Source organism: Salmo trutta, chromosome 33, assembly GCF_901001165.1.
Source record: "Salmo trutta chromosome 33, fSalTru1.1, whole genome shotgun sequence".
Classification (NCBI taxonomy): domain Eukaryota; kingdom Metazoa; phylum Chordata; class Actinopteri; order Salmoniformes; family Salmonidae; genus Salmo; species Salmo trutta.
The window spans coordinates 43,456,923-43,601,101 of record NC_042989.1 but is presented as its reverse complement, the minus strand read 5'-3'; the positions used below and the strand labels follow the sequence as shown (position 1 = coordinate 43,601,101).

At 44.6% G+C, this 144,179-nt stretch overlaps 2 protein-coding genes and 1 non-coding gene across 9 annotated transcripts; all 3 read left to right on the top strand.

Moving 5' to 3' along the window:
• Positions 1-21,000: 21,000 nt before the first annotated feature.
• On the top strand, positions 21,001-33,311 carry mavs (mitochondrial antiviral signaling protein). 4 transcript variants are annotated; one of them, XM_029731025.1, is made up of 8 exons: positions 21,001-21,529; positions 22,793-22,865; positions 24,805-25,136; positions 29,095-29,165; positions 29,275-29,403; positions 29,734-29,911; positions 30,432-31,141; positions 32,107-33,311. In XM_029731025.1, the coding sequence occupies exons 5-8, from the start codon at positions 29,281-29,283 to the stop codon at positions 32,944-32,946; spliced, it is 1,851 nt and encodes a 616-aa protein (XP_029586885.1). In that variant the 5' UTR covers positions 21,001-21,529; positions 22,793-22,865; positions 24,805-25,136; positions 29,095-29,165; positions 29,275-29,280; the 3' UTR covers positions 32,947-33,311. The 4 variants fall into 4 exon arrangements, with proteins under 4 accessions (XP_029586885.1, XP_029586882.1, XP_029586884.1 ...); XM_029731022.1 differs by lacking the exon at positions 24,805-25,136; XM_029731024.1 differs by lacking the exons at positions 22,793-22,865; positions 24,805-25,136.
• Positions 33,312-53,845: 20,534 nt separating this feature from the next.
• LOC115173044 (lysyl oxidase homolog 3B-like) lies at positions 53,846-124,179 on the top strand. 4 transcript variants are annotated; one of them, XM_029731018.1, is made up of 18 exons: positions 53,847-54,108; positions 62,812-63,145; positions 65,355-65,518; positions 74,231-74,442; positions 81,478-81,546; positions 85,388-85,444; positions 88,329-88,429; positions 90,162-90,268; positions 91,043-91,223; positions 92,399-92,553; positions 94,675-94,845; positions 103,038-103,101; positions 103,294-103,389; positions 108,030-108,273; positions 118,879-118,994; positions 119,564-119,700; positions 120,005-120,116; positions 123,623-124,179. In XM_029731018.1, the coding sequence occupies exons 2-18, from the start codon at positions 62,821-62,823 to the stop codon at positions 123,694-123,696; spliced, it is 2,385 nt and encodes a 794-aa protein (XP_029586878.1). In that variant the 5' UTR covers positions 53,847-54,108; positions 62,812-62,820; the 3' UTR covers positions 123,697-124,179. The 4 variants fall into 4 exon arrangements, with proteins under 4 accessions (XP_029586881.1, XP_029586878.1, XP_029586879.1 ...); XM_029731021.1 differs by lacking the exons at positions 81,478-81,546; positions 85,388-85,444 and adding an exon at positions 98,201-98,356 and having other exon boundaries at positions 53,846-54,108; XM_029731019.1 differs by lacking the exon at positions 81,478-81,546.
• An 8,906-nt stretch (positions 124,180-133,085) lies between these two features.
• On the top strand, positions 133,086-133,202 carry LOC115173059 (U5 spliceosomal RNA). Its single transcript, XR_003871555.1, has one exon. It is a non-coding gene; the product is annotated as a U5 spliceosomal RNA (small nuclear RNA).
• Positions 133,203-144,179: the final 10,977 nt, after the last annotated feature.

Genomic DNA, 144,179 nt, shown 5'->3' with positions numbered 1-144,179 from the left:
TCGGTAGATTGGTCGTAGATGCTGGCCGGGTTGGCCAACAGATCTTCTTGTACTCGGAACAATGTCTCTGGTGGTAAATTGGATACGTGGTGGTATCTTCGTCTGTTTGTTAGACTGGATCCGTCGTCCGTCCTTTCCTAGCCCCCGTCGACAGCGGCCGCTGCTAACTCAACGGCTAGGAAGTATCACTTCTGTAGTGAATAAGCTCAAAGTTCATACCAGTTCATACCATAGCTCACGCCAAGGTTGGCTTAGTTCTGTCCTTGATATGGTTTAGTTAACATGTGTGTCCTTCTAACGTAGAGGCTGCAGACCTCACGTGCTGGAACTACTGTTATCTTTTCGTCAAAGGCTAATATAGTGGAGAGGGGGGAAGGAGGTGTTTCATCGTTTATAACCCCTGTCTCTTCACAGGGTTGGGCCACTGATCGAGCAGGGCACTTTCCTTATGAAAACCCAGTTCTCTCATTTGGAAGCTAAAATTACATTTTAATCTCCTAACAAACAATTTCAATATCAAACATTTCAATTGCATAACAATTCCATGTGACTCTGATAACTAGAGGGTGTATACTTTCTCAGGTACAGTTTATGTCGTCCTGTCATCAATCATAATGTCTCAGATAACAATGAACTGACATACATACTCATTACGTTATCAAGCATATTTCCAACTGGTTTTATTACCAAAATATGGTTCCTTTCCCCATTTGTTTGATGTTCCCAGACTCTCTATATTTAACAGGACAGCAGTCCTTCAGTAGGGTCAGTAAGAGAGGGGAAGGGAGAAAGGTATTTATGGGGGGGGTCATAAACCTTACCCACAGGCCAACGTCATGACAGTGTATAGTGCTCATAATTACTTTTTAATGAATACACTTCAACAAAATAACAAAACGACCGACAACAGTTCCGTCAGGACACTTGCCAAAACGGAAAACAACTACCCACAACCCACACATGAAAAACAGGCTGCCTAAGTATGGCTTCCAATCAGAGACAACGATAGACAGCTGCCTCTGATTGGAAACCATACCTGGCCAAAACATAGAAAACAAAAACATAGAAATAGAAATCTAGAAAACCCCACATAGAAACAGAAAACCAAAACCACCCAAAACACCCACCTGTCACGCCCTGACCACTCTACTATAGAAAATGACCTCTTACAAGGGTCAGGACGTGACACTACTGTCTTGAGGTGGGGAGCCGGCCAGGCAGTGGTAAAATACCTACCATCTTGAGGTGAGGAGGCGGCAAGGCAGTGGTAAAATACCTACCGTCTTGAAGTGGGGAGCCGGCCAAGCAGTGACAACAAGTGTGGGGAAAACAGACAAAACAGATGCCGGGCGATGGACATGATAGACAGACAAATTCACACACATTGACGACATGAGACAAACAAGACACATGAAAATGCTTTCCACATCTCCTGTACCGGGCCACCTCCTTACCTTTTCACACGTATTTCCGACAGAAGCAGCGGACGCTGACCTCTTGTTGTGTATAGGTTGTGGACACCTTGGGAGGCCTGGACCCAGGACGGAGACTGGAATCGGGAAATGGTGCCAGGTAACCAGTCTGAAAACAAGAGAACATATGTTTTCTTAAGGTTTTCTGATGGTATCGTGCCATGGAGGGTTCCACATCTCTGCAGAGCGCAATAGCAAACAGCCCCCTTTCTGCTGCTGGACTGCCGGCCACTCCACAGTCACAGAGGTCCCTGGACTGCCGGCCACTCCACAGTCACAGAGGTCCCTGGACTGCCGGCCACTCCACAGTCACAGAGGTCCCTGGACTGCCGGCCACTCCACAGTCACAGAGGTCCCTGGACTGCCGGCCACTCCACAGTCACAGAGGTCCCTGGACTGCCGGCCACTCCACAGTCACAGAGGTCCCTGGACTGCCGGCCACTCCACAGTCAGAGGTCCCTGGACTGCCGGCCACTCCACAGTCACAGAGGTCCCTGGACTGCCGGCCACTCCACAGTCACAGAGGTCCCTGGACTGCCGGCCACTCCACAGTCACAGAGGTCCCTGGACTACCGGCCACTCCACAGTCACAGAGGTCCCTGGACTGCCGGCCACTCCACAGTCACAGAGGTCCCTGGACTGCCGGCCACTCCACAGTCACAGAGGTCCCTGGACTACCGGCCACTCCACAGTCACAGAGGTCCCTGGAAAAGATGAGAGAGGTGAGTTGTGAGATAAACTCTAGGGTGGTTCCATGACCACTGGAGTCATACACCTTAACAGTACCTACCTGGCAGCAGAGGTTACTTACCGTGACCCAGTGGTTAGCCTTGAGATTAACTATCTAGACAAACCCCTGGGCCAGTGTTGGTACTGCTGACAGCATGGCGATGCGCCACCACGAGGAAACCTCCTACTTCTGGATGCTGCACCTGCAGAAGAGCTTAAGCGTGATCAATTGTAAAATTGTCTAACCAGGAGTGTGACGGAAGAATGGCCCACCTGAAGGTCCTCCATCCAGCCAAAGAGAGCAGCCACTGGCCTTATCTGCCCCTGTTATACACTAGTGATGAGAACCTCACTGGTGTCTTCTAGTCCAGCCACTGGCCTTACCTGCCCCTGTTGGACGCTAGTGACGAGAACCTCACTGGTGTCTTCTAGTCCAGCCACTGGCCTTACCTGTCCCTGTTGGACGCTAGTGATGAGAACCTCACTGGTGTCTTCTAGTCCAGCCACTGGCCTTACCTGTCCCTGTTGGACGCTAGTGATGAGAACCTCACTGGTGTCTTCTAGTCCAGCCACTGGCCTTACCTGTCCCTGTTGGACGCTAGTGACGAGAACCTCACTGGTGTCTTCTAGTCCAACCACTGGCCTTACCTGTCCCTGTTGGACACTAGTGATGAGAACCTCACTGGTGTCTTCTAGTCCAGCCACTGGCCTTACCTGTCCCTGTTGGACGCTAGTGACGAGAACCTCACTGGTGTCTTCTAGTCCAGCCACTGGCCTTACCTGTCCCTGTTCCTCCAGTCCGACGGAAGCCACCTGTGAGAACACTTGATGGATGAGTGCAGTGTTATGAATGGGACATATGTACTTTTCAACAGTTTTTGAAAGTATAGCCTACTTCAAACTGGTCTCCCTCCGACTCGGAGCACAGAGAATCAGGCTGATCCGAACTCACTGGTTCTGGTGGACGGGATACCTCTTGGGGGGGGCTCGGAGAGCTGACGGTCCTAAAGTCATTTGGAGAGGTAAATTGAAAAGGTCAATTTTTATAAGCTCAGCATAACTACCATATCTTGCTTTCTCAAATGTCAATGAAAGCTTAACATACCTTGTCTATTGGGCTTCACTGAAGTGTATGGCGTCAGGGCTTTCAGTGGTCGACCGTCCAACTGCTCCAACTGGACAAGATTGTTGGCTTCCACCGAGGTAGCCCTAGGAAGACAAAGAGAAAAATGTCAGTGTTAGAGAAACTAAAACTAACTTCAGGTTATTTTGGGGGCAAATTCAAATTTTTATATTCACCTTAACAGATGGTGACCTCAGCTAGGAGTGAAAGAGCAGCGAGGTTTCCCAGGTCTCGCCTTCCTTTCGTCTTTCTTCCAAACCAAGTAATTCTCCCGGATGTCAAAGCACTTGGTCCTCTTCTTGATTCTCCTCCGGTAGCTCTCCTTCTGTTTCTCCTGCGCCTTGTCCATGTTCAGTCTCACCTTGATTGATAAACAGAAATAAAATGCAAATATGTATTATTACAAATGCATTGCTTACATATCTCTTGGAAGGCCAGAAAATGAATGAACAGCAGACCATTTTTACCTGGTCAAAAACCTCAACGTCCTTCTCAGCCCATGCCTGAACGTGGTCCTCGAAGGCGTTCTAATCTGGTTAGACAACTTCTACCACATCAGGGTGAAGTTTCAGTAATGTGAAAGTACGTTATTAAAAAACAGCAATAGACAAACAACAACACATGATGTCAATCACAGATTTTAAAGACTACAGTATATGATATAATTGTATATACAATTGCATTGTTTACCTCAGTCAACAACTGCGGCTCCCGTCCGTACAGCAGGCGATAAGGCGAATACTCGGTGGAGGCCTGGACGCTGCTGTTGTGTGCAAAGAGTATTACCTTCAGGTTGTCCTCCCACCGTTCCTGGTACCCGTCAAGGGACTTGCCCATGGCAGTCTTGAGGGTCTGGTTGGTCCTTTCATCCAAAGCTGGAAGAGGGAGTAGGAAAGGGATATCTATTGACAAAAACTCTAAGTGTTGAGTCAAGTGTAGTTTTTTTTGTACCAGTTCATAAACCATGTGCCATGGAATCGGTACGTCGAAAATCTCCATTTATTTTGCAACCTGTATGACACAGCTGTCAACATTTTTGTCCTCAGATGAAACTGGTATATTTTTCTATTTATGCCAGTTCCTTTCAGCCAATTTGTATCTTTAATATATGGCAGGCAAACAAGTTCCCTATCTTCTCCCTTTTCCACTTGCCTCCTCCATTTTGTGGTAGTGCTGCAATCAGTTGGTTGTAAATTTGGATTGAGCAGATATTCCCATATATTTTTGATAACTGCAAATGTCACAACTCCAATAACTTCTATTCATAATATCATTAATAAATATTTTTTATATATATATATATATATTTTTTTTTAATTCCATAAAGAATGTTTTTTTTTATTAATCAACATATTTGAGTTTAACCATAATATTTGTTCTATCTTTTCCGGAGGATAAAACTGAAATTGTAACCAGCTTTGTACTGCTTGTTTTAGAAAGAGCGATACTTTAAACAAAATTTCATTTTCAATTAGTCGGAAATGAGAAGTTGTAATCTGAATAAAGGCAAAAAGGCAATGTTTGAACAAAGGAGGAGCTTTTCTTAAATAATCTACTGGAGAACCATTTTGGGTTTAAGTATAATTTATGTATGAGTGAAGCTTTTAGTGAGAGGTTTAAAGCTTTAATATTTAATCATTTTAGCCCCCTAAACTCATATTCATTATATAAATAGGCACGTTTAATTTTGTCGAGTTTACCATTCCAAATAAAATGAGATATTTTTTGCTCATATGATTTTAAAAACGAATCATCAGGAGTAGGCAGTACCATTAGTAAGTGAGTAAACTGTGATTGGACCAAAGAGTTAATCAATGTAATTTTTTCCATAAATAAACAAGTATTTACCTCTCCATGGTTGCAAAATCGTATCCATTTTTGCTAACTTTCTATTGAAAGTAATTGTGCTGAGTTTATTTATATTTTTGGGGATGTGAATACCAAGTATGTCTGCTTCACCATCCGCCCATTTTATCGGTAAACTACAAGGTAGTTTAAACACTGTATTTTTTAACGATCCAATACATAATATTGTATCACTTGTCATAATTAGGTTTTAGTCCAGAGAGGCTAGAAAAGTGATCAAGATGTTCAATGAGACTGTACTGGTAAATGTATTTGTACCGGTATAGAGTCTGATAGCAGAATGTAGGAAATAGTTGGAATGGCTTCGTCCTAGCAAGTAGAACTGAAAAGCTGTAACCTGTTAATGCTCGGTGAGTGGAGGGAGGTTGGGAAGGGAGGTGCGATGGAGCTCTCATGTCTTTGAGGAGTAAAATTTTGGCTTCCTATCTACATTCCGTTAAAGTCACCATCTATGGCCAGAAACGTGAACATCACCATACTCCTCCACAACCAGCTGAACATCACCATACTCCTTCACAACCAGCTGAACATCACCATACTCCTCCACAACCAGCTGAACATCACCATACTCCTCCACAACCAGCTGAACATCACCATACTCCTCCACAACCAGCTGAACATCACCATACTCCTCCACAACCAGCTGAACATCACCATACTCCTCCACAACCAGCTGAACATCACCATACTCCTCCACAACCAGCTGAACATCACCATACTCCTCCACAACCAGCTGAACATCACCATACTCCTCCACAACCAGCTGAACCTCCCCATACTCCTCCACAACCAGCTGAACATCACCATACTCCTCCACAACCAGCTGAACATCACCATACTCCTCCACAACCAGCTGAACATCACCATACTCCTCCACAACCAATTGAACATCACCATACTCGTCCACAACCAGCTGAACATCACCATACTCCTCCACAACCAGCTGAACATCACCATACTCCTCCACAACCAGCTGAACATCACCATACTCCTGGACAACCAGCTGAACATCACCATACTCCTCCACAACCAGTTGAACATCACCATACTCCTGGACAACCAGCTGAACATCACCATACTCCTCCACAACCAGCTGAACATCACCATACTCCTCCACAACCAGCTGAACATCACCATACTCCTCCAGGACAAGCAGCTGAACATCACCATACTCCTCCACAACCAGCTGAACATCACCATACTCGTCCACAACCAGCTGAACATCACCATACTCCTCCACAACCAGCTGAACATCACCATACTCCTCCACAACCAGCTGAACATCACCATACTCCTGGACAACCAGCTGAACATCACCATACTCCTCCACAACCAGTTGAACATCACCATACTCCTCCACAACCAGCTGAACATCACCATACTCCTGGACAACCAGCTGAACATCACCATACTCCTCCACAACCAGCTGAACATCACCATACTCCTCCACAACCAGCTGAACATCACCATACTCCTCCAGGACAAGCAGCTGAACATCACCATACTCCTCCACAACCAGTTGAACATCACCATACTCCTCCACAACCAGCTGAACATCACCATACTCCTCCACAACCAGCTGGACATCACCATACTCCTCCACAACCAGCTGAACATCACCATACTCCTCCACAACCAGCTGAACATCACCATACTACTCCACAACCAGCTGAACATCACCATACTCCTCCACAACCAGCTGAACCTCACCATACTCCTCCACAACCAGCTGAACATCACCATACTCCAGGACAACCAGCTGAACATCACCATACTCCTCCACAACCAGCTGAACATCACCATACTCTAGGACAACCAGCTGAACCTCACCATATTCCAGGACAACCAGCTGAACATCACCATACTCCAGGACAACCAGCTGAACATCACCATATTCCAGGACAACCAGCTGAACATCACCATACTCCAGGACAACCAGCTGAACCTCACCATATTCCTGGACAACCAGCTGAACATCACCATACTCCAGGACAACCAGCTGAACCTCACCATATTCCAGGACAACCAGCTGAACATCACCATACTCCAGGACAACCAGCTGAACCTCACCATACTCCAGGACAACCAGCTGAACCTCACCATATTCCAGGACAACCAGCTGAACATCACCATACTCCTCCACAACCAGCTGAACATCACCATACTTCTCCACAACCAGCTGAACATCACCATACTCCAGGACAACATAATTGAATACATGAGCCCTTGTAATATTGTTATAATATTCTTCTAATCCATATACTTAGTCGTAGCGTTGACTATCATTAAATGTGAAGACTGTATATTATCAAATAAATTCTCTAGGTGTCATTTAATTATGCAATTAAACTAATCATGTAACTTCAATTAACTAGGAAGTCGGGGCACCACGGGAAATTGTTGTTTATAGAGTTTCAGTTCCCAAATATAACTCTTCAGATATTTTCATATCTTATCGATCACAGTCACATATTAATGTATTATTACCTCATCAGTCATATTCTGAATGTGGCAAACCCTTGGATGTCTGCACGAACCCTAACACAGATCATGAATCAGCGATATACAAATAGGCTTAATTATTTACTAACTAACCTGTTAAAATGGCTCCGAAGAGGATGGCTGCCGTTTTACATACCCGTACAACAATTGTGCTATTTTGTTTGTTTTTTCGCATTGTTTGTAACTTATTTTTTTTACTTATTCTGTACATAATGTTGCCGCTACTGTCTCTTATGACCGAAAATAACTTCTGGAAATCAGGAATGTGATTACTCACCACGAACTGGAAGAAACTTTCTCCTTTAACGAGTCTGACGAGAAGTATATACTGCTCTCCAGGGAACAGGCCCAGATCCCCGTCATTTGTGTGAAGAAAAGACGGAGGAAAAGAGGACGCAGATCGGGCTGCCTTCTGAGAATCCGTAGGCGAGCGAGTAAACTCCCACTGCCATCAATTCTACTTGCTAACATGCAGTCATTGGAAAAAAAATGGATGACCTACGATTATGATTATCCTACCAACGGGACATTAAGAACTGTAATATCTTATGTTTCACCGAGTCGTGGCTGAACGACGATACGGATAATATAGCGCTGGAGGGATTTTCAATGGTTCAACAGAACAGAGAAGCTACGTCTGGTAAGACGAGGGGTGGGGGTGTGTGTCTTTTTGTCAATAACAGCTGGTGCGCGATGTCTAATATTAAAGAAGTCTCGAGTTATTGCTCACCTGAGGTAGAGTACCTTATGATAAGCTGTAGACCACACTATCTACCAAGAGAGTTCTGGTCTACTGTATATTATTCGTAGCTGTCTATTTACCACCACAGACCGATGCTGGCACTAAGACCGCACTCAACCAACTCTATAAGGCCAAAAGTAAACAAGAAAACTCTCACCCAGAAGCGGCGCTCCTAGTGGACTTAGTGGACTTTAATGCAGGCAAACTTAAATCAGTTTTACCTCATTTTTACCAGCATGTCACATGTTCAACCAGAGGAAAAAACCCTCTAGACCACCTTTACTCCACACACAGAGATGCATACAAAGCTCTCCCTCGCCCTCCATTTGGCAAATCTGACCATAATTCTATCCTCCTGATTCCTGCTTGCAAGCAAAAACTAAAGCAGGAAGTACCAGTGACTCGCTCAGTACAGAAGTGGTTAGATGAAGCGAATGCTATGCTACAGGACTGTTTTGCTAGCACAGACTGGAATATGTTCCGGGATTCTTACAATGGCATTGAGGAACACACCACCTCAGTCATCGGCTTCATCAATAAGTGCATCGTCGACGTCGTCCCCACAGTGACCGTACGTACATATCCCAACCAGAAGCGATGGATTACAGGCAACATGCGCATTGGGCTAAAGGCTTTCAAGGAGCAGGACACTAATCTGGACGCCTATAAGAAATCCCGCTATGCCCTCAGACGAACCATCAAACAAGCAAAGCTTGTCAATACAGGATTAAGATTGAATCAGGGCTTGACAACTATTACAGACTACAAAGGGAAACCCAGACGTGAGCTGCCCAGTAACGCGAGCCTACCAGACGAGCTAAATACCTTTTATGCTCGCTTCGAGGCAAGCAACACTGAAGCATGCACGAGAGCACCAGCTGTTCTGGATTACTGTGTGATAACGCTTTCGGTAGCCAATGTGAGCAAGACCTTTAAACAGGTCAACATTCACAAAGCCGCCGGGCCAGACAGATTACCAGGACGTGTACTCAAAGCATGCGCGGACCAACTGGCAAGTGTCTTCACTGACATTTTCAACCGGTCCCTGGCTGAGTCTGTAATACCTACATGTTTCAAGCAGACCACCATAGTCCCTGTGTCCAAGGAAGCGAAGGTAACCTGCCTAAATGATTCCCGACCCGTAGCACTCACGTCAATAGCCATGAAGTGCTTTGAAAGGCTGGTCACGACTCACATCAACACCATCCTCCCGGATACCCTAGACCCACTCCAATTCACCGCCCCAACAGATCCACAGATGATGCAATCACACTCCACACTGCCCTTTCCCACCTGGACAAAAGGAACACCTACGTGAGAATGCTGTTCATTGACTACAGCTCAGCATTCAACATCATAATGCCCTCAAAGCTCATCACCAAGCTAAGGACCCTGGGACTAAACACCTCCCTCTGCAACTGGATCCTGGACTTCCTGACGGGCCGCCCCCAGGTGGTAAGGGTAGGCAACAACAATGTCTGCCATGCTAATCCTCAACACTTGGTCTCTTCAGGGGTGTGTACTTCGTCCCCTCCTGTACTCCCTGTTCACGTACAACTGCGTGGCCAGGCACAACACCAACACCATCATTAAATTTGCTGACGACGCAACAGTGGTAGGCCTGATCATCGACAACGATGAGACAGCCTATAGGGAGGAGGTCAGAGAACTGGCAGTGTGGTGCCAGGACAACAACCTCTCCCTCAATGTGAGCAAGACAAAGGAGCTGATCGTGGACTACAGGAAAAGACGGCCAAACAGGCCCCCATTAACATCAACAGGGATGTAGTGGAGTGGGTCGAGAGTTTCAAGTTCCTTGGTGTCCACATCACCAATGATCTATAATGGTCCAAACACACCAATTCAGTCATGAAGAGGGCACGACAAAACCTTTTCCCCCTAAGGAGACTGAAAAGATTTGGCATGGGGCTCCAGATCCTCAAAAGATTCTACAGCTGCACCCTCGAGAGCATCCTAACCGGTTGCATCACCGCCTGGTATGGCAACTGCTCGGCATCTGTAAGGCGCTACAGAGGGTAGTGCTTACGGCCCAGTACATCACTGGGGCCAAGCTTCCTGCCATCCAGGACCTATATAATAGGCGGTGTCAGAGGAAAGACCATAGAATTGTCAGAGACTCCAGTCACCCAAGTCATAGATTGTTTTCTCTGCTACCGCACGGTACATGGTACCGGAGCGCCAAGTCTAGCACCAAAAGGCTCCTTAACAGCTTCTACTCCCAAGCCATAAGACTGCTGAATAATTAATCAAATGGCCACCAGACTATTTACATTGACCCCACCCTCCATTTGTTTTGTACACTGCTGCTACTCACTGTTTATGATCTATGCATGGTTACTTCACCCCTACCTACATGTACACATTACCTCAACTACCAACACTGCTGCTACTCGCTGTTTATTATCTATGGATAGTTACTTCACCCCTACCTACATGTACAAATGAACTCTAACCTGTACCCCCATACACTGACTCGGTACCGGTACCCCCTGTATATAGCCTCATTATTGCTTTCAGGCCCCCCAGTAGGAACACAGCAAATGACAGATCAACATCAGTCATCGTAGCCAATGTTATATATAACTGAAGTACGTCAGCTATACATCTGAAGCATCCACCCATCCATTCCTCCCTCCCTCCCTCCATTCATTAATTCCTCCCTCCCTCCATCCATCCATCCATTCATTCCTCCCTCCCTCCCTCCCTCCCTCCCTTCCTCATTCCTCCCTCCTTCCCTCCCTCATTCCTCCCTCCCTCCCTCCATTCATTAATTCCTCCATCCATCCATCCATTCATTCCTCCCTCCCTCCCTCCCTCCCTCCCTCCCTCCCTCCCTCATTCCTCCCTCCTTCCCTCCCTCATTCCTCCCTCCCTTCATTCATTCATTCATTCATCCCTCCCTCCCTCCCTCCCTCCCTCCCTCCCTCCCTCCCTCCCTTCATTCATTCATTCATTCATTCATTCCTCCCTCCCTCCCTCCCTCCCTCCCTCCCTTCATTCATGCTCGTGCCTGTGTGCCATCCCAAACACACCAGTTATGTCCAGTTTCTGGGGTTTGGATCACAACTCATCCCGGCTTAAAATCCCTGTAAAATGAAGTGAATAAGCACGAGTGGAAAAAAAATCACATTCACGAAGCACTTCATGTCTCATGTAATCTGTTCAACTTTTTATTTTTATTTTTATTATGGCCAGAATAGTCCAATGCTAGAGTCGCATCACTAAGCTTCTCCTGATTTCAATCAAACCCTTTCAACTTCTCCTACATTAGACCAGCTGTTGGTTATACACACAAGGCACACAGAAGAGGGCTACTGTCACACCCTGACCTTAGAGAGATGTTTTATTTCCTCTATTTTGGTTAGGTCAGGGTGTGATGTGGAGTGGGCAATCTAGTTTTTGTATTTCTTTGTTTTGACCGAGTATGGCTCCTAATCAGAGGCAGCTGTCTATTGTTGTCTCTGATTGGGAATCATACTTAGGCAGCCTTTTCCCCACCTGTGTTTGTGGGTAACTATTATTTCTGTGAGTGTTTTGTGTGCACCTCAGTTGCGTCACGTTTATTTCTGTTTACCTGGTTATTGTTTTGTTTTGTTCTAATAAAGAATGTGGAATTACCGGCTCGCTGCGCCTTGGCTGATTTATGACGGGGAGTTTGAGGACAGTGAACTGAAACTAACTGATTGTGAGACACATCGCATTTCTTCCAAATCTAGTTGGTGTATCTGATGCTCCTCCTACAAAACAGTAGACTTTTGTCTTGGTCACAGAATAACCACCCAGATGATACTGGTCCCAGATTATCTTTTCCTGGGTGTCACGGTTGTCGAAAGGATCGGACCGAAGTGCAGCGTGGTTGTAGTTCCACATTTTATTAAATCCGTGAAAGTTTACAAAAAACATAACTGAATTTACAAAACAACAAACCGTGATGCAGAGAGAAACAAACACAACTCAAAAGATAATAACCCACTAAAAACCCAGGAAGAAAAACCCGTACTTAAATATGATCTCCAATCAGAGGTAACGAGGATCAGCTACCTCCAAAATGGACATCAACCCAAACAACCCCAACATAGAAATAGAAAAACGAGAACTTAAACATAGAAATAGAAAAACACAAAACACCCCCTGACACGCCCTGACCTACTCTACTATAGAAAATAACAGCTTACTAGGGTCAGGACATGACACTGGGAAGCCCAAATAGGACATCAGCTGCAATAACTTCATAACCGTTTTCCTTTTAAACAATAATGCTAATAATGAATTATAGAAAATTATTTGTGATACAGGAAATGGTCATTTGTAAGGTTATTACTTAAACCCTTTTGTTCTTTGGGAAGCATAGGTCATTTACGCTGTAGTTTCTTCGTGAATGTATCTGTAATCGGTAGTATCCACGAAGCAGATGATTGGTCCACCTAGCTTTACCAGAGACCCGTAAACCAAAGTGTTGTGGATCCAGACAGGCCTTCATGGCAACCATAGCGGCCACCCACAAAACTTTGCCCTGTCTGGCAATTACGTAATTTATCTGTTTCCGCCTCCCACGACTTGGACAAAGGTTTTTTTTTTTTTTTTTTTTTAGAGTCTTGTAATGGTATTGCTGCATAACATTACTACTGTTTGGCAATGATAGAATATATATAAGACAGATGACTGAGGTTGGATATATTTCCCCTTATAAATGATGAACAACACTGAACGCAAATCAAAATCCTACTGAGACTTCCTGGTTGTTCCTTAATTCGTATCATTGTCATATCTGTGGACAGAGAGGACACTTTGTTCCATACCAAGTCAGTGGCGCCAACTTCCTGACAGTCTCTCGTTCAAACTGCTAGTGTTTGAACTTCTCCTATGACTCATTTGAGCTCAACTGTCTGGAGAAGAATCTCCTCATAGTAAAAGAAAAAAAACACTTAAATGTACGGTTTGAGTTCCACTTTAAAATACAATAACTTCCTTCCAGCATGCATTGGATTTTATGGAAAGGTAATCCCTCTCAAAGACACCCCACACTCCAGCTGCAGGGCTGCAAACTGGAACAGGAGGTCCACTGAAAATGTGCTGTTTGCGGCAGATGGGGGGAGGGGGAGGGGAGGGGGAGGAGGCAGGCCAGAGTCTGTGGCGGCTCAGGGTGACAGGTTCCAGCAGACAGCTGCGAAACTGCAGCCAGATGTCATGAGCTCTTCCTGAAATGAGGATATTCCGTTTCTTAGATTGCTAAACATTTACATCCGATGTTGGTGAGATGCATGTCTCTTGAGAACTTTCGATATGACTCCATATTTTCATCATTACATTTACATTTTAGCAGACGCTCTTATCCAGAGCAACTTACAGTAGTGAATGCATACATTTCATACATTTTTTTCTCCGTACTGGTCCCCCGTGGGAATCGAACCCACAACCCTGGCGATGCAAACACCATGCTCTACCAACTGAGCCACACGGGTCCATCATAACAACCAAGTGAACAGGGTTATGGTAAACTAGATAAAATGAAATCAAAGTCAAAGTTGTCATTTGCGCAGGAATACAGCGTAGTGTGCACAATACAATGAAATAAGTAGATAACTACAGTATATTAAGTACAAATACTATGGCACCGACAGAGATGGCCGCCTCGCTTCGCGTTCTTAGGAAACTATGCACTATTTTGTTTTTTTATGTGTTATTTCTTACATTGTTACCCCAGGAAATCTTAAGTCTTATTACATACAGTCGGGAGGAACTATTGGATATAAGAGCAACGTCAACTCACCAACATTACGACCAGGAATACGACTTTCCCGAAGCGGATCCTCTGTTCGGACCACCACCCAGGACAATGGATCGGATCCCAGCCGGCGAGCCAAAACAACGGCGCCGTAGAAGGGGCAGATGGAGCGGTCTTCTGGTCAGGCTCCGTAGACGGGCACATCGCGCACCGCTCCCGAGCATACTACTCTCCAATGTCCAGTCTCTTGACAACAAGGTAGACGAAATCCGAGCATGGGTTGCCTTCCAGAGAGACATCAGAGACTGTAACGTTCTTTGTTTCAAGGAAACATGGCTCACTCGAGACACGCTATCGGAGTCGGTACAGCCACCTGGTTTCTTCACGCATCGCGCCGACAGAAACAAGCATCTCTCTGGTAAGAAGAAGGGCGGGGGTGAATGCCTTATGATTAACGAGACGTGCTGTGATCATAACAACATACAGGAACTCAAGTCCCTTTGTTCACCTGACTTAGAATTCCTCACAATCAAATGCCGACCGCATTATCTACCAAGAGAATTCTCTTCGATCATAATCACAGTCGTGTATATTCCCCCCCAAGCAGACACATCGACGGCCCTGAACGAACTTCATTTGACTCTATGTAAACTGGAAACCACGTATCCTGAGGCTGCATTTATTGTAGCTGGGGATTTTAACAAGGCTAATCTGAAAACAAGGCTCCCTAAATTTTAGCAGCATATAGATTGCGCGACCCGGGCTGACTTCCGCAACGCAAATAAGGCCCTCCCCCGCCCTCCTTTCGGAAAAGCTGACCACGACTCCATTTTGTTGCTCCCAGCCTATAGACAGAAACTAAAACAGGAAGCACCCGTGCTCAGGTCTGTTTAACGCTGGTCCGACCAATCGGATTCCACGCTTCAAGATTGCTTCGATCACGTGGACTGGGATATGTTCCGCATAGCGTCAAACAACATTGATGAATACGCTGATTCGGTGAGCGAGTTAATTAGCAAGTGCATCGGTGATGTTGTGCCCACAACGTCTATTAAAACATTCCCCAACCAGAAACCGTGGATTGATGGCAGCATTCGCGCAAAACTGAAAGCGCGAACCACTGCTTTTAATCAGGGCAAGGTGACCGGAAACATAACCGAATACAAACAGTGTAGCTATTCCCTCCGCAAGGCAATCAAACAAGCTAAGCATCAGTATAGAGACAAAGTAGAGTCGCAATTCAACGGCTCAGACACGAGAGGTATGTGGCAGGATCTACAGTCAATCACGGACTACAAAAGAAAAACCAGCCACATCGCGGACCACGATGTCTTGCTCCCAGACAAACTAAACAACTTCTTTGCTCGCTTTGAGGACAATACAGTGACACTGACACAGCCCGCTACCAAAACCTGCGGGCTCTCCTTCACTGCAGCCAACGTGAGTAAAACATTTAAACGTGTCAACCCTCGCAAGGCTGCAGGCCCAGATGGCATCCCCAGCCGAGTCCTCAGAGCATACGCAGACCAGCTGGCTGGTGTGTTTACGAACATATTCAATCAATCCTTATCCCAGTCTGCTGTTCCCACATGCTTCAAGAGGGCCACCATTGTTCCTGTTCCCAAGAAAGCTAAGGTAATTGAGCTAAATGACTACCGCCCCGTAGCACTCTCTTCCGTCATCATGAAGTGCTTTGAGAGATTAGTCAAGGACCATATCACCTCGACCCTACCTGACACCCCACTCCAATTTGCTTACCGCCCCAATAGGTCCACAGACAACGCAATCACACTGCACACTGCCCTAACCCATCTGGACAAGAGGAATACCTATGTAAGAAGGCTGTTCATCGACTACAGCTCAGCATTTAACACCATAGTACCCTCCAAAGTCGTCATTAAGCTCGAGACCCTGGGTCTCGACCATGCCCTGTGCAACTGCGTCCTGGACTTCCTGATGGGCCAACCCCAGGTGGTGAGAGTAGGTAACATCTCCACCCCGCTGATCCTCAACACTGGGGCCCCACAAGGGTGCGTTCTCAGCCCTCTCCTGTACTCCCTGTTCACCCATAACTGCATGGCCATGCACGCCTCCAACTCATTCATCAAGTTTGCAGACGACACTACAGTGGTAGGCTTGATTACCAACAATGACGAGACAGCCTACAGGGAGGAGGTGAGGGCCCTCGGAGTGTGGTGTCAGGAAAATAACCTCACACTCAATGTCAACAAAACAAAGGAGATGATCGTGGACTTCAGGAAACAGCAGAGGGAGCAGCCCCCTATCCACATCTATGGGACAGTAGTGGAGAGGGTGAAAAGTTTTAAGTTCCTCGGCGTACACATCACGGACAAACTGAAATGGTCCACCCACACAGACAGCGTGGTGAAGAAGGCGCAACAGCACCTCTTCAACCTCAGGAGGCTGAAGAAATTTGGCTTGTCACCAAAAACACTCACAAACTTTTACAGATGCACAATCGAGAGCATCCTGTCGGGCTGTATCAACGCCTGGTACGGCAACTGCTCCGCCCACAACCGTAAGGCTCTCCAGAGGGTAGTGAGGTCTGCACAACGCATCACCGGGGGCAAACTACCTGCCCTCCAGGACACCTACAGCACCCGATGTCACAGGAAGGCCAAAAAGATCATCAAGGACAACAACCACCCGAGCCACTGCCTGTTCACCCTGCTATCATCCAGAAGGCGAGGTCAGTACAGGTGCATCAAAGCGGGGACCGAGAGACTGAAAAACAGCTTCTATCTCAAGGCCATCAGACTGTTAAACAGCCATCACTAACATTGAGTGGCTGCTGCCAACAACTGACTCAACTCTAGCCACTTTAATAATGGAAAAATTGATGTAATAAATGTATCACTAGCCACTTTAAACAATGCCACTTTATATAATGTTCTCATACCCTACATTACTCATCTCATATGTATATACTGTACTCTATACCATCTACTGTATCTTGCCTATGCCGTTCAGCCATCACTCATTCATATATTTTTATGTACATATTCTTATTCATTCCTTTACACTTGTGTGTATAAGGTAGTTGTTGTGAAATTGTTAGGTTAGATTACTCGTTGGATATTACTGCATGGTCGGAACTAGAAGCACAAGCATTTCGCTACACTCGCATTAACATCTGCTAACCATGTGTATGCGACAAATAAAATTTGATTTGAGTCAGTTCAGTTTTCATCAACAGTCATATGGCTTGGAAGGAGAAACTGTCTCTAAGCATGGTGCTGCTACAGTTGATGCTCTGATACAGTTTGTCTTATGGTGTCACGTCCTGACCATAGAAAGCTGTTATCTTCTATGGTAGAGTACGTCAGGGCGTGTCAGGGGGTTTTCCAGATTAGTTTTTCTATGTTGTCATGCTCTAGTTTTGTATTTCTAGGTTGGGTTTTGTTTGGGATGATTGCCAATTAGAGGCAGCTGGTCATCGTTGTCTCTAATTGGAGATCATACTTAAGTAGGTGTTTTTCCCACCTGGGTTTATGGGAGATTGTCTTTGCGTTAGTATTTGTTTCAACTCTGCGTCACGATTTGTTTTTGTTATTCAGTTTATTTCTATGTATTGCCTAGTTTCACAGTGAAAATAAAATGTGACAACACACACGCTGCATTTTGGTCCTACGAAAACCGTGAGGCAGAGGTATGAAGTACTTAAGTAATAATACTTTTAAGTACTACTTAAGTTGTTTTGTGGGGTATCTGTACTATACTATTTATATTTTTGACTTTTTGATTTCAGTTTTTAGTAACGACCTGCCACTGCCTTTGACTAAAGACAGAGTTTCTGTGTATACGGATGACTCGACACTATAGACGTCAGCTACTACAGCGACTGAAATGACTGCAACACCCAACAAAGAGTAGCAGTTAGTTTCAGAGAGGGTGGCAAGGAGTAAGTTAGTCCTAAATTTTTCTAAAACTAAGAGCATTGTATTTGGGACAAATCACTCACTAAACCCTAAATCTCAACTAAATCTTGTAATGAATAATGTGGACCTTGAGCAAGTTGAGGTGACTAAACTGCTTGGAGTAACCCTGGATTGTAAACTGCCAAGGTCAAAACATATTGATATAACAGTAGCTAAGATGGGGAGAAGTCTGTCCATAATAAAGCACTGCTCTGCCTTCTTAACAACACTATCAACAAGGCAGGTCCTACAGGCCCTAGTTTCTACCTTCTTAACAACACTATCAACAAGGCAGGTCCTACAGGCCCTAGTTTCTACCTTAACAACACTATCAACAAGGCAGGTCCTACAGGCCCTAGTTTCTACCTTCTTAACAACACTATCAACAAGGCAGGTCCTACAGGCCCTAGTTTCTACCTTAACAACACTATCAACAAGGCAGGTCCTACAGGCCCTAGTTTCTACCTTCTTAACAACACTATCAACAAGACAGTTCCTAACAGGCCCAAGTTTAGTCACACCTTGATTACTGTTCAGTCGTGTGGTCAGGTGCCACAAAAAAGGACTGCAATTGGCTCAGAACAGGGCAGCACAGCTGGCACTTGGATGTACACAGAGCTAACATTAATAATATGCATGTCAATCTCTCCTGGCTGAAAGTGGGGGACAGATTGACTTCATCACTACTTGTGTTTATGAGAGGTATTGACATGTTTTTATTTATTTTACCCCCTTTTTTCCCCCCAATTGGTAGTTAGTCTTGTCTCATCGCTGCAACTCCCATACAGACTCGGGAGAGGAAAAGGTCGAGAGCCATGCATCCTCCGAAACACAACACAACCCAGCCGCACTGCTTCTTGACACAATGCACCAACCCGGAAGCCAGCCGCACCATGTGTCAGAGGAAACATCGTACACCTGGCGAGCTGGTCAGCGTGCACTGCCCCCGGCCCGCCACAGGAGTCGCTAGTGCACGATGAGACAAGGATATCCCTGCGGGCCAAACCCTCCCCTAACCCGGACGATGCTGGGGCCAATTGTGCAACAGAGCCTGGGCTTAGACCACTGCGCCACACGGGAGGCCCTGAGGTATTGACATGTTGAATGCACGAGCTGTCTGTTTAAACTACTAGCACACAGCTCAGACACCCATGCATACCCCACAAGACATGCCACCAGAGGTCTCTTCACAGTCCCCAAACCCAGAACAGACTATGGGAGGAGCACAGTACTACATAGAGCCATGACTACATGGAACTCTATTCCACATCAGGTAACTGATGCAGCAGTAGAATCAGATTTATAAAACAGATAAAAATACACCTTATGGAACAGCGGGGACTGTGAAGAGACACAAACATTGACACGCGCGCGCGCACACACACACACACACACACACACACACACACACACACACACACACACACACACACACACACACACACACACACACACACACACACACACACACACACACACACGATAACATATGCACTATACACACACGTACACATGGATTTAGTACTGTACAGTGCCCTCCACTAATATTGAAAGTGTACTAGTACTTTGGGAAAAATATGGAGATTTAAGACAGAGACAGGAGATGCAGACAAATAAATTAGACGCAGCCGAAAACAGGAAATGACACCAGGCCATGGTTCCCGGGGAATTTAAGCTGAAAGGAAGCTAATCAGTAATGGAAAAAGTACTCAATTCTCATACTTGAGTAAAAGTAAAGATGCCTTAATAGAAAATGACTCAAGTGAAAGTCACCCAGTAAAATACTACTTGAGTAAAAAGTATAAATGTATTTGGTTGTAAATATACTAAAGTATGAATCATTTAAAATTCCTTATATTAAGCAAACCAGACGGCACATAATTTATTTATTTACGGATAGCCAGGGTCACACTCCAACACTCATCATTTAAAAACAAAGCATGTGTGTTTAGTGAGTCTGCCTGATCAGAGGCAGTAGGGATGACATGGGATGTTTTTTTGTTATTTTTTTTATTTATTTATTTTTTATTTTTATTGCTACAATATTACACATCAAGACATTCCTGTGAATACAATTGAACACCCCCCCCCCCCCAAAAAAAACAAAACATTTTTTAATAAGAATTCAGGACATAATTTATGTGACAAGGCAATGAGACATTAACAGACATTCAGAGACATGACTTCTGATAATACTTCCAACTTTTTAAAGTTTCACAAGTTTGAGGGATTTATAAAATTGTAACAGTTCATGACCAGAGATGTTCACTTGATAAGTGTGTGATTTGGACCATTTTCCTGTCCTACTAAGCATTGAAAACGTAACAAGTATTTTTGTGTGTCAGGGAAAAGGTAAGGAGTAAAAAGTACATAATTGTCTTTAGGAATGTAGTAAAGTAAAAGTTGTCAAAAATATAAATAGCAAAGTACAGATACCGCAAAAAACGACTTAATTAGTACTTTAAAGTATTTCTACTTAAGTACTTTACACCACTGCTGCTAATGCAAAATTGCAAATACTTTTATGTTGATTCTATATTCAGATCAAATTGCACTCAATAAATATTCTTCCCTACTATGGGTCATATCAGCGGGCGATCCCTGGGTAAAAACACTTTTTAAAATCCATGACATTATTTTTTAAACTGATTTACAAAGCTAATGTGATTATGTACCCTTGACACAGGGAAAGGACATCAGAAGATCTTATTCTAGTTTCAGTTACAGGACAATAAAAAAAAAAAAAGATCATTATCGCCACCAACGTAAACAGGGGTGTAATAAAATCCGTGGTTGATGTTTTTTTTGGGGGGGGCTACTCGGAAATGACGATATGAACGGTTGATTTGATCCTGACCTACTAGTGGGGCCAGGCGGCTCCCCACCGTCTGATTCATAACGCGTTATTTATATCGACTGATTGTTCTGTATGGGAGAAGCGGGACTTGCAGCGCCTCAACCATCAAAAAATACAACAGGTTTTATTTTAACGCCTGGCGAGCAGTTTGGATGATATTATTGAATAAAATGTAACGTGTACATGTTTATTTTGCACCGCTTGCGTTAGTGGTCAGCGCGTTAGCAGGGAACAATTACTATTCGCTGTCTTTTTTTTCATGCTCCCCACTGTCCTCCAATGATAAGCGAGAGATTGCGGGTTTCAACCAATCAGATGACACGGTGAGGGGAGTCACCGCGTCTTGACGTTACAGACGCACGGCTGTTTCAACGAGATATCTGCTTTTATACGTTGGATGCGTCTCAATATACCGAATCTGCCTCTGTAACACTTCCGCATCTGCGGTCACAGAGTTACAGTGTTTGTCATCCTGAAAATCGGTTTTCTCACAAAAGCGTCTGTATCGTCGGAACGGTTTGGCCTGAACACTAATATGACTCATCCGTGTAAAGGTAAGACTCGCACCAACACGTCGGTTGTTCTGCTCTGGGACGCTCACACGACTCGTCTGAAGGTCCCTGCTACCAGTACAAAATAATCATGGAAGTATATATATATATATATATATATATATATATATATATATGTGTGTGTGTGTGTGTGTGTGTGTGTGTGTGTGTATAGAGCCTGTTTAGTGACTCGAAATAAGGGGTTAAATACATATTAAAAATGTTTCCTGATCTTATATCTCTGATACAGGACAGACAATTTAGAACAAACTTCCTTTTAGATTTTTCTCACAAGACTCGTCAGAAGGTACCAGTTAATTTTTTATTTTATGGAAGTGTATATCAAGCCTGTTTAGTGACAAAAGTAAGGGGACAACGCATGTTAAAAAAGCTCATGTTACCTGATCTTTCTTCTCTCAGCTACAGAACAGACACCTGAACAAACTTCCTTTAGATTTTTATTTTTTTTGGGTGGGACTATATGTTCCATGTAGTAAATATGTTGTTCTATGTGTTTGTATGGGCCAACAGCTGTAAGGCCAAACAAATTATGCCATCAAGTCATTTATATATATATATATAATTTATTTTTTTGGATACTTGAAGGGGTCTTAAAATCAAAGTCAATAGCTAAATTATTTTTGGTATGACCTTAAAACAGTTCCATATAGCTTCGTAGAACCCCCTTCCCTTGCTTACACTTACGGATTAAAATTGGTTTATGGGAATGTTTTATTATGCTAATTAGATTTCCGCGGGGGCGCAGACATCGACCTTTAGGTTCAATAGACAGTCCGCTGTTGACTTATGTGAAGATAGCCACAGCGGTGGAATTGGCATTTTGCCTTCAAATTTAAAGGTCCTAATTTGAAAGTGTTGCAACTATATATTAGTCCCGCAAATAAGAGCTACGACTCTAACAAGTGTGAACTCTGCTCAGTTATGTACTGTTGGTGTCACTGAGTAGACTGATACCCGATTTCATTGATCCACAATCCATAGGTACAGCTGTACAGTTAACTGTATGCCCCCAATGCAATCCTGAAGACGTACAAATCTACATTTTTGTCAACTTAACTAATTATTGTATTTTGTTGCATTTATGTAACATTCCCAACCTTGTTCAAAATTACCTAGTACAAATATGGCACGATTCAACTATTTGTGTCCGTTTTGCATCACTTTCAATGAAGGACTTTTATTTTGAAGGCGACCTTCAAAATTCCACGGTTGTGGCTTATCCTTATTGGGGCCATCTTCACATAGGTGCTGGCGTGTATGTACTTCAAGCGCACAGGAGTGCCTTATTCACCGTCTGCCGAAGGTAAAACACGGAAAGGTAAGACAATTGGGTACTTCTGACATTTACGGGTCCTTCACTACATCACTACAACCAGCGTTGTTACGTTTCTCCATCGTTGATCGGAGCTCAACTGTCTACAAAAGGATTTCCTGTATTTGGTCAGAAAATTGAATTTGGGTGGGGTGGGGGGGGACAGACGACAGAACACCATAGCAGTTTAGTTACTTCATAATATACAAGTTACTAGTCTGCACATTGTTACGAAATGGGGAAATGTAGAAGAGATCTGTTCTTTTCTGAAGTGCGCAACAGTCTTCAGACACTTCGGTCTTCACCTCACTTGTGCACTGAACATGGACTGATCATTACGCAAAACATCTGTTTTTAGTTCATCCGTGACAAATTGTCACTGACAATATTGAAAATATAACGCATGATTTACACTATTCAGTCTGCAGTGAAGATGCTTTTCTGACTGTTGCCCTTCAATAAGATAACAGCCTATGTGTTCATAGGAAATTACTTGGCATAATATTACTATTTACTCAGACAATATTGTCGGCCTTATCAGTCATTTATTCTGGATCTTCTAAACATTGGTTGATAATATCCCTTACACACCTGAGCAGGTAACTGTCCAGCCAGGTGAACCAGTGTTGGGATGACCTAGTGTTTAGACTAGAGGGCGTTCCTCTGGCAGAGCTCTGCGTCGGTGCCCTTGTCTCCTCAAGGTGCTTTTTCTCTCAATGTTTAATGTCGCACATTATTTATTTATCTATTTATTTATTAACTAGGCAAGTCAGTTAACAACAAATTCTTATTTACAATGACGGCCTACCTTGTTCACGGGCAAAATTACAGATTTTTTTACATTTTCAGCTTAGGGATTCAATCCAGCAACCTTTTGGTTACTGGGCCAACTCTCTAACCACTAGGCTACCAAGTTCATTAGTCTGTCCTTTACTGTTTCACCCGATTACCTGTTTCTTAACTCTCTCAACTGTTATTTTCTTACATTGTAAAACACTCTCTCCGGGGTTTAAATCAACCCTGACAGTCTCCTAGTTCTCGGGACACTCTCTCTCTGGGGTTTAAATCAACCCTGACAGTGTCCTAGTTCTCGGGACACTCTCTCTGGGGGTTTAAATCAACCCTGACAGTCTCCTAGTTCTCGGGACACTCTCTCTGGGGGTTTAAATCAACCCTGACAGTCTCCTAGGTCGGGACACTCTCTCTCTGGGGTTTAAATCAACCCTGACAGTCTCCTAGTTCTCGGGACACTCTCTCTCTGGGGTTTAAATCAACCCTGACAGTCTCCTAGTTCTCTGGACACTCTCTCGCTCTGGGGTTTAAATCAACCCTGACAGTCTCCTAGTTCTCTGGACACTCTCTCTCTGGGGGTTTAAATCAACCCTGACAGTCTCCTAGTTCTCCGGGGGTTTAAATTAACCTGCTAGATTTCGAATGTCAACTTTAAACTGAAAATCTGCAGTTCAAACAACAAAGCGGACACCCCGCCACTGTTTTGGTAAACGTGCTAGCTAGAAAGAAAGCAGCATCAGTGATAAGGCTAACTGTAGTGGGCCATGTAGAGAGGACTTCCTGGGAATTAAGAAGTTCCTATTCCCTAGTGCACCACAGCCCTGAGTTCCTATGCCCTATAATAGTGCACTACATTTGACCACAGCCCAACGCGCCATGGGCGAAGGTAGTGCGTTAGATATTGGATAGGGTGCCATTTGTAGTAGGCTTATATAGACTAGATGTCCTATGAATGAAGGGCTTTCTCCTTCCTTATTGAACATAACAACAACAGATTATCTGGCAGTGTGTCTATAGGTATGAACAGGGAAGGATTTAAAGTGTATTCAATAAACAATGTTTCTCCTCTGCTGTAAAGGGCTTGGGCCTGGTTTACCCGATTTAGCCATGGGGCTTAGGAGTGTTTTTAACAATACGTCTTCGCTCGTTGTAGGAATGATGCAACACCACGCAGAGGGACCGGTGTAGTTGGAGCGTGTCGATACTGATTGGATCGAAAGAAAGGGAATGCTGCTCTCAGATCAGCTTAATCTATTCAAATCTTTCCTTAATATTATAATTATTTTTGAAATACTGACGATGGATCAGCTCCTATAGATATTACCACCTACGGCTGCACATATTGAGGCATACTTATTCTAATGTTTACCCAATTTAAAAATGCATGAAATCACAGATTAGGTACCTTCATTGCAGGCTGTATCACATCCGGCCGTGATTGGGAGTCCCGTAGGGCGGCGCACAATTGGCCCAACGTCATCCAGGGTAGGCCGTCATTGTAAATAAGAATTTGTTCTTAACTGACTTGCCTAGTTTAAATAAAAGGTGGCGCAAATTATATAATATATTGAGACAAAATACAGACGTAGGAAAATAGAACTGAATAGATTGAACAGGAAATGTATTTCAATATGATAAACACTTGTAGCCTACTGTTTATATTTTAATGCAGTCATCTCGGGTTTTCATTTCAAGCACCTTTTTTATATGTAGCTTGTTTTGTGGTGTTTTCCCTGGTTCTAGTAGGGGTCCTTAGCGGTAGAAGCGGGCCTGGGTGTTTTCCCTGGTTCTAGTAGGGGTCCTTAGCGGTAGAAGCAGGCCTGGGTGTTTTCCCTGGTTCTAGTAGGGGTCCTTAGCGGTAGAAGCGGGCCTGGGTGTTTTCCCCGGTTCTAGTAGGGGTCCTTAGCGGTAGAAGCGGGCCTGGGTGTTTTCGCTGGTTCTAGTAGGGGTCCTTAGCGGTAGAAGCGGGCCTGGGTGTTTTCCCTGGTTCTAGTAGGGGTCCTTAGCGGTAAAAGCGGGCCTGGGTGTTTTCCCTGGTTCTAGTAGGGGTCCTTAGCGGTAGAAGCGGGCCTGGGTGTTTTCCCTGGTTCTAGTAGGGGTCCTTAGCGGTAGAAGCGGGCCTGGGTGTTTTCCCTGGTTCTAGTAGGGGTCCTTAGCGGTAGAAGCGGGCCTGGGTGTTTTCCCTGGTTCTAGTAGGGGTCCTTAGCGGTAGAAGCGGGCCTGGGTGTTTTCCCTGGTTCTAGTAGGGGTCCTTAGCGGTAGAAGCGGGCCTGGGTGTTTTCCCTGGTTCTAGTAGGGGTCCTTAGCGGTAGAAGCGGGCCTGGGTGTTTTCCCTGGTTCTAGTAGGGGTCCTTAACGGTAGAAGCGGGCCTGGGTGTTTTCCCTGGTTCTAGTAGGGGTCCTTAGCGGTAGAAGCGGGCCTGGGTGTTTTTCCTGGTTCTAGTAGGGGTCCTTAGCGATAGAAGCGGGCCTGGGTGTTTTCCCTGGTTCTAGTAGGGGTCCTTAGCGGTAGAAGCGGGCCTGGGTGTTTTCCCTGGTTCTAGTAGGGGTCCTTAGCGGTAGAAGCGGGCCTGGGTGTTTTCCCTGGTTCTAGTAGGGGTCCTTAGCGGTAGAAGCGGGCCTGGGTGTTTTCCCTGGTTCTAGTAGGGGTCCTTAGCGGTAGAAGCGGGCCTGGGTGTTTTCCCTGGTTCTAGTAGGGGTCCTTAGCGGTAGAAGCGGGCCTGGGTGTTTTCCCTGGTTCTAGTAGGGGTCCTTAGCGGTAGAAGCGGGCCTGGGTGTTTTCCCTGGTTCTAGTAGGGGTCCTTAGCGGTAGAAGCGGGCCTGGGTATTTTCCCTGGTTCTAGTAGGGGTCCTTAGCGGTAGAAGCGGGCCTGGGTGTTTTCCCTGGTTCTAGTAGGGGTCCTTAGCGGTAGAAGTGGGCCTGGGTGTTTTCCCTGGTTCTAGTAGGGGTCCTTAGCGGTAGAAGCGGGCCTGGGTGTTTTCCCTGGTTCTAGTAGGGGTCCTTAGCGGTAGAAGCTGCCTGGGTGTTTTCCCTGGTTCTAGTAGGGGTCCTTAGCGGTAGAAGCAGGCCTGGGTGTTTTCCCTGGTTCTAGTAGGGGTCCTTAGCGGTAGATGCAGACCTGGGTATTTTCCCTGGTTCTAGTAGGGGTCCTTAGCGGTAGAAGCGGGCCTGGGTGTTTTCCCTGGTTCTAGTAGGGGTCCTTAGCGGTAGAAGCGGGCCTGGGTGTTTTCCCTGGTTTTAGTAGGGGTCCTTAGCGGTAGAAGCGGGCCTGGGTGTTTTCCCTGGTTCTAGTAGGGGTCCTTAGCGGTAGAAGCGGGCCTGGGTGTTTTCCCTGGTTCTAGTAGGGGTCCTTAGCGGTAGAAGCGGGCCTGGGTGTTTTCCCTGGTTCTAGTAGGGGTCCTTAGCGGTAGAAGCGGGCCTGGGTGTTTTCCCTGGTTCTAGTAGGGGTCCTTAGCGGTAGAAGCGGGCCTGGGTGTTTTCCCTGGTTCTAGTAGGGGTTCTTAGCGGTAGAAGCGGGCCTGGGTGTTTTCCCTGGTTCTAGTAGGGGTCCTTAGCGGTAGAAGCGGGCCTGGGTGTTTCCCCTGGTTCTAGTAGGGGTCCTTAGCGGTAGAAGCAGGGCTGGGTGTTTTCCCTGGTTCTAGTAGGGGTCCTTAGCGGTAGAAGCAGGCCTGGGTGTTTTCCCTGGTTCTAGTAGGGGTCCTTAGCGGTAGAAGCAGGCCTGGGTGTTTTCCCTGGTTCTAGTAGGGGTGGTAGACGCAGGCCTGGGAGTTTCCCCTGGTTCTAGTAGGGGTCCTTAGCGGTAGAAGCGGGCCTGGGTGTTTTCCCTGGTTCTAGTAGGGGTCCTTAGCGGTAGAAGCGGGCCTGGGTGTTTTCCCTGGTTCTAGTAGGGGTCCTTAGCGGTAGAAGCAGGCTTGGGTGTTTTCCCTGGTTCTAGTAGGGGTCCTTAGCGGTAGAAGCAGGCCTGGGTGTTTTCCCTGGTTCTAGTAGGGGTCCTTAGCGGTAGAAGCAGGCCTGGGTGTTTTCCCTGGTTCTAGTAGGGGTCCTTAGCGGTAGAAGCAGGCCTGGGTGTTTTCCCTGGTTCTAGTAGGGGTCCTTAGCGGTAGAAGCGGGCCTGGGTGTTTTCCCTGGTTCTAGTAGGGGTGGTAGACGCAGGCCTGGGTATTTTCCCTGGTTCTAGTAGGGGTCCTTAGCGGTAGACGCAGGCCTGGGTATTTTCCCTGGTTCTAGTAGGGGTCCTTAGCGGTAGAAGCAGGCCTGGGTGTTTTCCCTGGTTCTAGTAGGGGTCCTTAGCGGTAGAAGCGGGCCTGGGTGTTTTCCCTGGTTCTAGTAGGGGTCCTTAGCGGTAGAAGCGGGCCTGGGTGTTTTCCCTGGTTCTAGTAGGGGTCCTTAGCGGTAGAAGCAGGCTTGGGTGTTTTCCCTGGTTCTAGTAGGGGTCCTTAGCGGTAGAAGCAGGCCTGGGTGTTTTCCCTGGTTCTAGTAGGGGTCCTTAGCGGTAGAAGCAGGCCTGGGTGTTTTCCCTGGTTCTAGTAGGGGTCCTTAGCGGTAGAAGCAGGCCTGGGTGTTTTCCCTGGTTCTAGTAGGGGTCCTTAGCGGTAGAAGCGGGCCTGGGTGTTTTCCCTGGTTCTAGTAGGGGTGGTAGACGCAGGCCTGGGTATTTTCCCTGGTTCTAGTAGGGGTCCTTAGCGGTAGAAGCAGGCCTGGGTATTTTCCCTGGTTCTAGTAGGGGTCCTTAGCGGTAGAAGCAGGCCTGGGTATTTTCCCTGGTTCTAGTAGGGGTCCTTAGCGGTAGACGCAGGCCTGGGTGTTTTCCCTGGTTCTAGTAGGGGTCCTTAGCGGTAGAAGCAGGCCTGGGTATTTTCCCTGGTTCTAGTAGGGGTCCTTAGCGGTAGAAGCAGGCCTGGGTATTTTCCCTGGTTCTAGTAGGGGTCCTTAGCGGTAGACGCAGGCCTGGGTATTTTCCCTGGTTCTAGTAGGGGTCCTTAGCGGTAGACGCAGGCCTGGGTATTTTCCCTGGTTCTAGTAGGGGTCCTTTGGCTGCGTCTCAGATGATACACCCATTTTCCCATACAGGGCACTACTTTTGACCAGGGCTCATAGGGGGGAATTGGGTGCCACAGTAGTTTTCTTCAGCTAGACTAAAGCTCCTTGGCTTGTGATATTAATCTCTCTGAGAGTCTGGAGGTCATTAATTAGTTACTAGACTAGGCCTGTCCAGGCTCTAAGGTTCTGTGTGGGGGGGGGACTTTCTCTTTTATTGTCCTGAACCGTTATCAAAGTTGGATATTTCCAGACACAGCAGCAGTGACTATTATCTTGGTTTCTGTTTCATTTTCAGCGGTTATGTTGCCTGTACTTATGCTGCAACATGAGTCTTGCATAATCTGACATACTATGTGTTTTACCTTTAAAAAATATATATATGTATTTTTTTTTTTTTTTCAGGGTTCAACACCTGCCAATAGGATCTGTTTGAGGTCCATACTGAGGTAGAATATATCCATCTGAGAGACCAGGTAACAACCCTGCATAGTTATAGCTTGTTTCACAGCTTGAGCAAGGCTGCATCATACTGCATCATAGCCACTGTACCTCAATGTTGCTGGTCATTTCTCCTCTCCACAGCACACGATGTCGTCGTTCACCCGGGAAAAACTGTCTTTGCACCTGCGGCGCAGAATGGGGGTGTTTGTGACCAGAGTGAAGGCCACCGAGCTCATAGCCCATCTCCCTTGCCTTACACCTTCTGACAAGGTGAGTAGCTTCTGGCCGGGCGGGTGGCTTCTGTGACCGGGCGGGTGTCTTCTGTGGCCGGGCGGGCGGCTTCTGTGGCCGGGCGGGCGGCTTCTGTGGCCGGGCGGGCGGCTTCTGTGGCCGGGCGGGCGGCTTCTGTGGCCGGGCGGGTGGTTGGATGTTGGTCATTTAGGGCATTTTATCCAGATTATCAATCCAATTATCACAATCTTTATTTTTATATGATGTATAATCTGATCCAGATTATGTACCTGGTAAATGAATATATGAACTTTATTTTGTAATGTGTTATTTTTATTAAACAATTATTCTTATTCATTGTACTTTCAGGAGGAGATCCAGGCCAAGAAGGACTTTTCTGGTAACTATGTGGCGATGCAACTCCTGCTGGACTATGTGCAGAAGAGAATGAACTGGCCAGAAGAGTTGATGTCAGCCCTGGAGCTGCTGGAGCATCAGGACCTGGCTGATGAACTGAGGGCAGAGTGGAACAAGCATAACCAGAATAGTAAGTCTCAAACTTTATTTCAAGTGCATTTTAAAACTGGACACCTAGGATCTCTGTGACTCAGTTCAACATTGTTGATATGATGATAGAGAACATGTGTTTTGTGTGTGTGTGTGTGTGTGTGTGTGTGTGTGTGTGTGTGTGTGTGTGTGTGTGTGTGTGTGTGTGTGTGTGTGTGTGTGTGTGTGTGCTATTGCTCAATCAACAGTTGACGTAATTGAATGCTGCCCAGAACTGGTCCCGTGTGGCTCAGTTGGTAGAGCATGGTGTTTGCAACGCCAGGGTTGTGGGTTCGATTCCCACTGGGGACCAGTACGGGGGGAAAAAATTTATGCATTCACTACTGTAAGTCGCTCTGGATAAGAGCGTCTGCTAAATGACTAAAATGTAAATGTAATGTAACTGTAAAATCAAATCCAAGGTTTCTTCCACCATTTACAGTAAATGTCAAAACAGAACATGGTGCTTATTATGTGTGAGGAAAGGTGATATGCCTTAATCTGTTTCTCTTACTCCCTAGATCCCTACCCTCCTTCAGCTGCTGCTACCACTGCAGTCAGGACTCCTGTTCATCCAATTCCTTCTACCATCTCTGAGGGGTCGCCATCTTCTCTGGTCCTCCCAGCTCAGCCAGCCCCACCGGAGGTAGCTGCCCCACTGGAGGTAGCCCCACCGGAGGCTTCACTCCCTTTGCCCCCTCCTGTAGTGGCTCCCCAGCCAGAAGCGCCCCCAAGCTCAGTTCCTGAGGCTCCCATGGCTGGCTCCTCTTCAGAGCCAGCCCCACATGCTCCCGAAGCAGCAGTGAGCCCTGAAATGGCCTCAGAGGCAGCACCTTCTCCTGTCGCTGTCCTTAAGGCAGAGCCCCAGGCAACCCCTCTGTCTCCTGTCTCAGCAGAGGAGCCCACAGTGATCTCTGAACCTTCAGCCTCATCCCAGCCTGGTCCTGTTGAAACCGTCAGTCTGGAGGACAACTCGTCTCATAGTGATGCTCCAACACAGATAGCCCTGTCTGAAACCACTCCTACCTCGTCTGGTTCAGACCTAATCCCAGCTGTAACTCAAATCCCATTGCCTGTCTCACACCTAGCCCTGTCCCAAACTGAATCCACCCCTGCTGCCTTGGCCAGATTCCAGTCCCCTGAGAGACGTCCAGTTCAGGACACCTTGCCACACACAGTCAAAGTGACTACCTTCCACCAGGAAGCTGTAGAGGACTCTGATCCAACCCAGGTAAATAAGTCTACCTTCCACCAGGAAGCTGTAGAGGACTCTGATCCAACCCAGGTAAATAAGCCTACCTTCCACCAGGAAGCTGTAGAGGACTCTGATCCAACCCAGGTAAATAAGCCTACCTTCCACCAGGAAGCTGTAGAGGACTCTGATCCAACCCAGGTAAATAAGTCTACCTTCCACCAGGAAGCTGTAGAGGACTCTGATCCAACCCAGGTAAATAAGCCTACCTTCCACCAGGAGGCTGTAGACTGATCCAACCCAGGTAAATAAGACTACCTTCCACCAGGAAGCTGTAGACTGATCCAACCCAGGTAAATAAGACTACCTTCCACCAGGAAGCTGTAGAGGACTCTGATCCAACCCAGGTAAATAAGTCTACCTTCCACCAGGAAGCTGTAGAGGACTCTGATCCAACCCAGGTAAATAAGACTACCTTCCACCAGGAAGCTGTAGAGGACTCTGATCCAACCCAGGTAAATAAGCCTACCTTCCACCAGGAAGCTGTAGACCGATCCAACCCAGGTAAATAAGCCTACCTCCCACCAGGAAGCTGTAGACTGATCCAACCCAGGTAAATAAGCCTACCTTCCACCAGGAAGATGTAGAGGACTCTGATCCAGCCCAGGTAAATAAGTCTACCTTCCACCAGGAATCTGTAGACTCTGATTCAGCCCAGGTAAATAATAGTATTTTTGTGTGTTGGATTTTCCTCTTTCTCTAGTTTTGCCTCGAGCTCTTTCAAATCAGCTTTGGGTGTGTTAGGTTCGATAGGTTCTGCCTATGATCTGTGTGTTTGGTTAATAAAATGCTTTGTAATTTATGCTTGCTGAGTAGATTGAATCTTTTTGAATTCAAGTTGCTAATGAAATGAAATCTGTTGCCCACATCTACACTTTTTTTTAAAATATGCCTGAAACTGAAGATGGTGAGAAGCTTGGAACTAAAAGAGATCTCTCCTGCAGGTAACTGAAGATGTCCAACACACTGAGCTGTCTCACTTCTCCCTGGCCACGGCCTCAGCCTCACCCACGGTGGATACCTCCATGAACGAGGATGATGTGAACTTTAGCAAGCCTGAAGTCCTCCGCAGTGAGGTCATGGACAGCCAGCCATACTCAGGAGACTCGACACGTCTACAGAGGTCTGTGTCAGACCTGGTACTTGCTACAGATGACGTGAACAGTCCTGTTGTGGTCCCAGACCCCTTCACTACTTCCACCCATCTGCCGTGTCAGGAGAATGGAGTTCCTGAAGAAATAAACGAACCCCTGTCCCATAACGAGCCCCAAGAGGACACCTTCGAGTCCTCCTGGCTGAGCTCCCTGGGGGACCAGGAGGTGCTGCACAATGTTGTTCACGTGTCTGAGGACGCGTCCATCCAGAACAACGACGGCCAGTCGCCGAACATTGTAGTCCACGTGTCCAAGGAGCCACGTATCTGGAATCAAGATGACCAAACACAGAGCATGCTGGGTACTAAGAATGTGGGTGTGTCTGGAACACCGAGACCAGTTCCGAACCGCAACGGCCAATCTCAGGGTCTGATTATGATGGTTAACGGCCAAGACGCCAGCCCTTCAACCAAACATCCTGATGCTCCTACTGGCTCTGTCGCCGTCGTCAACAGCTCTTCCTCGGCTGAGAACCGTAAGACCGTGGAGCCTATGGGGACGGAGGTCCCGATGGAGGCTAGAGCTGTTCCTGAACTGAAGCAGGAGGGAACAATAGGAGAGAGCTACTATCTTCTGGGGGCTGCTGTAGTGGCCGTCTCACTGTTCATGGCCTGGAGGATGATGAATTAACATCAAGCGTTAAGAATAGGTTGTCTCAAATGGCACCATGTTTTTAGATATATATATATATCTCACAGTGAGTAACCTTGTCTTTGGCCCCTGTCCTTTTGGGAGGTTCTGGCAATCTACTGTTTCTGTAGCGTGAGGCAGCTTGAAGAATAATTACACAGCCTAGACAGGGCAAAAGTAGTGCACTATATTGGAAATAGGGCCAGGGTAAAAGTATTGCAAAAAAAACCAAGGACATATTATAGTTCAATATGTTAAGAGATTATTATATTGGTCCAGTGCCTTACTGTATTGATAGGAGCTGAAATGAACTATTTATTAGGTGAGGCAATGAGTTCAACCCAATAAACACCAATATACACGGAGTGAACAAAACATTAGGAACACCTGCTCTTTCCATGACAGACTGACCAGGTGAAAGATATGATCCCTTATTGATGTAATTTATTAAATCCACTTCAATCCGTGTAGATGAAAGGGGAGGAGACAAGTTAAATAATTTTTAACCCTTGAGACAATTAAGACATGGATTGTGTATGAGTGCCATTCAGAGGGTGAATGAGCAAGACAAAATATTGAAGTGCCTTTGAACGGGGGTATGGTAGTATTCCAGGCACACCGGTTTGAGTCAAGAACTGTAACGCTGCTGGGTTTTTCACGCTCAACAGTTTCCCAGTGTGTATCAAGAACGGTCCACCACCCAAAGGACATCCAGACAACTTGACAAAACTATGGGAAGCATTGGAGTCAACATGGACCAGCATCCCTGTGGAACGCTTTCGACACCTTTGTAGAGTCCATGTCCCGACGAATTGAAGCTGTTCTGAGGACAAAAGACAGTGCAACTCAATATTAGGAAGGTGTTCCTAATGTTCTGTACACTCAGTGTAAGTACCTATCCAGGACTTTGATCGACAGTCTAAATCAATGAATCATTAGTAACATGATACAACATGTCCTAGTTGGGATAAATAAAATGTATCTTTTATGATGAATTTTAGAAGCCCAAGTGATTTTTGTCCACCATATACCTAAGCTGCTTAATCAGAAAACATATGAGTCATTTAGCAGACTCTCTGATCCAGAGCCACTACAGTAGTGAGTCATTTAGCAGACTCTCTGATCCAGAGCCACTACAGTAGTGAGTCATTTAGCAGACTCTCTGATCCAGAGCCACTACAGTAGTGAGTCATTTAGCAGACTCTGATCCAGAGCCACTACAGTAGTGAGTGCGTACATTTTCATATGGGAATCGAACCCGCAACGTTGCAAATGTCATGCTCTACCAACTGAGCCACACAGACCTTCCTACTGTATACTGGTGCAGGGTCTTAATTTGAACCAGTTTGCTACAGCAGGAAAATAATCCAGCAGTAACAGGAAATGTGGATTATAATGAATGATAAGACTTTGGTCTTTACTACTGAATAGGGTCTGTGCCAGGTCTGTGCCAGGTCTGTGCCAGGTCTGTGCCAGGTCTGTTCCAGGTCTGTTCCAGGTCTGTTCCAGGTCTGTTCCAGGTCTGTGCCAGGTCTGTTCCAGGTCTGTTCCAGGTCTGTAGGAGTTAATAAGAATACTGGAAGAGATGGAGACCAGCACACTGTCCAAAAAAAATAAATAAGAGAAAATTAGGATTATATGCAAAAATGAAGATGTTTATTAAAATGTCACAGTGCCCCAAAACAAATCACGGTGCATAAATGAAAACAAAACCCAAACATTTGGGCCTCAGGCCGTCATTAGTGTGGATGTCAGCGCACACACCTGGCTTCTACCGTATTTCACACCTGGCTTCTACCGTATTTCACACCTGGCTTCTACCGTATTTCACACCTGGCTTCTACCGTATTACACCCCTGGCTTCTACCGTATTTCACACCTGGCTTCTACCCTATTTCACACCTGGCTTCTACCGTATTTCACACCTGGCTTCTACCGTATTTCACCCCTGGCTTCTACCGTATTTCACACCTGGCCTCTACCCTATTTCACACCTGGCTTCTACCGTATTTCACACATGGTTAGAGTGCTTTGTGCTCGGAGGCATTGTCATGCTGAAACAGGAAAGGGCCTTCCCCAAACTGTTGCCACAAAGTTGGAAGCACAAAATGTCAGCACACACACACCTGGCTTCTACAGTGTGCTGAATGTCATTGTATGCTGTAGCGTTAAGATTTCCCTTCACTGGAACAAAGGGGCCCGAACTATGAAAAAACAGCCCCAGACCATTATTCCTCCTCCACCAAACTTTACAGTTGGCACTATGCATTCGGGCAGGTAGTGTTCTGGCATCCGCCAAACCCAGATTCGTCCGTTGGACTGCCAGATGGTGAAAAGTGATTCATCACTCCAGAGAACGCGTTTCCACTGCTCCAGAGTCCAATGGCGGCGAGCTTTACACCAGTTCGCTCGTGGTGATCTTAGGCTTGTGTGCGGCTGCTCGGCCATGGAAACCCATTTCATGAAGCACAGTTCTTATGCTGACGTTGCTCCCCAGAGGCAGTTTGGAGTGTTACAACCGAGGACAGATGATTTTTAAGCGCTTCAGCACTCGGCTTTCTGTGAGATTGTGTGGCCTACCACTTCACGGCTGAGCCGTTGTTGCTCCTAGACATTTCCACTTCACAATAAGAGCACTTACAGTTGACTGGACAGCTCTAGCAGGGTAGACATTTGATGAACTAACTTGTTGGAATGTGGCATCCTACAGTATGATGGTGCCATGTTGAAAGTCAGTACAGACCATTCTACTGCCAATGTTTGTCTATGGAGATTGCTTGGCTGTGCTCAATGTTATACACCTGTCAGGAACAGGTGTGGCTGAAATGGCTGAATTAGCTGAATCCACTCATTTGAAGGGGTGTCCACATACTTTTGGCCACATTGAGTATTTCTATTAAAAAAATAATAATAATTAAATGATAAAGCCTTTCCTTCCTATTTGTTGTTTTCGTTTTGCGCTGTTGACGGTAGCTACACCTGATTTAGCAGCCCTAGCTGAAGACAGTGTTTCCATGTTGAACCATTTCATGTGTCTGAAGGTAGAACTCCGCCTACCCGGCAGGCGCAGAGAGCCAATCAGAGGTCAGATCACCGTGTCGGCAGTTTCCTCGCACCAATAGAAAGAAGCCTCGAACACACAGCAAATCAGAGGTCAGATCACCGTGTCAACAGTTTCCTCGCACCAATAGAAAGAAGCCTCGAACACACAGCAAAGTTGATTGTCAGTTTTCTCATATATTTGTTTTTAAATATGACTAGAGAGACTGAATGAAAACAGCAAAGAGCTGCTGTTTTTCTAAGTTCGTGTTTAAGTTGTTTTTCACCACTGTCAACACTTTGTTAAACAATTTTTTTGGAGCCATAAAATGCTCGTTTCGATAAGCTTGCGTTATTTGCTGCTTGTCTTTGTTTTAATATCGAGGAATATTTCAACTTCTCTAGTTATAGGAGTAACAATATGAATTGGTGCATGAGGAGGAAATAATGCAGTGTGACTTAAGTTTTGGCCATCAGCTGGTCCCCTTTTCTCAGCGGAGGGATGGGGGACGGTGAGTCGGATGAGAGGCGGCCTCACGAGCAGTGGCGACCTGTCATTCCGAGCAGGTTGGAATTGTTTTTTTTGGGGGGGGTCTTCCCTGTTTTGCATGTTATTTTGGCATTAATACATGTCACATCAGTTTGCAAACAATGTAGATACATCCATTAAGTTAATAAAGCCACATGCAAACATGGTCTCTTTGTTGTTTTCTTGAGTAAGGCAGATCCAAAATGCAGGTGTTTCAGCTTAGCTCAGTGCTCTCTGTGGTGGTGGGGCAGCCAATGGAAAAATACGGAGCGTTGCGCCGTGATTGGCTCAGTGTTCTGTCACTCATGGGGACTGGGAAGTCAGGGTAGACTTAGAAAATTGTAGCCATAGTTACATTAAAAATGCCCATCCAAGAAGGCTCAAGGTCATTGGCCACAGATAAAAATGTCAAATCACGTTATATGTACAGTAGCTTTGATTGGACTGATGTCAACATCATATTTTCAAAATCTACTGGCAAATCCTTTTCAATCCTTGTCATATGAAGAGAAATTATAGCTAAAACGTATCGGTGCTCATTGGACATAAACATTACACAACAATTTGGAAATCGCAAATTCAACAATGAGGGGTTTGGAAGGAAGTGAGCACAGCACAACAAGGTGAGTCCAAAAATGTCTTGAATGCTGCTGCATAAATGATGTAATATGCCAGGGAGATATGTATACTGTAGCTAAGAAAGTAATACTAAGTGTATGTTGTGTAGTAAGCTGTTAGTTGCCCATGTGCCTCACCCTAATAATTTGGTCCCTTTTCCCCTCATAATTTAATAAGACTGCTCTTCTGACTTGGTGGTGCACATGTAGCCTATAGTCTGTTTTAGAGAAATGTAATCATCAAATATTGTAAGAGCTTTCATTGTCTACTTATATGCCCCCTGTAAGGTTCTGGGTGTAGCTGGTGCAGAGGAGTCAGACGCAGGACAGCAGAGATGAGTAACACAATGAACTTTACTCAAAATGTCCAAATACATGAAGTAATACCAAACAAACAAACATCGGACCGAGCTTACAATAAAACAATCACTCACAAAAAAACATGTGGAAAACAGAGGGTTAAATAATGAACATGTAATTGGGGAATTGAAACCAGGTGTGTAAAACAAAGACAAAACAAATGGAAAATGAAAAGTGGATCGGCGATGGCCAGAAGGCCGGTGACGTCGACCGCCGAACGCCGCCCGAACAAGGAGAGGGACCGACTTCGGCGGAAGTCGTGACACCCCCGTTATTTATCCTACTGTTCTGACTTGGTGTACAGGGAGAATACTGTAAGAATGGCCCATGTTCTGAATTCTGTCGCTGTACATTTAAAAAAACGAATAGTTATATTGACCATGTCCGTCCTAAATCGTTCATTGTCTTAATTGAAATTAGGGATTGCCTCTTACCTGCTCGTCGTTCCCTTATGCCACAGTTTGTACATCTCAATTGTCAGTAGAAACCAAATTTTTTTAAGCAAGTCAGCCATATCAGCTATGTTTTTTTTTAAAGGCAGTAAATGAAGCTGAATGAACTGTTTCGCTGCCAGACAAGGCTCTGCTGAAAGCCAGGTGTAGCAGTGGTAAGGTGTTGGGACTCTGCTGTTGGGTCTCTGCTGTTGGGACAGCTTTATGTAGAGGCCCTAACAGTTTGTGGGCACCGTTTGTCACCGTTATAGTGCAATTAATGTATTGTTTAGTGTTGTGGCTTTGCTAGCATGCATCATTTCATATTTTTTGCCCCATCAAGATTTACATGCTAAAATCACCACTAAACGAATAAAACGAATGATCTATACCAGTGTGATCATATACCTACAATCTTTAAATATAATTTGAGAAGAACAACATTGGCAGGGAAATTCAAGCATAGCCAATATGGAGTGATAATGTATTGAGCCTATAGCCTACTGTACAAACTGCAACAGAACTGTTTTTAATTGGTTAATGTTACATAGGCTTATGTTTTCTAAGTCAATCTCGGCTTGCATTTTGACTCAGAAAGTGATCTTGGCTCAGAAAAGGTTGGTATTATTTAGTCTGTAAAAATTGATTGACACTCCAGTACAGTAAGTGACGGCATGACATAGCTGACGCTTAAACCGGCTAGCCAAAACCTAAAACTGACCCTTTACCATATTTTAATATATTCTGAAATTAAATATCGGTTTGGGCGTCAGGCGTGTCCTTATAGGATTTTCCGGCTCAGAGCTACTGCCACTCGCATCCTCTTGTTATGAAAATGGACTGACACATCGGTAAAATCGTTCTTGCAAGCTAGATAATTTTTTCATCTGGCTAGCTTGTTTGTCACCTATAGAGATTATCGCAGTCGGAACACAGAAGGTATACTATACTAATTGTATATCAAGTTATCCTTCCTTCAGCTTATTCAAATAACCGACTCCTGAGTCAAATAACCGACTCCTGAGTCAAATAACCGACTCCTCAAGCTTTGATAATGGTTGAAGTGGGATGCACTGTTGAGCGCTACATCCTGAGGTGTTCGTACTGATTGTGACAGCCGGTTAAATGGCGTCGCTTGAGAAGGCAAGAACAAGATGTCAAATCAAATTGTATTTGTCACATGTGCCGAATACAACAGGTGTTGACCTTACAGTGAAATGCTGAATACAACAGGTATTCAGTGAAATGCTTCATTACAAGCCCTTAACCACTTATGCAGTTAAGAAAAATACCCCCAAAAAGTAAGAAATAAAAGTTACAAATATTAGCAATAAAATAACAATAGTGAGGCTATATACAGGGGTGTACCGGTTGAGGTAATATGTACATGTAGGAAGAGTTATTAAAGTGACTATGCATGGATAATAACAGAGTAGCAGCGTCTGGGTAGCCATTTGTCTGGGTAGCCATTTGTCTGGGTAGCCATTTGTCTGGGTAGCCATTTGTCTGGGTAGCCATTTGTCTGGGTAGCCATTTGATTAGATGTTCAGGAGTCCTATGGCTTGGGGGTAGAAGCTGTTTAGAAGCCTCTTGGACCTAGACTTGGTGCTCCAGGACCTAGACTTGCTGTGCGGTAGCAGAGAGAACAGTCTATGACTAGGGTGGCTGGAGTCTTTGACAATTTTTAGGGCCTTCCTCTGACACCGCTTGGTATAGTGGTCCTGGATGGCAGGAAGCGCTGTCCCAGTGATGTACTGGGCCGTACGTACTACCATCTGTAGTGCCTTGCGGTCAAAGGCCGAGCATTTGCCATACCAGCAACCCGTCAGGATGCTCTCGGTGGTGCAGCTGTAGAACCTTTTGAGGATCTAAGGACCCATGCCAAATCTTTTCAGTCTCCTGAGGGGGAATACGTTTTGTCGTGCCCTCTTCAGGACTGTCTTGGTGTGCTTGGACCATCTTAGTTTGTTGATGATGTGGACACCAAGGAACTTGAAGCTCTCAACCTGCTCCACTACAGCCCCGTCGATGAGAATGGGGGCGTGCTCAGTGCTCCTTTTCCTGTAGTCCACAATCATCTCCTTAGTCTTGCTCACATTGAGGGAGAGGTTGTTGTCCTGGCACCACACGGTCAGGTCTCTGACCTCTTCCCTATAGGCTGCCTTGTCGTTGTCTGTGATCAGGCCTACCACCGTTGTCGTCGGCAAACTTAATGATGGTGTTGGAGGCGTGCCTGGCCGTGCAGTCATGAGTGAACAGGGAGTACAGGAGGGGACTAAGTACACACCCCTGAAGGGACCAAGTGTTGAGGATCAGCGCGGAGGATGTGTTGTTACCTACCCTCACCACCTGGGGGCGGCCCGTCAGGAAGTCCAGGATCCAGTTGCAGAGGGAGGTGTTTAGTCACAGGGTCATTAGTTTAGTGATGAGCTTTGAGGGCACTATGGTGTTGAATGCTGAGCTGTAGTCAATGAACAGCATTCTCACATAGGTGTTCCTTTTGTCCAGGTGGGAAAGGGCAGTGTGGAGTTCAATAGAGATTGCGTCATCTGTGGATCTGTTAGTACTGTGGATTTCCTGCAGCTATTCAGACCCTTTGACTTTTTTCACATTTTGTTACGTTACAGCCTTATTCTAAAATTGATTGAATAAATGTTTTTCCGCATCAATTTACACACAATACACCATAATGACAAAGTGAAAACAGTGAAAACAGTTTTTTTAGACATTTTTGCAAATGTAAAAATTATACTTGACATAAGTATTCAGACCCTTTGCTATGAGATTTGAAGTTGAGCTCAGATGCATGCTGTTTCATTTACATTTTAGCAGACTCTTATCCAGAGCGACTCACAGTAGTGAATGCATACATTTCATTTCATACATTTTTTTTCTCCATACTGGCCCCCCGTGGGAATCGAAACCCACAACCCTGGCGTTGCAAACACCATGCTCTGCCAACTGAGCCAACTCATCCTTGAGATGTTTCTACAACTTGATTGGAGTCCACCTGTTGTAAATTCAATTGATTGGACATGATTTGGAAAGGCACACACCTGTCTATATAACGTTGACAGTGCATGTCAGAGCAAAAACCAAGCCATGAGGTCGAAGGAATTGTCCGTAGAGCTCCGAGACAGGATTGTGTCGAGGCACAGTTCTGGGGAAAGGTACCAAAACATTTCTGCAGCATTGAAGGTCCCCAAGAACACAGTGACCTCCATCATTCTTAAATGGAAGAAGTTTGGAACCAACAAGACTCTGCCGCCCGGCCAAACTGAGCAAACTGGGGAGAAGGGCCTTGGAGAAGGGCCTGATCAGGACTTCAGACAGTGGTGAAGGTTCACCTTCCAACAGGACAATGACTCTAAGCACATAGCCAAGACAACACAGGAGTGGCTTCGGGACAAGTCTTTGAATGTCCTTGAGTGGCCCAGCGGAGCCCGAAGTTGAACCTGATCTAACGTCTCTGGAGAGACCTGAAAATAGCTGTGCAGCAATGTTCCCAATCCAACCTGACAGAGCTTGAAAGGATCTGCAGAGAAGAATGGAAGAAACTCCCCAAATACAGTAGTGCAAAGTTTGTAACATCATACCCAAGAAGATTTGAGGCTGTAATCGCTGCAAAAAGTGATCCAACAAAGTACTGACTAAAGGGTCTGAATACTTATGTAAATGGGATATTTCAGGGTTTTTTTGCTAGCATTTCTAAAAACCAGTTTTTCTTTGTCATTACGGGGTATTGTGATGTCATTATGGGGTATTGTGTGTAGACTGATGTGGGGGGGGGGGACAATTTAATACATTCTAGTGTGACAAAAAAGTTACAAACAAGTCAAGGGGTCTGAATTCTTTCCGAATACACTACATGGGCCTGGGAGGCTCACAGGGATATTGGTATACACAGTACTCCACCAATTATACAGTTTCTCTCAATGCTTCTTCTATTCCCCCTAAAGTATGTGTGTGTATATACATTTTACATTAATGCACTGTACTTTAAGCTTTAAAACATCAGTTTTCTCTTCCTCATGGCAAAATGTTAGAAATTGCTGAACATTTTCTTGAATACTGCAACATTTTCTCAGATGCCAAGCGGCAGACATTTACAATGTTCCATCCCAGGGTCCGAAACGTGGTTTGTCCGGCCATGCACTGCAGAACTCATATTAAAAGACCTTTTGTATGTTATTTTTTAGCACACTTAAGTTATGATTATGAGGGGGGTCCCTGAGGAAAAAGTTAAGAGAACCTTTGCAAACAGTCCAATGGGAGATTTTAGCAGGAAAGAAAGAGTCCATTCCTTCCAGTTTCTGGTGTGTTTTGTGGCGATGACAGTCTGACAGTAAACAGAGGGTACTGGCTCATGTCGTTCAGAAACATGTTAATACATTGATAAACTTGGGGGGGGAAGCATTTTGTGAAGAATTCTCCTAATGTCTCTGATATTTTAATATATTTGTTTGTGAATACAATACATATATCCATCTTTTTGAGAAACACTGCACTCTCTTATGATGATACATTTAGGAAAATACCTCCTGTCCTCTCAGGTGGCTTACCTCCTGTCCTCTCAGGTGGCTGACCTCCTGTCCTCTCAGGTGGCTGACCTCCTGTCCTCTCAGGTGGCTGGCCTCCTGTCCTCTCAGGTGGCTGACCTCCTGTCCTCTCAGGTGGCTGACCTCCTGTCCGCTCAGGTGGCTGGCCTCCTGTCCGCTCAGGTGGCTGGCCTCCTGTCCTCTCCTCTCAGGTGGCTGACCTCCTGTCCTCTCAGGTGGCTGACCTCCTGTCCGCTCAGGTGGCTGGCCTCCTGTCCTCTCAGGTGGCTGGCCTCCTGTCCTCTCCTCTCAGGTGGCTGACCTCCTGTCCTCTCAGGTGGCTGACCTCCTGTCCTCTCAGGTGGCTGGCCTCCTGTCCTCTCCTGTAATGGAGAGCGTAACTGGCTGCAGGGAAGTCAGGCGCAGGAGAGCAGAAATGGGTAGCAAACGGAGCCCTTTATTGAGGCGAACAAAATACGGCACTAAGAAAATTAAACACACCACGGGTTACAATAACCCGGAGCAAACCAGCCTGGAGTACACATACATTTATGCATAACAATTCCACACACAGACGGGGGGGAACAGAGGGTTATATGCAAGATGAGTAATGAGGGAACGCAAACCAGGTGTGCGGGAAAACAAGACAAAACAAATGGAAAATGAAAGGTGGATCGGCGATGGCTAGAAGTCCGGTGATGTCGACCGCCGAACGTCGCCCGAACAAGGAGAGGAACCGACCTCGGCAGAAGTCGTAACATCTCCTCTCAGGTGGTTGACCTCCTGTCCTCTCCTCTCAGGTGGCTGGCCTCCTGTCCTCTCCTCTCAGGTGGTTGGCCTCCTGTCCTCTCCTCTCAGGTGGCTGGCCTCCTGTCCTCTCCTCTCAGGTGGCTGGCCTCCTGTCCTCTCCTCTCAGGTGGTTGGCCTCCTGTCCTCTCCTCTCAGGTGGTTGGCCTCCTCTCCTCTCAGGTGGCTGGCCTCCTGTCCTCTCCTCTCAGGTGGCTGGCCTCCTGTCCTCTCCTCTCAGGTGGCTGGCCTCCTGTCCTCTCCTCTCAGGTGGCTGGCCTCCTGTCCTCTCCTCTCAGGTGGCTGGCCTCCTGTCCTCTCCTCTCAGGTGGCTGGCCTCCTGTCCTCTCCTCGGCCTCCTGTCCGGCCTCCTGTCCTCTCCTCTCAGGTGGCTGGCCTCCTGTCCTCTCCTCTCAGGTGGCTGGCCTCCTGTTCTCTCCTCTCAGGTGGCTGGCCTCCTGTCCTCTCAGGTGGCTGGCCTCCTGTCTTCTCCTCTGATGGGTTACTGGTACCAAGTAAGGTTTATGTAGGGTTAGTAGTTACTGGGACCAGGTAAGGACTAGGTAGGGTTAGTAGTTACTGGGACCAGGTAAGGACTAGGTAGGGTTAGTAGTCAGTAGTTACTGGGACCAGGTAAGGACTAGGTAGGGTTAGTAGTTAGTAGTTACTGGGACCAGGTAAGGACTAGGTAGGGTTAGTAGTCAGTAGTTACTGGGACCAGGTAAGGACTAGGTAGGGTTAGTAGTCAGTAGTTACTGGGACCAGGTAAGGACTAGGTAGGGTTAGTAGTTACTGGGACCAGGTAAGGACTAGGTAGGGTTAGTAGTCAGTAGTTACTGGGACCAGGTAAGGACTAGGTAGGGTTAGAAGTCAGTAGTTACTGGGACCAGGTAAGGACTAGGTAGGGTTAGTAGTCAGTAGTTACTGGGACCAGGTAAGGACTAGGTAGGGTTAGTAGTTACTGGGACCAGGTAAGGACTAGGTAGGGTTAGTAGTTACTGCGACTAGGTAAGGACTAGGTAGGGTTAGTAGTTAGTAGTTACTGGGACCAGGTAAGGAATAGGTAGGGTTAGTAGTTACTGGGACCAGGTAAGGACTAGGTAGGGTTAGTAGTTAGTAGTTACTGGGACCAGGTAAGGACTAGGTAGGGTTAGTAGTCAGTAGTTACTGGGACCAGGTAAGGACTAGGTAGGGTTAGTAGTTACTGGGACCAGGTAAGGACTAGGTAGGGTTAGTAGTTACTGCGACTAGGTAAGGACTAGGTAGGGTTAGTAGTCAGTAGTTACTGGGACCAGGTAAGGACTAGGTAGGGTTAGTAGTCAGTAGTTACTGGGACAAGGTAAGGACTAGGTAGGGTTAGTAGTCAGTAGTTACTGGGACCAGGTAAGGACTAGGTAGGGTTAGTAGTCAGTAGTTACTGGGACCAGGTAAGGACTAGGTAGGGTTAGTAGTTACTGGGACCAGGTAAGGACTAGGTAGGGTTAGTAGTCAGTAGTTACTGGGACCAGGTAAGGACTAGGTAGGGTTAGTAGTTAGTAGTTACTGGGACCAGGTAAGGACTAGGTAGGGTTAGTAGTCAGTAGTTACTGGGACAAGGTAAGGACTAGGTAGGGTTAGCATTGGGTTACTCAGATGGTCACTGTCCTCTGTTTCTTGAACCATTCATTGTCATACCAAAGATATTTACTTCGAGATTATAAATATATAATAATCCTGTTTCACAGTTGTCAGCTAAGAGGGTTTTTATCATGTAGGTCATGAAAACAAAAGCACTTCCCTATCATATGTTTATCTCTACATGTTCATTGACTGGTGCTCGCTCTAGCCTGAAGTCCAGACCCTGTTTTGTGCTAACATTCCACTCCATGTACTCACTCTGTCATGACGAGGAGTGGAATGCTAGCTAAACAGACTGGTAGCCAGGCTATGGTTGCTCTGCTGCTCCACTCTTCCTCTGTTTGCTGTCCCTGGTGGGTTCCCTGTCTGCCTGCCTGCCTGCCCTGAAAGAGACTCTTTGACTGAGTCTGGCACATGACTGCTCAGTCCCTTGTCTGGTATAATGGGCCTCTGTGCTGTGTGCCTAGAGGCAGGAGGAGACAGTATAGGGTGTTGCTCCTAGACGCTGATCTCAGGTTAGATTTGCATTTTCCCCCCACTGGTTAAATGTAGGATTGGGGAGTGTAAGCTGATCCTAGATCTGTACCCAGGGAAACTTCACCCTGGAGCCTGTTCCACTAGGGGAGGGCATCTCATATGAAGAGGGGTGGGTGTTCTCTTAAACATGGTGCTACTGTCTGTCAAACATAGAGGGAGATCCTGTAGAGCAGTGGTTCCCAACTCCAGTACCCCCAACAGGCCAACTCCAGTCCTCCAGGACCCCCAACAGGCCAACTCCAGTCCTCCAGGACCCCCAACAGCCCAACTCCAGTCCTCCAGGACCCCCAGCAGCCCAACTCCAGTCCTCCAGGACCCCCAACAGGCCAACTCCAGTACCCCCAACAGGCCAACTCCAGTCCTCCAGTACCCCCAACAGCCAACACCAGTCCTCCTGGACCCCCAACAGCCTAACTCCAGTCCTCCTGGACACCAACAGCCCAACTCCAGTCCTCCAGGACCCCCAGCAGCCCAACTCCAGTCCTCCAGGACCCCCAGCAGCCCAACTCCAGTCCTCCAGGACCCCCAACAGGCCAACTCCAGTACCCCCAACAGGCCAACTCCAGTCCTCCAGTACCCCCAACAGCCAACACCAGTCCTCCTGGACCCCCAACAGCCTAACTCCAGTCCTCCTGGACCCCCAACAGCACACATTGTTGTTGTAGACCCAGACAAACGCACCTGATTCAACTAATCATCAAGCGCTCAATGAGTTGAATCAGGGTCTACAGGAACTGGACTAGTGTCCTGTCCAGGGTGTGTCCTGTACATCAAGCTGTCTCACTACAGAAACAGGAGATAGACTAGTGTCCTGCCCAGGGGGTGTACTGTACATCAAGCTGTCTCACTACAGAAACAGGAGATAGACTAGTGTCCTGTCCAGGGGGTGTCCTGTACATCAAGCTGCCTCACTACAGAAACAGGAGATAGACTAGTGTCCTGCCCAGGGGGTGTACTAGTACATCAAGCTGCCTCACTACAGAAACAGGATATAGACTAGTGTCCTGTCCAGGGGGTGTCCTGGCACTGTCCAGGTGGTGTCCTGTACATCAAGCTGTCTCACTACAGAAACAGGATATAGACTAGTGTCCTGTCCAGGGGGTGTCCTGGCACTGTCCAGGGGGTGTCCTGTACATCAAGCTGTCTCACTACAGAAACAGGAGATAGACTAGTGTCCTGTCCAGGGGGTGTCCTGTACATCAAGCTGTCACACTACAGAAACAGGAGATGGACTAGTGTCCTGGTACATCAAGCTGTCTCACTACAGAAACAGGAAATAGACTAGTGTCCTGTGGGTTCTGACTTGGCTACTTAATATTACAGCATGGCTCAGTTATAAGAGGTTATAACAGTGTCCTGTGTGCCCCCATACAGTCTGGGAGGAGGGACGTTCTTGGGGGCTGTCTGCTGACTGGTTGCTGGAGATGGCAGGGGAAGAGCACGGGGTCGACAAGCTAGTATGGGACATCTACAAAGAGGACTACGAACGCACTGGTCCCAAGGTAAGACTATCGACTGGTCCCAGGGCCCAAGGTAAGACTATCGACTGGTCCCAGGTCCCAAGGTAAGACTATCGACTGGTCCCAGGGCCCAAGGTAATACTCTTCACTGGTCCCAAGTCCCAAGGTAAGACTATCGACTGGTCCCAGGTCCCAAGGTAAGACTATCGACTGGTCCCAGGTCCCAAGGTAAGACTATCGACTGGTCCCAGGTCCCAAGGTAAGACTATCGACTGGTCCCAGGTCCCAAGGTAAGACTATCTACAGGTCTCAGGTCCCAGGTCCCAAGGTAAGACTATCGACTGGTCCCAGGTCCCAAGGTAAGACTATCGACTGGTCCCAGGGCCCAAGGTAATACTCTTCACTGGTCCCAGGTCCCAAGGTAAGACTATCGACTGGTCCCAGGTCCCAAGGTAAGACTATCGACTGGTCCCAGGGCCCAAGGTAAGACTATCTACAGGACTCAGGTCCCAGGTCCCAAGGTAAGACTATCTACTGGTCCCAGGGCCCAAGGTAAGACTATCTACTGGTCCCAGGGCCCAAGGTAAGACTATCTACTGTTCCCAGGGCCCAAGGTAAGACTATCTACTGGTCCCAGGTCCCAAGGTAAGGCTATCGACTGGTCCCAGGTCCCAAGGTAAGGCTATCTACTGGTCCCAGGTCCCAAGGTAAGGCTATCTACTGGTCCCAGGTCCCAAGGTAAGGCTATCTACTGGTCCCAGGTCCCAAGGTAAGGCTATCTACTGGTCCCAGGTCCCAAGGTAAGACTATCTACAGGACTCAGGTCCCAGGTCCCAAGGTAAGACTATCTACTGGTCCCAGGGCCCAAGGTAAGACTATCGACTGGTCCCAGGGCCCAAGGTAAGACTATCTACAGGACTCAGGTCCCAGGTCCCAAGGTAAGACTATCTACTGGTCCCAGGGCCCAAGGTAAGACTATCTACTGGTCCCAGGGCCCAAGGTAAGACTATCTACTGGTCCCAGGGCCCAAGGTAAGACTATCTACTGGTCCCAGGTCCCAAGGTAAGGCTATCGACTGGTCCCAGGTCCCAAGGTAAGGCTATCTACTGGTCCCAGGTCCCAAGGTAAGGCTATCTACTGGTCCCAGGTCCCAAGGTAAGGCTATCTACTGGTCCCAGGTCCCAAGGTAAGGCTATCTACTGGTCCCAGGTCCCAAGGTAAGACTATCTACTCGTCTCAGGTCCCAGGTCCCAAGGTAAGACTATCTACTGGTCCCAGAGCCCAAGGTAAGACTATCGACTGGTCCCAGGGCCTAAGGTAAGACTATCGACTGGTCTAATTGCCCAAGGTAAGACTATCTACTGGTACCAGGGCCCAAGGTAAGACTATCTACTGGTCCCAGGGCCCAAGGTAAGACTATTGACTGGTCCCAGGGCACAAGGTAAGACTATCGACTGGTCCCAGGGCCCAAGGTAAGACTATCGACTGGTCCCAGGGCCCAAGGTAAGACTATCGACTGGTCCCAGGGCCCAAGGTAAGACTATCGACTGGTCCCAGGTCCCAAGGTAAGACTATCGACTGATCCCAGGGCCCAAGGTAAGGTAGTCAGTCAGTCCCTGAGCCTAAAGTTAAAGGTCTAGCCCTGGAGGGTACAACAACTGTTCACATTTTCCTTTGACAATGTGTCTTCTCTATTCAGTTTTAACAATCTAATGCAATTGTAAATCTTAGTGCTGGTGTAATAGATTTTGGGGTGTGTCAGAAATATTTGTGTTATTTTCAGAACCATAATTATGGGCGCAGTAGTTGTTTGGCTGCGCGAAAGGGCTGAGTTTTGATGAATAAACAAGTTGTGGGTGTGTCGAGAGTTGGCCCCTCATTGGCCAATTAGATCGTGCTCCATGCACAAAAAAATGCTGTTGCTTCAAGTTGTGTATTTACAGTCTTTTTTATATTGCATTGTCATCAACTCCATTTCGAATGATAGTGGCCTAGTTTGTTAAATAGCCTGTCCCATGTTTGCCGAACATATAGAACATGTTTGTAATCCACATTGTTCTAATTGCACTGCTTCAGTATGGAAATACATTATTAAAACAGGCTATAGCCTGTTCACACTGCTGTAAATTACAGTCTGGACCTGGACATGCCAAACGTAGCCAATATGCAAAATTCTATTCACAAGACCTGAAAAGACAGTGTGTATAATTCTAATTAAATTCTAATAAAAACGAAACAAGTTGTTTCAAATAGGCTATGTCTGAATACAGTTCCAGGTACCATCATTTCTTTATTGGGTGTATAATACAGACAAGGCAAAGGGTTTAAAACACATCCAAACTGTTCACAGCGTGGCGGAATCCTGCAAGGAGCCTTCACCGTGCGCTGCCGCTTTAAGAGCGCATCATCAGTAAAGAAGGAGGAGATAAAGATAGCTCTTCCTGCTCTCTGGGAAGTAGCTCTCGGTTGGCGCGGCAGTTTGATTGTGTGTGAAATGCTGCAGAAGTCCTTGTTTATTTTCAGCGTGTTTGGTTTGTAAAGTGTTTAACTCGATCATCGGTGTTACCGCTCCAGATCGTGGTTGAGCTGGATAAAAGGCAAGGCAATGTCAGAGGGTTTAACACACATCCAAACTGTTTTCAGGAGCTGGATAAAGATCCAATATGAAGAGAAAAGGGGAACTCAGCGTTATACTGCTCTCAAATATGTTTTATAAACTTCATGGAACCATCTAGATGGGATCGGGTCAGAAGCCTGATATCATAAATTGATTCTGTCATTCATTTTACGTTTACATTTCAGTCATTTAGCAGACTCTTATCCAGAGCCACTACAGTAGTGAGTCATTTAGCAGACTCTCTTATCCAGAGCCACTACAGTAGTGAGTCATTTAGCAGACTCTCTTATCCAGAGCCACTACAGTAGTGAGTCATTTAGCAGACTCTCTTATCCAGAGTCACTACAGTAGTGAGTCATTTAGCAGACTCTCTGATCCAGAGCCACTACAGTAGTGAGTCATTTAGCAGACTCTCTGATCCAGAGACACTACAGTAGTGAGTCATTTAGCAGACTCTCTGATCCAGAGCCACTACAGTAGTGAATCATTTAGCAGACTCTCTGATCCAGAGCCACTTACAGTAGTGAGTCATTTAGCAGACTCTCTGATCCAGAGCCACTACAGTAGTGAATCATTTAGCAGACTCTCTTATCCAGAGCCACTACAGTAGTGAGTCATTTAGCAGACTCTCTTATCCAGAGCCACTACAGTAGTGAGTCATTTAGCAGACTCTCTTATCCAGAGCCACTACAGTAGTGAGTCATTTAGCAGACTCTCTGATCCAGAGACACTACAGTAGTGAATCATTTAGCAGACTCTCTTATCCAGAGCCACTACAGTAGTGAGTCATTTAGCAGACTCTCTTATCCAGAGCCACTACAGTAGTGAGTCATTTAGCAGACTCTCTTATCCAGAGCCACTACAGTAGTGAGTCATTTAGCAGACTCTCTTATCCAGAGCCACTACAGTAGTGAGTCATTTAGCAGACTCTCTTATCCAGAGTCACTACAGTAGTGAGTCATTTAGCAGACTCTCTGATCCAGAGCCACTACAGTAGTGAGTCATTTAGCAGACTCTCTTATCCAGAGCCACTACAGTAGTGAGTCATTTAGCAGACTCTCTGATCCAGAGCCACTACAGTAGTGAGTCATTTAGCAGACTCTCTGATCCAGAGCCACTACAGTAGTGAGTCATTTAGTAGACTCTCTGATCCAGAACCACTTACAGTAGTGAGTCATTTAGTAGACTCTCTGATCCAGAGCCACTACAGTAGTGAGTCATTTAGCAGACTCGCTGATCCAGAGCCACTACAGTAGTGAGTCATTTAGTAGACTCTCTGATCCAGAGCCACTACAGTAGTGAGTCATTTAGCAGACTCTCTGATCCAGAGCCACTACAGTAGTGAGTCATTTAGCAGACTCTCTGATCCAGAGCCACTACAGTAGAGTCTTTATGCACCTTCACCATTAGGCTACTCCGGTCAGTATTAGATCAAAGAGTCCTCCAGATGTGATGTGTTGAGCACTACCCTCCCAATATCTGCAGAGCACATCTGACTACAATTATTGTAGGCGTTGACAGGCATGAGCGGTTTCTAGATCAAAGCGAGCACATTTTGTGAAAAATCAAATCAAATTTTAAAGGTCACATACACATGGTTAGCAGATGTTAATGTGAGTGTAGCGAAATGCTTCTACTTCAGACAGTTCAGTAATATCTAACGAGTAATCTAACAATTCCACAACAACTACCTTATACACACTAAAGGGATGGAATACGAACATGTACATATAAATATATAATGAGCGATGACCGAGCGGCATAGGCAAGATGCAGTAGATGGTATAGAATACAGTATATACATATGAGATGAGTTGTGGTCCCGTGTGGCTCAGTAATGGTAGAGCACGGTGTTTGCAACGCCAGGGTTGTGGGTTCGATTCCCACGGAGGATCAGTACGGGGAAGAATTTTTTTTTTAAATAAAAAATGCATGAAATGAAATGTATGCATTCACTACTGTAAGTCGCTCTGGATAAGAGCGTCTGCTAAATGACTAAAATGTAAATGTAAAAAAATGTCAACATTATTAAAGTGACATTTATTAAAAAGCATGTCTTCATAGGAATGTCTGTCTTTCTGTAGGCTACATTTTACTTTTTATTTTTTTAGTCATTTAGCAGACGCTCTTATCCAGAGCGACTTACAGTAGGCTACATACCAGGAGCACTCTCTCAATGTTCAAAATAAACCAGAGAGCTACATTTTGCGACAGAGGATCAATAGTTTAACAAAATAACAGTGTATTAAAATGTTCTCAGAAGCACAAACATTTAACTGCCAAAATAAAGGAAACACCAACAAGTGTCTTAATAGGTTTTTGGGCCACCATGAGCTTCCAGAACAGCTTCAATGCTCCTTGGCATAGATTCTACTTGTCACGTCCTGACCATAGTAAGAGGTTATTTTCTATGGTACAGTAGGTCAGGGCGTGACAGGGGGTGTTTTGTGTTTTTCTATGTTTTGTATTTCTGTGTTTAAGTTCTAGTTTTTTTGGGGGGGGTTGATCTCCAATTGGAGGCAGCTGGTCCTCATTGTCTCTAATTGGAGATCATATTTAAGTAGGGGTTTTTCTTCCTGGGTTTTTGTGGGTTATTATATTTTAAGTAGTGTTTGTTTTCTCTCTGCGTCACGGTTTGTTGTTTTGTAAATTCAGTTATTTATGTTTTTTGCAAAGTTTCACGGATTTAAATAAAATGTAGAACTACAACCCCGCTGCACTTTGGTCTGCTCCTTTTGACAACCGTGACCTAAACCATGCCAGGAAAATGCACCCCACCACACAGCATATACTTTGTATCACTTGTTTACTCAAGTGTTTCCTTTATTTTGCGGGAACAAGGTTGGAAAGTAAATGCCTACTGCTGAAAAGAGAAGACTAGTCTGTGTTTGGCACCAATATAAACTATTCTCAACGACTCACAATTTGTTTTGCGAACAGCAGAACTGTTTTTCCAAAGAATCTCATCTTGAGATAGGCTACTGCCATCACCTTGAGTAGTAAAATGTAAAAAAAAAAATCTTAATCCGGCCCTGCATGACAATAACATTAATACATGCTAATAGCTTTATAGTTAACTCGCAAGATAGCCAATTCAAAATATTGTCTGTAGTTTGGCTGGTTATCTAGTTTGTCTGTTGTATATCATTATTTTACCTGCTGCACAAATGTCTCTCTCTCTCCTCTGGAAACTGCCCACTGGCATACACACCGTGATGCACATACCAACTTTTCCAGGATGTTCTGGGCTATAACAGTAACTAGCACCCCCCCCCCCCCCCCCCCCCCCATCCACATCCACATCGACGGGGCAGCAGTGGAGAAGGTGGAACGTTTTAAGTTACTCTGCGTACACATCACGGGCAAACTGAAATGGTCCACCCACACAGACAATGTGATGAAGAATACGCAACAACGCCTCTTCAACCTCAGGAAGCTAAAGAAATTTGGCTTGTCACCTAAAACCCTCACAAACGAGGTCAGTACAGATGCACAATTGAGAGCATCCTGTCGGGCTGTATCACCGCCTGGTACGGCAACTGCACCGCCCATAACCGTAAGGCTCTCCAGAGGGTAGTGAGGTCTGCACAACGCATCACCGGGGGCAAACTACCTGCCCGCCAGGACTCATACAGCACCCGATGTCACAGGAAGGCCAAAAAGATCATCAAGGACAACAACCACCCGAGCCACTGCCTGTTCACCCCGCTACCATCCAGAAGGCGAGGTCAGTACAGGTGCATCAAAGCTGGAACCGAGAGACTGTTAAACAGCTTCTATCTCAAGGCCATCAGACTGTTAAACAGCCATCACTAACACAGAGAGGCTGCTGCCTACATACAGACTCGAAATCATTGTTGGCCAATTTAAAATCCGACACATCTTTCACCCCATAGACTAAGGTTTCCATCTTTCGGTGACATAACATCTACAATGTGCATAGAACAGTTTGTGTTTTTTTTCATTACAGTGTTTGTAATATATTTATTTGGAAAATAAATGATTTTAATGCCAGGTGGTGCTTAAACAGCCTACTTTTATTTGTTGCAAATTCTGTAATGGAAATCCACGTGTTTTCGATTGAAAGATAGCCAAATTAAATCAAAGGAAAAAATGTTTTTAGAAAGCTGTCATAACTTATTAAATATTTCATGGTAATGAAAGTCAGATTTATCTTTAGGCTTATATCTTCTTGGAAATAGAAAGACTTAAATATGAATTATTGTGAACATTTTTATTGACGTTATAAAAAGCGTTATGAAAGTGGAAAATCTCTTACAAAATCATCCATGAAAGGGGCAGTGTCTTCAGGGAAATCCGTCCCCTTTTTAAAGTCGTGCAACAAGTCGACGAGTCAGCTCCAGCTCTCCCTCCTCTCTCCCTCCTCTCCTCTCTGCCTCTGCTGAGGGCTGTACAGCTGGCAATTTACAGACAGAAGGGATGAAAGTCAATTGGAGAGGAGGTCCAAGCCCCGCAAACCGAACGCTTCTATAAAGTGCATAAATCAAGAAGAAACCATTTTTTCCCCCTCAATTTTTAATTTTGTCAACATTAGAGAAAATAACATTAGGTATAGAAGAGTCTATCCCTGGAACCATCATAAACTTTCGAGGCTGGACACGTTGTAACCGGTAAGTTCAATCTTTTTCCGTTAGTGTAAAACAAATGTCATCGGGGTAGTGATGTGGTACTTGCTAAGATAACATCTCTTCATTCTTCCTTTCCAAATAATACATTTTATAAATGTAGACGAACTTCTTGGTAACATTTGAAACGTTCAGGTTGTGGTTTGAGAGAGATGAGCACCTACATGGTCCCGTGTGGCTCAGTTGGTAGAGCATGGTGTTTGCAACGCCAGGGTTGTGGGTTCGATTCCCAAGGGGGACCAGTACGGGGGACAAAAATGTATGAAATGTATGCATTCTCTACTGTAAGTCGCTCTGGATAAGTGCGTCTGCTAAATGACTAAAATGTAAATGTACATTAATCTAAATGAGCTAGGACAGCTAGACAGTAATTTATAGGTCCCATGGCGTGTGTGGGATATTATCAGCACAGGTAATGATAGTTGTCTTTTCAGATCTGTCCCAAAAGCAAGTCTGTCCTGTCTAACACAGAGCCATCATATTGACTGTCTAATTCTAATGACTACAATATTGGCGTCTAGTCTGAATCTTAGTGGCCGAGGAAATTCTCACGTTATTAATCTGCCATTTGCCTGTACAGTGTCCTGATAACTTATATAATAGTAGTAATCGTGTAGCGTTAATAGCCTCATTTCATCAATTGTCCTTTGGAGAGAGAGAGCAACCTGGTCCCAGAGCATTTCGTATTATTCTGCACGTAAATCCGAGGGAGAGAGAGAGGGCTTCAAGTGGTTTCCACTAGATAACACAGCCACAAAGCCTACATTGGCAACAATTGCTTTTTGGTCTTACTTTAGGGTTCGGTATAAGGTTATGGTTAGGTTAAAATAATATTTTAACAAAGTGGGTGGGGTTTAGCCGTAATTATGACTTTGTGGCTGTTAACTAGTGACGATCGCTTCAAATGTTGAAATTACTGATTTTCTTTCAAGAGCTATTGCCTGTTACTCAAAGGGCAGTTTTTTTTTTTTACAAACTTATCTTAGGGTTATCTTAGCTTATCTTAGCGCTGGCTGTTATAGGTCTGGGGGTGTGTCTGAAATATTTCTGCTATTTTCACTGCTGGAATAATGAGAGCAATAGCTGGTGGTGGTGAGAAAAGGGGGATACCTAGTCAGTTGTCCAACTGAATTTATTCAACTGAAATGTGTCTTCCACATTTAACCCCTCTGAATCAGAGAGGTGCGGGGGGCTGCCTTAATAGACATCCACGTCTTCGGCGTCCGGGGAACAGTGGGTTAACTGCCTTGTTCAGGGGGCAGAACGACACATTTTTACCTTGTCATCTCGGGGATTCGATCCAACAACCTTCCGGTTACTAGTCCAACGCTCTGAAAGTGCTGGGTTTTGATGAATTTATAAAATAAAACCCATTTCATACTGCTGTTGTCTCAAGTTCTGTAGGTTATTGACGGTCTTTGCATTGTATCAACTACAAATCCGTCTGTGCAAAGTTATCCTCCTTGTCCATTGTGTATTGATTCGTTTCATTAAGTAGCATAGACTACAGTAGTGAGTAAGAACAACAGTAAAAACATTCGTTTTTGTAATCCAGTGTTTGCTCAATATGGTCGGTGTGTTGACAGTCAACATTGTTGTAATTGGCTTCAACGTGTATAGGCCTTTACGCATCACACTTATCCTCAATAATAAATACCAGGCTCCTGTAAAGGGTATGTGTGAAGCTCGTTCCCAATAAACCAGATATAGCCGAGGACTACCGTTGATATGGCCTTATTGGACGGAATCATTTGAATATGTTTGGAGGAGCGCGTCTTTGGTAACCAGACAAGGTTGTCTTTGGAAATGGGGATGTAGCCTATACACTGTAGGTAGGGATACAAGCTGACTGGAGTAGTCTATACACTGTAGGTAGGGATACAAGCTGACTGGAGTAGTCTATACACTGTAGGTAGGGATACAAGCTGACTGGAGTAGTCTATACACTGTAGGTAGGGATACAAGCTGACTGGAGTAGTCTATACACTGTAGGTAGGGATACAAGCTGACTGGAGTAGTCTATACACTGTAGGTAGGGATACAAGCTGACTGGAGTAGTCTATACACTGTAGGTAGGGATACAAGCTGACTGGAATAGCCTGTACACTGTAGGTAGGGATACAAGCTGACTGGAGTAGTCTATACACTGTAGGTAGGGATACAAGCTGACTGGAGTAGTCTATACACTGTAGGGAGGGATACAAGCTGACTGGAGTAGCCTGTACACTGTAGGTAGAGATACAAGCTGACTGGAGTAGTCTATACACTGTAGGTAGGGATACAAGCTGACTGGAGTAGTCTATACACTGTAGGTAGGGATACAAGCTGACTGGAGTAGTCTATACACTGTAGGGAGGGATACAAGCTGACTGGAGTAGTCTATACACTGTAGGTAGGGATACAAGCTGACTGGAATAGCCCGTACACTGTAGGGAGGGATACAAGCTGACTGGAGTAGCCTAAGCACTGTAGGTAGGCGTATGTGAATTGTGACTAATGCAAAAGCATGTCGGCAAAAGCCTCAAAAGTAAGATCATTTATAAACATTTTATTGTTGACAGCGGTCTAAGGCACTGCATCTCAGTGCTAGAGGCATCACTACAGACCCTGGTTTAATTCCAGGCTCTATTATAACCGGCCGTGATTGGGAGTCCCAGCGTCGTCCGGGTTAGGGTTTGTCCGGGGTAGGCCGTCATTGTATTTTTTTTTTTACAAAAATAATAAAAATGTGTTCTTAACTGACTTGCCTAGTTAAATGAAGATTAAAGTAATGGATAGTCTCCTTGGCTTTATGCACGTCCAAGATAAGACAGCAGACACATTGCTGTGGAACTAAGGACTTGTTTTTAATTAATCAAACTAAAATAGAAAACAAGCAAATGGTACAGGAAAATAACTTGGCAGAAATATTTCTAAATAAGAGTGTCACCAGATCATCTTATAGTCTAGACAGAGGGGTTATGTTCCCTGATGGACATATAGTCTACATGGAGGGGGTTATGTTCCCTGATGGACATATAGTCTACATGGAGGGGGTTATGTTCCCTGATGGACATATAGTCTACATGGAGGGGGTTATGTTCCCTGATGGACATATAGTCTACATGGAGGGGGTTATGTTCCCTGATGGACATATAGCCTACATGGAGGGGGTTAATGTTCCCTGATGGACATATAGTCTACATGGAGGGGGTTATGTTCCCTGATGGACATATAGTCTACATGGAGGGGGTTATGTTCCCTGATGGACATATAGTCTACATGGAGGGGGTTAATGTTCCCTGATGGACATATAGTCTACATGGAGGGGGTTTATGTTCCCTGATGGACATATAGTCTACATGGAGGGGGTTTATGTTCCCTGATGGACATATAGCCTACATGGAGGGGGTTAATGTTCCCTGATGGACATATAGTCTACATGGAGGGGGTTTATGTTCCCTGATGGACATATAGTCTACATGGAGGGGGTTTATGTTCCCTGATGGACATATAGTCTACATGGAGGGGGTTATGTTCCCTGATGGACATATAGTCTACATGGAGGGGGTTATGTTCCCTGATGGACATATAGTCTACATGGAGGGGGTTATGTTCCCTGATGGACATATAGCCTACATGGAGGGGGTTAATGTTCCCTGATGGACATATAGTCTACATGGAGGGGGTTAATGTTCCCTGATGGACATATAGTCTACATGGAGGGGGTTTATGTTCCCTGATGGACATATAGCCTACATGGAGGGGGTTTATGTTCCCTGATGGACATATAGTCTACATGGAGGGGGTTTATGTTCCCTGATGGACATATAGCCTACATGGAGGGGGTTAATGTTCCCTGATGGACATATAGTCTACATGGAGGGGGTTTATGTTCCCTGATGGACATATAGCCTACATGGAGGGGGTTTATGTTCCCTGATGGACATATAGTCTACATGGAGGGGGTTTATGTTCCCTGATGGACATATAGTCTACATGGAGGGGGTTTATGTTCCCTGATGGACATATAGTCTACATGGAGGGGATTTATGTTCCCTGATGGACATATAGTCTACATGGAGGGGGGTTTATGTTCCCTGATGGACATATAGTCTACATGGAGGGGGTTTATGTTCCCTGATGGACATATAGTCTACATGGAGGGGGTTTATGTTCCCTGATGGACATATAGTCTACATGGAGGGGGTTTATGTTCCCTGATGGACATATAGTCTACATGGAGGGGGTTTATGTTCCCTGATGGACATATAGTCTACATGGAGGGGGTTTATGTTCCCTGATGGACATATAGTCTACATGGAGGGGGTTTATGTTCCCTGATGGACATATAGTCTACATGGAGGGGGGTTTATGTTCCCTGATGGACATATAGTCTACATGGAGGGGGGTTTATGTTCCCTGATGGACATATAGTCTACATGGAGGGGGTTTATGTTCCCTGATGGACATATAGTCTACATGGAGGGGGTTTATGTTCCCTGATGGACATATAGTCTACATGGAGGGGGGTTTATGTTCCCTGATGGACATATAGTCTACATGGAGGGGGGTTTATGTTCCCTGATGGACATATAGTCTACATGGAGGGGGTTTATGTTCCCTGATGGACATATAGTCTACATGGAGGGGGTTTATGTTCCCTGATGGACATATAGTCTACATGGAGGGGGTTTATTTTGTGACTGTACTATTTAGTGTCATTGTTTTAAAGATACCACAGTGAGAAAGGATTCAGTTCGCAACTCCTACTGCTTCCACTAGATGTCAACGATCTTTAGAAAGTTGTTGGAAGCATCTGTCATGAATACAGACCGAATTAGAAAGCTTACAAGTTGACACGTCATCACTTCATTTTTTTAGCGCCTGCGCATGAATCTGAGAAGAGTGTCTTTGTCATAATCGTTTATTCTAGACACTTGATAGGTTGTGTGAAAATATTACTGATGTTTACTGATGTTTCACGTTAAAAATGGACCAAAAGATTAATGCTAAACAACGTTTGACATGTTTGAACAAACGTAAATAGATTATTTACTAGGTTTTTTTAGCTTTTCGGCGTGACTTTACACTGCCCACCTCATTTTGTGGGAGCCTACTGAACGCTAACTATTTGGACATAAATTATGAACTTTATCAAAAGAAACCACATTTGTTCTGGACCTGGGATCGCTGGCAGCGCCTTCTGATGGAGATAATCAAAGGTAAGGGGATATTTAGAATGTTATTATCGATATTAGATGATGCTAATGCTAACGGTATAGCTTAGCTTAGCTTATAGCTTAGCTTATGTTGTTAGCATAGTACCCAGTTTATAGCAAAATGTGATTTCCCAGTAAAGTTATTTTGAGATCTGGCCATTCGGTAGCAATTACGAGATGATAATATATTATTCTTTGAATGACAATATTATAATTTACCAATGTTTTCGAATAGTAATTCCGTGATTTGTAATGCTGGATTCACTGGGAGCATTCGAGCCGAAAAAAATTCTGAATTTCACCGTGACTGTAAATGCTGTTTTTGGATATAAATATGAACTTGATGGAACTAAAAATGGATGTATTGTCTAACATAATGTCCTATGAGTGTCATCTGATGCAGATTGTCAAAGGTAAGTGCATAATTCTAGCTAGTTTTCTGTCTGTTGATGCCCTTCTTTGAATTGGCTAAACATTACATGCAGCTATTGTCAATGTACTCTCCTCACATAACCTAACTTTATGCATTCTCCGTAAAGCCTCTGAAAATCGGACAGCGTGGTTAGATTTAGGAGATATATCTTTCAAATGGAGGAAAATAGTTGATTATTTGATTATTTGAAATGATTACTCTTGCAGTTTTGAATTCCCCGCCATGGTCACATGACAATGAATCCCAATACCGGGATAAGATCCTGCCCCCTGGCCTCAACAGGTTTTAACAGGTCTCTCTCTCCCAATGCAAAGTGAAATCTTTAATTATTTGATACTTTTCTTTTTTATTTATATATATTTTTTTCTTAACTGCGTTGTTGGTTAAGAGCTTGTAAGTAAGCATTTCACCTGTAGTATTCGGCACATGTGACAAATTAAATTTGATTTGAAATAAACAATTTGAAATGAAAAGTAAACATTACACTCACAAAAGTTTTAAAATAGACATTTCAAGTGTTATATTATTGGCTATGTACGGTGTTGTAACAATGTGAAAATAGTTAATGTACAAAAGGGAAGATAAATAACTAGATAAATACAGGTGGTATTTACAATGGTGTTTGTTCTCCACTGGTTGCCCTTTTCAAGTCAAATCAAACTTTATTTGTCACATGCGCCGAATACGACAGGTGTATGTATACCTTACAGTTATATACTTACTGTACAAGCCCTTAACCAACAATGATTTAAGAAGTTAAGAAAGAAAAAAAGTGTTAAGTAAAAAAATTGAAAATAATAGTAACAAAAAGTTAAACAGCAGCAGTAAAATGTGTGAGTCAATGTGCGGGGGCACCGGTTAGTTGAGGTAATATGCACATGTAGGTAGAGTTAAAGTGACTATGCATAGATAATAACAGAGAGTAGCAGCAGTGTAAAAGAGGGGTCTGGGTAGCCCTTTGATTAGCTGTTCAGGAGTCTTATGGCTTGGGGGTAGAAGCTGTTAAGAAGCCTTTTGGACCTCAACTTGGCGCTCCAGTACCCATTGCCCTACGGTAGCAGAGAGAACAGTCTATGACTGGGGTGGCTGGAGTCTTTGACAATTTTTAGGGCCTTCCTCTGACCCCGCCTGGTATAGAAGTCCTGGATGGCAGGAAGCTTGACCCCCGTGATGTACTGGGCCGTACGCACTACCATCTGTAGTGCTTTGCGGTCAGATGCTGAGCAGTTGCCATACCAGGCACTGACGCAACCAGTCAGGATGCTCTCGATGGTGCAGCTGTAGAACCTTTTGAGGATCTGAGGACCCATTTCAAATCTTTTCAGTCTCCTGATGGGGAATAGGCTTTGTCGTGCCCTCTTCACGACTGTCTTAGTTTCTGTCTTAGTTTCACATGGCAACGGGCCACAAATTGATTTACTTTGTGTGCAAATGAACTCCAGCTTACAGACAACGTCAAATGTGATATAGCAAAGCAGCTGAGCGAGTTGGGTGCACAATTATGCAGGTACTTTCCGAAACGGACGACACAAACAACTGTATTTGTTATCCCTTTCATGCCCTGCCTCCAGTCCACTTATCAATATCTGAACAAGAGAGCCTCATCAAGATTGCAACAAGCGGTTCTGTGAAAATTGAATTTAATCAGAAGCCACTGCCAGATTTCTGGATAGGGCTGCGCTTAGAGTATCCTGCCTTGGCAAATCGCGCTGTTAAGACACTGATGCCCTTTGCAACCACGTACCTGTGTGAGAGTGGATTCTCAGCCCTCACTAGCATGAAAACTAAATACAGGCACAGACTGTGTGTGGAAAATTATTTAAGACTGAGACTCTCTCCAATACAACCCAACATTGCAGAGTTATGTGCATCCTTTCAAGCACACCCTTCTCATTAACCTGTGGTGAGTTATTCACAATTTCAATGAACAACAAATGTTTTATATGTAAGATGGTTAAATAAAGAGCAAAATGATTGATTATTATTATTTGTGCCCTGTTCCGATAAGAGCTCTTTGTCACTTGGGTTCTGAGAATCTGAAATATACTTATTCGTGTCACTGAGGGAGAGAGGGTAATGTATCAGGGAAAGCGATAACTTGGCAGGCATTGATAAGGGGAGAGAGCCATGGATTAGTGATGGAGGGGGTCCAGGTCAGGCATTGATAAGGGGAGAGAGCCATGGATTAGTGATGGAGGGGGTCCAGGTCAGGCATTGATAAGGGGAGAGAGCCATGGATTAGTGATGGAGGGGGTCCAGGTCAGGCATTGATAAGGGGAGAGAGACATGGATTAGTGATGGGGGGGGGGTTCAGGTCAGGTCACGTTAAGGGAGAAAGAAAAGTTTATGACCCGTATCACTTAGTTTCCTGCCTAACAGTAAAGATATAATGTTTGTACAGATGTGTAGGAGGAGACAGCCTAGGAGGAAGGGTTAAATATCAGTGCTTGTGTGAAAATGTTTCTCTTAATGCAGCTGTATTGATCCTCTGAAAAGAATTCAACTTGTTTAAGCTTTCGTAATATCCGGTGAGTTTTATACTCTGAGAATTAGAACCTAACATAACGCGCCGGGTTGTGACAAAAACTCATTATTATGTTTAATAAATGTATCGTATAGTGTATTGTGGCAGGCTTACAATGATGGCAAAAAACAACATTTGAGAGTGCGCTGACCCTGGTGCTAGAGGGGGTACAGCTGGAGGTTGAATGTTTGAAGGGGTATGGGACTGTAGAACGTTTGGGAACCACTGCTCTTGGGCAACGGTGTCTAAATGGCATTCGTATTTGTGGTCCTGGCAACTGGACCTTTTTTGGAACACCATTATTTTTGACTTACTGAGATTTACTGAGATTTACTGTCAGGGTCCAGGTCTGTCAGGGCCCAGGTCTGTACAATCTGTGCAGAAGATCTAGGTGCTGCTGTGACAGAAGCACCAGATCATCAGCAAACGGTGACATTTCACTTCAGATTCTAGTAGTAGGACCTATTGATCTCTCCTGTCCCTGCCCCTTCCAGGGGACCTATTGACCTCTCCTGTCCCTGCCCCTACAGGTCGGAAAGATGAAGACCTCAAGATGGTGGCAGCAATGTTCAGTCATCAGCTTCCTGTTAGCTGTGTGGCTTCCTGCCTGGATCATGGCCCAGACAACACCCCCTACCCAGGGCACCACCTCCCCCAAACCCCAGAACGACCGGCTGCAGTTTCGTCTGGTGGGGTACCCCCGGAAGCACAACGAGGGGCGCATCGAGGTCTTCTACAAGGGAGAGTGGGGGACCATCTGTGACGACGACTTCTCTCTGTCCAACGCCAACGTCCTCTGTCGCCAGCTGGGCTTCGTCTCCGCTACGGGGTGGACACATAGTGCCAAGTACGGCAAGGGACTAGGTGAGGGACCTACTGCAAAATGGCATTTATTATTATGTTCTGTTTATATATTATTATTTAATATGTTCTGTTTATATGTTATTATTATTTAATATGTTCTGTTTCTATATTATTATTTAATATGTTCTGTTTATACATTATTATTATTTAATGTTCTGTTCTGTTTATATATTATTATTATTATTTAATATGTTCTGTTCTGTTTATATATTATTATTCAATATGTTCTGTTTATATATTATTATATAATATGTTCTGTTTATATATTATTATATAATATGTTCTGTTTATATATTATTATATAATATGTTCTGTTTATATATTATTATTTAATATGTTCTGTTTATATATTATTATTATTTAATATGTTCTGTTTATATATTATGATTTAATATGTTCTGTTTATATATTATTATTATTTAATGTTCTGTTCTGTTTATATATTATTATTATTATTTATTATGTTCTGTTTATATATTATTATTATTATTATTATATAATATGTTCTGTTTGTATATTATTATTATTTAATATGTTCTGTTTATATATTATTATTATTATTATTATTATTTATTATGTTCTGTTTATATATTATTATTTAATATGTTCTGTTTATATGTTATTATTATTTAATATGTTCTGTTTATATATTATTATTTAATATGTTCTGTTTATATATTATTATTATTTAATATGTTCTGTTTATATATTATTATTATTTAATGTTCTGTTCTGTTTATATATTATTATTATTATTTAATATGTTCTGTTCTGTTTGTATATTATTATTATTTAATATGTTCTGTTTATATATTATTATTATTATTTATTATGTTCTGTTTATATATATTATTATTATTATTATTATATAATATGTTCTGTTTGTATATTATTGTTATTTAATATGTTCTGTTTATATATTATTATTATTATTATTTATTATGTTCTGTTTATATGTTATTATTATTTAATATGTTCTGTTTATATATTATGATTTAATATGTTCTGTTTATATATTATTATTTAATATGTTCTGTTTATATATTATTATTATTTAATGTTCTGTTCTGTTTATATATTATTATTATTATTTAATATGTTCTGTTCTTTTTATATATTATTATTCAATATGTTCTGTTTATATATTATTATATAATATGTTCTGTTTATATATTATTATATAATATGTTCTGTTTATATATTATTATTTCATATGTTCTGTTCTGTTTATATATTATTATTTAATATGTTCTGTTTATATATTATTATATAATATGTTCTGTTTATATATTATTATATAATATGTTCTGTTTATATATTATTATTTTTATTATTTAATATGTTCTGTTTATATATTATTATTATTATATAATATGTTCTGTTTATATATTATTATTATTATTATATAATATGTTCTGTTTGTATATTATTATTATTTAATATGTTCTGTTTATATATTATTATTATTTTTTATGTTCTGTTTATATATTATTATTATTATTTATTATATAATATGTTCTGTTTATATATTATTATTATTATATAATATGTTCTGTTTGTATATTATTATTATTTAATATGTTCTGTTTATATATTATTATTATTATTTATTATGTTCTGTTTATATATTATTATTTTTTTTTTAATATGTTCTGTTTATATATTATTATTATTGAATATGTTCTGTTTATATATTATCATTTAATATGTTCTGTTTGAATATTATTATCATTTAATATGTTTTGTTTCTATGTTATTATTTAATATGTTCTGTTTGAATATTATTATCATTTAATATGTTCTGTTTATATATTATTATTATTATTTATGTTCTATGTCAGAGCATGGCGTCATGTTGAAGACGTTTTAAACGTTTCCTGTTGAAAAGTGATGAGTAAAAAAAAAATGTTTTCTGCAAGTGTTTTTTTTAGACATCTGCAAACTTGAAGGAGCAGGGCATTCAAGGTGTTGGTCTGATGGAAACTCGTGATGTCGCCAGCCTCCATCTTGCTTGAGAAACAATAGAGAACTAACGAGGAAGCCCCCCCCTCCCCCCCCCCCACTTATGTCATGTCATGACGATACCTGGACCACCTATTGAGATGTACCTTTAGTTCAGTAAATCAGGTGTTAAATGAGGTGAGAAGGAGAGTGGAGTACCACTGTAAAGTGGTTACGACTAGTGACTGTCTGTCTACTCTCTATGCAGGGAAGATCTGGCTGGATAATGTGCAGTGTAACGGAGGGGAGAAGAGCATTGAGCTGTGTAAATCTCGAGGTTGGGGCAACAGTGACTGCACACACGATGAGGACGCTGGAGTCGTCTGCAAGGACGAGAGGCTTCCTGGTTTTGTCGACTCCAACATCATCGACGTAAGGCACTAATTGTATTGTCATGCGCAGAAGGTGGGTTGGGGTCAATCCCAGTCAATTCAGGAAGTACATTGAAACCCTAATTCTATTCAATGCTTTTGAATTAGGAACATTTTGAATTGGAATTGCTTTATCCATAGGTCTCTGGTCAAAAGTAGTGCACTATATAGGGATTAGGATGCTATTTGGGATGTTTCCAGTGACTAGGCCTACTGATTAATATAACACTGTGTTCTTGGTGGACTAATATGAGTCTATAAGTAGACTGATACAGTAAACATTTTACACCCTAGTGTAACAGTGTAGGTTCCGTCCCTCTCTTCGCCCCAACCGGGGCTCGAACCAGGGACCCTCTGCACACATCAACAACCCCACGAAGCATCGTTACCCATCTATTAGCGCGCACCACCGCTAACTAACTAGCCATTTCACATCGGTTACACCTAGAGGGATAGTAAACATTTAACACCCGAGCACAGCTCCATGTGTAACTGGGAGAGACATATACAGTGAGGGGGGAAAAAGTATTTGATCCCCTGCTGATTTTGTACGTTTGCCCTGAATTTTTTTGTTGTCACTCTGTCTCTCATTGTTCAAATAAACCTACCATTAAAATTATAGACTGATCATTAACTCCGACCCTGTTCCTGGAGAGAGACCCTCCTGTAGGTTTTAACTCCAACCCTGTTCCTGGAGAGAGACCCTGCTGTAGGTTTTAACTCCAACCCTGTTCCTGAAGAGAGACCGTCCTGTAGGTTTACACTCCAACCCTGTTCCTGGAGAGAGACCCTCCTGTAGGTTTTAACGCCAACCCTGTTCCTGGAGAGAAACCCTCCTGTAGGTTTTAACTCCAACCCTGTTCCTGGAGAGATACCCTCCTGTAGGTTTTAACTCCAACCCTGTTCCTGGAGAGATACCCTCCTGTAGGTTTTAACTCCAACCCTGTTCCTGGATAGATGTCCTCCTGTAGGTTTTAACGCCGTCCCTGTAGAGAAACCGTCTTGTAGGTTTTAACTCCAACTCTGTTCCTGGAGAGCAACCCTCCTGTAGGTTTTCAATACCGTAATTTCCAGACTATTAAGCGCACCTGAATATAAGCCGCACCCACTGAATTAAAAAAAAAGTATTATTTTGAACATAAATAAGCCGCACATGTCTATAAGCCGCAGGTGCCTACCGGTACATTGAAACAAATGAACTTTACACAGGCTTTAACGAAACACGGCTTGTAACAAAAGTAAATAGGCTTTAACGAAACACGGCTTGTGAAAAAAAATAAATGTGCAGTAAACTGTAGCCTACCAAGAAAGTCATTGGTCACCATCTTCCTCCTCCTGTGCACTGAAACCATCTCCTTCGGTGTCGGAGTTGAATAGCCTCAGAATTGCTTCATCCGATATTGGATCGTTTTCATTGTCACTCTCGTCACTTTCATCCAGAGGCAAATCCCCCGCTGAGCCCTCTTCAACATGCAGCAGTCCAGCCTTTCGAAACCCGTGATGATAGTGGATTTTTTGACAATGCTCCACGCTGTCTGGACCCACTGGCAGACTTGACCATAAGTTGCTCTTCGCATGCGGCCCGTTTTAGTGAAGGATTTCTCCCCACTTGTCATCCAAGCCTCCCGCTGAACACGGAGCGCCACCTTAAATGCACGATTTACACTGATGTCGAGTGGCTGCAAATACTTTGTTGTACCCCCAGGAATCAGGGTGACAAAATGACTACCGGAATCAGAATGATGGGAAGTTTGAGAGCGCTCGATTTAATCTAAACACTAAACAAAAAAGTTGTTTGACCTTAACCCGTTTGGCAATTTCATTGGTCTAATGAAAGCTTCATGCCGCCAAAAAACTGAGCACGTCACAGAATGTTGTTTTTTAAAAAAATAAAATAAATTGAAAGCGGGAAAAATCCATATATTAGCTGCGTCATTGTTAAAGCCGCGAGGTTCAAAGCCTGGGAAAAAAGTTTCGGTTTATAGTCCGGAAATGACGGTAGATTAGGGTTGGAGAGCCCTATACTACAGTTTACAATTACACTCTCATAGACCGTTCACTATGTTATAACATGGCCGTGTCATAAGCTAACCGCTAGTGAGTGATTGTCCAACACAGTTGTGGTGTTGAACAACACATAGGTGCCAGACTACTAGCCTTTTCCCGTTTCCTTTTTCCTCTCTCCCTCCCCCTTATTGGACGGTCAGAGCTCTCTAAACAAGAGCTTTCATAAGGGTTGAAGTTTTAGTTTTCTTTTACACCGAATCCCTCCCCTTCCTCCTGCTCCTCCAGCTCCTCTCCTTCCTCCTGCTCCTCCAGCTCCTCCCCTTTCCTCCTGCTCCTCCAGCTCCTCCCCTTACCCCTGCTCCTCCAGCTCCTCCACTTACCCCTGCTCCTCCAGCTCCTCCCCTTCCTCCTACTCCTCCAGCTCCTCCTCCTCTCTGTATTCCTGACTCCTCATCTGACCAATTTGGCGAACAGACAACAAACCAGGATTTCAGCCTTCTCCTCTTCCACCCACTCACTCTGATCTGAGTCAAAGAAACACAGCCTGGGATTGAAGAGCCCAGTCAAAACCAGTTACTATTACTGCCTTCAATAACGACCAGTTACTATTACTGCCTTCAATAACGACCAGTTACTATTACTGCCTTCAGTAACGACCAGTTACTATTACTGCCTTTAATAACAACCAGTTACTATTACTGCCTTTAGTAACAACCAGTTACTATTACTGCCTTTAGTCAACCAGTTACTATTACTGCCTTTAGTCAACCAGTTACTATTACTGCTTTTAATAACAACCAGTTACTATTACTGCCTTTAATAACAACCAGTTACTATTACTGCCTTTAATAACAACCAGTTACTATTACTGCCTTTAGTCAACCAGTTACTATTACTGCCTTTAATAACAACCAGTTACTATTACTGCCTTTAGTCAGCCAGTTACTATTACTGCCTTTAATAACAACCAGTTACTATTACTGCCTTTAATAACAACCAGTTACTATTACTGCCTTTAGTCAACCAGTTACTATTACTGCCTTTAGTCAACCAGTTACTATTACTGCCTTTAGTCAACCAGTTACTATTACTGCCTTTAGTCAGCCAGTTACTATTACTGCCTTTAGTCAGCCAGTTACTATTACTGCCTTTAATAACAACCAGTTACTATTACTGCCTTTAGTCAGCCAGTTACTATTACTGCCTTTAGTAACAACCAGTTACTATTACTGCCTTTAGTCAACCAGTTACTATTACTGCCTTTAATAATAACCAGTTACTATTACTGTCTTTAGTCAACCAGTTTCTATTACTGCCTTTAATAACAACCAGTTACTATTACTGCCTTTAATAACAACCAGTTACTATTACTGCCTTTAGTCAGCCAGTTACTATTACTGCCTTTAATAACAACCAGTTACTATTACTGCCTTTAATAACAACCAGTTTCTATTACTGCCTTTAGTAACAACCAGTTACTATTACTGCCTTTAGTAACAACCAGTTACTATTACTGCCTTTAGTCAACCAGTTACTATTACTGCCTTTAATAACAACCAGTTACTATTACTGCCTTTAATAACAACCAGTTACTATTACTGCCTTTAGTAACAACCAGTTACTATTACTGCCTTTAATAACAACCAGTTACTATTACTGCCTTTAGTCAACCAGTTACTATTACTGCCTTTAATAACAACCAGTTACTATTACTGCCTTTAATAACAACCAGTTACTATTACTGCCTTTAATAACAACCAGTTACTATTACTGCCTTTAATAACAACCAGTTACTATTACTGCCTTTAATAACAACCAGTTACTATTACTGCCTTTAGTCAACCAGTTTCTATTACTGCCTTTAATAATAACCAGTTACTATTACTGCCTTTAGTCAACCAGTTTCTATTACTGCCTTTAATAACAACCAGTTACTATTACTGCCTTTATTAACAACCAGTTACTATTACTGCCTTTAGTCAACCAGTTACTATTACTGCCTTTAATAATAACCAGTTACTATTACTGCCTTTAATAACAACCAGTTACTATTACTGCCTTTAGTAACAACCAGTTACTATTACTGCCTTTAGTCAGCCAGTTACTATTACTGCCTTTAATAACAACCAGTTACTATTACTGCCTTTAATAACAACCAGTTACTATTACTGCCTTTAGTCAACCAGTTACTATTACTGCCTTTAATAACAACCAGTTACTATTACTGCCTTTAGTCAACCAGTTACTATTACTGCCTTTAATCAACCAGTTACTATTACTGCCTTTAGTCAACCAGTTACTATTACTGCCTTTAATAACAACCAGTTACTATTACTGCCTTTAGTCAACCAGTTTCTATTACTGCCTTTAATAACAACCAGTTACTATTACTGCCTTTAATAACAACCAGTTACTATTACTGCCTTTAATAACAACCAGTTACTATTACTGCCTTTAGTCAACCAGTTACTATTACTGCCTTTAGTCACAACCAGTTACTATTACTGCCTTTAATAACAACCAGTTACTATTACTGCCTTTAATAACAACCAGTTTCTATTACTGCCTTTAATAACAACCAGTTACTATTACTGCCTTTAATAACAACCAGTTACTATTACTGCCTTTAGTCAACCAGTTTCTATTACTGCCTTTAGTAACAACCAGTTACTATTACTGCCTTTAGTCAGCCAGTTACTATTACTGCCTTTAATAACAACCAGTTACTATTACTGCCTTTAATAACAACCAGTTACTATTACTGCCTTTAATAACAACCAGTTACTATTACTGCCTTTAATAACAACCAGTTACTATTACTGCCTTTAGTCAACCAGTTACTATTACTGCCTTTAGTCAACCAGTTTCTATTACTGCCTTTAATAACAACCAGTTACTATTACTGCCTTTAGTCAACCAGTTACTATTACTGCCTTTAGTCAACCAGTTACTATTACTGCCTTTAGTCAAGCAGTTACTATTACTGCCTTTAGTCAACCAGTTTCTATTACTGCCTTTAATAACAACCAGTTACTATTACTGCCTTTAATAACAACCAGTTACTATTACTGCCTTTAGTCAACCAGTTACTATTACTGCCTTTAATAACAACCAGTTACTATTACTGTCTTTAGTCAACCAGTTTCTATTACTGCCTTTAATAACGACCAGTTACTATTACTGTCTTTAATAACAAGCAGTTACTATTACTGCCTTTAATAACAACCAGTTACTATTACTGCCTTTAGTCAACCAGTTACTATTACTGCCTTTAATAATAACCAGTTTCTATTACTGCCTTTAGTCAACCAGTTACTATTACTGCCTTTAATAACAACCAGTTACTATTACTGCCTTTAATAACAACCAGTTACTATTACTGCCTTTAATAACAACCAGTTTCTATTACTGCCTTTAATAACAACCAGTTACTATTACTGCCTTTAGTCAACCAGTTACTATTACTGCCTTTAGTCAGCCAGTTACTATTACTGCCTTTAATAACAACCAGTTACTATTACTGCCTTTAATAACAACCAGTTTCTATTACTGCCTTTAATAACAACCAGTTTCTATTACTGCCTTTAATCAACCAGTTACTATTACTGCCTTTAATCAACCAGTTACTATTACTGCCTTTAATAACAACCAGTTACTATTACTGCCTTTAATAACAACCAGTTACTATTACTGCCTTTAGTCAACCAGTTACTATTACTGCCTTTAATAACAACCAGTTACTATTACTGCCTTTAATAACAACCAGTTACTATTACTGCCTTTAGTAACAACCAGTTACTATTACTGCCTTTAGTCAACCAGTTTCTATTACTGCCTTTAATAACAACCAGTTACTATTACTGCCTTTAATAACAACCAGTTACTATTACTGCCTTTAGTTAACCAGTTACTATTACTGCCTTTAGTAACAACCAGTTACTATTACTGCCTTTAGTAACAACCAGTTACTATTACTGCCTTTAATAACAACCAGTTACTGTTACTGCCTTTAATAACAACCAGTTACTATTACTGCCTTTAATAACAACCAGTTACTATTACTGCCTTTATTAACAACCAGTTACTATTACTGCCTTTAATCAACCAGTTACTATTACTGCCTTTAGTCAACCAGTTACTATTACTGCCTTTAGTAACAACCAGTTACTATTACTGCCTTTAGTCAACCAGTTACTATTACTGCCTTTAATAACAACCAGTTACTGTTACTGCCTTTAATAACAACCAGTTACTATTACTGCCTTTAATAACAACCAGTTACTATTACTGCCTTTAATAATAACCAGTTTCTATTACTGCCTTTATTAACAACCAGTTACTATTACTGCCTTTAATAACAACCAGTTACTATTACTGCCTTTAATAACAACCAGTTACTATTACTGCCTTTAGTCAACCAGTTTCTATTACTGCCTTTAATAACAACCAGTTACTATTACTGCCTTTAATAACAACCAGTTACTATTACTGCCTTTAGTAACACCAGTTACTATTACTGCCTTTAATAACACCAGTTACTATTACTGCCTTTAATAACAACCAGTTACTATTACTGCCTTTAATAACAACCAGTTACTATTACTGCCTTTAATAACAACCAGTTACTATTACTGCCTTTAGTCAACCAGTTACTATTACTGCCTTTAATAACAACCAGTTACTATTACTGCCTTTCGTCAACCAGTTACTATTACTGCCTTTAATAACAACCAGTTACTATTACTGCCTTTAATAACAACCAGTTACTATTACTGCCTTTAGTCACAACCAGTTACTATTACTGCCTTTAATCAACCAGTTACTATTACTGCCTTTAATAACAACCAGTTACTATTACTGCCTTTCGTCAACCAGTTACTATTACTGCCTTTAGTCAACCAGTTTCTATTACTGCCTTTAATAACAACCAGTTACTATTACTGCCTTTAGTAACAACCAGTTACTATTACTGCCTTTAATAACAACCAGTTACTATTACTGCCTTTATTAACAACCAGTTACTATTACTGCCTTTAGTCAACCAGTTACTATTACTGCCTTTAATAATAACCAGTTACTATTACTGCCTTTAATAACAACCAGTTACTATTACTGCCTTTAGTAACAACCAGTTACTATTACTGCCTTTAGTCAGCCAGTTACTATTACTGCCTTTAATAACAACCAGTTTCTATTACTGCCTTTAATAACAACCAGTTACTATTACTGCCTTTAATAATAACCAGTTACTATTACTGCCTTTAATAACAACCAGTTACTAATACTGCCTTTAGTCAGCCAGTTACTATTACTGCCTTTAATAACAACCAGTTACTATTACTGCCTTTAGTCAGCCAGTTACTATTACTGCCTTTAATAACAACCAGTTACTATTACTGCCTTTAATAACAACCAGTTTCTATTACTGCCTTTAATAACAACCAGTTTCTATTACTGCCTTTAGTAACAACCAGTTACTATTACTGCCTTTAATAACAACCAGTTACTATTACTTCCTTTAATAACAACCAGTTACTATTACTGCCTTTAATAATAACCAGTTACTATTACTGCCTTTAGTCACAACCAGTTACTATTACTGCCTTTAGTAACAACCAGTTACTATTACTGCCTTTAATAACAACCAGTTACTATTACTGCCTTTAATAACAACCAGTTACTATTACTGCCTTTAGTCAACCAGTTACTATTACTGCCTTTAATAATAACCAGTTACTATTACTGCCTTTAGTAACAACCAGTTACTATTACTGACTTTAGTCAACCAGTTACTATTACTGCCTTTAATAACAACCAGTTACTATTACTGCCTTTAATAACAACCAGTTACTATTACTGCCTTTAATAACAACCAGTTACTATTTCCTGCCTTTAATAACAACCAGTTACTATTACTGCCTTTAATAACAACCAGTTACTATAACTGCCTTTAATAACAACCAGTAACTATTACTGCCTTTAGTCAACCAGTTACTATTACTGCATTTAATAACAACCAGTTTCTATTACTGCCTTTAATAACAACCAGTTACTATTACTGCCTTTAATAACAACCAGTTACTATTACTGCCTTTAATAACAACCAGTTACTATTACTGCCTTTAATAACAACCAGTTACTATTACTGCCTTTAGTAACAACCAGTTACTATTACTGTCTTTAGTCAACCAGTTACTATTACTGCCTTTAGTCAACCAGTTACTATTACTGCCTTTAATAACAACCAGTTACTATTACTGCCTTTAATAACAACCAGTTACTATTACTGCCTTTAATAACAACCAGTTACTATTACTGCCTTTAATAACAACCAGTTACTATTACTGCCTTTAATAACAACCAGTTACTATTACTGCCTTTAGTCATTACCAGTATTGTATCTGTAGGGCAAAACACGGTAGCCTTCCCTGATTCCAGATCCGTTTTGTATGTGTATCTGTGCTGCTGCTGTCTTGTCCTAGGTGTTATCAAGACACCACAAAGAGATCTGGCAACATGCTACATAACGCTAGCCTCGTCAGACCATACTGATCTTGAGTAATCCCATTCTGTTCTTTTAGCAAAGCGAGTCAGGATGTTGGATCAGGCTAACGCGACTCAGGAGGCCTGTTTTATTGCTCTGAGGGGTCACCGGCCTCACCCCAGCGCTCTGTATAACCCCTGACCCCTAAACCCGTCGTTACAGGCGCAGGTGGACGAGAACAAGATGGAGAAGGTGCGTCTGCGTCCGGTGGTGACCACCAAGAAGATGCCCGTCACCGAGGGTGTGGTAGAGATTAAGTACAAGAACGGCTGGGCCCAGATCTGTGATGTGGGGTGGACCACCAAAAACACCCGGGTTATCTGTGGTATGCTGGGGTTCCCTCACGAGAAAAAAGTCAACAAAAACTTCTACAAGTAAGTTTTACATTTTAAATGTACATTTTTGTCATTTTGCAGACACAGTTATCCACAGCGACTTACAGTTTGTGCATTCATCTTAAGGTAGCTAGGAAGCAGGGATTCACTCATACCAGTCATTAACCACAGGTTGGTTGTTTAGCAACAAAACATACGGTGTTGAAAACATGTAAACTATATTTCGTCACCATATGTTTATTGAAAACATAAATGCATTTGCACAATGGGCACTTGTTGTCTCTCAAATACATTGTTACATTTGTTGGTTAGCTAGCTAGCGAATGTTAGCCGTATTAGCATTGACATGAAATCAATCAAAACACCTCAAAACAAGACATGGTATCAATAACAAGACAACAACGAGCTGAAACGAGCCACATACAGTTCCTCACATGGCAGCTTCTTGTCTTTGTTGCTATTTGACCGTTCAGAATCATAACAACAGGCGGCTTCCGGCCACAACAGTAACCATGGTAACTACTGGGCTCTGTTAGAGAGAACATCAGTAACCATGGTAACTACTGGGCTCTGTTAGAGAGAACAACAGTGACCATGGTAACTACTGGGGTCTGTTAGATAGAACAACAGTAACCATGGTAACTACTGGGCTCTGTTAGATAGAACAACGGTAACCATGGTAACTACTGGGCTCTGTTAGAGAGAACAACAGTAACCATGGTAACTACTGGGCTCTGTTAGAGAGAACAACAGTAACCATGGTAACTACTGGGCTCTGTTAGAGAGAACAACAGTAACCATGGTAACTACTGGGCTCTGTTAGAGAGAACAACAGTAACCATGGTAACTACTGGGCTCTGTTAGAGAGAACAACAGTGACCATGGTAACTACTGGGCTCTGTTAGATAGAACAACGGTAACCATGGTAACTACTGGGCTCTGTTAGATAGAACAACGGTAACCATGGTAACTACTGGGCTCTGTTAGATAGAACAACGGGGACCATGGTAACTACTGGGCACTGTTAGATAAAACAACAGTGACCATGGTAACTACTGGGCTCTGTTAGATAGAACAACGGTGACCATGGTAACTACTGGGCTCTGTTAGATAGAACAACAGTAACCATGGTAACTACTGGGCTCTGTTAGATAGAACAACAGTAACCATGGTAACCTTCTGGGCTCTGTTAGATAGAACAACGGTAACCATGGTAACTACTGGGCTCTGTTAGATAGAACAACAGTAACCATGGTAACTACTGGGCTCTGTTAGATAGAACAACAGTTACCATGGAAATGCAGGAAAACTACACTGGTGACCAGGGCTCCCATATTCAGACATTAAATCCACAAACACACAAAATGAACCACAGACAGAAGAGTCCAACCTGTTGAGGATCTTATCCCGATCTTATCCCGGTATTGGGATTCATTGTCATGTGACCATGGCGGGGAATTCAAAACTGCAAGAGTAATCATTTCAAAAAATCAAATAATCAACTATTTTCCTCCATTTGAAAGATATATCTCCTAAATCTAACCACGCTGTCCGATTTTCAGAGGCATTACGGAGAATGCATAAAGTTAGGTTATGTGAGGAGAGTACATTGACAATAGCTGCGTGTAATGTTTAGCCAATTCAAAGAAGGGCATCAACAGACAGAAAACTAGCTAGAATTATGCACTTACCTTTGACAATCTGCATCAGATGACACTCATAGGACATTATGTTATACAATACATGCATTTTTAGTTCCATCAAGTTCATATTTATATCCAAAAACAGCATTTACAGTCGCGGTGAAATTCAGAATTTTTTTCGGCTCGAATGCACCCAGTGAATCCAGCATTACAAATCACGGAATTACTATTCGAAAACATTGGTAAATTATAATATTGTCATTCAAAGAATAATATATTATCATCTCGTAATTGCTACCGAATGGCCAGATCTCAAAATAACTTTACTGGGAAATCACATTTTGCATAAACTGGGTACTATGCTAACAACAATAAGCTATATGCTAAGCTAAGCTAAGCTATACCGTTAGCATTAGCATCATCTAATATCGATAATAACATTCTAAATATCCCCTTACCTTTGATTATCTCCATCAGAAGGCGCTGCCAGAGATCCCAGGTCCAGAACAAATGTGGTTTCTTTTGACAAAGTTCAAACCTTTTGACAAAGTTCAAAGTTCAAAACCTAGTAAATAATCTATTTATGTTTGTTCAAACATGTCAAACGTTGTTTAGCATTAATCTTTTGTTCCATTTTTAACGTGAAACATCAGTAAACATCAGTAATATTTTCACACAACCTATCAAGTGTCTAGAATAAACGATAATGACAAAGGCACTCTTCTCAGATTCATGCGCAGGCGCAAAAAATGAAGTGATGACGTGTCAACTTGTAAGCTTTCTAATTCGGTCTGTATTCATGACAGATGCTTCCAACAACTTTCTAAAGATCGTTGACATCTAGTGGAAGCAGTAGGAGTTGCGAACTGAATCCTTTCTCACTGTGGTATCTTTAAAACAATGACACTAAATAGTACAGTCACAAAATTCTCATTTTTTTAAATCTATTTTTCACAGGTTTTTGCCTGCAATATGAGTTTTGTTATACTTACAGACACCATTCAAACTGTTTTAGAAAATTCAGAGTGTTTTCTATCCGAATGTGTTAATAATATGCATATCCTAGCTTCTGAGTTGGTGTAGGAGGCAGTTAAAAATGGGCACATATTTCTTTCAAAATTCTCAATACTGCCCCCGTGGCCCGTAGAGGTTAAGATGTTTGTGTTTGGTTCTGGGACAGGTCTTGTTGGTTTTGTTTCTGTTGTTTATTCTGGGTGTTATATGCACACAGTGAAGGAAAGGAATGGTAGTAAATTGTCTGCAGAGCTGAACAGAGTCAAACAGAACAGAGCAGAACAGAGCATAAATAGAACAGAGCAGAACAGAACAGAGCAGAACAGAGCAGAACAGAACAGAGCAGAACAGAATAGAGCAGAACAGAACAGAACAGAGCAGAACAGAATAGAGCAGAACAGAACAGAACAGAGCAGAACAGAACAGAGCAGAACAGAATAGAGCAGAACAGAATAGAGCAGAACAGAACAGAGCAGAACAGAACAGAGCAGAACAGAATAGAGCAGAACAGAACAGAACAGAACAGAACAGAACAGAGCAGAACAGAACAGAGCCGAACAGAATAGAGCAGAACAGAACAGAGCAGAACAGAATAGAGCAGAGCAGAACAGAACAGAGCCAAACAGAACAGAGCAGAACAGAACAGATGTTTTTCATGGAGAGGTATGATATTCTGGACAGAGAAAACTACACAGGCTTTTCCAGATACAACAAGAAGCTTTCATTTCAAGCGAATGTTTCTGACAACATAAAGTATGTATAGACTGTGTAGTATAGTATCATATAGTATAGTGTAGTATAGTGTAGTATAGTATCATATAGTATAGTATAGTGCAGCATAGTGTAGTATAGTGTAGTATAGTATCATATAGTATAGTGTAGTATAGTATCATATAGTGTAGTATAGTATCATATAGTATAGTGTAGTGTAGTGTAGTGTTCTGATTTAAAGAAGCAATAAAATGACCTTCTTTAGACTCGTTGAGTATCTGGAGCATCAGCATTTGTGGGTTCGATTACAGGCTCAAAATGGCTAGAAACAAATACCTTTCTTCTGAAACTCGTCAGTCTATTCTTGTTCTGAGAAATGAAGGCTATTCCATGCGAGAAATTGCCAAGAAACTGAAGATCTCGTTCAACGCTGTGTACTACTCCCTTCACAGAACAGCGCAAACTGGCTCTAACCAGAATAGAAAGAGGAGTGGGAGGACCCGGTGCACAACTGAGCAAGAGGACAAGTACATTAGAGTGTCTAGTTTGAGAAACAGGCGCCTTCAAGTCCTCAACTGAGAGGACAAAATGGCGCCGGAAGGAATGGCAGCAGTTCTACTGGCGTCCAACCAATTGTGTTATGTGTTTTTTTTCCGCAATATTTGTAAATTATTTTGTACATAATGTTTGTGCAACCGTATCTTACGGCAGAAAAGAGCTTCTGGATATCAGGACAGCGATAACTCACCTCGGATTAGACTAAGATTTTTTCAACAACAAGCAGAACTCACGATATTCTCCAAACACCCGACAGGGCCAACATCCCCAGTTATTCACAAGAAGAAGGTACAGAGGACGAAGAGCCGGATGCCTCGTCCGGACCCGCAGAAGGCGAGTAGGAAAGCTGCCGTTACCGTCAATATTACTCGCCAACGTGCAATCATTGGACAATAAATTAGACGAGGTACGATCACGAATATCCTACCAACGGGACATCAAAAACTGTAATATCCTATGTTTCACGGAATCGTGGCTGAATGACGACATGGATATTCAGCTAGCGGGATATACGCTGCACCGGCAGGATAGAACAGCACACTCCGGTAAGACGAGGGGGGGGGGCGGTCTGTGCATATTTGTAAACAACAGCTGGTGCACAAAATCTAAGGAAGTATCTAGGTTTTGCTCGCCTGAGGTAGAGTATATTGTGATAATCTGCAGGCCACACTACTTGCCTAGAGAGTTCTCAGCTATACTTTTCGTGGCTGTTTATTTACCACCTCAGACATATGCTGGCACTAAGACCGCACTCAGTCAGCTGTATAAGGAAATAAGCAAACAGGTAACCACTCACCCAGAGGCGGCGCTCCTACTGGCCGGAGACTTTAATGCAGGGAAACTTAAATCAGTTCTACCAAACCTCCATCAACATGTTAAATGTGCAAACAGAGGGAAAAAAATTCTCGATCACCTGTACTCCACACACAGAGACGCGTAAATAAGCTCTCCCTCGCCCTCCATTTGGTAAATCCGACCACAACTCTATCCTCCTGATTCCTGCTTACAAGCAAAAACTAAAGCAGGAAGCATCAGTGACTCGGTCTATAAAAAAAGTGGTCAGATGAAGCAGATGCTAAACTACAGGACTGTTTTGCTATCACAGACTGGAACATGTTCCGGGATTCTTCCGATGACATTGAGGAGGACACCACATCAGTCACTGGCTTTATCAATAAGTGCATTGAGGACGTCGTCCCCACAGTGACTGTACGTACATACCCCAACCAGAAGCCATGGATTACAGGCAACATTCGCACTGAGCTAAAGGCTAAAGCTGCCGCTTTCAAGGTGCGGGACTCTAACCCGGATGCTTACAAGAAATCCCGCTATGCCCTGCGACGAACCATCAAACAGGCAAAGCGTCAGTACAGGGCTAAGATTGAATCATACTACACCGGCTCCGACGCTCGTCGGATGTGGCAGGGCTTGCAAACTACTACAGACAACAAAGTGAAGCACAGCCGCGAGCTGCCCAGTGACACGAGCCTACCAGACAAGCTAAATCACTTCTATGCTCGCTTCGAGGCAAGCAACACTGAAACATGCATGAGAGCATCAGCTGTTCCGGACGACTGTGTGATCACGCTCTCCATAGCCGACGTGAGTAAGACCTTTAAACAGGTCAACATACACAAGGCTGCGGGGCCAGATGGATTGCCAGGACGTGTGCTCCGGTCATGTGCTGACCAACTGGCAGGTGTCTTCACTGACATTTTGAACATGTCCCTGATTGAGTCTGTAATACCAACATGCTTCAAGCAGACGTCCCTGTGCCCAAGAACACAAAGGCAACCTGCCTAAATGACTACAGACCCGTAGCACTCACGTCCGTAGCCATGAAGTGCTTTGAAAGGCTGGTAATGGCTCACATCAACACCATTATCCCAGAAACCCTAGACCCACTCCAATTTGCATACCGCTCAAACAGATGATGCAATCTCTATTGCACTCCACACTGCTCTTTCCCACCTGGACAAAAGGAACACCTATGTGAGAATGCTATTCATTGACTACAGCTCAGCGTTCAACACCATAGTACCCTCAAAGCTCATCACTAAGCTAAGGATCCTGGGACTAAACACTTCCCTCTGCAACTGGATCCTGGACTTCCTGACGGGCCGCCCCCAGGTGGTGAGGGTAGGTAGTAACACATCTGCGACGCTGATCTTCAACACTGGAGTTCCCCAGGGGTGCGTGCTCAGTCCCCTCCTGTAATCCCTGTTCACCCACGACTGCATGGCCAGGCACGACTCCAACACCATCATTAAGTTTGCAGACGACACAACAGTGGTAGGCCTGATCACCGACAACGACGAGACAGCCAATAGGGAGGAGGTCAGAGACCTGGCCGGGTGGTGCCAGAATAACAACCTATCCCTCAACGTAACCAAGACTAAGGAGATGATTGTGCACTACAGGAAAAGGAGCACTGAGTACGCCCCCATTCTCATCGACGGGGCTGTAGTGGAGCAGGTTGAGAGCTTCAAGTTCCTTGGTGTCCACATCAACAACAAACTAGAATGGTCCAAACATACCAAGACAGTGCTGAAGAGGGCACGACAAAGCCTATTCCCCCTCAGGAAACTAAAAAGATTTGGCATGGGTCCTGAGATCCTCAAAAGGTTCTACAGCTGCAACATCGAGAGCATCCTGACTGGTTGCATCACTGCCTGGTACGGCAATTGCTCGGCCTCCGACCACAAGGCACTACAGAGGGTAGTGCGTACGGCCCAGTACATCACTGGAGCCAAGCTTCCTGCCATCCAGGACCTCTACACCAGGCAGTGTCAGAGGAAGGCCCTAAAAATTGTCAAAGACCCCAGCCACCCCAGTCATATACTGTTCTCTCTACTACCGCATGGAAAGCGGTACCAGAGTGCCAAGTCTAGGACAAAAAGGCTTCTCAACAGTTTTTACCCCCAAGCCATAAGACTCCTGAACAGGTAACTGTTTGCATTGTGTGGACTAAAGGAGCACCTTACTGCTCTCCTTTAAACCTGACAACCAAACTGTCTGTGTTATGGCTGTTGTGTGTGTGTGTGTGTGTGTGTGTGTGTGTGTGTGTGTGTGTGTGTGTGTGTGTGTGAAAAAGTCTGTTCACCATCACAAGTGTCTAGGTGATGAGTTGGTGATGTTTCCGTTGCAGAATCCGTCTGAGAAAGAGAGCAGCAGAGAGCAAAGCCAAAGCCAAGGTTAATGTTTCTACTGGTGCCAGGTATAGTTACATCAGGGAACAACCCACTGTCCAAGCCCCCCCCCCCCCCAGAGACTGGGCCTGCGGTCCAAACGCCACACTATCCCTACGGAGTGCACTACTTCTGAACAGGGCCCATTGGGGTAGTGCACTATGTAGGTAATAGGGTTCTATTTAGGATGCAGGCTACGTTTCTGACAGTGGGTTTCCTGCAGTAGTAGTTGAACTGTAACTTTACCCAGCTGGCTTTCATTCCCTCACTGCCTCATCTAACTAACACGGTGTGACTTCATCTAACTCTACCTTTATTTAACCATTCCTAGTCACACAAATGCAACTCAACTAATCCGATTGGCATAGATTGCTCAGGCTGACACGTACAGTTGAAGTCTGAAGTTTACATACACCTCAGTTTTTCACAATTCCTGACATTTAATCAGAGTAAAAATGTCCTGTTTTAGGTCAGTTAGGATCACCACTTTATTTTAAGAATGTGAAATGTCAGAATAATAGTAGAGAGAATGATTTATTTCAGCTTTTATTTCTTTCATCACATTCCCAGTGGGTCAGAAGTTTACATACACTCAGTTAGTATTTGGTAGCATTGCCTTGAAATTGTTTAACTTGGGTCAAACGGTTCAGGTTGCCTTCCACAAGCTTCCCACAATAAGTTGGGTGAATTTTGGTTCATTCCTCCTAACTGAGCTGGTGTAACTGAGTCAGGTTTCTAGGCCTCCTTGCTCGCATACGCTTTTTCAGTTCTGCCCACAAATTTTCTATTGGATTGAGATCAGGGCTTTGTGATGGCCACTCCAATACCTTGACTTTGTTGTCCTTAAGCCATTTTGCCACAACTTTGAAAGTATGCTTGGGGTCATTGTCCATTTGGAAGACCCATTTGCGACCAAGCTTTAACTTCCTGACTGATGTCTTGAGATTTTGCTTCAATATATCCACATACTTTTCCTCCCTCATGAAGCCATCTATTTTGTGAAGTGCACCAGTCCCTTCTGCAGCAAAGCACCCCCACAACATGATGCTGCCACCCCCGTGCTTCGGGATTGGGATGGTGTTCTTCGGCTTGCAAGCCTCCCCCTTTTTCCTTCAAACATAACGATGGTCATTATGGCCAAACAGTTCTATTTTTGTTTCATCAGACCAGAGGACATTTCTCCAAAAAGTACAATCTTTCTCCCCATGTGCAGTTGCAAACTGTAGTCTGGCTTTTTTATGGCAGTTTTGGAGCAGTGGCTTCTCCCTTGCTGGGCAGCCGTTCAGGTTATGTCGATATAGGACTCGTTTTACTGTGGATATAGATACTTTTGTACCTGTTTCCTCCAGCATCTTCACAAGGTCCTTTGCTGTTGTTCTGGGATTGATTTGCACTTTTCGCACCAAGGTACGTTCATCTCTAGGAGACAGAACGCATCTCCTTCCTGAGCGGTATGACGGCTGCGTGGTCCCATGGTGTTTATACTTGCGTACTATTGTTTGTACAGATGAATGTGGTACCTTCAGGCGTTTGGAAATTGCTCCCAAGGATGAACCAGACTTGTGGAGGTCTACAATGTTTTTTCTGAGGTCTTGGCTGATTTCTTTTGATTTTCCCATGATGTCAAGCAAAGAGGCACTGAGTTTGAAGGTAGGCCTTGAAATACATCCACAGGTACACCTCCAATTGACTCAAATGATGTCAATTAGGCTTCTTAAGCCATTACATCATTTTCTGGAATTTTCCAAGCTGTTTAAAGACACAAATTACTTGTGTCATGCACAAAGTAGATGTCATAATCGACTTGGTTTGTTAACAAGAACTTTGTGTAGTGGTTGAAAAACGAGTTTTAATGACTCCATCTTAAGTGTATGTAAACTTCCGACTATGATGGAAAAATGTAAAAGCGTGTTACATTTTGTGAAGATATTCTCTTTAAAAGCAGGAAGTCCTTTTGAAAAGCCCATTTTATGTGAATAATGTCAATCTTCCCTCTGATGTTTGAATGTGCATTTCATATCCATAGTTTAACATAGTTGTATTTCAACATAGTTATATTTCTATAGTTTAACAGTTATATTTCTATAGTTTAACATAGTTACATTTCTATAGTTTAACATAGATATATTTCAACATAGTTATATTTCTATAGTTTAACATAGTTATATTTCTATAGTTTAACATAGTTATATTTCTATAGTTGAACAGTTATATTTCTATAGTTTAACATAGTTATATTTAGTTATATTTCTATAGTTTAACATAGATATATTTAGTTATATTTCTATAGTTTAACATAGATATATTTCTATAGTTTAACATAGTTATATTTAGTTATATTTCTATAGTTTAACATAGTTATATTTCTATACTACGTCATCAGCCTTTTATCTGCAACAAGTCAATTTGATGGAAACACATCTCTTGGGGCAAAATGTGCGTTTTGTTTTTATGCAGATTTTAGAATATTCACATGAAAATCTGTCACCGCTGATTGGATGGAAACCTAGCTAGTGTTGAAGGTATTTCTGATGTTTCCAATAAGACATGCTGTTCGGTGTGGAACATAATGTTTCCAATAAGACATGCTGTTGGGTGTGGAACATAATGTATCCAATAAGACATGCTGTTGGGCGTGGAACATAATGTATCCAATAAGACATGCTGTTGGGTGTGGAACATAATGTTTCCAATAAGACATGCTGTTGGGTGTGGAACATAATGTATCCAATAAGACATGCTGTTGGGCGTGGAACATAATGTATCCAATAAGACATGCTGTTGGGTGTGGAACATAATGTATCCAATAAGACATGCTGTTGGGCGTGGAACATAATGTATCCAATAAGACATGCTGTTGGGTGTGGAACATAATGTTTCCAATAAGACATGCTGTTGGGTGTGGAACATAATCTATCCAATAAGACATGCTGTTGGGCGTGGAACATAATGTTTCCAATAAGACATGCTGTTGGGCGTGGAACATAATGTATCCAATAAGACATGCTGTTGGGTGTGGAACATAATGTATCCAATAAGACATGCTGTTGGATGTGGAACATAATGTATCCAATAAGACATGCTGTTGGGCATGGAACATAATGTAGCAATTACATTATAGTATTCTAAAGGGCTGATCTGTTAACTTCCACAATGCTCTGTTAACTTCTACAATGCTCTGTTAACTTCCACAATGCTCTGTTAACTTCCACAATGCTCTGTTAACTTCTGCAATGCTCTGTTAACTTCCACAATGCTCTGTTAACTTCTGCAATGCTCTGTTAACTTCTGCAATGCTCTGTTAACTTCCACAATGCTCTGTTAACTTCTGTAATGCTCTGTTAACTACTGTTAACTTCTACAATGCTCTGTTAACTTCTACAATGCTCTGTTAACTTCTGTTAACTTCTGCAATGCTCTGTTAACTTCTGCAATGCTCTGTTAACTTCTACAATGCTCTGTTAACTTCCACAATGCTCTGTTAACTTCTGCAATGCTCTGTTAACTTCTGCAATGCTCTGTTAACTTCTGCAATGCTCTGTTAACTTCCGCAATGCTCTGTTAACTTCTGCAATGCTCTGTTAACTTCCACAATGCTCTGTTAACTTCTGTAATGCTCTGTTAACTTCTGTTAACTTCTACAATGCTCTATTAACTTCTACAATGCTCTGTTAACTTCTGTTAACTTCTACAATGCTCTGTTAACTTCTGTTAACTTCTACAATGCTCTGTTAACTTCTGAAATGAATGGTGTGTTTTTGTGTTGTACTAAAACACATAATGTAACATGTGTTACTAACTTGGTTAATATTTTCTCCCATTGCTTTTATTACCATCGACATCATCATCTAACCAATGTTTACTTTGCAGGCTGCCACCCAAAGCTAAAGCTAGGGCTAAACCATTCAGCTCTGGGTTAAACAAAAGGTAAACTAAAATCACAAGCAGCTATTTCCCCTTAATATCCCTCTGAAGAATAATGGTTGTCTTTGTGTGTCTGTGGGATGTTTGATTCTTTACCAGCTCACCAGGGTCTGTCCCAAATGGCAACCTATTCCTTTAATAGTGCACTGCTTTTGACCCGAACCATATGGGCTATAACCAGCAGGACTATAACTCTGTCCAGGAGGACCCAGCAGGTCTATAACTCTGTCCAGGGGGAACCAGCAGGTCTATAACTCTGTCCAGGAGGAACCAGCAGGTCTATAACTCTGTCCAGGAGGAACCAGCAGGTCTATAACTCTGTCCAGGGGGAACCAGCAGGTCTATAACTCTGTCCAGGAGGAACCAGCAGGTCTATAACTCTGTCCAGGGGGAACCAGCAGGTCTATAACTCTGTCCAGGAGGAACCAGCAGGTCTATAACTCTGTCCAGGAGGAACCAGCAGGTCTATAACTCTGTCCAGGGGGAACCAGCAGGTCTATAACTCTGTCCAGGAGGAACCAGCAGGTCTATAACTCTATCCAGGAGGAATCAGCAGGTCTATAACTCTGTCCAGGAGTAACCAGCAGGTCTATAACTCTGTCCAGGGGGAACCAGCAGGTCTATAACTCTGTCCAGGTCTATAACTCTGTCCAGGGGGAACCAGCAGGTCTATAACTCTGTCCAGGAGTAACCAGCAGGTCTATAACTCTGTCCAGGGGGAACCAGCAGGTGTATAACTCTGTCCAGGTCTATAACTCTGTCCAGGAGGAACCAGCAGGTCTATAACTCTGTCCAGGAGGAACCAGCAGGTCTATAACTCTGTCCAGGGGGAACCAGCAGGTCTATAACTCTGTCCAGGTCTATAACTCTGTCCAGGGGGAACCAGCAGGTCTATAACTCTGTCCAGGGGGAACCAGCAGGTCTATAACTCTGTCCAGGAGGAACCAGCAGGTCTATAACTCTGTCCAGGAGGAACCAGCAGGTCTATAACTCTGTCCAGGGGGAACCAGCAGGTCTATAACTCTGTCCAGGTCTATAACTCTGTCCAGGGGGAACCAGCAGGTCTATAACTCTGTCCAGGAGGAACCAGCAGGTCTATAACTCTGTCCAGGTCTATAACTCTGTCCAGGAGGAACCAGCAGGTCTATAACTCTGTCCAAGAGGAACCAGCAGGTCTATAACTCTGTCCAGGGGGAACCAGCAGATCTATAACTCTGTCCAGGTCTATAACTCTGTCCAGGGGGAACCAGCAGGTCTATAACTCTGTCCAGGGGGAACCAGCAGGTCTATAACTCTGTCCAAGAGAAACCAGCAGGTCTATAACTCTGTCCAGGAGGAACCAGCAGGTCTATAACTCTGTCCAGGTCTATAACTCTGTCCAGGGGGAACCAGCAGGTCTATAAGTCTGTCCAGGGGGAACCAGCAGGTCTATAACTCTGTCCAGGAGGAACCAGCAGGTCTATAACTCTGTCCAGGAGGAACCAGCAGGTCTATAACTGTCCAGGAGGAACCAGCAGGTCTAGGTCTCTCAGTTCAGCCCTACCTGCTCTATACTGTACTGTAGGGCCCAGTTCTGTACAGCCCTACCTGCTCTATACTGTACTGTAGGGCCCAGTTCTGTACAGCTCTACCTGCTCTATACTGTACTGTAGGGCCCAGTTCTGTATAGCCCTACCTGCTCTATACTGTACGGTAGGGCCCAGTTCTGTACAGCTCTACCTGCTCTATACTGTACTGTAGGGCCCAGTTCAGTACAGCCCTACCTGCTCTATACTGTACTGTAGGGCCCAGTTCAGTACAGCCCTACCTGCTCTATACTGTACTGTAGGGCCCAGTTCAGTACAGCTCTACATGCTCTATACTGTACTGTAGGGCCCAGTTCTGTACAGCCCTACCTGCTCTATACTGTACTGCTCTATACTGTACTGCTCTATACTGTACTGTAGGGCCCAGTTCAGTACAGCCCTACCTGCTCTGTACTGTACTGTAGGGCCCAGTTCAGTACAGCCCTACCTGCTCTATACTGTACTGTAGGGCCCAGTTCTGTACAGCCCTACCTGCTCTATACTGTACTGTAGGGCCCAGTTCAGTACAGCCCTACCTGCTCTGTACTGTACTGTAGGGCCCAGTTCAGTTTATCTCTGGCTTAGCAGAATATTCTGTGAGTATTAGATTCTTACCAGCTAGAGTTCCTGCACAGGTTAGGTTACTGTGGATGCTAGTAAGTTTCATAATATATTTAACCTTTTTAATTAGACAATTAAGAACAAATTGTTATTTTATGATGACCTGTTCATGTGTGGTTGAAAACATACAGGTAGATACTGGATAAAACGTTACTGAGACAGGTTGTATATTGGCTGTAGGAGCACAGATAATAACGTAGTCTTTGTACCGAAGACAAAAGGTTACTTCAGGTTTTCTGTTGAATGTCTTGTTTTGTCGTCCAACTATAACAGCTACAAAAAAAAAAAATTTTGAAATGGATTTAGGAGTTCATAGTTTATACAAATATAAATGATAAACATCTACTTTCATCATTGTACACTTAGCAGACAGTCAAATGAGGAACTGAAAAGCTCAGTATCAGTGATACGCAATTGAGAATAATAAAATCACTAATTTACTCCAGTGTTGGTGACAATTACATTTAAATTACAGTCAATTCAGGAAGTACACTGAAATTCCAACTTGAATGCTTTTTAATTAGGAAAAATTTAGATTTGGAATTTGGTTTACTTTCTGATTTGACTGGTACTGCAATGGAATTGACCCCACCCCTGATGCACACAGCCAAGTTCCTCAGAGCTTCAGCCTTGTGTTCAGACTACAGCCAGTCTTTTCTGTATCATCCCCTCCTCCTCCTCCCCCATTCAAACCCCTCCAGACTGAACACAGAGGGTCAGCAGCACCAGTATCGCTTCCACTCTGTGGCATGTGTTGGCACTGAGGTCCACCTGGCAGCCTGCCCCCTGGAGTTCAACAAGGGTAATTATGAAGAGAGATTAGACTCAGAATGATGTAAATACACTGCTCAAAAAAATAAAGGGAACACTTAAACAACACAATGTAACTCCAAGTCAATCACACTTCTGTGAAATCAAACTGTCCACTTAGGAAGCAACACTGATTGACAATACATTTCACATGCTGTTGTGCAAATGGAATAGACAACAAGTGGAAATTATAGGCAATTATCAAGACACCCCCAATAAAGGAGTGGTTCTGCAGGTGGGGATCACAGACCACTTCTCAGTTCCTATGCTTCCTGGCTGATGTTTTGGTCACTTTTGAATGCTGGCGGTGCTTTCACTCTAGTGGTAGCATGAGACGGAGTCTACAACCCACACAAGTGGCTCAGGTAGTGCAGCTCATCCAGGATGGCTCATCAATGCGAGCTGTGGCAAGAAGGTTTGCTGTGTCTGTCAGCGTAGTGTCCAGAGCATGGAGGCGCTACCAGGAGACAGGCCAGTATATCAGGAGACGTGGAGGAGGCCGTAGGAGGGCAACAACCCAGCAGCAGGACCGCTACCTCCGCCTTTGTGCAAGGAGGAGCAGGAGAAGCACTGCCAGAGCCCTGCAAAATGACCTCCAGCAGGCCACAAATGTGCATGTGTCTGCTCAAACGGTCAGAAACAGACTCCATGAGGGTGGTATGAGGGCCCGGCATCCACAGGTGGGGGTTGTGCTTACAGCCCAACACCGTGCAGGACGTTTGGCATTTGCCAGAGAACACCAAGATTGGCAAATTCGCCACTGGCGCCCTCTGCTCTTCACAGATGAAAGCAGGTTCCCACTGAGCACGTGACAGACGTGACAGAGTCTGGAGACGCCGTGGAGAACGTTCTGCTGCCTGCAACATCCTCCAGCATGACCGGTTTGGCGGTGGGTCAGTCATGGTGTGGGGTGGCATTTCTTTGGGGGGCCGCACAGCCCTCCATGTGCTCGCCAGAGGTAGCCTGACTGCCATTAGGTACCGAGATGAGATCCTCAGACCCCTTGTGAGACCATATGCTGGTGCGGTTGGCCCTGGGTTCCTCCTAATGCAAGACAATGCTAGACCTCATGTGGCTGGAGTGTGTCAGCAGTTCCTGCAAGAGGAAGGCATTGATGCTATGGACTGGCCCGCCCGTTCCCCAGACCTGAATCCAACTGAGCACATCTGGGACATCATGTCTCGCTCCATCCACCAACACCACGTTGCACCACAGACTGTCCAGGAGTTGGCGGATGCTTTAGTCCAGGTCTGGGAGGAGATCCCTCAGGAGACCATCCGCCACCTCATCAGGAGCATGCCCAGGCGTTGTAGGGAGGTCATACAGGCACGTGGAGGCCACACACACTACTGAGCCTCATTTTGACTTGTTTTAAGGACATTACATCAAAGTTGGATCAGCCTGTAGTGTGGTTTTCCACTTTAATTTTGAGTGTGACTCCAAATCCAGACCTCCATGGGTTGATAAATTGGATTTCCATTGATTATTTTTGTGTGATTTTGTTGTCAGCACATTCAACTATGTAAAGAAAAAAGTATTTAATAAGATTATTTCTTTCATTCAGATTTAGGATGTGTTGTTTAAGTGTTCCCTTTATTTTTTTGAGCAGTATATATTGAGCATAGCTCACGAACAAGCACCACGATCAGACTGTATGTGTATGTGAGCTATGTTGAATACATTGGTGCGTATTTGTGAGTTATGCTCTGTGTACGACTCCACAGGTAACGCCACAGGTTCCTGTAAGGGCGGCATGCCAGCCGTGGTCAGCTGTGTACCTGGACCACAGTACGAACACAACAACGGACTGAAGAAGAAACTGAAAACCACGGTAAACTACCTGGGTGGGTGGGTGGGTGGGTGGGTGACTGGTTGGGTGGGTGGGTGTGGGTGACTGGGTGGTGGGTGTGGGTGGGTGGGTGGGTGGTTGGGTGTGGGTGGGTGACTGGGTGGCTGAGGGGGTGGGTGTGTGGGTGTGGGTGGCTGGGTGGGTGGGTGGGTGTGTGGGTGTGGGTGACTGGTTGGGTGGGTGTGGGTGGCTGGGTGGGTGGGTGGGTGGGTGTGGGTGGCTGGGTGGGTGGGTGGGTGCACCTGTACATTTGTATCTCACTGGCATAGACTTGAAGCTGCAACTACAGTTTCTGATTCTCCCTCGCCTGTGTGTCTTCTCCTGTGTCTCGTCTCCTCTCCTCTCCTCTCCGGTTTCCACTCCCTCTCCTCTCCTCCCCTGTGTCTCCTCTCCTCCCCTGTGTCTCCTTTCCTCTCCTCCCCTGTGTCTCGTCTCCTCCCCTGTGTCTCCTCTCCTCTCCTCCCCTGTGTCTCGTCTCCCCCCTCCTCTCCTCTCCTCTCTTGTTTCCACTCCCTCTCCTCTCCTCCCCTGTGTCTCTCCTCCCCTGTGTCTCTCCTCTCCTCTCCTCTCCTGTGTCTCGTTTCGTCTCTCCTCTCCTCTCCTCCCCTGTGTCTCTCCTCCCCTGTGTCTCTCCTCCCCTGTGTCTCTCCTCCCCTGTGTCTCTCCTCCCCTGTGTCTCCTCCCTGCCCTGTGTCTCGTCTCCCCCTCTCCTCTCCTCTCTTGTTTCTACTCCCTCTCCTCTCCTCCTTTCATCAGAGCACGGTGAGGCTGAAGGGTGGTGCCAAGCTGGGTGAGGGCAGAGTGGAGGTACTGAAGAACAATGAGTGGGGCACAGTATGTGATGACCGTTGGACCCTGCTGTCAGCCAGCGTGGTGTGCAGGGAGCTGGGCTTCGGATCCGCCAAGGAGGCCCTGACTGGAGCTCGCATGGGACAAGGTGAGGACTCAACACTCTGGTTTAATCATCTAAGTGTGGAAAAGGTGAAAAGATTATTGTTGTCTATCAACAATGACAAGCCACCGGGGTCAGACAACCTGGATGTAAAATGACTGAGGATAATAGCGGACGATATTGCCACTCCTGTTTACCACATCTTCAATTTAAGCCGACTAGAGAGTGTGTTCCCTCAGACCTGGAGGGAAGCTAAAGTCATTCCCCTACTCAAGAATTGTAAAGCCCCCTTTACTGGCTCAAATATCCGACTAACCAGCCTGTTACCAAACCTTAGTAAACTTTTGTAATATATTTTTTGTTGACAATTTTTTGTTGACAATGCTATTTCACAGTAAACAAATGGACAACAGACTTTCAGCACACTTATAGGGAATATATTTATACGTATATATTTACACCTATATTTACACGTGGCCTTGAGAGAGAGAGAGAGAGAGAGAGAGAGAGAGAGACAGATTCCGTAGTATATATATTTTTTCGCCTGGTCACAGACAGCTGATGTGTTCTACACTGACATCCACAAGCGAAGGGAAAAGGTGAGAGGAGCAGAGAGCATAGATGAATGTGAGAAGGAATTATATACACAACGAGCTGTTTGTATGTGTCTGCTATGAAAGTGAACTGTGTTTGCGAGTGATCACGGGTGTATTCATTCCACCGATTCTGCCAAAAAAAAAAAAAAAAACATTTCTTAAACGGAAGCAAACGGAATGAAACAGGGATAAACATACCTGCATTTGTCCAATAGAAACTCTGGTTTGCAACTGTTGGACTAATGATTACACCCTAGATGCAGGCAAGAGTGTGCAAGGCGTTACTGAATGTGTCACTGTCTGTCACCTTGGTTACACACTAAATTCTCTCGACCTGTGTGCACTTACGTTGTAAACATTCATTCATAGGCTACGTTGTAGCAACCTCATGATGGGTATAGGGACAATTAGAGTATCATGTTGTAGCCTAAATCTATCACTGTTACATTGAACTGGGTGAATGGAATATGAAGGACAGTCATCCCAATATCCTCCCTCATCTTAAACGTCGGCGACCGCCACTGGGGTGTGTGTGTGTGTGTGTGTGTGTGTGTGTGTGTGTGTGTGTGTGTGTGTGTGTGTGTGTGTGTGTGTGTGTGTGTGTGTGTGTGTGTGTGTCTTTAGGGATGGGTCCTATCCACATGAATGAGGTCCAGTGTCTGGGGACTGAGAAGTCGTTGTGGAACTGTGGCTTTAAGAACATTACCTCAGAGGACTGCCAGCATGTAGAAGACGCTGCTGTGAGGTGCAACACTCCATACATGGACCTCGAGAACTCGGTCAGAGACCAACTACTTATCTCTGTTCTGTTCTATTATGTTCTGTTCTATTATGTTCTGTTCTGTTCTATTATGTTCTGTTCTATTATCTTCTGTTCTATTATGTTCTGTTCTATTCTATGATGTTCTGTTCTATGCTGTTATGTTCTGTTCTGTTCTGTTCTGTTCTATTCTATTATGTTCTGTTCTGTTCTATTTTCTGTTCTATTCTATTATGTTCTGTTCTGTTCTATTTTCTGTTCTATTCTATTATGTTCTGTTCTATGCTATTATGTTCTATTCTATTATGTTCTGTTCTATTCTATTATGTTATGTCCTTTTCTGTTCTATTATGTTCTATTCTGTTCTATTATGATATATTATGATCTATTCTATTCTGTTCTGTTCTATTATGTTCTGTTCTATTATGTTCTGATCTATTCTGTTCTATTCTGTTCTGTTCTATTATGTTCTGTTCTATTATGTTCTATTATGTTCTGTTCTATTCTATTATGTTCTGTTCTATGCTATTATGTTCTGTTCTATTATGATCTATTCTGTTCTATTCTGTTCTATTCTATTATGTTCTGTTCTATTATGTTCTATTATGTTCTGTTCTATTATGTTCTGTTCTATTATGTTCTATTATGTTCTGTTCTATTATGTTCTGTTCTATTATGTTCTGATCTATTATGTTCTATTATGTTCTGTTCTATTATGTTCTGTTCTATTATGTTCTATTATGTTCTGTTCTATTATGTTCTGTTCTATTATGTTCTGTTCTATTATGTTCTATTCTGTTCTGTTCTATTCTGTTCATTGCAGTATTTGTCATGTCCTGTTTTACTGATAAAATTATGTTAATATGATCATAGAGAACAAACTAAGTAAAAGTTTACTAAAGTAATTTAGTTTAGGAAAGAGGGGGATATTTTTATTACTGTGAATCTTAAACTGTTAATTGATCAACGATGTGTTGACATTAGATTCCTGATCGAGCAGGAGTGTTTGCTGCAGTAATGTTCAATACAATGTTAGATGTATTGTGATGAGAGATATAAACCTGGACGCATCCTGAATATGTGATGTGTGTAATGATGTCCTTTACTCTCATCAAACACATGCCTTTAACCCATAAATCAAAGTTTCCATCACAATTGCACCCTAATTCCAACAAAGTGCACTACTTTCGACCAAAGCCCTATGGGTCCTGGACAAAAGTAGTACATTATATAGGGAATAGGGTGCCATTTGGATGCAGACAATGGCAGAGATTCAATCAGATCAAGCCTTAACTGAGATAGACGAGTCCCGCATAGCTGTGGTTTTAGCAGTGCCAGAGGTGGAACTGCGTTAAAGCTGTCATATTGGTGTTTTGGCAGGTGGAACTGCGTTAAAGCTGTCATATCGGTGTTTTGGCAGGTGGAACTGCGTTAAAGCTGTCATATCGGTGTTTTGGCAGTGTCAGAGGAGGAACTGAGTTAAAGCTGTCATATTGGTGTTTTGGCAGGAGGAACTGCGTTAAAGCTGTCATATCGGTGTTTTGGCAGTGTCAGAGGAGGAACTGAGTTAAAGCTGTCATATTGGTGTTTTGGCAGTACCAGAGGAGGAACTGCGTTAAAGCTGTCATATCGGTGTTTTGGCAGTGTCAGAGGTGGAACTGCGTTAAAGCTGTCATATCGGTGTTTTGGCAGTGTCAGAGGTGGAACTGCGTTAAAGCTGTCATATCGGTGTTTTGGCAGGAGGAACTGCGTTAAAGCTGTCATATCGGTGTTTTGGCAGTACCAGAGGTGGAACTGCGTTAAAGCTTACAACATTCCACTGTTCCAAATTGTATCAAGACTTTTTGGGATTATTACTAATACAACTCGGTGCATCCAATGGCAATGTCCGCAATAGGGATAACGCTGGAAACTGCTTGCTGATTTAACGCAGTTATGCCTCCGACGTCGCCTAAATAAAAACAATGAAACTGCTAACTGCAGTTGTCGGTTATCGCGGGTTAAGACAGAACTGATTGAATCAAAGTGCTGTATGTCTGGATAAACGCCCTGTGTTCAGCCAGACCGTAAATCGCCCATGCTAACCCCATCCACACACTCCCCCTTCCCTCCGCTTCCTAACCCGTCTGCCCAACCACAGATCCGCCTGACAGGGGGGCGTACGCGGTATGAGGGGCGGGTGGAGGTGCTGAGCACGAAGGCTAGCGGGACCAAGAGCTGGGGGCTGATCTGTGGAGGGGCCTGGGGCACCAAGGAGGCCATGGTAGTCTGCAGACAGCTGGGGCTAGGCTACGCTAACCACGGCCTGCAAGTAGGTGTATTAACCAAGATAACGGCTTGTACAGTGCTAATAGAACATGCTTAAACCAGGTTATAACCATGGACTACAATTACCATGAATCTCCAACCTCGGATTTGTTCCGCAGATCGCATGGCTAGGGACCTCATGGCCAGGGACCTCTGGCCTGGGACCTCATGGATAGGGACCTCTGGCTAGGGACCTCATGGCTAGGGACCTCATGGCTAGGGACCTCTGGCTAGGGACCTCATGGCTAGGGACCTCATGGCTAGGGACCTCATGGATAGGGACCTCATGGATAGGGACCTCTGGATAGGGACCTCATGGATAGGGACCTCTGGATAGGGACCTCTGGATAGGGACCTCTGGCTAGGGACCTCATGGCTAGGGACCTCTGGCTAGGGACCTCTGGCTAGGGACCTCTGGCCTGGGACCTCATGGATAGGGACCTCTGGCTAGGGACCTCATGGCTAGGGACCTCTGGATAGGGACCTCTGGCTAGGGACCTCATGGCTAGGGACCTCATGGCTAGGGACCTCATGGATAGGGACATCTGGATAGGGACCTCATGGCTAGGGACCTCATGGATAGGGACCTCTGGATAGGGACCTCTGGATAGGGACCTCTGGATAGGGACCTCATGGATAGGGACCTCATGGCTAGGGACCTCATGGATAGGGACCTCATGGATAGGGACCTCTGGCTAGGGACCTCTGGCTAGGGACCTCATGGATAGGGACCTCATGGATAGGGACCTCATGGCTAGGGACCTCATGGCTAGGGACCTCTGGATAGGGACCTCTGGATAGGGACCTCTGGCTAGGGAACTCTGGCTAGGGACCTCATGGCTAGGGACCTCATGGATAGGGACCTCTGGATAGGGACCTCTGGCTAGGGACCTCTGGCTAGGGACCTCTGGATAGGGACCTCTGGCTAGGGACCTCATGGCTAGGGACCTCTGGCTAGGGACCTCTGGCTAGGGACCTCTGGCTAGGGACCTCTGGCCTGGGACCTCATGGATAGGGACCTCTGGCTAGGGACCTCATGGCTAGGGACCTCATGGATAGGGACCTCTGGATAGGGACCTCATGGCTAGGGACCTCATGGATAGGGACCTCTGGATAGGGACCTCTGGATAGGGACCTCATGGCTAGGGACCTCATGGATAGGGACCTCTGGATAGGGACCTCTGGCTAGGGACCTCTGGCTAGGGAACTCTGGCTAGGGACCTCATGGCTAGGGACCTCATGGCTAGGGACCTCATGGCTAGGGACCTCATGGCTAGGACCTCTGGATAGGGACCTCTGGCTAGGGACCTCTGGCTAGGGACCTCATGGCTAGGGACCTCATAGATAGGGACCTCTGGATAGGGACCTCATGGCTAGGGATCTCATGGCTAGGGACCTCATGGCTAGGGACCTCATGGCTAGGGACCTCATGGCTAGGGACCTCTGGCTAGGGACCTCTGGCTAGGGACCTCTGGATAGGGACCTCTGGATAGGGACCTCTGGATAGGGACCTCTGGAAAGGGACCTCATGGCTAGGGACCTCATGGCTAGGGACCTCATGGATAGGGACTTCATGGATAGGGACCTCTGGCTAGGGACCTCTGGCTAGGGACCTCATGGCTAGGGACCTCATGGATAGGGACCTCATGGCTAGGGACCTCATGGATAGGGACCTCATGGATAGGGACCTCTGGCTAGGGACCTCTGGCTAGGGACCTCTGGCTAGGGACCTCATGGCTAGGGACCTCATGGCTAGGGACCTCTGGATAGGGACCTCTGGATAGGGACCTCTGGCTAGGGACCTCTGGATAGGGACCTCTGGCTAGGGACCTCAGGCTAGGGACCTCTGGATAGGGACCTCTGGCTAGGGACCTCTGGCTAGGGACCTCATGGCTAGGGACCTCATAGATAGGGACCTCTGGCTAGGGACCTCTGGATAGGGACCTCATGGCTAGGGATCTCATGGCTAGGGACCTCTGGCTAGGGACCTCTGGCTAGGGACCTCTGGCTAGGGACCTCTGGATAGGGACCTCTGGCTAGGGACCTCATGGCTAGGGACCTCATAGATAGGGACCTCTGGATAGGGACCTCATGGCTAGGGACCTCTGGATAGGGACCTCATGGCTAGGGATCTCATGGCTAGGGACCTCTGGATAGGGACCTCTGGCTAGGGACCTCATGGCTAGGGACCTCTAGATAGGGACCTCATGGCTAGGGACCTCTGGATAGGGACCTCTGGATAGGGACCTCATGGCTAGGGATATCATGGCTAGGGACCTCTGGATAGGGACCTCTGGATAGGGACCTCATGGCTAGGGACCTCATGGCTAGGGACCTCATAGCCAGGGACCTCATGGCTAGGGACCTCTGGATAGGGACCTAGGGCTAGGGACCTCTGGATAGGGACCTCATGGCTAGGGACCTCATGGCTAGGGACCTCTGGATAGGGACCTATGGATAGGGACCTCTGGCTAGGGACCTCATGGCCAGGGACCTCTGGCTAGGGACCTCTGGCTAGGGACCTCTGGCTAGGGACCTCATGGCCAGGGACCTCTGGCTAGGGACCTCATGGCTAGGGACCTCATGGCCAGGGACCTCATGGCCAGGGACTTCTGGCGAGGGACCTCATGGCTAGGGACCTCATGGCTAGGGACCTCATGGCTAGGGACCTCATGGATAGGGACCTCATGGATAGGGACCTCTGGATAGGGACCTCATGTCTAGGGACCTCTGGATAGGGACCTCTGGATAGGGACCTCTGGATAGGGATCTCATGACCTCTCTCAGGCTACCTCATCACAAGAGTGTCAACCTCTCTCAGGCTACCTCATCACGAGAGAGAGTCTTATTCCAAATACATGAACCTCCCCAACCAATATCCTTGCTGGGGGAGATGAGCCAACAGCCAACCATAACATGCCAGGTAGCGACATCTCATTGGTTCCTTCCTGGTGGGTTGGGAGAACCAATGTGGCTTCCCGCTCCAATGACTCACCCTGACGTGTTCACCCTGACGTGTTCACCCTGACGTGTTCACCCTGACGTGTTCACCTTGACATGTTCACCCTGATGTGTTTTTCTGTGAGTCTATGGACTAACCCCACAGCTGCTGCTGCTGCATCAGCAAACCTCTGGCCCTCAGGACTGTGCACAGACTAGACAGGCTAGAGCAATGTTTCTCATCTCCTGTCCTCCACTATCCCGAACAAACACATCTGATTCAACTAGTCAAGGGCTTGAGGATTAACTTCCTAGTTTAATCAGGTGGTCTGAGGCTACAGCAACAACCAGTACTGTTGGGGACTGGAGTTGAGATAGGAGGTGCCCTCTCTCTGACATCCCCTAGGACCCCTTTACAGGTGCGTATCGTGGGAGGCAGGACGTACTATGAGGGCCGTGTGGAGGTTCAGGTGGGGGCGCGGTGGGGCACGGTGTGCTCTGCCAGCTGGACCACTAAAGAGGCCATGGTAGTCTGCAGACAGCTAGGCCTGGGGTACTCCATGCATGCCATCACTGTGAGTAAACACTGGGAGAAGAAGAAATGCATTCCTTCACAGTATGATGTGTGTTGGAAGTATGATACAGTACTATAGAGCTGGGACAGGTAGTATAGAGCTGGGACAGGTAGTATAGAGCTGGGACAGGTACTATAGAGCTGGGACAGGTTGTATAGAGCTGGGTCAGGTAGTATAGAGCTGGGACAGGTACTATAGAGCTGGGACAGGTACTATAGAGCTGGGACAGGTACTATAGAGCTGGGACAGGTTGTATAGAGCTGGGACAGGTACTATAGAGCTGGGACAGGTTGTATAGAGCTTTGACAGGTAGTATAGAGCTGGGTCAGGTAGTATAGAGCTGGGACAGGTAGTATAGAGCTGGGACAGGTACTATAGAGCTGGGACAGGTACTATTGAGCTGGGATAGGTAGTATATAGCTGGGACAGGTACTATAGAGCTGGGATAGGTAGTATAGAGCTGGGATAGGTAGTATAGAGCTGGGACAGGATGTATAGAGCTGGGACAGGTTCTTTAGAGCTGGGACAGGTCCTATAGAGCGGGGTCAGGTACTATAGAGCTGGGACAGGTACTATAGAACCGGGACAGGTACTATAAAGCTGGGACAGGTACTATAGAGCTGGGACAGGTTGTATAGAGCTGGGACAGGTGCTATAGAGCTGGGATAGGTAGTATAGAGCTGGGACAGGTACTATAGAGCTGGGACAGGTACTATAGAGCTGGGACAGGTGCTATAGAGCTGGGATAGGTAGTATAGAGCTGGGACAGGTCGAATAGAGCTGGGACAGGTACTATAGAGCTGGGACAGGTACTATAGGGCTGGGACAGGTTGTATAGAGCTGGGACAGGTCGAATAGAGCTGGGACAGGTTGTATAGAGCTGGGACAGGTACTATAGAGCTGGGACAGGTACTATAGAGCTGGGACAAGTAGTGTAGAGCTGGGACAGGTAGTGTAGAGCTGGGACAGGTCGTATAGAGCTGGAACAGGTCGTAAAGAGCTGGGACAGGTCGTATAGAGCTGGGACAGGTCGTATAGAGCTGGGACAGGTCGTATAGAGCTGGGACAGGTTCTATAGAGCTGGGTCAGGTAGTATGGAGCAGGGACAGGTACTATAGAGCTGGGACATGTAGTATAGAGCTGAGACAGGTCCTATAGAGCTGGGACAGGTACTATAGAGCTGGGACAGGTAGTATAGAGCTGGGACAGGTTGTTTAGAGCTGGGACAGGTAATATAGAGCTGGGACAGTTAATATAGAGCTGGGACAGTTTGTATAGAGCTTTGACAGGTAGTATAGAGCTGGGTCAGGTAGTATAGAGCTTGGACAGGTACTAAAGATCTGGGACAGGTAGTATAGAGCTGGGACAGGTAGTATTGAGCTGGGACAGGTACTATAGAGATGGGACAGGTACTATAGAGCTGGGACAGGTACTATAGAGCTGGGATAGGTAGTATAGAGCTGGGATAGGTAGTATAGAGCTGGGACAGGAAGTATAGAGCTGGGACAGGTAAATATAGAGCTGGGACAGGCGTCATAGAGCTGGGACAGGTCGTAAAGAGCTGGGACAGGTCGTATAGAGCTGGGACAGGTCGTATAGAGCTGGGACAGGTCGTATAGAGCTGGGACAGGTACTATAGAGCTGGGTCAGGTAGTATGGAGCTGGGACAGGTACTATAGAGCTGGGACATGTAGTATAGAGCTGAGACAGGTCCTATAGAGCTGGGACAGGTACTATATAGCTGGGACGGGTAGTATAGAGCTGGGACAGGTTGTTTAGAGCTGGGACAGGTAATATAGAGCTGGGACAGTTAATATATAGAGCTGGGACAGTTTATATAGAGCTTTGACAGGTCGTATAGAGCTGGGACAGATGTTGCCTTCCTCTTACCGAAGCATGTTGATTACGTCTGTCATTTTCTGTGATTTCTCTACTGAACGTTCTTGTAGATAGTTCTAGAACCATTATTTGTTCAACAGTAAAAGCCTATTAATTATGTTGATTGCTGCTATGAAAGTATCAGCCTGTCCCTGTTTTTCTATTGGCTGCTGTGTGAGAGAGCTGGAGCCACTCCCTCTCCCCACTGTGACACGGAGGACGGCGAGATGCATTCTGGGGGTACAAAAGCACATGACCGTTGAGCAATTGAGGGAAAAATACAGTTTTCTAAGCAACTACTGTTGTTCTGGTTACGGAGAGGAGAGTCACAGCTTTCTGTGAGTACATTACTACTGTTCTAGTTACAGAGAGGAGAGTCACAGCTTTCTGTGAGTACATCACTACTGTTGTTCTAGTTACAGAGAGGAGAGTCACAGCTTTCTGTGAGTACATTACTACTGTTCTAGTTACAGAGAGGAGAGTCACAGCTTTCTGTGAGTACATCACTACTGTTCTAGTTACAGAGAGGAGAGTTACAGCTTTCTGTGAGTACATTACTACTGTTGTTCTAGTTACAGAGAGGAGAGTCACAGCTTTCTGTGAGTACATCACTACTGTTGTTCTAGTTACAGAGAGGAGAGTCACAGCTTTCTGTGAGTACATCACTACTGTTGTTCTAGTTACAGAGCGGAGAGTCACAGCTTTCTGTGAGTACATCACTACTGTTGTTCTAGTTACAGAGAGGAGAGTCACAGCTTTCTGTGAGTACATTACTACTGTTCTAGTTACAGATAGGAGAGTCACAGCTTTCTGTGAGTACATCACTACTGTTGTTCTAGTTACAGAGAGGAGAGTCACAGCTTTCTGTGAGTACATCACTACTGTTGTTCTAGTTACAGAGAGGAGAGTCACAGCTTTCTGTGAGTACATCACTACTGTTCTAGTTACAGAGAGGAGAGTTACAGCTTTCTGTGAGTACATTACTACTGTTGTTCTGGTTACAGAGAGGAGAGTCACAGCTTTCTGTGAGTACATCACTACTCTTCTAGTTACAGAAATGAGAGTCACAGCTTTCTGTGAGTACATCACTACTACTGTTCTAGTTACAGAGAGGAGAGTCACAGCTTTCTGTGAGTACATCACTACTGTTCTAGTTACAGAGAGGAGAGTCACAGCTTTCTGTGAGTACATCACTACTGTTGTTCTAGTTACAGAGAGGAGAGTTACAGCTTTCTGTGAGTACATTACTACTGTTCTAGTTACAGAGAGGAGAGTCACAGCTTTCTGTGAGTACATCACTACTGTTGTTCTGGTTACAGAGAGGAGAGTTACAGCTTTTATGTGAGTACATTACTACTGTTCTAGTTACAGAGAGGAGAGTCACAGCTTTCTGTGAGTACATTACTACTGTTCTAGTTACAGAGAGGAGAGTTACAGCTTTCTGTGAGTACATCACTACTGTTCTAGTTACAGAGAGGAGAGTCACAGCTTTCTGTGAGTACATTACTACTGTTCTAGTTACAGAGAGGAGAGTCACAGCTTTCTGTGAGTACATTACTACTGTTCTAGTTACAGAGAGGAGAGTTACAGCTTTCTGTGAGTACATTACTACTGTTCTAGTTACAGAGAGGAGAGTCACAGCTTTCTGTGAGTACATCACTACTGTTGTTCTAGTTACAGAGAGGAGAGTCACAGCTTTCTGTGAGTACATCACTACTGTTGTTCTGGTTACAGAGAGGAGAGTCACAGCTTTCTGTGAGTACATCACTACTGTTCTAGTTACAGAGAGGAAAGTCACAGCTTTCTGTGAGTACATTACTACTGTTGTTCTGGTTACAGAGAGGAGAGTCACAGCTTTCTGTGAGTACATTACTACTGTTCTAGTTACAGAGAGGAGAGTCACAGCTTTCTGCCAGTGATCACCACACACCAGTGATGTCATCATGTAGACTATACCCCCCTGTATCTGACTAGAGCGCCAGTGATGTCATCATGTAGACTATACCCCCCTGTATCTGACTAGAGCGCCAGTGATGTCATCATAGAGCGCCAGTGTCAAGACCAGAGAGCGACATTCGCTGTAAACAAAACCACCGGTAGAGTTTAAAATGAGATGGGAACCAATTTAACTTGGGACATGGGGATTTAACCGCAAAAGGGACATGGGGACATGGGGATTTAACCGCAAAAGGGACATGGGGACATGGGGATTTAACCGCAAAAGGGACATGGGGACATGGGGATTTAACCGCAAAAGGGACATGGGGACATGGGGATTTAACCGCAAAAGGGACATGGGGACATGGGGATTTAACCGCAAAAGGGACATGGGGACATGGGGATTTAACCGCAAAAGGTATTTTTATGTGCACTTCTCATCACGCACGGCCTTTTATCTGCATCAAGTCAATTTGATGGAAATACAACTCTTGTGGCAAAATGAGAATATTGTTTTTATGCAGACTTTAGAATATTCATGAGAAAAGGTGTTGCCAATTGGATGGAAACCTAGCTATTCTAACCTAATTGACATATCACTCCTCACCTCTCCACCAAGATAGCTTGTGTGTGGTGATCGTTTTGGCACCTTTCAGATGGGTGCTGCACATTGGTAGAGGAAGAGGTTTTTCCATTACTATATAAAGCGCTGTGAGCTACAGGAACAGCACTCCAATCAATTATTATTATTATTATCATAACCTATTGCCAAGTGTGTCCCTTGTAAAATAGGTCTCAATGGGACTTCCTGGATAAATAAAGGTTTAATGATAACCTGTTTGTTTGTGCTTCCCCTGTTGCTAAGGAAACATGGTACTGGGACAGTAGTAACGTGACAGAGATGGTAATGAGTGGAGTGAAGTGTACAGGTAGGGTTGTGAAACTCACGGTAATTTACCAAAGTTATCAGAATTTATATTAAAACGAAGAAAAAATAAAGTATTTATATAGTTTACATGTTATGAAAATTCCCCTAAAATTCTTAAAAATTTCCAAAATTCTGATTAGTTTACTGGTAAATTTAGAAAAGTGACTAATAACATCCCTTTCCCTTTGTATAGGAAACGAGATGTCTCTGAGCCACTGCCAGCATCACAGGACTGTCAGCTGTCAGAAGACTGATGCCAAGTTCTCTGCTGGGGTGATCTGCTCAGAGAGTGAGTTCCTGAAGGACCTGTTGGGCTGGATATTTATTCTTCAGGGTTTCTTAGCTCCATGTGTTTCCAGGTGTTTATAAAGGGCACAGATGACAGACCGGTAGGATTAATAGAGCAGGAACGAAACAGCACAGCCAATGGGTTAAGGCACGTTAATAAGGTATTGCTTGACAATTGTTTTAACCAAGAGTGTGTTAAGTTCTGAAAAAGGGGAAATTAAATACAATAGCGAATGATAAATACACAGGAGTTCTCCAGTCAATCAATCAATCAATCAAACGTATTTATATAGCCCTTTTTACATCAGCCGATGTCACAAAGTGCTATACAGAAACTCAGCCTAAAACCCCAAACAGCAAGCAATGCAGATGTAGAAGCATAGTGGCTAGGAAAAACTCCCTAGAAAGGCCAGAACCTAGGAAGAAACCTAGAGAGGAACCAGGCTCTGAGGGGTGGCCAGTCCTCTACTGGCTGTGCCGGGTGGAGATTATAACAGCACATGGCCAAGACGTTCAAATGTTCATAGATGACCAGCAGGGTCAAATAATAATAATCACAGTGGTTGTAGAGGGTGTGACAGGTCAGCACCTCAGGAGTAAATGTCAGTTGGCCTTTCATAGCCGATCATTCAGAATTAGACAGCAGGTGCAGTAGAGAGAGAGAGTTGAAAACAGCAGGTCCGGGACAAGGTAGCACGTCCGGTGAACAGGTCAGGGTTCCATAGCCGCAGGCAGAACAGTTGAAACTGGAGCAGCAGCACGACCAGATGGACTGGGGACAGCAAGGAGTCATCAGGCCAGGTAGTCCTGAGGCATGGTCCTAGGTCCTCAGAGAGAAGAGAAAGAGAGAGAATTAGAGGGAACATACCTAAATTCACACAGGACACCGGAAAGACAGAAGAAATACTTGATATAACAGGCAGGATATAACCCCACCCACTTTGCCAAAGCACAGCCCCCACACCACTAGAGGGATATCTTAAACCACCAACTAACTACCCTGAGACAAGGCCGGGTATAGCCCACAAAGATCTCCCCCACGGCACGAACCCGAGGGGGCCGCCATCTTGGACAGGAAGATCACTTCAGAGACTGAACCCACTCAAGTGACGCACCCTTGGAATGGCATGGAAGAGCACCAGTAAGCAGCAAGCCCATGTAATGCTTTGTAGGTTAGCAGTTAAACCTTGAAATCAGCCCTTGCCTTAACAGGAAGCCAGTGTAGGGAGGCTAGCACTGGGGTAATATGATCAAATTCTTTGGTTCTAGTCAAGATTCTAGCAGCCGTGTTTAGCACTAACTGAAGTTTATTTAGTGCTTTATCCGGGTAGCCGGAAAGTAGAGCATGGCAGTAGTCTAATCTAGAAGTGCCAAAATCATGGATTAGTTTTTCTCCATCATTTTTGGACAGAAAGTTTCTGTTAAATAGATGGAAAAAAGCTGTCCTTGAAACAGTCTTGATATTTTCGTCAAAAGAGAGATCGGGGTCCAGAGTAACGCCGAGGGCCTTTACAGTTTCATTTGAGACGACTGTACAACCATCAAGATTGATTGTCAGATCCAACAGAAGATCTCTTTGTTTCTTGGAACCTAGAACTAGCATCTCTGTTTTGTCCGAGTTTAAAAGTAAAACATTTGCCGCAATCCACTTCCTTGTATCTGAAACACGGGCTTCCTGGGAGGGCAATTTTGGGGCTTCACAATGTTTCATCGAAATGTTCAGCTGTGTGTCGTCCGCATAGCAGTGAAATTTAACATTATGTTTCCGAATGACATCACCAAGATGTAAAATATATAGTGAAAACAATAGTGGTCCTAAAACGGAACCTTGAGGAACACCGAAATTTACAATTGATTTGTCAGAGGACAAACCATCCACAGAGACAAACTGATATCTTTCCGACAGATAAGATCTAAACCAGGCCAGAACTTGTCCGTGTAGACCAATTTGGGTTTCCAATCTCTCCAAAATAACGTGATGATCGATGGTTTCAAAAGCAGCACTAAGGTCTAGGAGCACGAGGACAGATGCAGAGCCTTGGCCTGATGCCATTAAAATGTAATTTACCACCTTCACAAGTGCAGTCTCAGTGCTATGATGGGGTCTAAAACCAGACTGAAGCGTTTCGTATACATTGTTAGTCTTCAGGAAGGCAGTGAGTTGCTGCGCAACAGCTTTTTCTAAAAATGTTGAGAGGAATGGGAGATTCGATATAGGCCGATAGTTTTTGATATTTTCTGGGTCAAGGTTTGGCTTTTTCAAGAGAGGCTTTATTACTGCCACTTTTAGTGAGTTTGGTTCACATCCGGTGGATAGGGAGCCATTTATTATGTTCAACATAGGAAGGCGAAGCACAGGAAGCAGTTCTTTCAGTAGTTTAGTTGGAATAGGGTCCAGTATGCAGTTTGAAGGTTTAGAGGCCATGACTATTTTTCATCAATGTGTCAAGAGATATAGTATTAAAAAACTTGAGTGTCTCCCTTGATCCTAGGTCCTGGCAGAGTTGTGCAGACTCATTACAAATGAGCTTTGGAGAAATACGCAGACTTAAAGAGGAGTCCGTAATTTGCTAATGATCTTTCATCAAAGAAGTTCATGAATTTATCACTACTGAAGTGAAAGCCATCCTCTCTTGGGGACTGCGGCTTTTTAGTTATCTTTGCGACAGTATCAAAAATAAATGTTGGATTATTCTTATTCTCCTCAATTAAGTTGGAAAAATAGGATGATCGAGCAGCAGTGAGGGCTCTTCGATACTGCACGGTACTGTCTTTCCAAGCTAGTCGGAAGACTTCCAGTTTGGTGTAGTCCCATTTCCGTTCCAATTTTCTGGAAGCTTGCTTCAGGGCTCGGGTATTTTCTGTATACCAGGGAGCTAGTTTCTTATGACAAATGTTTTTTGTTTTTAGGGGTGCGACTGCATCTAGGGTATTACGCACGGTTAAATTAAGTTCCTCAGTTAGGTGGTTAGCCGATTGTTGTACTCTGACATCCTTGGGTAGCTGGAGGGAGTCTGGAAGGGCATCTAGGAATCTTTGGGTTGTCCGAGAATATATAGCATGACTTTTGATGATCCTTGGTTGGGGTCTGAGCAGATTATTTGTTGCGATTGCAAACGTAATAAAATGGTGGTCCGAAAGTCCAGGAATATGAGGAAAAAGATAAGGATCCACAATATTTATTTCACGGGCCAAAACTAGGTCCAGAGTATGACTGTGGCAGTGAGTAGGTCCAGAGACATGTTGGACAAAACCCACTGAGTTGATGATGGCTTCGAAAGCCTTTTAGAGTGGGTCTGTGGACTTTTGTGGAGGTAGAGGAGTTAGAGCCCTGTCTACATGACAGAGCAACAACATGACTGGTCCTTAACTAATAAAGATCAAAGAGATATCCCCCCACATTACTACAGGCAGCACTGTCACCAGATGTTTTATGCACCAGTTACTTTCACATTGATGTCGGCTTAGGTGGCGCGTCCAATAGTTCAAAGACAAGCTTCCCCTAAAGTAAATTGAATTCATTTAGCCAAAATTAGCTATATAATTACTCGTGCCTATACATAAATAAATAAAATCGTTCAAAATACTGCACCAGAGAGCATGGTTTGGCCACAGAGGATCATTAGCTTCTTTATATTTTTTATGTGGATTGTTTTAAGCTCGCATTTTGGTAGATGCATTTAAACCTTTATTAAAAAAAGGTGAGGATTTTATGGTGAAAAAAATAGCTTCCCCAAACTTGAAGCTCACATGCTGCCTACGGATGTTGGTATTTGAAGTTGGCCTAGTCTTGACAGTGTTTATTATGCGTCTATTGCACACTGCGAATGTACGCACCGTTCCACAAGTAAATTAGTCAATTTATGATGAGGTTGAGTAGTGGTTGACACGTCCGTTCCACAGACCTTTAAACCAGACAGTGGTGATGAACGGCCGTTCCACAGACCTTTAAACCAGACAGTGGTGATGAACCGTTCCACAGACCTTTAAACCAGACAGTGATGATGAACCGTTCCACAGACCTTTAAACCAGACAGTGGTGATGAACCGTTCCACAGACCTTTAAACCAGACAGTGGTGATGAACCGTTCCACAGACCTTTAAACCAGACAGTGGTGATGAACGGCCGGGGTCATTTTTGTTTGTTTCTGATCTTCTTCAAATATCAGTTTCGAGTTTTTAAATTATGTAGAAATTCAGTAAATTAGCTTCCCACCCGCTGAACTGACCCCACTCTGACGCACGCTGAACTGACCCCACTCTGCTGTACCCTAGTTTTAGCTGAACTGACCCCACTCTGCTGTACCCTAGTTTTAGCTGAACTGACCCCACTCTGCTGTACCCTAGTTTTAGCTGAACTGACCCCACTCTGCTGTACCCTAGTTTTAGCTGAACTGACCCCACTCTGCTGTACCCTAGTTTTAGCTGAACTGACCCCACTCTGCTGTACCCTAGTTTTAGCTGAACTTGACCGTTCCTCTCCTCCTCCTCTCTCCTTGTCCTCTCCTCCTCTCCTCCTCCTCCTCCTCCTCCTCCCCTCTCCTCTCTCCTCCTCCTCTCCTCCTCCTCCTCTCCTCCTCCTCCTCTCCTCCTCCTCCTCTTCTCTCCTCCTCTTCTCTCCTCCTCTCCTCCTCCTCCCAGCGGCGTCTGACCTGGTCCTGAATGCTCCCCTGGTCCAGCAGTCCGTGTACATTGAGGATCGTCCGCTCCACATGTTGTACTGCGCGGCGGAGGAGAACTGTCTGTCTAAGTCTGCTGCTAGTGCTAACTGGCCCTACGGACACCGACGCCTGCTGCGGTTCTCCTCTCAGATCCACAACATCGGACGGGCCGACTTCAGGCCCAAGGCTGGACGCCACTCCTGGGTCTGGCACGCCTGTCACGGGTAACTACGGCAACCTAATCATCTAGCGCAGTGGTTTCCAACCTGTGGTCCGCAGGGGTACTGCAGGTGGTCCGCCAATTATTTTCAATAAAATAAAATAAATTATAACAGTTGGGAGTATTTACGGTATAATAAGTAGTTTTACATTACCTTTAACAATACATTGACATTACCTTTAACCATGCATTACCTTTAACAATACAATACATTTACCTTACCTTTAACACTGCATTACCTTTAACAATACATTACCTTACCGTTAAGAATACATTACCTTTAACAATAATTTACCTTACCTTTAACAGTATATTACCTTTGACAGTACATTACCTTTAACAATACATTACCTTTAACAGTATGTTACCTTTGACAGTACATTACCTTTAACAATGCATTACCTTTGACAATACATTACCTTTAACAATACATTACATTTAACAATACATTGCCTTTAGCAATACATTACCTTGGACAATGCATTGCCTTTAGTGATACATTATCTTTAACAATACATTACCTTTAGTGGTACATTACCTTTGATGTATTGCCTTTAACAATACATTACCTTTAACAATACATTACATTTGATAATGCATTGCCTTTAACAATACATTACCTTTGGCAATACATTACCTTTAACAGTACAATACATTACCTTTAGTGATACATTGCCTTTGACAATACATTGCCTTTGCCAATACATTACCTTTGCCAATACATTACTTTTGACAATACATTTCATTTAACAATACATTAGGCAATACATTACCTTTAACAATACATTACCTTTGCCAATACATTACCTTTGACAATACATGTCATTTAACAATACATTAGGCAATACATTACCTTTAACAATACATTACCTTTAACAATACATTGCCTCTAATGTTACATTACCTTTAACAATACATTACCTTTAACAATACATTACCTCTAATGTTACATTACCTTTAACAATACATTACCTTTAACAATACATTGTCTTTAACAATACATTACTTCTGTTACATTACCTTTAACAATACGTTACCTTTAACAATACATTACCTCTAATGTTACATTACCTTTAACAATACGTTACCTTTAACAATACATTACCTCTAATGTTACATTACCTTTAACAATACGTTACCTTTAACAATACATTACCTCTAATGTTACATTACCTTTAACAATACGTTACCTTTAACAATACATTACCTCTAATGTTACATTACCTTTAACAATACGTTACCTTTAACAATACATTACCTCTAATGTTACATTACCTTTAACAATACGTTACCTTTAACAATACATTACCTCTAATGTTACATTACCTTTAACAATACGTTACCTTTAACAATACATTACCTCTAATGTTACATTACCTTTAACAATACGTTACCTTTAACAATACATTACCTCTAATGTTACATTACCTTTAACAATACATTACCTTTAACAATACATTGTCTTTAACAATACATTACTTCTGTTACGTTACCTTTAACAATACATTACCTTAAACAATATATTACCTTTAACAATACAAATTGTTTACAATAATAATAGGCCTTTAATCTGTTAATAACTGATAACATTGACTCTCAATTTGACTGCCAAGATATTGAAAATATTTCTGCGAATAGTGGTCCTCGAGCTGTTGACGGTGATTTGGAAGGGGGAAAACATTGGGAGCCGCTGACGTAGAGAATACCTTCAGTTGTCTACTTAACAGCTGGGTTAGAGAATACCTTCAGTTGTCTACTTAACAGCTGGGTTAGAGAATACCTTCAGTTGTCTACTTAACAGCTGGGTTAGAGAATACCTTCAGTTGTCTACTTAACAGCTGGGTTAGAGAATACCTTCAGTTGTCTACTTAACAGATGGGTTAGCTGACAACGTCACAGAGCCACTGATGTAGAGAATACCTTCAGTTGTCTACTTAACAGCTGGGTTAGCTGACAACGTCGCGGAGCCGATGTGCGCGCTTCCATGGGGCAGAAGTCAGCATGTTGTTGTCGTTCTGGATGGCCAGATTGCTAGCGACAATGACAAGAAACTGTCATGTGGGGAATCGGAAGTGGCTGTGGTTTCATCTGGTTTCATCTTGTTCTTGACACACCATGTCGTGTTTTCAGGTGTTTGACTGTGACGGGCTTTGGTTTTTACATTTTTTTTTATTTTTTATTTTTATTTATTTCACCTTTATTTAACCAGGTTGGCAAGTTGAGAACAAGTTCTCATTTACAATTGCGACCTGGCCAAGATAAAGCAAAGCAGTTCGACAACATACAAAAACACAGAGTTACACATGGAGTAAAACAACATACAATCAATGATGCAGTAGAAAAAAATAAGACTATATACAATGTGAGCAAATGATGTGAGATAATGGAGGTAAAGGCAAAAAAATGCCATGGTGGCAAAGTAAATAAAGTATGGCAAGAAAAAACACTGGAATGGTAGATTTGTAGTTTGAAGAAAGTTAAAAGTTAAAATATAAATAATATGGTGCAAAGGAGCAAAATAAATAAAATAAATAAATACAGTAGGGGAAAAGGTAGTAGTTTGGGCTCAATTAAAGATGGGCTATGTACAGGTGCAGAGATCTGTGAGCTGCTCTGACAGCTGGTGCTTAAAGCTAGTGAGGGAGATAAGTGTTTCCAGTTTTAGAGATTTTTGTAGTTCGTTCCAATCATTGGCAGCTGAGAACTGGAAGGAGAGACGACCAAAGGAGGAGTTGGCTTTAGGGGTGACCAGAGAGATATACCTGCTGGAGCGCGTGCTACAGGTGGGTGCTGCTATGGTGACCAGTGAGCGGAGATAAGGGGGGACTTTACCTAGCAGGGTCTTGTAGATGACCTGGAGCCAATGTGTTTGGCGACGATGATGAAGTGAAGGCCAGCCAACGAGAGCATACAGGTCGCAGTGGTGGGTTGTATATGGGGCTTTGGTGACAAAACGGATGGCACTGTGATAGACTGCATCCAGCTTGTTGAGTAGGGTATTGGAGGCTATTTTGTAAATGACATCGCCGAAGTCGAGGATTGGTAGGATGGTCAGTTTTACGAGGGTATGTTTGGCAGCATGAGTGAAGGATGCTTTGTTGCGAAATAGGAAGCCAATTCTAGATTTCACTTTGGATTGGAGATGATTGATGTGAGTCTGGAAGGAGAGTTTACAGTCTAACCAGACACCTAGGTATTTGTAGTTGTCCACAAATTCTAAGTTAGAACCGTCCAGAGAAGTTATGCTGGATGGGCGGGCAGGTGCAGGCAGCGATCGGTTGAAGAGCATGCATTTAGTTTTACTTGTGTTTAGGAGCAGTTGGAGACCACGGAAGGAGAGTTGAATGGCATTGAAGCTCGTCTGGAGGGTTGTTAACACAGTGTCCAAAGAAGGGCCAGAAGTATACAGAATGGTGTCGTCTGCGTAGAGGTGGATCAGAGATTCACCAGCAGCAAGAGCGACATCATTTATGTATACAGAGAAAAGAGTTGGCCCAAGAATTGAACCCTGTGGTACCCCCATAGAGACTGCCAGAGGTCCAGACAGTAGGCCCTCCGATTTGACACACTGAACTCTGTCAGAGAAGTAGTTGGTGAACCAGGCGACGCAATCATTTGAGAAACCAAGGCTACTAAGTCTGCCGATGAGGATGTGGTGATTAACAGAGTCAAAAGCTTTGGCCAGGTCAATGAATACGGCAGCACAGTAATGTTTCTTATCGATGGCGGTTACGATGTCGTTTAGGACCTTGAGCGTGGCTGAGGTGCACCCATGACCAGCTCTGAAACCAGATTGCATAGCGGAGAGGGTGCGGTGGGATTCAAAATAGTCGGTAATCTGTTTGTTGACTTGGCTTTCGAAGACCTTAGAAAGGCAGGGTAGGATGGATATAGGTCTGTAGCAACTTGGGTCAAGAGTGTCACCTCCTTTGAAGAGGGGGATGACAGCAGCTGCTTTCCAATCTATGGGAATCTCAGACGACACGAAAGAGAGGTTGAACAGGCTAGTAATAGGGGTTGCAATAATTTCGGCAGATAATTTTAGAAAGAAAGGGTCCAGATTGTCAAGCCCAGCTGATTTGTAGGGGTCCAGATTTTGCAGCTCTTTCAGAACATCAGCTGAATGGATTTGGGAGAAGGAGAAATGGGGGAGGCTTGGGCGAGTAGCTGTGGGGGGTGCAGTGCTGTTGAATGCAGTAGGGGTAGTTAGGTGGAAAGCATGGCCAGCCGTAGAAAAATGCTTATTGAAATTCTCAATTATAGTGGGCTTATCGGTGGTGACAGAGTTTCCTATCCTCAGTGCAGTGGGCAGTTGGGAGGAGGTGTTCTTATTCTCCATGGACTTTACAATGTCCCAGAACTTTTTAGAGTTGGAGTTGCACGAAGCAAATTTCTGTTTGAAAAAGCTAGCCTTGGCGTTTCTAACTGCCTGTGTGTATTGGTTTCTAACTTCCCTAAAAAGTTGCATATCGCGGGGGCAGTTCGATGCTAATGCAGAACGCCACAGGATATTTTTGTGTTGGTTAAGGGCAGTCAGGTCTGGGGAGAACCAAGGGCTATATCTGTTCCTGGTTCTAAATTTCTTGAAAGGGGCATGCTTATTTAAGATGGAGAGGAAGGCATTTAAAAAAAATAACCAGGCATCCTCTACTGACGGGATGAGGTCAATATCCTTCCAGGATACCAGGGCCAGGTCGATTAGAAAGGCTTGCTCGTTGAAATGTTTCAGGGAGCGTTTGACAGTGATGAGTGGAGGTCGTTTGACCGCTGACCCATTACGGGTGCGGGCAATGAGGCAGTGATCGCTGAGATCTTGGTTGAAAACAGCAGAGGTGTAATTAGAGGGCACATTGGTTAGGATGATATCTATGAGGGTGCCAGTGTTTGCGGCTTTGGGGTTGTACCTGGTGGGTTCATTAATAATTTGTGTGAGACTGAGGGCATCAAGCTTGGATTGTAGAATGGCTGGGGTGTTAAGCATGTCCCAGTTTAGGTCGCCTAGTAGCACGAGCTCTGAAGATAGATGGGGGGCAATCAGTTCACATATGGTGTCCAGAGCACAGCTAGGGGCCGAGGGGGGTCTATAGCAGGCGGCAACGGTGAGAGACTTGTTTTTGGAGAGGTGGATTTTTAAAAGTAGAAGTTCAAATTGTTTGGGTACAGACCTGGATAGCAGGACAGAACTCTGCAAGCTATCTCTGCAGTAGATTGCAACACCGCCACCTTTGGTCGTTCTATCTTGTCTGAAAACGTTGTAGTTAGGGATGAAGATTTCACAGTTTTTGGTGGACTTCCTAAGCCAAGATTCAGACACAGCTAGGACATCCGGGTTGGCAGAGTGTGCTAAAGCAGTGAATAAAACAAACTTAGGGAGGAGGCTTCTAATGTTAACATGCATGAAACCAAGGCTATTACGGTTACAGAAGTCATCAAAAGAGAGCGCCTGGGGAGTAGGTGTGGAGCCAGGCACTGAAGGGCCTGGATTCACCTCTACATCCCCAGCGGAGCAGAGAAGGATAAGTATGAGGGTACGGCTAAAAGCTATAAGAATTGGTCGTCTGTGACGTCCAGAATAGAGAGAAAAAGGAGCAGGTATCTGGGGGCGATAAAATAGCTTCAAGGTATAATGTACAGACAAAGGTATGGTGGGATGTGAGTACAGAGGAGGTAAACCTAGGCATTTAGTGATTATGAGAGAGATATTGTCTCTAGAAATATCATTGAAACCAGAAGATGTCATAGCATGTGTGGGTGGAGGAACTGAGAGGTTGGATAAGGTATAATGAGCAGGGCTAGAGGCTCTACAGTGAAATAAGCCAATAAACACTAACCAGAACAGCAATGGACAAGGCATATTGACATTAAGGAGAGGCATGCTTAGCCGAGTGATCAGAGGGTCCAGTGAGAATCAGACAGCTAGCCGGGCCATAGGTAGCAAGCTGGTGGAAGATGGGAGGGAGGTCTGTTTTTAGCCGCCTCGTGCGTTTCCGTCTGTGGGTTAGTGGGGTTCCGTGTGGAAGGGGGGACCTGTCCAAGTTGGCAAAATAGTTAGTTATAGTGGCCCAAGAAAAGTGTCCGACAGACCTATTCAGATCGCAGCCGAAAAGACAGCTAACGATTAGCTGGCCGCAGATGGGCGATCAGGTTACGTCGCGACGGAGGGGCCAGTTGGACAACTCCCTCGGGCAGATAACGTCGGTGATCCAGTCGTGAAGACCCAATGGGGCTCCGCATCGGCAGTAAAACGGGTCAGGATAGGTGTGTTGTAGCCCAGGAGACACTTCAGCTGGCTAGCTCAGGAGTAGCCCACGAGTGGCTGACGGAATTCTTCAGCTGGCTAGCTCAGGAATAGCCCACGAGTGGCTGACGGAATTCTTCAGCTGGCTAGCTAGCTAGCTCCGTAATAGTGTGTGTTAATTCCGAGACCGACGTTGCCAATAGTCACTCAGGTAGCAGCTAGTTAGCTGCAAGATCCAGGTGTAAATGTCCAGAGCCTGCGGTAGAAATCGAGGAAAGGAGAGAGAATAGGTCCGATATGCTCTGGTCTGAGTCGCGCTGTACAAAAACTGGCGATAGCTTTTCGAGCTAATGGATAGCTGAGGACAGCTAGCCGTATTTAATTACGTTTTCAATAAACATTGGAGATCAAATGTAACTTCAATGTTGTCAACAATTTACGCCAACCGTGTGTTTTTTCCCCCCATAGTGGCGGACGCATCAGTTTTATTGCTAATCAACCTACCCGTTTATATCCCTGTTTATACGATCACAGGTTGTAGGTCTGCTGAGCGCAAACTTGAACATTGTGAAAATTCTGTGCAACTTCCAGCGCGCGTTTACTGTGAACACTGAGGCTGTACCTGCTTTAAGTTACAGTTTTACTGTTAACACTGAGGCTGTACCTGCTTTAAGTTACAGTTTTACTGTTAACACTGAGGCTGTACCTGCTTTAAGTTACAGTTTTACTGTTAACACTGAGGCTGTACCTGCTTTAAGTTACAGTTTTACTGTGAACACTGAGGCTGTACCTGCTTTAAGTTACAGTTTTACTGTTAACACTGAGGCTGTACCTGCTTTAAGTTACAGTTTTACTGTTAACACTGAGGCTGTACCTGCTTTAAGTTACAGTTTTACTGTTAACACTGAGGCTGTACCTGCTTTAAGTTACAGTTTTACTGTTAACACTGAGGCTGTACCTGCTTTAAGTTACAGTTTTACTGTTAACACTGAGGCTGTACCTGCTTTAAGTTACAGTTTTACTGTGAACACTGAGGCTGTACCTGCTTTAAGTTACAGTTTTACTGTGAACACTGAGGCTGTTCCCGCTCTAAGTTAGTTTTACTGTGAACACTGAGGCTGTACCTGCTTTAAGTTAGTTTTACTGTGAACACTGAGGCTGACCTGCTTTAAGTTAGTTTTACTGTGAACACTGAGGCTGTACCTGCTTTAAGTTACAGTTTTACTGTGAACAGAGGCTGTACCTGCTTTAAGTTACAGTTTTACTGTGAACAGAGGCTGTACCTGCTTTAAGTTACAGTTTTACTGTGAACACTGAGGCTGTACCCACTTTAAGTTAGTTTTACTGTGAACACGGAGACTGTACCCGTTTTAAGTTACAGTTTTACTGTGAACACTGAGGCTGTACCCACTATAAGTTACAGTTTTACTGTTAACACTGAGGCTGTACCTGCTTTAAGTTACAGTTTTACTGTGAACACTGAGGCTGTACCTGCTTTAAGTTACAGTTTTACTGTGAACACTGAGGCTGTACCTGCTTTAAGTTACAGTTTTAACAGTGGTCAAGTAGACTACTGTGGCTATTTGATCATAACGTTGGCCTACCATCAAAAACTATGGAGAAAATGCATCTCATAACATTTTAACATGGAAATAGCTGTTCTATCATTCAGTCTACAGTAGCAGCCAATGTGTGGTGTTCAATGTAGGACTACATTCCATGAGACTTTTGGGGGGGAAAACATGCAGGGCTTCACATTAACCTGTTTATCTACCTGTCCTTCAGGCAAGTAGGTGACTGAACATTTTGTCTTGTTTGATGCAAGAAACCGCTTTACAAAATAAAATGCATCGTTATTCCCATAACATTATTACTGAGAATCAGACAAAATAAGCTACCATCTGCCTATTGGCTATTTAACTTATTCAATCATGTTGACAGGGAAAACTCTAGAACAGTGGTCACCAACCTTTTCTGAGTCAAGATCCCTTTGAGTCAAAATGCAAGCCGAGATCTGCCGCTCAGATTTTTTTTTAACACGACTTAAACACGACTTAAAAATAATAAGTCACGGAACCAACATTAACCAATTAAAAACAGTACCGTAGCAATGAGGTTTGTGCAGTAAGCTATACATTATCAGCGCATATTGGCTTTGCTTGAATTGCCCTGCCAATGAATGCATTGTTGTTCTGGCAATTTCAAAAAAAGATATATTTAAACATTTGAGGTAGGCTATATGATCACACCGGTAATATATCCATTGTTGTATTACTTGTGAAGCACAGCTGAGTGAGAATACATTTTAAATAATTTGCTTTTTGTTTTACTGGGCTGATGGTGCGTGTATCTGATTGTCAGTCTCAGCGGAGGGAGAGAGCAGCAGACTGATGGTCAGTCTCAGTGGAGGGAGAGAGCAGCAGACTGAGGGTCAGTCTCAGCGGGGGGAGAGAGCAGCAGACTGAGAGTCAGTCTCAGCGGAGGGAGAGAGCAGCAGACTGAGGGTCAGTCTCAGCGGAGGGAGAGAGCAGCAGACTGAGGGTCAGTCTCAGCAGAGGGAGAGAGCAGCAGACTGAGGGTCAGTCTCAGCGGAGGGAGAGAGCAGCAGACTGAGGGTCAGTCTCAGCGGAGGGAGAGAGCAGCAGACTGAGGGTCAGTCTCAGCAGAGGGAGAGAGCAGCAGACTGAGGGTCAGTCTCAGCGGAGGGAGAGAGCAGCAGACTGAGGGTCAGTCTCCGCGGAGGGAGAGAGCAGCAGACTGAGGGTCAGTCTCAGCAGAGGGAGAGAACAGCAGACTGAGGGTCAGTCTCAGCGGAGGGAGAGAGCAGCAGACTGAGGGTCAGTCTCAGCAGAGGGAGAGAGCAGCAGACTGAGGGTCAGTCTCAGCGGAGGGAGAGAGCAGCAGACTGAGGGTCAGTCTCAGCGGAGGGAGAGAGCAGCAGACTGAGGGTCAGTCTCAGCGGAGGGAGAGAACAGCAGACTGAGGGCCAGACTCTCAACATCCCTCCGCTCTCCCTTTCCTCAACTGACACTGACCAAAAAGGGACACCGTCTTCCAGCTGATGGCGAAACTCGAGTCGCACTGCATTATTTCTTCCTCATGCACCAATTCATGTTTTTACTCCTATGAACAGAGAAAGTGAAATATTCCTTGATATTAAAAAAGACCCAAGACGCTAATAATAATAATAACAACGCCTATAGATACACTTTTCCTACTCCTTCATTACAGCTGCAGTGCTTGTTGTAGCGCTGAGTGGAAATAGGAAGAACGCACATTTTATGGCCTATAACAGTGGCGAATACAAAAGTATTGACTGTGCTGAGTGAGAACTTAAACATGAAGTCAGTCATAAAAACAGCAGCTCTTTGCTGTATACGTTGACAGTCTCTAGTCGTGGTTTTAAACGTTTTGAAATCTCACAGTATCAACTTTGATATAGCTTTCTTTAATACCTGCTACGTTACTGCAGACATGGTCATCTGAGCCATCTGATTGGCCAGCGGTAGGCCTATAGTGCACTTGATTTGCTCTCTGGGCCCGCCGGGAAGGCAGAATTTGTACATTCAGACACATGAAATGGTTCAAAAATAGCAACAGTTTCGGCCTACCCGGCACGCAGGGCAGCTGAATCATACTCTCAGATCAGATACCCCTGACCTATACTCTCAGATCAGATACCCCTGGACCTATACTCTCAGATCAGATACCCCTGGACCTATACTCTCAGATCCGATACCCCTGGACCTATACTCTCAGATCCGATACCCCTGGACCTATACTCTCAGATCTGATACCCCTGGACCTATACTATCAGATCAGATTCCCCTGGACCCATACTCTCAGATCTGATACCCCTGGACCTATACTCTCAGATCTGATACCCCTGGACTTATACTCTCAGATCAGATACCCCTGGACCTATACTCTCAGATCAGATACCCCTGGACCTATACTCTCAGATCTGATACCCCTGGACCTATACTCTCAGATCTGATACCCCTGGACCTATACTCTCAGATCGGATACCCGTGGACCCATACTCTCAGATCTGATACCCCTGGACCCATACTCTCAGATCTGATACCCCTGGACTTATACTCTCAGACCTGATACCCCTGGACCTATACTCTCAGATCAGATACCCCTAAACTATACTCTCAGATCAGATACCCCTGGACCCATACTCTCAGATCTGATACCCCTGGACCTATACTCTCAGATCTGATACCCCTGGACCCATACTCTCAGATCTTACCCCTGGACCTATACTCTCAGATCAGATACCCCTGGACCTATACTCTCAGATCAGATACCCCTGGACCTATACTCTCAGATCTGAGGTTCTACCGTTTTATTTTCCCTATGCAGCCACTACCACAGCATGGATATCTTCACCCACTATGACCTGCTGTCATCCAACGGGACCAAGGTGGCTGAGGGACACAAGGCCTCCTTCTGTCTGGAGGACACGGAGTGTCACGAAGGTGAGTCTGGGAGGCAAACTTATCAGAACAGAGTCTACTGTAGGTCCAGCCAATCAGAGTAGACTATAGGAGGTCCAGCCAATCAAAACAGCCTTAACTGGAGGGCTACCCAATCAAAACATATTCCACTAGAGGGCCAGCCAACCAAACCGTCTTTATTTGGATGTTAAGATCAGGGATATCTTATCCAACATTCAAAGTGGAACATTCTGTATCCTGTTTTGGAGGATGTGTAATTGTTGGTGATAGAAGTCTAATTGGTGTAATCTGTGTTCTATAGTTATCTCTAAGAGGTATGAGTGTTCTGTGTTCTCCAGGTATCCCTAAGAGGTATGAGTGTTCTGTGTTCTGCAGGTATCTCTAAGAGGTATGAGTGTTCTGTGTTCTCCAGGTATCTCTAAGAGGTATGAGTGTTCTCCAGGTATCTCTAAGAGGTATGAGTGTTCTGTGTTCTGCAGGTATCTCTAAGAGGTATGAGTGTTCTGTGTTCTGCAGGTATCTCTAAGAGGTATGAGTGTTCTGTGTTCTCCAGGTATCTCTAAGAGGTATGAGTGTTCTGTGTTCTCCAGGTATCTCTAAGAGGTATGAGTGTGCTAACTTCGGAGAACAGGGCATCACCGTGGGGTGTTGGGACCTGTATCGCCATGACATCGACTGCCAGTGGATCGACATCACCGACATCAAACCAGGAAACTACATCCTACAGGTGGACGACCTTGTCTTCTGTTGCTGTTTAAACATTGTGGGGAGGCCCTGAATCCGACTAAACTTAGAAAAACTTGAAACTGAGTGAGGTTATAAATATTGCAAACTAAACATTTGAGTTGTCAAACAGTGCTTCCCCAAAAAGTATCAAAATCAAACTTGTGCTTCCGATATTCTGTCTGCATTTAATTGGACCCTTTGAAAAGTCAGACTAAGTGCAGACTGTGGAGTTAGAGAAGTATAGTGGCTTAATGATGTGAACTCCATATTATTTACTAATTGTGTTTGATGTTCCATCATTTCAGATTGTGATCAATCCAAACTTTGAAGTGGCAGAGAGTGACTTCACCAACAACGCCATGAAATGCAACTGCAAATACGATGGCCACCGGATCTGGCTTCACAATTGTCATATGGGTGAGCAGCTCTACCTCTATATTTGTCATGGAAAACTGACCTGGGACTTAAAAGGCAGCCTGTTACTGACCTGGGTCTCAAAGGGCAGCCTGTTACTGACCTGGGTCTCAAAGGGCAGCCTGTTACTGACCTGGGTCTCAAAGGGCAGCCTGTTACTGACCTGGGTCTCAAAGGGCAGCCTGTTACTGACCTGGGTCTCAAAGGGCAGCCTGTTACTGACCTGGGTCTCAAAGGGCAGCCTGTTACTGACCTGGGTCTCAAAGGGCAGCCTGTTACTGACCTGGGTCTCAAAGGGCAGCCTGTTACTGACCTGGGTCTCAAAGGGCAGCCTGTTACCTATATAGTGCACTACTTTTTGTCCAGTGCACTATATAGGGAATAGGGTGCCATTTCAGACATAAGTGTTCAGTGTCTCCCAAACCTCTCCTCCAGTGCCCCCAGCCTGTCCTAACTTCTCCTCCAGGACCCCCAGCCTGTCCTAACTTCTCCTCCAGTGCCCCCAGCCTGTCCTAACCTCTCCTCCAATAGCCCAGCCTGTCCTAATCTCTCCTCCAGGACCCCCAGCCTGTCCTAACCTCTCCTCCAATAGCCCAGCCTGTCCTAATCTCTCCTCCAGGACCCCCAGCCTGTCCTAATATCTCCTCCAGTACCCCCAGCCTGTCCTAATCTCTCCTCCAGGACCCCCAGCCTGTCCTAACCTCTCCTCCAGGACCACCAGCCTGTCCTAACCTCTCCTCCAGGACCCCCAGCCTGTCCTAACCTCTCCTCCAGGACCCCCAGCCTGTCCTAACCTCTCCTCCAGGACCTCCAGCCTGTCCTAATCTCTCCTCCAGGACCCCCAGCCTGTCCTAACCTCTCCTCCAGGACCCCCAACCTGTCCTAACCTCTCCTCCAGGACCCCCAGCCTGTCCTAACCTCTCCTCCAGGACCACCAGCCTGTCCTAACCTCTCCTCCAGGACCCCCAGCCTGTCCTAACCTCTCCTCCAGGACCCCCAGCCTGTCCTAACCTCTCCTCCAGGACCTCCAGCCTGTCCTAATCTCTCCTCCAGGACCCCCAGCCTGTCCTAACCTCTCCTCCAGGACCCCCAACCTGTCCTAACCTCTCCTCCAGGACCCCCAGCCTGTCCTAACCTCTCCTCCAGGACCCCCAGCCTGTCCTAACGTCTCCTCCAATACCCCCAGCCTGTCCTAACCTCTCCTCCAGGACCCCCAGCCTGTCCTAACCTCTCCTCCAATAGCCCAGCCTGTCCTAATCTCTCCTCCAGGACCCCCAGCCTGTCCTAATATCTCCTCCAGTACCCCCAGCCTGTCCTAATCTCTCCTCCAGGACCCCCAGCCTGTCCTAACCTCTCCTCCAGGACCACCAGCCTGTCCTAACCTCTCCTCCAGGACCCCCAGCCTGTCCTAACCTCTCTTCCAATAGCCCAGCCTGTCCTAACCTCTCCTCCAGGACCTCCAGCCTGTCCTAATCTCTCCTCCAGGACCCCCAGCCTGTCCTAACCTCTCCTCCAGGACCCCCAACCTGTCCTAACCTCTCCTCCAGGACCCCCAGCCTGTCCTAACCTCTCCTCCAGGACCCCCAGCCTGTCCTAACGTCTCCTCCAATACCCCCAGCCTGTCCTAACCTCTCCTCCAGGACCCCCAGCCTGTCCTAACCTCTCCTCCAGGACCCCCAGCCTGTCCTAACCTCTCTTCCAATAGCCCAGCCTGTCCTAACCTCTCCTCCAGGACCTCCAGCCTGTCCTAATCTCTCCTCCAGGACCCCCAGCCTGTCCTAACCTCTCCTCCAGGACCCCCAACCTGTCCTAACCTCTCCTCCAGGACCCCCAGCCTGTCCTAACCTCTCCTCCAGGACCCCCAGCCTGTCCTAACGTCTCCTCCAATACCCCCAGCCTGTCCTAACCTCTCCTCCAGGACCCCCAGCCTGTCCTAACCTCTCCTCCAGGACCCCCAGCCTGTCCTAATCTCTCCTCCAGGACCCCCAGCCTGTCCTAATCTCTCCTCCAGGACCCCCAGCCTGTCCTAACGTCTCCTCCAATACCCCCAGCCTGTCCTAACCTCTCCTCCAGGACCCCCAGCCTGTCCTAACCTCTCCTCCAGGACCCCCAGCCTGTCCTAATCTCTCCTCCAGGACCCCCAGCCTGTCCTAATATCTCCTCCAGTACCCCCAGCCTGTCCTAATCTCTCCTCCAGGACCCCCAGCCTGTCCTAATCTCTCCTCCAGGACCCCCAGCCTGTCCTAACCTCTCCTCCAGGACCCCCAACCTGTCCTAACCTCTCCTCCAGGACCCCCAGCCTGTCCTAACCTCTCCTCCAGGACCCCCAGCCTGTCCTAACCTCTCCTCCAGGACCCCCAGCCTGTCCTAACCTCTCCTCCAGGACCCCCAGCCTGTCCTAATCTCTCCTCCAGGACCCCCAGCCTGTCCTAATCTCTCCTCCAGGACCCCCAGCCTGTCCTAACCTCTCCTCCAGGACCCCCAGCCTGTCCTAACGTCTCCTCCAATACCCCCAGCCTGTCCTAACCTCTCCTCCAGGACCCCCAGCCTGTCCTAACCTCTCCTCCAGGACCCCCAGCCTGTCCTAACCTCTCCTCCAGGACCCCCAGCCTGTCCTAACCTCTCCTCCAGGACCCCCAGCCTGTCCTAATCTCTCCTCCAGGACCCCCAGCCTGTCCTAACCTCTCCTCCAGGACCCCCAGCCTGTCCTAATCTCTCCTCCAGGACCCCCAGCCTGTCCTAACCTCTCCTCCAGGACCCCCAGCCTGTCCTAACCTCTCCTCCAGGACCCCCAGCCTGTCCTAACCTCTCCTCCAGGACCCCCAGCCTGTCCTAACCTCTCCTCCAGGACCCCCAGCCTGTCCTAACCTCTCCTCCAGGACCCCCAGCCTGTCCTAACCTCTCCTCCAGGACCCCCAGCCTGTCCTAACCTCTCCTCCAGGACCCCCAGCCTGTCCTAATCTCTCCTCCAGGACCCCCAGCCTGTCCACTTCTTTGATCATTCCAGAACTAGCATCGCTGATTCAAATGGTCACCGAATCATCAAGCCCCTCATTAGTTAAATCAGCTAGTTTCACATACGTGGACTGGCTGGGGGAACTCGAGAGGTTTGGGAAACACTGCCCTAGTTTGTCCCAGACTCTTGCCTTCTGTCTCTTGTTCCAGACTCTTCCATTGCCTTCTGTCTCTTGTTCCAGACTCTTCCATTGCCTTCTGTCTCTTGTTCCAGACCCTTCCATTGCCTTTTGTCTCTTGTTCCAGACTCTTCCATTGCCTTCTGTCTCTTGTTCCAGACTCTTCCATTGCCTTCTGTCTCTTGTTCCAGACTCTTCCATTGCCTTCTGTCTCTTGTTCCAGACCCTTCCATTGCCTTTTGTCTCTTGTTCCAGACTCTTCCATTGCCTTCTGTCTCTTGTTCCAGACTCCTCCATTGCCTTCTGTCTCTTGTTCCAGACTCCTCCATTGCTTTCTGACTATTATTGTGTTCTGTTGTGTCATTGCCCTTACAGGTGATGCCTTCAGTGAGGAGGCAGAGAGGAGGTTTGAGAAATACCCAGGGCAGTTCAACAATCAGATCTCATAAACCTCCTAGCAACACACCAATCTGTTCCAGACCCATGTACAAACCAAAGAGGAGGGCTGATGCCTTTCACCATGTTCAACAATGGGACAACCAATCACCCTTCATCACCTAGCTACCTATCAGAACCAACCATTCATCATCACATCACAAAGCAACGAACCAATCACAAGCCTAAATTCCACAAGGCAGCAGTCTGATCTGAAGGATCCATGCCAAAGTCATGTTGTATTGTGAATGTGTTGGTGTGTGTCTGAGTTAGTATTATTATTATATTATACTGGAATACTCAGTGCTTTGTTTTCAAAACAAACTTACTTTAGATTTTTTTGTTCAAATGTGAGTATATTATGTTACATTGCGTGACAAAAGAACAATTCATAAGCTTTCATACAACTAGTCTTAATGTATGATTTATTGATATGCAACCTTTTCATGAATGTTTTGTTTAAGTTATGAATGAAGTGTTATTTTTTATAGCCAGTCTCCAGGAGTAGACCTCATTCTTCTAACAGCATGAGGCATCAGTTAGAGAACCATTCTACTGACTCTCCTCATAGACTTAGATAGACAGCTCTAGTGCCCTAAAGCCTACAATAGCACAGCAGCACCAATGAGGACTTTCACCATACTGAAGCAGTCAACTGGGTGGGACTTCCTATTGATTTAGGAAGGATCACATGATTCCGTCCGGGTCATCAGGAGGGATCAGCCAATGAATTATACTCCTGAGTAAACATTCCATAACTGCAGGTGGCAGTAAATCAACAACCTTGTCTTTATACCTGTTCAGACATCACCCTACAGGGGGCAGTAAATCACCAACCTTGTCTTTATACCTGTTCAGACATCACCCTCCAGGGGGCAGGAGTCCATGTTTGTTAACCGACTCATAGAAGTAATAGAGAATGTCCTCAATGGTGCTGCCCATTCTGTCACAAAAGCTATTATGGCTCAGATGTAAAGACACCTCCTTTATCAACCTCTATGATCTCCATGCAGTTCTACTATAGAGCATAGTGAGGATCTGATTCTCAAGTGTTAAACCATCCACCCCTAGTCGAGTGTTAAACCATCCGCCCCTAGTCGAGTGTTAAACCATCCACCCCTAGTTAAACCATCCACCCCTAGTTAAACCATCCACCCCTAGTTAAACCATCCACCCCTAGTCGAGTGTTAAACCATCCACCCCTAGTCGAGTGTTAAACCATCCACCCCTAGTTAAACCATCCACCCCTAGTCGAGTGTTAAACCATCCACCCCTAGTTAAACCATCCACCCCTAGTTAAACCATCCACCCCTAGTTAAACCATCCACCCCTAGTCGAGTGTTAAACCATCCACCCCTAGTCGAGTGTTAAACCATCCACCCCTAGTCGAGTGTTAAACCATCCACCCCTAGTCGAGTGTTAAACCATCCACCCCTAGTTAAAACATCCACCCCTAGTTAAACCATCCACCCCTAGTTAAACCATCCACCCCTAGTTAAACCATCCACCCCTAGTCGAGTGTTAAACCATCCACCCCTAGTCGAGTGTTAAACCATCCACCCCTAGTCGAGTGTTAAACCATCCACCCCTAGTTAAACCATCCACCCCTAGTCGAGTGTTAAACCATCCACCCCTAGTCGAGTGTTAAACCATCCACCCCTAGTTAAACCATCCACCCCTAGTCGAGTGTTAAACCATCCACCCCTAGTCGAGTGTTAAACCATCCACCCCTAGTTAAACCATCCACCCCTAGTCGAGTGTTAAACCATCCACCCCTAGTCGAGTGTTAAACCATCCACCCCTAGTCGAGTGTTAAACCATACACCCCTAGTCGAGTGTTAAACCATCCATCCCTAGTTAAACCATCCACCCCTAGTCGAGTGTTAAACCATCCACCCCTAGTCGAGTGTTAAACCATCCACCCCTAATCGAGTGTTAAACCATCCACCCCTAGTCGAGTGTTAAACCATCCACCCCTAGTCGAGTGTTAAACCATCCACCCCTAGTCGAGTGTTAAACCATCCACCCCTAGTCGAGTGTTAAACCATCCATCCCTAGTCGAGTGTTAAACCATCCACCCCTAGTCGAGTGTTAAACCATCCACCCCTAGTTAAACCATCCACCCCTAGTCGAGTGTTAAACCATCCACCCCTAGTCGAGTGTTAAACCATCCACCCCTAGTCGAGTGTTAAACCATCCACCCCTAGTTAAACCATCCACCCCTAGTCGAGTGTTAAACCATCCACCCCTAGTTAAACCATCCACCCCTAGTTAAACCATCCACCCCTAGTTAAACCATCCACCCCTAGTTAAACCATCCACCCCTAGTCGAGTGTTAAACCATCCACCCCTAGTCGAGTGTTAAACCATCCACCCCTAGTTAAACCATCCACCCCTAGTCGAGTGTTAAACCATCCACCCCTAGTTAAACCATCCACCCCTAGTCGAGTGTTAAACCATCCACCCCTAGTTAAACCATCCACCCCTAGTTAAACCATCCACCCCTAGTCGAGTGTTAAACCATCCACCCCTAGTCGAGTGTTAAACCATCCACCCCTAGTTAAACCATCCACCCCTAGTCGAGTGTTAAACCATCCACCCCTAGTTAAACCATCCACCCCTCGTCGAGTGTTAAACCATCCACCCCTAGTCGAGTGTTAAACCATCCACCCCTAGTCGAGTGTTAAACCATCCACCCCTAGTTAAAACCATCCACCCCTCGTCGAGTGTTAAACCATCCACCCCTAGTTAAACCATCCACCCCTAGTTAAACCATCCACCCCTCGTCGAGTGTTAAACCATCCACCCCTAGTTAAACCATCCACCCCTAGTTAAACCATCCACCCCTAGTTAAACCATCCACCCCTAGTCGAGTGTTAAACCATCCACCCCTAGTCGAGTGTTAAACCATCCACCCCTAGTTAAACCATCCACCCCTAGTTAAACCATCCACCCCTAGTTAAACCATCCACCCCTAGTCGAGTGTTAAACCATCCACCCCTAGTTAAACCATCCACCCCTAGTCGAGTGTTAAACCATCCACCCCTAGTCGAGTGTTAAACCATCCACCCCTAGTTAAACCATCCACCCCTAGTTAAACCATCCACCCCTAGTTAAACCATCCACCCCTAGTTAAACCATCCACCCCTAGTCGAGTGTTAAACCATCCACCCCTAGTTAAACCATCCACCCCTAGTCGAGTGTTAAACCATCCACCCCTAGTCGAGTGTTAAACCATCCACCCCTAGTTAAACCATCCACCCCTAGTTAAACCATCCACCCCTAGTTAAACCATCCACCCCTAGTTAAACCATCCACCCCTAGTCGAGTGTTAAACCATCCACCCCTAGTCGAGTGTTAAACCATCCACCCCTAGTTAAACATCCACCCCTAGTCGAGTGTAAAACCACCCCTAGTCGAGTGTTAAACCATCCACCCCTAGTTAAACCATCCACCCCTAGTCGAGTGTTAAACCATCCACCCCTAGTCGAGTGTTAAACCATCCACCCCTAGTCGAGTGTTAAACCATCCACCCCTAGTCGAGTGTTAAACCATCCACCCCTAGTTAAACCATCCACCCCTAGTCGAGTGTTAAACCATCCACCCCTAGTCGAGTGTTAAACCCTCCACCCCTAGTTAAACCATCCACCCCTAGTCGAGTGTTAAACCATCCATCCCTAGTCAGTTTGTCATTGTGCCTGATTGTACCATCAGATGTTTTAACACGGTGCTCACCTAGTGGTCTCTTACGATTTCAGCTTGTTTTGGATCTCCGGTGAGGATATAGTTTGGATTTTGATTTTACGCAAAGGGGACGATTCCAACTTAGGAATTTACACCTTCCTACGCACGCCCTTTCCTACGCACTTCTCAGTATTTGGTATTCAGACTTCGCTTATTCAGTCTCGTAATGCGCTTTGCAGGCGTGGTTCCCTTGCGCTCTGAATAAATGTCTTTCAACTGCTGAAAACCCTCCCACTTGCTGGCCAACAGGTTTTCTAATGGAGTTTTTATTCAATACGATCTTCAGTACATTTATCTGAAGCCATCCCTTTAAATATCTGAAGCCATCCCTTTAAATACAGTGTACCTTTTAATTTTGTTGACAGACTAGATTACATGGAGAGAACAGGTTCTGGGATCAATATAAAAAAATATATATATATATTGATGGTTTTCTCTCATGTAAAGGATGGAATTATGAGGGAATTATGTCAAGGTTAGAATACATCTCATGTCTTAAATCTCCAACCCAAACGAATAGCGTGCTATTACCATGCTGTAGTTCAAGGTCAGAATACACAGACAGGATGCTATTACCATGCTGTAGTTCAAGGTCAGAATACACAGACAGGATGCTATTCTCATGCTGTAGTTCAAGGTCAGAATACACAGACAGGATGCTATGCTCATGCTATAGTTCAAGGTCAGAATACACAGACAGGATGCTATGCTCATGCTATAGTTCAAGGTCAGAATACACAGACAGGATGCTATTATCATGCTGTAGTTCAAGGTCAGAATACACAGACAGCGTGCATGAAACGGGAATAACGTTCCATTTACGAGCTCTTCCCTCGGGTCGGAATCGGCCTGATACAGCACAGACCAGAAAGCGAATAATATTTGTGAATGTATTTATTGTCCAGTGTTTCCAGGTGCTAAAGGATTATTATGCCAGACTGAGATAAGGGATATTCATTAGGCTATTATACATTAAACAACAGACTGACTGACCGACTGTGTTGTGTGTCTGTATACCTTTGGATACATTACCTTTAAAACAACACAGGAACCTAATACATTACCTTTAAAACAACACGGGAACATAATACATTACCTTTAAAACAACACATGAACCTAATACATTAACTTATACATTACCTTTAAAACAACACATGAACCTAATACATTACCTTTAAAACAACACAGGAACCTAATACATTACCTTTAAAACAACACATGAACCTTTATACATTACCTTTAAAACAACACATGAACCTAATACATTACCTTATACATTACCTTTAAAACAATACAGGAACCTAATACATTACCTTTAAAACAGCACCGGAACCTAATACATGACCTTTAAAACAACACATGAACCTTTATACATTACCTTTAAAACAACACATGAACCTAATACATTACCTTATACATTACCTTTAAAACAATACAGGAACCTAATACATTACCTTTAAAACAGCACCGGAACCTAATACATTACCTTTAAAACAACACATGAACCTTTATACATTACCTTTAAAACAACACATGAACCTAATACATTACCTTATACATTACCTTTAAAACAACACAGGAACCTAATATATTACCTTTAAAACAACACATGAACCTAATACATTACCTTTAAAACAGCACCGGAACCTAATACATTACCTTTAAAACAACACATGAACCTTTATACATTACCTTTAAAACAACACATGAACCTAATACATTACCTTATACATTACCTTTAAAACAATACAGGAACCTAATACATTACCTTTAAAACAGCACCGGAACCTAATACATTACCTTTAAAACAGCACCAGAACCTAATACATTACCTTTAAAAAAACACATGAACCTTTATACATTATCTTTAAAACAACACGGGAACCTAATACATTACCTTTAAAACAACACAGGAACCTAATACATGACCTTTAAAACAACACAGGAACCTTATACATTACCTTTAAAACAACACAGGAACCTAATACATTACCTTATACATTACCTTTAAAACAACACACCTGCATTACCAAATAAACCAATCAGTCAAGAACAGCAAAACGTGTGTTGATGTACTGTAATTTATTGTGGATAGAAAGTAACATACCACAGATTTCTGTTCTGGGGTGCCAAGAATACCACAGATTTCTGTTCTGGGGTGCAAAGAATACCACAGATTTCTTGTTCTGGGGTGCCAAGAATACCACAGATTTCTGTTCTGGGGTGCAAAGAATACCACAGATTTCTTGTTCTGGGGTGCAAAGAATACCACAGATTTTCTGTTCTGGGGTGCAAAGAATACCACAGATTTCTTGTTCTGGGGTGCCAAGAATACCACAGATTTCTGTTCTGGGGTGCAAAGAATACCACAGATTTCTTGTTCTGGGGTGCAAAGAATACCACAGATTTCTGTTCTGGGGTGCAAAGAATACCACAGATTTTCTGTTCTGGGGTGCCAAGAATAGTAGATCTGTATCTGACTTTAAGACTTGGAAACATCAACATGTTCAAAAAAAGTCTGTTGTAAAGTCAGCGTTAAAATCTTGAGCTCACAACTGATACATTATCTTATAGTGAACAGCTTTGCATCCTTGGAGTTAATTTGATCAGGTATATAGATCATGCCGCTTTTAAAGTGAACGTTACCGTTTTCGGGACGACACATTTCAAATGTCGGCTCAATCAGAAAGAAATGACCTAGAGTCTAAGCCGCATTGAGTAACAGATTCATACATGGAAAAACAGATAGTTCACAAAATAAATAAATCAAGTTTGTTTTGAAGCGTCTTGCCTATACGGTGCATTCTGAAAGTATTCAGACCCCTTGACTTTTTCCACATTTTGCTTTGTTACAGCCTTATTCTAAAATGGATTAAATAAAAAATGTTCCTCAATCTACACACAATACCCCACAATGACTCAATACCCCACAATGACACAATACCCCACAATGACTCACAATGACTCAATACCCCACAATGACTCAATACCCCACAATGACTCAATACCCCACAATGACTCAATACCCCACAATGACTCAATACCCCACAATGGCTCAATACCCCACAATGACTCAATACCCCACAATGACTCAATACCCCACAATGACTCAATACCCCACAATGACTAAATACCCCACAATGACTCAATACCCCACAATGACTCAATACCCCATAATGACAAAGAGAAAACGGGGTTTAAAAAAAGAATTACAAAAAAGAAAGAAATACCTTATTTACATAAGTATTCAGATCCTTTGCTATGAGACTCTAAATTGAGCTCAGGTGCATCCTGTTTCCATTGATCATCCTTGAGTTGCTTCTACAACTTGATTGGAGTCCACCTGTGGTCAATTCAATTGATTGGACATGATTTGGAAAGGCACACACCTGTCTATATAAGGTCCTACAGTTGACAGTGCACGTCAGAGCAAAAACCAAGCCATGAGGCCAAAGGAATTGTCCGTAGAGCTCCGAGACAAGATTGTGTCTAGGCACAGATCTGGGGAAGGGTACCAAAACATTTCTGCAGCATTGAAGGTCCCCAAGAACACAGTGGCCTCTATCATTCTTAAATGGAAGAAGTTTGGAACCACCAAGACTCTTCCTCGAGCTGAATGCCCGGCCAAACTGAGCAATTTGGGGAGAAGGGCCTTGGTCAGGGAGGTGACCAAGAACCCAATGGTCACTCTGACAGAGCTCCAGAGTTACTCTGTGGAGATGGGAGAACCTTCCAGAAGGACAACCATCTCCGCAGCACGCCGCCAATCAGGCCTTTATGGTAGAGTGGCCAGACAGAAGCCATTCCTCAGTAAAAGGCACATGCCAGCCCGCTTGGAGTTTGCCAAAAGGCCTCTAAAGGACTCTCAGAACATGAGAAACAATATTCTCTGGTCTGATTAAACCAAAACTGAACTCTTTGGCCTGAACGCCAAGCGTCATGTCTGGAGGAAACCTGGCACCATCTCTACGGGGAAGCATGGTGGTGGCAGCATCATGCTGTGGGGATGTTTTTCAGAGATAGAGATGAACGATGAAAGATCGGAATAAAGTACAGAGAGATCCTTGATGAAAACCTGCTCCAGAGCGTTCAGGACTTCAGACTAGGGCAAAGGTTCACATTCCAACAGGACAACGACCCTAAGCACACAGCCAAGACAATGCAGGAGTGGCTTCGGGACAAGTCTCTGAATGTCCTTGAGTGGCCCAGCCACAACACGGACTTGAACCCGATCGAACATCTCTGGGAAGACCTGAAAATAGCGATGCTCCCCATCCAACCTGACAGAGCTTGGGAGGATCTGCAGAGAAGAATGGGAGAAACTCCCCAAATACAGGTGTGCCGAGTTTATAACCTCATACCCAAGAAGACTCGAAGCTGTAATCACTGCCAAAGGTGCTTCAACAAAGTACTAAGTAAAGGGTCCGAATACTTTTTATTTTTAATAAATGAGCAAGAATAAAAAATAAAAAAATGTTTTTGCTTTGTCGTTATGGGGTATTGTGTGTAGATTGATGAGGTGGGGAAACAATTTAATCCATGTTAGATTAAGGCTGTAAAGTAACAAAATGTGGAAAAAGTCAAGTACTTATTACTGTGGTGTTACCGTATCAAAATAAGGGAGGATATATAAAAAATATACAAAAATATAGATATAAGTCAATTAAACTTATCCTGTGGGAAAGGAGCTCACTAGGGGTTAGGGTTAGCATGAGAACCAACGAGGTTAGGGTTAGCATGAGAACCAACGAGGTTAGGGTTAGCATGAGAACCAACGAGGTTAGGGTTAGCATGAGAACCAACGAGGTTAGGGATAGCATGAGAACCAACGAGGTTAGGGTTAGCATGAGAACCAACGAGGTTAGGGTTAGCATGAGAACCAATGAGGTTAGGGTTAGCATGAGAACCAAGGAGGTTAGGGTTAGCATGAGAACCAATGAGGTTAGGGTTAGCATGAGAACCAAGGAGGTTAGGGTTAGCATGAGAACCAATGAGGTTAGGGTTAGCATGAGAACCAAGGAGGTTAGGGTTAGCATGAGAACCAACGAGGTTAGGGTTAGCATGAGAACCAATGAGGTTAGGGTTAGCATGAGAACCAAGGAGGTTAGGGTTAGCATGAGAACCAATGAGGTTAGGTATGAGAATCAACGAGGTTAGGTATGGGGGCCAACGAGGTTAGGGTTAGCATGAGAACCAATGAGGTTAGGGTTAGCATGAGAACCAATGAGGTTAGGGTTAGCATGAGAACCAATGAGGTTAGGGTTAGCATGAGAACCAATGAGGTTAGGGTTAGCATGAGAACCAACGAGGTTAGGTATGGGGGCCAACGAGGTTAGGGTTAGCATGAGAACCAAGGAGGTTAGGGTTAGCATGAGAACCAAGGAGGTTAGGGTTAGCATGAGAACCAATGAGGTTAGGGTTAGCATGAGAACCAAGGAGGTTAGGGTTAGCATGAGAACCAATGAGGTTAGGGTTAGCATGAGAACCAACGAGGTTAGGGTTAGCATGAGAACCAAGGAGGTTAGGGTTAGCATGAGAACCAATGAGGTTAGGGTTAGCATGAGAACCAAGGAGGTTAGGGTTAGCATGAGAACCAAGGAGGTTAGGGTTAGCATGAGAACCAACGAGGTTCGGGCTCAGGCCTCGGGGGTGGTTAGGGTAACTCTGGTTTCTCTTCATTACGCACAAGCCTTTCGCCTTTTACTAAAGACTTCCGTGGAGAGGAACACTTACGAGTTCAATGTATTTTTGGAAGGGCTTTGCTTCTGGCAGAGCCCGGTAATCTTGTTTCAAGAGAAATTGACAGAGATGACACCGAGACTTTTCGGCTGACCGACCGGCGTATTTTTCCACTCAAAGTAGTCGCTCGGGCAATTGAGTTCAAGCCCGACGACGACGACTGGCGTGTTTGCCGGGCCTTGAACAAATAGTCGCATATAGTTTCAGACAACAGCCATTCAAAGGAAAGATCTATACTTTCCAATAGGCTGGGGATAGCTACCTATACATGTATATTTAGAAACACACCAACATCTATAAAATTAACATGATGAACCAGAAGTGTTTCAAAAAGAGGGAATATAGGGGATGGGGAATATAGGGGGTGGGGAATATGTACAAATCAGAAGTGCTCAAATCTCTGAGACGGGAGAAAACACATTCAATTCCTATAGATATTCACTCAAACTAGAAGTAAAATAGGCATATAAGGAATAGATTCCATCACACCATTTCTACAAAATCCACACAACAGTATCAAATTTAAAAAATAAATTAACAAGGATCCAGCTCAAACAAAGTAATAATAATGACCAGTATAATCGATCTGTGGCTTGGCCTTGATTCAGAAATACCAGTGGATTCCAACTGTCTAAAACAGCCAGCAGGTGGAGACAAATTGCCAGGGTGGTTTAGTATTTATCATGAAGGCCAAGAGCAGAGATACTCAACTCTGACCACACAAGGTCCAGAGCCTGCTGGTTTTCTGTTCTACCTGATAATTAATTGCACCATCCTGGTGTTCCAGGTCTAAATCATTGCCTGATGAGATGGGAACAATGAAAAAATGTTGTGGAACAAAGAAAAAATGTAGTGGAACTGCCTTAAAGATCCAGAGTTGAGTTTGAAGGGACTAAATGGTTCCTCGTGTTCCAGTCCGTTGTCGCTCAGTCCTCTGTCTTTGAGTTTTCCACCACCCCATATTGGTCTCCAGGCCAACAGTTCTAAGGTTCTCCTCTGTATGAGCCCTGAAGGGGACATTACAACACAGTGGATCTATCACCCGTATGAATGTGGTATAGATGTTGTTTGATTCTGCATTCTAGTGAATGTTGTATCTCCAATACCGAGTTTATGACAAACAAGGACATCACTCACATATACCACATTTCTAGTATCCAAATGGACATTATGCCCGAATGCCTAGTGGACAGATTGTGTTTGGGTAAAGTGTTTATTCTGTACCATTTTCTTATTAGTTATTCTTGAATGGACTAGAATGTTTTTTATTTTTTTATTTAACCTTTATTTAACCAGGTAAGCCAGTTGAGAACCTGTTCTCATTTACAACTGCGACCTGGCCAAGATAAAGCAAAGCAGTGCGACACAAACAACAACACAGAGTTACACATGGAATAAACAAACGTACAGTCAATGACACAATAGAAAAATATATATACAGTGTGTGCAAATGAGGTAGGATAAGAGAGGTAAGGCAATAAATAGGCCATAGTGGAGAAATAATTACAATTTAGCAATTAACCACTGGAGTGATAGATGTGCAGATGATGATGTGCTAGTAGAGATACTGGGGTGCAAAAGAGCAGAAAAAAATACTGGGATGCAAAATAGCAAGAGGATGAGTAACAATATGGGGATGAGGTAGTTGGATGGGCTATTTACAGATTGGCTGTGTACAGGTGCAGTGATCGGTAAGCTGCTCTGACAGCTGATGCTTATAGTTAGTGAGGGAGATATAAGTCTCCAGCTTCAGTGACTTTTGCAATTCATTCCAGTCATTGGCAGCAGAGAACTGGAAGGAAAGGCGGCCAAAGGAGGTGTTGGCTTTGCGGATGACCAGTGAAATATACCTGCTGGAGCACGTGCTACGGGTGGGTGTTGCTAGAGTGGCCAGTGAGCTGAGATAAGGCGAGACTTTACCTATCAAAGACTTATAGATGACCTGGATATGTAGCGAGGGCCAGCCAACGAGAGCATACAGGTCTCAGTGGTAGGTAGTATATGGGGCTTTAGTGACAAAACGGATGGCACTGTGATAGACTACATCCAGTTTGCTGAGTAGAGTGTTGGAGGCTATTTTGTAAATGACATCGCCAAAGTCAAGGATCAGCAGGATAGTCAGTTTTACGAGGGTCTGTTTGGCAGCATGAGTGAAGGATGCTTTGTTGCAAAATAGGAGGCCGATTCTAGATTTAATTTTGGATTGGAGATGCTTAATGTGAGTCTGGAAGGAGAGTTTACAGTCTAACCAGACACCTAGGTATTTGTAGTTGTCCACATATTCTAAGTCAGAACAATCCAGAGTAGTGATGCTAGTCGGGTGGGTGGGTGCGGGCAGCGATCGGTTGAAGAGCATGCATTTAGTTTTACTAGCATTTAAAAGCAGTTGGAGGCCACGGAAGGAGTGTGGTATGGCGTTGAAGCTCGTCTGGAGGTTTGTTAGCACAGTGTCCAAAGAAGGGCTAGAAGTATACAGAACGGTGTTGTCTGCGTAGAGGTGGATCAGAGAATCACCAGCAGCAAGAGCGACATCATTGATATATACAGAGAAAAGAGTCGGCCCGAGAATTGAACCTTGTGGCACCACCATAGAGACTGCCAGAGGCCCGGACAACAGGCCCTCCGATTTGACACACTGAACTCTATCTAAGAAGTAGTTGGTGAACCAGGCGAGGCAGTCATTTGAGAAACCAAGGCTGTTGAGTCTGCCGATAAGAATGTGGTGATTGACAGAGTCGAAAGCCTTGGCCAGGTCGATGAAGACGGCTGCACTGTACTGTCTTTTATCGATGGCGGTTATGATATCGTTTAGGACCTTGAGCGTGGCTGAGGTGCACCCATGACCAGCTCTGAAACCAGATTGCACAGCGGAGAAGGTACGGTGGGATTCGAAATGGTCAGTGATCTGTTTGTTAACTTGGCTTTCGAAGACTTTAGAAAGGCAGGGCAGGATGGATATAGGTCTGTAACAGTTTGGGTCTAGAGTGTCTCCCCCTTTGAAGAGGATGACCGCGGCAGCTTTCCAATCTTTGGGAATCTCAGACGATACGAAAGAGAGGTTGAACAGGATAGTAATAGGGGTTGCAATAATTGCGGTGGATAATTTTAGAAAGAGAAGGTCCAGATATTCTAGCCCAGCTGATTTGTAGGGGTACAGATTTTGCAGCTCTTTCAGAACATCAGCATCAACATCAGAGACATGGCGTTCAGAAAGCTAGCGGGCCGGGGCTAGCAGATGGGTCTTCGGCGACATCGCAACGGAAAAGCCTGTTGAGACCACATCGGACGATTAAGTCGGCAGACCAGTCATGATGGATCGGCGGGGCTCTGTGTCGAAAATAAAGGGTCCAGGCCAATTGGCAAAAGAGGTATTGTAGCCCAAGAATTAGCTGGTATACTCTGTCGGCTGGCCGGGAGATGGGCCTAGCTCAAGGCTAACTGGTGCTTGCGTCGGGACTGAGGCATTAGCCAACAGTAGCCACTTGGTTGCAGCTAGCTAGCTGCGATGATCCGGTGTAATGGTCCAGAGCGGCAGGAATCTGGCGATGTGGTGGAGAAAAGCAGTCCGATATGCTCTGGGTTGATATCTCGCTGTGCAGACTGGCAGGTAATTGTCCGACCTAAAGCTGGCTAGTGTCCGAGCTAAAGCTGGTGCTAAAGGTGAAGACCGCTAGCAGTGGCTAACAATGACTACTAGCTACTAGCTAGTTTGCTGGCTAGCTGCTGATGGAGGTCCAAGTTTTAAGGTATTAAAAAAATAGCAGATCCGTTGTTACGCCCTGACCATAGAGAGCCCTTGGTTCTCTATGGTGTTTAGGTCAGAGCGTGACTAGGGGTGCGTTCAAGTCATTGTATTTCTATGTTGGTGAGTTGTAAGGTTCGCAATTAGAGGCAGCTGGTATTCGTTGCCTCTAATTGGGGATCATATTTAAGTAGCCTTTCTCCCACCTGTGTTTTGTGGGATATTGTTTTGTGTTAGTGCGTTGAGCACCACGACTTCACGTTCGTTGTGTGTGTGTGTGTGTGTGTGTTTTCACTCTAATAAATTATGTGAAACTCAAATCACACTGCACCTTGGCCCACTCCTTTAATTAAACGATCGTGACAGAATATCCCACCGCACAAGGACCAAGCAGCGTGTTCATGAAGTAAAGGAGTGGGTTAGGCAGGTTAGGGTTACTGGTGGGTTAGACTAGGCAGGTTAGGGTTACTGGTGGGTTAGACTAGGCAGGTTAGGGTTACTGGTGGGTTAGACTAGGCAGGTTAGGGTTACTGGTGGGTTAGACTAGGCAGGATAGGGTAACTGGTGGGTTAGGCAGGTTAGGGTTACTGGTGGGTTAGACTAGGCAGGTTAGGGTTACTGGTGGGTTAGACTAGGCAGGTTAGGGTTACTGTTGGGTTAGACTAGGCAGGTTAGGGTTACTGGTGGGTTAGACTAGGCAGGTTAGGGTTACTGGTGGGTTAGACTAGGCAGGTTTTGTTTCTGGTGGGTTAGACTAGGCAGGTTAGGGTTACTGGTGGGTTAGGCAGGTTAGGGTTATTGTTGGATTAGACTAGGCAGGTTAGGGTTACTGGTGGGTTAGACTAGGCAGGTTAGGGTTACTGGTGGGTTAGGCAGGTTAGGGTTACTGGTGGGTTAGTCTAGGCAGGTTAGGGTTACTGGTGGGTTAGACTAGGCAGGTTAGGGTTACTGGTGGGTTAGACTAGGCAGGTTAGGGTTACTGGTGGGTTAGACTAGGCAGGTTAGGGTTACCGGTGGGTTAGACTAGGCAGGTTAGGGTTACTGGTGGGTTAGACTAGGCAGGTTAGGGTTACTGGTGGGTTAGACTAGGCAGGTTAGGGTTACTGGTGGGTTAGACTAGGCAGGTTAGGGTTACTGGTGGGTTAGACTAGGCAGGTTAGGGTTACTGGTGGGTTAGACTAGGCAGGTTAGGGTTACTGGTGGGTTAGACTAGGCAGGTTAGGGTTACTGGTGGGTTAGACTAGGCAGGTTAGGGTTACTGGTGGGTTAGACTAGGCAGGTTAGGGTTACTGATGGGTTAGACTAGGCAGGTTAGGGTTACTGGTGGGTTAGACTAGGCAGGTTAGGGTTACTGGTGGGTTAGACTAGGCAGCTTAGTGTTACTGGTGGGTTAGACTAGGCAGGTTAGGTTTTATATTCGGTATATTCTGTTTCGTGCCCCTCCAATGTCTCAATAAAATGTGTTCTTTACGTGCAGTACCTTTTAAATGTCTCCAGGTGGCACCACAGGATCATAAATAAAATGAAGTTGGTACTGAATGTTAAAAAAGCAGCAGGCCAGGCCTCTGGAGGACTGAATTTTCAGGTAAGTCATAAACATGTGCATGCTCTCTCAAATCAATAAGCCTGTTGGTAAAAGGTCCTATTACAAGACAGAAACTCTGGCATCTTTCTACACCTCTAACTGTCCAACCTGAAGATCACTGATGTCATGTCATCGTTTTTACCAGAGTTCCCAGCTGTCTTGAAAGCATCACTAGATCACGACCTAGCTGTCACCCGGGCCTCATTATTGCGCTGTTGGCTTCATCCTCCAGGGGGCAGTAAATCACCAACCTTGTCTTTATACCTGTTCAGACATCACCCTCCAGGGGGCAGTAAATCAACAACCTTGGTTTATATGGATAGGCCTAATTGGTTTATATGGATAGGGCTAAATTGGCCGGTATGGATAGGGGGCTAAATTGGCCTGTATGGATAGGGGGATAAATTGGCTTATATGGATAGGGCTAAATTGGCTTATATGGATAGGGCTAAATTGGCCGGTATGGATAGGGGGCTAAATTGGCCTGTATGGATAGGGGGCTAAATTGGCCTGTATGGATAGGGGGCTAAATTGGCCTATATGGATAGGGGGCTAAATTGGCCTATATGGATAGGGGGCTAAATTGGCCTGTATGGATAGGGGGCTAAATTGGCCTGTATGGATAGGGGGCTACATTGGCCTATATGGATAGGGGGATAAATTGGCCTGTATGGATAAGGGGCTAATTGTAAATGTTTCTTACAGAAGAAATATGAACAGCGTAACCATGGTAGCAATTGAAAGGAACCGTTTGGAGATTATGGGGAAGTTATTAGACCCAAAGATGAGGACACCTGTTCACCTGAGACAAGACTGAATCCAAACATTACACTGTTGATTTGATGTACATTTTACATTTTACTGTACTTTTCGCCGCATTTGTTGATAATGTATCTAAGAGTATTTTCAGATTTCGTTAAGTAACATAAGACTAGTCCTGGAAAATGTGGGGTAGGTACGACTTAAGACAAAGAAATGACAAGGGTTTGAGTGAGAGGAATAACTGGTGTCTCCAAGTGGACACCCACCTCTCCAAAATGTTCACAGTTCCTAACTCATTTCAATGCACTTTTATGACCCAAATTAGAGTCTTCAACTATAAGGTACTTTGTTGAGCTCTCCTAGATGTGTCGTTGAGGAACTAGAGCAAGAACACCTATAGTTGTTATGTTTGGAACATAACCCTGCATGCCCACCATCACACAATAACTGTTGTTGTTTACGCAATCCAAGAATGGTCCATTATAAATCTCAGTCTGGGTAATGTGGGCATCATTTAAAAGCTTGTTCTGTTCCCAACATGACTAAGCTAAGTTATAAAATACATTTTTACAGTGTTAGGCTTTCACAAGGCAATTCAGAGAAACCAATCTTGATTTTTGGTGAGTATAGAAAGTAGTCCTGAGTGCATTCAGGTGCGTGTTGCCGTGGAGAACTTTCTTCACAATAGACAACAACACAGGCTCGTTCTGTTCAGAACAACCCAGGGTCTGACGCCATGTCATCTTCAAATCAAATGTATTTATATAGCCCTTCTTACATCAGCTGATATCTCAAAGTGCTGTACAGAAACCCAGCCTAAAACCCCAAACAGCAAGCAATGCAGGTGTAGAAGCACGGTGGCAAGGAAAAACTCCCTAGAAAGGCCAAAACCTGGGAAGAAACCTAGAGAGGAACCAGGCTATGAGGGGTGGCCAGTCCTCTTCTGGCTGTGCCGGGTGGAGATTATAACAGAACATGGCCAAGATGTTCAAATGTTCATAAATGACCAGCAGAATAAAAAAACATGAGGTGAAATCATGACGCCAGTGATCTTCAGGTCTGAAAGTCAAGCATTCATTCATTCATTCATTCATTCATTCATTATCACTGCATATTGGCTTTGCTTGAATAGCCCTACCAATGTTGTTATTCTCAGACTATTTTGAAATTATATTTCAACCTTTCTAAGTATTTGATCCCACTGGTATATATAATTTGTTGTATTACTTTTAAGTCACAGCTGAGTGAGTATAAATACAGTATGTGAACAATAACATTTAATAATTAGCTTATTTTTATTTTATTTTTATACTGGACTGATGGCCAGTCTGATGGGAAGGGTGGAGCAGCGGTGAGGCAGCCTCTCACCCGACTCACCGTCCCCCCCCCCATCTCCCAACCCTCCCTCCGATGAGAAAAGGGGACCGTCTTCCAGCTGATGGTCAGTCAGAGGGAGGGAGCAGGACTCTCCCTCCCTCCGATGAGAGAAGGGGACCGTCTTCCAGCTGATGGTCAGTCAGAGGGAGGGAGCAGGACTCTCCATCCCTCCGATGAGAAAAGGGGACCGTCTTCCAGCTGATGGTCAGTCAGAGGGAGGGAGCAGGACTCTCCCTCCCTCCGATGAGAAAAGGGGACCAGCTGATGGCCAAACTTAAGTCACACTGCATTATTTCCTCCTCATGCACCAATTCATGTTGTTACTCCTATAACCAGAGAAGTTGAAATATTCCTCGATATTAAAACAAAGACAAGATGTAAATAATAACAACCCAAGCTTATTTTAAACACTTTCCTATTCTCATTCATTTCTTACTGCAGTCCTTTTTTGTAGTGTCAGTGGAAGTAGGGAGAATGTGCATTTTATGGCTTATAAAAGTGTTGACAGTGCAGAATAACAAATTTAAACATGAACTTCGCTATATTCATTGAGTCTCTCTCCAGTCACGGTTTAAAAAGGTTTGGAATCTCACGGTATCAACTTTGCTGTGTGCTAGATGTTTCTTTTTACAGCCAATGGCTCGAGGAAACTGTGCAGACACGGTGATTTGAGCTATCTGATTGGCCAGTGTTAGTGCCTATAGGTGCACTTGATTTTCTTTCTGGGCGGAATTCTACCTTCAGACACATGAAATGGTTCATGTGTCTGTCCCAGCACTAGGGATGCTGAATCCAGTGCACCTACCGCTAACAGTGCTAAATGAAGGGATGCTGAATCAAGTGCACCTACCACTAACAGTGCTAAATGAAGGGATGCTGAATCCAGTGCACCTACCGCTAACAGTGCTAAATGAAGGGATGCTGAATCAAGTGCACCTACCGCTAACAGTGCTAAATGAAGGGATGCTGAATCAAGTGCACCTACCGCTAACAGCGCTAAATGAAGGGATGCTGAATCAAGTGCACCTACCACTAACAGTGCTAAATGAAGGGATGCTGAATCCAGTGCACCTACCGCTAACAGTGCTAAATGAAGGGATGCTGAATCAAGTGCACCTACCACTAACAGTGCTAAATGAAGGGATGCTGAATCAAGTGCACCTACCACTAACAGCGCTAAATGAAGGGATGCTGAATCAAGTGCACCTACCACTAACAGCGCTAAATGAAGGGATGCTGAATCAAGTGCACCTACCACTAACAGCGCTAAATGAAGGGATGCTGAATCAAGTGCACCTACCACTAACAGTGCTAAATGAAGGGATGCTGAATCAAGTGCACCTACCACTAACAGTGCTAAATGAAGGGATGCTGAATCAAGTGCACCTACCACTAACAGCGCTAAATGAAGGGATGCTGAATCAAGTGCACCTACCACTAACAGTGCTAAACGATCACGTTTTACAGAAATGTGATCGACTATTAATGCCTTGAAGATCGACGTCTAATGCCTTGGAGATCGACGACTAATGCCTTGGAGATCGACGACTGATGCCTTGGAGATCGACTACTAATGCCTTGGAGATCGACGACTAATGCCTTGGAGATCGACTACTAATGCCTTGGAGATCGACTACTAATGCCTTGGAGATCGACTACTAAAGCCTTGGAGATCGATTACTAATGCCTTGGAGATCGACTACTAATGCCTTGGACGCGATTACTAATGCCTTGGAGATCGACCAGTCGATCGCCATGGATCGGTTGGTGACCACTGAGGTAAAACATGTTACTGTACAGCCACTGTGTTCCAATTCTTAGTGCCCAAATCGTCCATTTTCAACCCTTATATGGTTACGAGTGTAAAGGGTTAAGAGCTATTGAAGATTGAGATCAGAAATTTGAATATTTATTTATAACACAAACAAGTTGTGGATTGTTCTCCATCCACCCTCCATTCAGAATATACACTTTTCCTAGCCATGGCATGCTTAGTTCAATAGCTATATAGAAAACCAAATATCCACCAATATATAAAACTAATTTGACCTTGGAAGATGTTTCCATAAACGTACTGGCAAACAATTCATATTAACTTTGGAGCAAGCTCAGGGCTCTTAACAAAACTCCCCAGGCTATCCTCAACAGGAAAAACTCCCCAGGCCAGAAGATACAATCCTCAACAGGAAAAACTCCCCAGACCAGAAGATACTATCCTCAACAGGAAAAACTCCCCAGGCCAGATGATACAAACCTCAACAGGAAAAACTCCCCAGGCCAGAAGATACTATCCTCAACAGGAAAAACTCCCCAGGCCAGAAGATACTATCCTCAGCAGGAAAAACTCCCCAGGCCAGAAGATACTATCCTCAGCAGGAAAAACTCCCCAGGCCAGAAGATACTATCCTCAGCAGGAAAAACTCCCCAGGCCAGAAGATACTATCCTCAGCAGGAAAAACTCCCCAGGCCAGAAGATACCATCCTCAGCAGGTACTAAAGGTTGGGGTGTGAACATTTAAACGTTAAAACGAAGTTGGGATCCTTAACGTTAAGAAAAATTCCCAACCGAAAAATATATATGTTTTTTTCACTGAATTAAAAATCCCAATGCAGTTATCACGAAACATATTATTTGATGTGTAATAGTCAGTAAGCTATAAAGGCCTGAGAAAGTTGTGTAATTCAGATAAAACAGGATAGGGGAACTTTAGGTGAATTTGAAAGAAATGCAAGACGAGACACTGCGAGATGCAGATTACCAAAACATATGGGCACGATTCTACCTGCCCCCCCCCCTTCCACCTCGCTGGCCAACCTGCCCCTCTCTCTCTCCCCCCCCCCCCCGCCTGGACAACCTGCCCCTCCTCTCTCCCTCTCTCAAACTCGCTGGACAACCTGCCCCTCCTCTCTCCCTCTCTCAAACTCCCTGGAAATACCTGCCCCTCCTCTCTCCCTCTCTCAAACTCGCTGGAATACCTGCCCCTCCTCTCTCTCTCTCCCTGGACAACCTGTCCCTCCTCTCTCTCTCTCTGGACAACCTGTCCCTCCTCTCCCTCTCTCCTGGACAACCTGCCCCTCCTCTCTCCCTCTCTCAAACTCGCTGGACTACCTGCCCCTCCTCTCTCCCTCTCTCAAACTCGCTGGACTACCTGCCCCTCCTCTCTCCCTCTCTCAAACTCCCTGGACTACCTGCCCCTCCTCTCTCCCAAACTCGCTGGACTACCTGCCCCTCCTCTCTCTCTCTCCCTGGACAACCTGTCCCTCCTCTCTCTCTCTCTGGACAACCTGTCCCTCCTCTCCCTCTCTCCTGGACAACATGCCCCTCCTCTCCCTCTCTCCTGGCCAACCTGCCCCTCCTCTCTCTCTCTCTCTCTCTCTCTCTCTCTCTCTCTCTCTCTCTCTCTCTCTCTCTCTCTCTCTCTCTCTCTCTCTCTCTCATTGCAGCAAATGTGAAAACCTGCCCTTCCACATCTCCTCTGCTTCATAGTGCTGAGTGTGAGACAGAATACCAATCTCACTGCAGCACTATCCTATTGGTCGTTGTGGTG

Excerpts from the sequence above, each read along its gene's own strand:
- mavs (XM_029731024.1), top strand. The coding sequence starts at position 29,281 with ATGTCGTCGTTCACCCGGGAAAAACTGTCTTTGCACCTGCGGCGCAGA. Across the intron at positions 29,404-29,733 it reads GCCTTACACCTTCTGACAAG|GAGGAGATCCAGGCCAAGAA; the intron begins GTGAGTAGCTTC and ends TTGTACTTTCAG. Across the intron at positions 29,912-30,431 it reads GAACAAGCATAACCAGAATA|ATCCCTACCCTCCTTCAGCT; the intron begins GTAAGTCTCAAA and ends CTTACTCCCTAG.
- LOC115173044 (XM_029731021.1), top strand. The coding sequence starts at position 62,821 with ATGAAGACCTCAAGATGGTGGCAGCAATGTTCAGTCATCAGCTTCCTG. Across the intron at positions 92,554-94,674 it reads ACATGGACCTCGAGAACTCG|ATCCGCCTGACAGGGGGGCG; the intron begins GTCAGAGACCAA and ends GCCCAACCACAG. Across the intron at positions 103,390-108,029 it reads TGGGGTGATCTGCTCAGAGA|CGGCGTCTGACCTGGTCCTG; the intron begins GTGAGTTCCTGA and ends TCCTCCTCCCAG.